The sequence below is a fragment of the Acomys russatus genome, chromosome 10, assembly GCF_903995435.1.
Source record: "Acomys russatus chromosome 10, mAcoRus1.1, whole genome shotgun sequence".
Classification (NCBI taxonomy): domain Eukaryota; kingdom Metazoa; phylum Chordata; class Mammalia; order Rodentia; family Muridae; genus Acomys; species Acomys russatus.
Genome location: NC_067146.1, coordinates 67,527,206 through 67,671,384, shown reverse-complemented (window position 1 = coordinate 67,671,384; position 144,179 = coordinate 67,527,206). Strand labels below are relative to the sequence as shown.

Here is a 144,179-nt window from a genome sequence, read left to right as displayed (position 1 = left end):
TGGAAGGAGTGGCAGAGGCAGATCCCAGGGCTTGATGACCAGCCTGTCCAGCCAAATTGGCAAACTCTGGGTTCACTGAGAGACACTGTCTTGAATAAGGTAGAAAAGGATAGAAGAAAGACATCTGATGTCCACCTCTCTCTCTCTCTCTCTCTCTCTCTCTCTCTCTCTCTCTCTCTCTCTCTCTCTCTCTCTCTGTGTGTGTGTGTGTGTGTGTGTGTGTGTGTGTGTGTGTGTGTGTGTGAGAGAGAGAGAGAGAGAGAGGAGAGAGAGAGAATGAATGAATTACACCTATAACTCTCTAATGATCAAGGGGTCCAGGCAGGCAGCCCAGGATTGTAAATGAATCTTCCTTGAGTTTCTTCTGAATTTCTACTCTGCCATAAGTGGTTTCTGTTGCCCAAGTCACTTATGACCCCAAATAGCCCCTGGAGCTCTGATGATATCACCTTTCCCATCATCAGGGAGGAAGAAGAGGTGAAGAAAGGCACACTCCACCTCCAGGAGCTGCACACACTGCCTCTACTTATTCCGTTGGCAGCTTGCTGTGAAAGTCGGGCCAGTGTAAGTTTTGCTCTTGGTTACCTTGTTCCAGCTAATGAATAGGGGTTCTGTTTGTGTAGAAGGAAGACGGGAGAGCTGGAGGGAGATCCAGAAGCTTCCACAGAGATCAAACTGGTGGCCTGCAAGGAACTAAGGTCATACTCGCAGCCACCAGGAAGGCACTGATGCTAATAGGCCTGCCCAACAAAAAGAGACACTTCAATTATCCTGGGTAATTGTTTCCATTTCCAGCACAGTCCCCACTGCTGCTGCTGGAATTGGCCACAACACTGTCTGGCAGAAGCGGGCCACAAACCACAGATCAGCAACTTTCTTGTGACAGTGACTTCATGTCCTCCAGCCCCTGCTGACTGCAGCATGCAAATCACTGGAACTGAATGAGGGCTCCTCATGGTCTCCCAGGCAATCAGAAAAGGAAAAGGAACAACATAGGTGACAATTTAAACTGTTCCAGTCATCTGGGAGGCCACTGGTTGCGGCTTATTTTCATAACATCACCATGGGATGGGTATGCCGAGACATCTGAGAGTAGATCTGAGACTGGCAACATTAGAACAAAGCATCAGGAGAGGTCCTCTCTTAACAAAGTGACAAAAATCATGGAGCGGCCAGGCATGGTAGTGCATGCCTTAATCCCAGCACTCGGGAGGCAGAGGCAGGCGGATCTCTGTGAGTTCAAGGCTAGCCTGGGCTACAAAGTGAGTCTAGAACAGCCAGGGCTACACAGAGAAACCCTGTCTCAGAGAAGGAGGAGGAGGAGAAGGAGGTGGTGGAGGAGGAGGGGGAAGAAGAAGAAGAGGAAGAAGAAGAGGAACAGAGCAATGGGTTCTATCAACAGCTGTCACTTAGCTCAGTTGTAGTCGCAAGCCATCCTGTGATTGCCAGAAATTGAGAGGGCTGATCATGGGCCTGAATTCCTCAGACCCAGACCCCACAGCCTGAGCTAGCCTTCCAACCACTTCCCTGGTTGAACTCTGTGAGCTTTTTAGCAGCTTCATCCAGACCCAGCCCCAAGTCTCCCCTAAATTCCTGATACCCTGACCTATGAGATACTTCATGTCCATTGTTTTTAAGCCACTCTATTTTGGGAGTAATCTGTTTTATGCTGATAGAATGATCCCATTTTATTGACAATAAAACAGAGGCTTAGAAGTTATTTAACTTTCCCAGTATCAGGTAGCTGGTAGAAGCTAAGCTGACACAGTTTTGTTTTGTTTTGTTTTCCAAGACAGAGTTTCTCTGTGTAGCCCTGGCTGTCCTGGGACTTGCTCTGTAGACCAGGCTGGCCTCAAACTCAGAGATCCACCCACCTCTGCCTCCCAAGTGCTGAGATTAAAAAGCATGTGACACCACCCAGGCTTGGGATGCTGTCTTAGTCAGGGTTTTGGTTGCTGAAACAAAGCACCATGACCAGAAAACAACTTGGGGAGGAAAGGGTTCATTCGCCATACACTTCTACATCAATATTCAATATTGAAGGAAGTCAGGACAGGAACCCAAAATAAGGCAGGAACCTGGAGGCAAGAGCTGATGCAGAGGCTATGGTGGACTGCTGCTTACTGGTTGGCTTGCTAACATGGCTTGCTCAGACTACTTTCTTATAGAACTCAGGACCAAACAGCCCAGGGATGGCACCACCCACAATGGGCTGGGCCCTGTCATGTCAATCACTAATTAAGAAAATTCTCTATAAGTTGGCCTATAGCCCGAAGAAGTCCCTCTTCTCAGATGACATTAGTTTGTGTCAAGTTTACACAAAATCTAGGCAGCACAGACTCCAATGTCTTTCTGCTCACATAAAGTGTTGGTATTGAACAGCTGCTCAGCTATGTTACATGCTATGTGGACCTACTTAAGGTCTCCAGAAGACTTGGGGAGAGAAAAAATCCAGATGTTTTTAGACCATGTGACTCTAGGGAGGGTTGTAGTTTGGGCTATATGATAGCATTCAAAATTATTCCAAAAAAAAATCTGATTATGACAATCCATGCCTCTAATCTGAGTACTTGGTAGTGGAGGCAGGAACATGGTGGATTCAATGCCTGTGTGGTGGTTTAAGTAAGAATTGTCCCCATAGGCTCATGAGCCTGCATGAGTTACATGTCAAGACTCCGACTCAGTAAAAAACAAACAAAAAACAAAAAAAACCCAAAATACACACACACACACACACAACCTGTAGGCAGTTGCTGATCTAGGCTCTAAATTCCACAATGTGTTTGAAACATAAATAAATGGTTGTGTTATAAAAATCGAAGTTTCATTACCCCAAAGATTGACTGCCAGAGGAGCCCCCCCCTCTCCCCCCCACATAGGGGCTTGGACTACCTGGCTCTAAAACTCCCTTCTTCCAGAGCACGCAGCCTCAGAACACTTGCTTCTACCAGAGCCTTGCAATGTGGTGCCGCTTGTGGATTCTGTATTTCAAGTTGTTGGGGTGAAGATAGGATTGAGATGTAGTTCAGTGATAGACTGCTTGCTTAGAAAACTGAGACCCTGGACTTGATCCCAAAAATGCATAAATAAATAAACCCATCTGCATGATGAGCACAGGGGTGTGGTCCCTGTGTTCTCAGAGGCTGAAAGCAGCTCTTTAGCAGGGAATAGGCCTCACCTCCACAGGCCGTACTTTCTGCTTCCTGATCTGTCATGTGAAGACAGTGAAATACACTGTGAGTCAATGAAATATTGTGTGTGTGTGTGTGTGTGTGTGTGTGTGTGTGTGTGTGTGTGTGTGTGTGAACTTCTCCATGATTAATGAATTAGGTAGGTGTAGTCTTCAGGAATAGGACCTTGCTGTCAGCTTGTGGAGAGCATCCTATTGTCTTTGCAGCAGCCTGGGTTGTTTGGGGGTTCCCATGGGACCTCTTTGGCCAACAATTCAATTAGACATAACCCAATCCCAGCACTGGAAGCTTCATTTTATGACATGAGATGTCCAGTTGGAGCTCTGCCTCCTCTGTTAGTTGGTAATTTCACTTAGATCCTCTTCACATATGAACATATTTTCCAAAGCTTCTGTTTTGGTTCCAGTCAACTCTGTCTCCTGGGCAGGCCAGTCAACATCTATGTACCTAGCACCCTTGCTTGATGTGGGTTTCAGGGCTGCTAAGTGCCCTGGGAATGGGGTCAAGTGCTGAGTGTCTTAGTAAACTTGACTTTTGCCAGACTCTGTCACGTGGTACAAAGCATGGGAACCTACAGTAAGAAATGACTCACGCTTATTCTGATGAACAGCTTCTCAGAGTGTCATGTCTTATGACATTAAGCTATCTTAAAGTTATAAGATATTCAGGGTACTTTCATTAGGAAGGCAGGAAAATATCAATTAAATAGATACAGTAAATAAAAGTTTAACTCTCGGACATATGGAAAGTAATGCTACTAGAAACGGGTCTTAGTCTTCTATAAATGAGAGCTGATTGGGACAGCAAGTAACAGAATGATAATTAGGAAAAGCTTAAATCAAATGGATTTTTCATAAGAAGAACAGGGAAAACAGATATTGCGCATGTCTGTGATCCCAGCACTCAGGAAGCGGAAGCAGGAGGGAGGATCATGGCACTTGAGGCTAGCCTGGGCACAGATAGGTGAGTCTCCACATTGGTTAATACTCTGATGTTAGGGCAACCACCTTTTAAATTCCTTTTGCCTGTGGCCTTGTGGTTAGAAGGTTACTACTGGGGATCTGCCATTGACAACCACATTCAAGGAAGGAAGACTTGAGTAGGGACAGAAGGTCAGAGATTTTCCAAGAATCCATTCACATCTTCCAACAGATTTCCTATTAATATTTTATTAGTCTAGGCGGTGCCATCTTAGTGGCCAGGGAGGCTGGGAGATTCAATATATAGCGTTCCAACTGGATCAACAGCATCTTTTTTTCTGCCTAGAGGTGTTTTCCTATTCTATGGGGCTTGATGTACTATGTAGGGGAGGAAATGCAAGATAACACAATTAGCAAAGGAAAAGCTTAGGTTTGAATGTGAGCTCCACCACTTACCAACTCTAAAGCAACTGACAGTATTGTCACGTGGAGGGAAATGGGGTACTCAGTGCCTGCATGGGAGGGGGGAGGATATTGTGAGGGCTAAATACAATGCTGTATTTATAAGCCTTGATGGCACATCCCCAAAGAGTCCCTATTTTCTGTGGTGTGCTGGGCTCTGCAGGATGTGCTAATGGTGGATACACACAGAGTTGAAGACAGTAGAGCCTGAAGGCCAAGAGCGCAGGCTCTAATCAGACGACTGGGTTCAGATGCCTTCTCTCCTACTTAGAAACTTTGGGATCTCTCCGTCTCCAGCTCTCTATCTGTTGACTGGAAGTAATAACAAAGAATACCTCATGGGGACTATTATGATGATGCTCACAAGCCATGTGCATCTGGCACAGAGCACACCCGTTGCAGGGGCTAGCCGTTATTGATATCGATTGCGCTTTTTTTTTTTGCCGGCAGCCAGAACTGAAAGAGTCAGTGTGTTGCTGCTGAAACTCTTCAAAACAAAGCCATCTTCAGTCCTATAGGCTGCACAGACTGTATATGCTGGATGCAGAAGCACCTGCTGAGTGCCTGCCCTGGATTCAGAAGGGAGTGCTCACCATCTGCACATTTGTTTTAAGAGAATGCTTAAAACAAACCCTTGTTTGAAGAGAGAACGTTGATCTGCTTTCTAAACTATGCCTGTGACAAACTAGGCCCTCTCCAAAAATATTTGCTGTTTAAAATTCTAAGTAATAGCTGTTTTTATGCTAACAATATACCTGGGAGCTTCCAGTTGTATTAGTGACTTTTCTCATTGCTGCAACAAAATGTGACTGAAGTGTTACTGTCAAGGTGAGAAGGTTACAGACAACTACAGTAAGTACAAAGCCAAATTAGATGTTTAAAATGCCCACCAATTTCAGAAAACAGCTGTCCTAGTTTCCTTTCTATTGTTGTGATAAGGACCATGACCAAAACTAACTTGGAGAGAAAAACGTTTATTTCACTTGTACTTTCACATCATAACCCATCACTAAAGGAAGCTAAGGAACTCGAGGAAGAAGCCTGGAGGCAGGAGCAAAATCAGAAGTCACTGATTGGTCAGCCTGCTTTCTTGTACCACACAGCACCATCTGCCCAGGAGTAGCATCCTTCACAGTATCCTGGGCCCTTCCACATCAATCATTAATCAAGAAAATGCCCCCCCCCCCCAGACTTGACTACAGGCCAATCTGTTGGAGGTGATTTCTCCATTGAGGGTCTCTCTTACCAGGATGTGTCTAGAATTGTGTTAAGTTGACAAAAACTAACTAGCACTCTAGTATTTCACATTGGCTTGAGCCTGCCGAACATTTTTGGAATGATGCTTATGGGTTTGACAAAGTATAAAATTCAAGTATGTGTCTCTCTTCTAATGGCTGCATCTGAGAATGGCAATTCCAAGATTGAGAGGTGAATGCTAGCTATTTGGTAAACACTGAGGAAAGGCCAGTGGTGGCTGAGGGCCTTACCTTATGACATGTTCTGGGGGCTTTTTAAGTCACTTGTTTCTATTTAAATGGACAAATATTAAGAACTATATATATTGTAGGCCCATAGACGTACCAGGGATATTTGCTCATTCATGTTCATTGTTGCTTTATTCATAATAGCCAGAAATTGGGAACAGCCTAGATGTCCATCAACTGAAGATTGGATAATGAAAATGCGCTACATTTATACAATTGAAAACCATTCAACTGTTAAGAAAAGCAAATAAAATTTGCAGGTAAATAAATAGAGCTTAAAAACAATCATCCTGAATGAGGTAATATAGACCCCAAAATGCCCCGACCTGCAGGGTTCAACTAAAACTCAGGAGGGAGGTCACCTATTGAGAAATGCAAGACAGAAGGAAGGAGAGCAAGTCTGATTGATCAAGCTCTCAACTTTATTAGTCAGGCAGCAGCTTTTATAATTCAGAAGGCAGGGAAGCATATTGCTATAGCAATGCAGTTGTGAGTTTTTCTCAAAACATAGGAAATTCCAGGCGGGGTCATAATGTCCTGCCACACAGGGTATCTTGCTTTGTCTTCATCTGGCTTTAGTCTAACTGTTGACTCACAACAGGGTCGCTCCATCCCTATCTGTCTTTGGTCTAACTGCTGACTCACAACAGGGTCAGCTAGTTTCTGGTGAAAGGCAAGCTCTGGGAAAGACAGAAACTTAAAGGTGCAGACTTGGACAAGATGGCTGAACATTGGTCATATGGCCTATCGTCCCCAACACCAAAAGACAAATGTATGTTTATCTCTTACTGATGGAGTTAGTTTGTAATGCTGCCATATGAGTGTTACAGTCTCTATAATGGCAGAAGTAAGGGACTGGCTCGGAAGAGATGATCTCTTAAGGAAGGGGAAGTAGAATATATCATTATAGAGAGATGCTGGGTTGGATTGGAATGGGAGGACCAAATGGGAAGAGGGAAGGAAGAGAGGGAGAAGGGAGAGACTGTGAGGAATGACAGCTAACACTAAAGGCCATTTGAGGGGCCATAAGGAAACCTGCTATTGTAGAAACTTCCTAAAATACATACATATATAAGAGTAATCTAAATAAAGTCACCAAATAGTGAGATAGACAATGTTCCAACTAGATAACTTATACCACCAAGTGAAACATCCAGTGCCAGGGATGGTCTTCTTGCTGAGTCATTGCCCGCCGCCCCCCACCCCAGCCCCAAACATCCCAGGCTATTGCCAAAGTATTGGTTACTCTCCACAAAAATGATGGTAAGGCTCTTTGCTGAAGGCAACACTTACATATCTCATCAGACACATAGAAATTGAGCTGGTGCCTACTTAGAGGCTTCATCCCCACTGACAAACATTCATGTTACTAGAAGGTGCCCTGCATGCTACCAGAGGAGAAAGGAAATTATCAACCCAGCTACAAACCCTACAATCCACAAGGGTGACCTGCCTGCGAGATAAGCTGGTGCAAAAGTGGCACAAACCTTGTAGTAGTAACCAACCACCCTCTGACTGGATTTAAGGCTTACTCAATGAGATGGAATCCATACCCGACAATCCTCAGGTTGCTAAGAACCTGAGACTCAATAGGCCATGAGCCTGGGGTAGGGGAAACAAATACTATTGTTCTGTAAAGGGATATAGCAATAAAATGACCCCCAATGACCTTCTAGTATACCCACAGCAGTAGATGGGAAATAACACCGAGACTCACAACTGGACAATATGCATAGAACAAGAGACTTTGGAACACTCAGCCCTAGACAGGATGTCTTCATTGAACCGCTCCTCAGGGTCCAGGGAACTATGTGAAAAAGGAGGCAAACAGTATAAGAGCCGGAGGTGATGGGTCACTTTATGGAAACAGAGTTTTTCAGACACAACAGGCCTGGTGCACACATGAATTCCCAGTGACTGTGGCAGCATGCACAGGGCCTGCAGGAGTTCAAGCCAGAAACAATCCTAGCATCAAGAGCAGGAAGTAGACACGGGCTCCCTCCCTCAACAGATAAATTATCTGCAATTGACACCAGCTTGCAGAAGAAAACTTTGTTTTCCTCATGGAGTGTCACTGGGTGTGTGAATCTACTTCAGAACAGGTCCCGTGCTCAAGAGTAGTTGGCTAACACAAGTTAACTGATTTTTTTTGTATACTTTGTGTCTCATATTGCTTAATTTGAGCATTGTTTTATTCATCTTTTGCTTGTACATTTCAGTTTCCATTTTTGTGTTTTTGTATTTTTGGGGTGTGTGTGTGTGTTTCTTGTTTTTTTTTTTTTTTTCCTTGAGGGAAATATTGGGAACGGATCCCTTGCAACCATAGTGAAGTGAGCAGTTCTGCTTTATCATATTCTCCCAGTCAGGACAGAAAGCGAAGGAACTAAATGACCATAGACCAAAACTGAAAACATGAACCAGAGAAAAGCCTTCCTCCCTGTGAGTAGAGTGCCTCAGGGTTTTTTTTTTTTTTTTCCACAGCAGTGAGAAGCTGTAATGCTGACACATTACACAGCACATCAGAGAGACTTTGAGTTGCTTTGTTAAACTACTTGTTTGCTTTTTGCGATAGTCTCACCTCACAGCCTAGGCCGGTCATGAACTCACCACAATCCTCCTGCCTCCAAGTGCACCAGCCATCACACCTGGCTGTCTTGGTTAGCTTCTGAACATATTCTGTGAGGTTAAGAGCACAGGTGAGACTCAGAGTTGGTGCCAGGTGTGTGCCTCCTGCAAGTGCCTAAGGTTTGTTAGTTCACACTTCCAGGTCCATGAAATGAGCAAACACAAAGGCAGCAGCTCAGAGCAGAGGTCAGTGAAGTGGCCGCAGCAGGGAAGCTGGCACAGAGCTTAGCTATTATCAAGGTCTCCTTCCCCTTCTGCTTCGGTTGTGGTTTGTGAGTTCAGTGACAGTGTGCGGGGTGTTGGCTGAGGGGAATCAGGCCATCTTGGAACAGCCACCAGAAAGCAGCTCAGGATATGTGGCGGTTTGAATAAGAATGCCCCCCCCCATTGGCTCACATAGTTGAGTGCTTAGTCATAGGGAGTGGCACTATTAGGGGACACAGTTTGTTGGAGGAAGTGGGTTTTGAAGTTTCAAATGCTGAAGCTAGGCCCAGGCTTAGTCTCTCTGTCTCTGTCTCTGTCCTTCTGTCTTTCTGTGTGTCTCTATCTCTCTGTGTCTGTCTCTCTTTGCCTCTCTCTCTTTTTCTCTCTCTCTCCTGCCTGTGTATCCAGGCATAGAACTCTCAGCTACCTCTCTAGTACCATGTCTGCCTGTGTGTGGCCATGCTTCCCACCATGCTGATAATGGACTAAACCTCTGAACGTAAGCAAATCCCAATTAAATGCTTTCTTTTATAAGATATATCTATATCTATCTGTCTATCTATCTATCTATCTATCTATCTATCTATGGTCATGGCTTCTCGTCACAGCAATAGAACATTGACTAAAACAGGACACATATATTACTGGGCCAGAAGCCAGAGCTGTGGGGCTCTAGTACTGACTTCCTGTAACGTGAGTTGGCTTAATTTGTTAGAGACATTCAACAAGCAGCGAGGGTGTGTTGCCCTGCTCCAGGTTGTGCTGGGCCTTGCTAGAAAACTATTCTCTGCCTTCCAAGTCCCTGGAGGGAAAACAGGCAGAGCCATATCACACAGTAGGGCCTACAAGTCCTGAGCCCTGCTACAGAGACTACAGCTAGCACCCATAGAGCGCACATCACTCCACCTTGAGGTTCTGAGTTGGAGCCCAGAAAGGAAGCAGGTTTATTTAGTCTTGTGGTAGGAACACTTTGCTCCCTGTTCCTCATGAGGAGAGATTCCCTTCATGACAATATGGACCCTGCTGGCCATTTTCCCTACTCCTGGAATGAGCTGTCCCACTAGCCAAAGAAGAGAAGCATTTATGTCTCTGTCCAGCCAAGGCCTCACCTCCTCAGGCAGGAAGCCGACCTTCAATGCTCCCACCACCCTTGGTCTTGGAGGGAGGCTGGCCAAGGCCATGCCACCCGCCTGGTGTGAGTGGTTCCTCTGAGCAGTGCCACTCCACCCTCCCACTAGGTGACATCGTCCTGTATCACCTTGATCTTAATCACTAATAAAACAAATTTTGGCACTATCTGTTGGATCTTCCATCTTATTTCTCATGAAGTTTGAAACTCGTTTAGGATAGAAGAGATTTATTTTTTTAGCCCACTAGGGAGCTGAAGACATAGACATCTTATGTCACTAGGTTCCTTTGGCAAGACCTGGTTGATGGCAACACCCATTCCCTCCTATGACATGCTCAGTGGCTTCCTCAGCAATGATTTAGTGAACAAATTAGTAATTCCTCTGCAGTGGGTAGGGGTGGGGTGAGCAATCAGAAATCATGAGAGACTACGGAAGAGGAAAACCATTTTATTCAGAGTTAGAAAACTGAGACAAACTCTGACCCTGCTTTCTTACCTGTAAAACAGGAAGTTACACTTGCCTCCCTCATAGAGTCCTTGGGGGTGGTACATCATACATGCAGTGCGGAGACACCTTAACAACAACCATCTGCTCTTCAAATTATTACCTGATACTGTTTCCAGCACAAATATCTATCATTAGCAGAGGAGGTGAAAGCATTTTATGTTGATGTATTTTTAAAATCTTTTCCAATATAAAATTCAATTCCCCCATTATTAAATGTCCACTGACTCCAATTCAGAAGTGGTTGTCATTAATGTCCACAGTCCCCAATTCAGCCACCATGTCACTTGTCTCCTCTTAAAAGGTGGGCAACGCAAAAACCCACTTGCATTTGTGGTCGCCTTAAAATTACATTTTCAGAGAGAGTAATAGGAAAACAGGCCCCATTAATTATGTGACATTTCTTGTTAGAATTTTTCAGGTTGCCAATATCTACATGCAAGCATCATATTTAGGAAGCAAATAGATTCTGGTGCCTTGTAAATGTCTTTCTTCTCCCCATTTGTATGGAGAGGGAACCAGTAGAAAATGTATTGGCAACCATATTTCTCTTGTGACAAAACGATAAAGCACTTTTGATGGGTGTGTATATTTAAATAACCAAGAAGGCAGCAGCTGGCTGCTTTCTTTCTTGGTCCAATTAAGTGCTGTTTTCTCTGCGAAGAATACTCAAATCATACCTCAATCCTCCCTGTGTCAAAAGGCTGTCTGGAGGACGGCTTCTCCTTCTCCAAGAAGAAAGAGCACACTTGGTTTTCTGCCTGTAGATGACACTGCTTCAGAGAAAGACTGCTGGCTTTGAGTAGCAATCTTATTTTGTCCCTAGCACGTGGATGAATGCTGTTGCTTCTAGGGACTGGAGAGAACCGTGCCAGGTGAGGCAAGGGTCAGTATGGGCAGACGCTGTCAGCAGAGAGTCTCCGGGAAAGGAGAGAAAGCATGCATTAAGGCTACAAGACTTAACTCCTGCCTATCAGCAGCTGGGAGAAGGCAGAGACTCTGGAAATAAGTCGTTGGTGGACAGTTTAACAATTTCAGAATGGCAATTGCCCCTGAGCAGAAGCCACCTCCACCCACAGCCCTTTGCGTGTGTTTCCTCTGTTTCAGGTGAAAAGGAGGAGGGCTTTGGAGTAGAGCCATAGATCACAGCCCGTTGTCCAGACTCTAGGATGTCATGGGGAAGGACCATGGCTTGGAGGGGACTAAGCTTCTCACCAGAATTAACATAATTCCCTTTCCCCTTCCCAGCGTAACATTAAGTCCTGTTATGGTGGTGGGTATTACAGGACTCACACTCCCAGCCCCTAACCCCTGGAGAATGGGGTGCACTGTACAAAGTGCTTCATTCGCCTATGGTACCATAAAATTTTGCTCCCACCCCCAAAAAAATCACAAGTTTTTTTTTTTAAGTGAAAATTAGTTGTTTGAGAAAAATAAAATGTCATAATAATAACAACTACTCAGGTGAGGTATGGTGGCTCACAGCTGTAACCCCAGAACCCTGGAGGCTCAGGCAAGAGGATCAGGAGTTCAAGGCCAGCTTGCTTTATGTAAGGAGTTCAAGGCCTGTGTGGACTATACAATAAGACATCATCGGTCCTGGCTAGTTTTTTGTGATCTTGACATAAGCTAGAGTCATTTGAAAGGGGGAAACTTCAACTGAGAAAATGCCTGCATAAGGTCTGGGTGTGGGTTCTTTTCTTTCTTTCTTTTTTGTTTTTGTTTTTTTGTTTTGGTTCTGGTTTTTCCAAGACAGGATTTCTCTGTGTAGCCATGGCTGTCCTGGGACTTGCCCTAAATACCAGGCTGGCCTCAAACTTACAGAGATCCCCTTGCCTCTACCTCCTGAGTGCTGGGATTAAAGGTGTGCACTGCCACTGCCTGGCTGTGGCTTATTTTCTTAATTAGTGATTGATGGGGGAGAGCTCAATCCTTTGCAGGTGGTGTCATCCCAGGACTGGTGGTCCTGGAGTATTTTAAGAAAGCAAGTCATGGGAAGCAAATCAACAAGCAGCATTCTTCTACGGCCTCTTCATCAGCTCCTGCCTCCAGGTCCCTACCCTGTTCCTGTCCTGACTTCCTTCAGTGATGAACAGTGATATGGAAGGTGTGAGCCAAACACACCCTTTCCTCCCTAAGTTGCTTTGACCATGATGTTTCATCACATCATAGTAACTCTAATTAGTATGACATCTCAAAAAGAAAATAAAGCAAACCTTCTCAAAAGAAACTAACAATAAGTCACTGCATTTACCAGACTTACTACTCACACACCGATGTTTATTTTCAGAATCACCTATCTGACAGGTACTCAGAGTCTCCCTCTTGCAGGTGAGAAACAGGCTCAGAGAGGCTGAGTCTGTGGCCTAGCTCATACCAGGAAAGCTTGATAGAACCGAAGCTCCAAAGCAGCTGATACCATAGAAGCAGCCTGTAGCTGTCCTCTCTGCTTAGGCTCTCCTCCTCCTCCTATTGACACCCCAGAGAGACATTGGCAAGCATTAAGTGCCTATGCCAGGGAGAGCTCTAGACCCAGCGAATGCATTGGTCGACCCAGTGAGCATGCCAGTAATTTCTGGGTGCCCCATTTGCAGAGTACTGTTCCGTGCCTTGGGGTAAACCTATAGGCACTAAAATTCCCTGCCTTCTGGAGCCTGTGGCCACTGAAGCAGGCAAGTGTGCTTAGGGGTTAGAATATAGATAGCATGATCTGATATAAAGTGACAAATTCAAGGAAGAAAAGAAACCTCAGAGAATGGCAAAGAGCATGTTGTGTGACAAAACTCTTCCTGGGGAGACACAGCAAACACTCATCCTAGATAGGGAACCCAAGACAGACCCTAAGTGCACATACCACTGAAGTCCAACTTGGTGAGCCAGTCTATGGGTTTTATGGTGAGGAGTGACTTACAGGAGCAGAAATGATTCTGACAGCTGCATCACCAAGGCCATCCTAGTTGGGATGACAACTCACAGATCTGGAAACCACACGGCACAGCCTGCAAGCAGCTTGGCAGGTTGGAGAGTGACCTTGTCAGGTGCCTCAGTTAGTCCAAACCTCTTCTAGGCAGCACAGCTGGGTTCTGCGTCTTCTAGGCAGTTGGTCTGGTCTGAGAGTCTTCTTCACAGCTTGGCCTCTGCTCTGAGAGAGACTTCCCAGCTTTTATTGCTTAGTCTTGCGGGGTGGGGTCTAGAGAATCTGGTCTGTTTCAGGGACTTCTTTAAGCTATTTTGAGTTGCTTACCTTCCTCCTTAAGGAGCTAGCTTCCTGCTGGTTAGAGTGTTTCCGTCTCTGAGGAAACAGTTACACCACAGGGGATCAGCACAGCCAGAGGATGCCATGTAGCTAGGTCACCTTGCAGTGCCAGGACTCGAACCCAGGACTTCCTGTATGCTAGCAAGTGCTCTAGTACTAGGATACAGAGCCAGTCTCCAGTATGCACTTTTAGGTTAGGGTGGTCAGAGGGGTCTCACTGAGGACATGGCACCAAATACTAAAGAGGAAGGAAGGGAAGGGAGTAGTGGTGGCAACGTACAAGGAGGGGCGTTGCATGCAGAAGAAACAAGTATGTCCAAAGACCTGGCAGGAAGCTGGGCATGATGGCACACATCAGAGCTAAAACAGGCTCTTGAGTTCAAGTTTAGCCTGGGCTATGTAGGTAGGGCCTGTCTTGGAAAACAAAGAGGAAAAAATGTAAACAAGCAAAGAAGGAAGGGAAGGAAGGAGGGAGGACAGACTGAAAGGAGGAAGGCAAGAAGGTGTCAAGGTCATGCACGTGAGAGGAGACAGAAGAAGCAGATGATGGCAGGTCCTGGTGGCTTCCTAGACTACTCTGGAGGTTCAAAGCCTTAGTGTCTGTGTAGACAGAAGGAGAGAACAAACTGCACAAAGCTGTCCTCTTACACACGCACCCCCCCACACACATGTGCACATGTACACACACATATATACTTATATGTTTATATGGCAGATATGTAATAAATATATAGTATATATTATTTTTAAAAGGATGCTAAAGGGGGAAGGATGGCGGGGAGGCAAGAAGGGATCCTGCAGAAGCCAGTGCTGCTTGGCTGGGTGTGGCAGTGTGAGGAGAACCGGACAGGCTCTGCGTGTAGTTTGGTTACTGAGTCACAGTGCACATTGACATGGCTGTTAAACCAACCAGAGCCTGGTGGAAGCAGCTATTTTCTTCACACAGGAATGGATCCTAGGAATCCATGACCAGTGATGTAAGATACTGACAAGCACTGAAAGCTTGCGAAGATCCACCTTTTGACCCAAAACAATGCATTTCTTAGTTTGGAGCTTTTGTTTTGTTTTATTTAACATTGTGTCTACACACCATTTTTTTCCCAGAATTTTATTAGAAAATTTAAATTAACATAATGGGAACTAAGGAAAGATGAAAAACACTAAAATAAAAATAAAAGAGAAACTCAATGTAAATAGTTAAGTGTGTAGAAATGTACAGAAACAGATTATCACATAATTTCAGGAGCATTCCTAAAAAGAAGAAAAATGTGACTGGAAGTAAATTTGACTAGGGATTCTAACAAAACATAGTCAAGAAATTAAAATCTCTTATAAGTTATCAGATGCCAAATCAATCATGACTTTTAAAGGTTTTGTTTTGTTTTGTTTGTTTTTGTTTTTGTTTTTGTGGGCTTTTTTTTTGACTTAAGTTTTAAGTAAAGTATAGATACCAGTTACTAGGATTTAATCATAGGATGATATTATGTAGGAAGCAATTGTCCCCTCTCATGGGCCCCTTTTCTGGTATTCTGGCCTCTTCCCTCTTTCACTTTCACATAGACTAACGCGTATAAAAATGCAGAAGCCAAGAGTCCGTGCAGGAGAGACTGTCAGTGTTTGCTGGCTTGGCCTCTGTTGCCTCCCTTAGGATAATGTTTCCCCGTTCCCTCCACTTTCCTGTAAATTGTATGATTTTATTCCTCTTTACAGCTGGATAGAACCACTGTATATATGTACCATTATCCGTTCATCTGTTGATGGACAACTAGGCTGCTTCCTTTTCCTGGCTATTGTGAGCATGGCGATGATGAGCAAGGACTCTAGAGTAGGATATAGAAACCGCTGGGTAGATGCCCAGGAGTGCTATAACTGTATCATATGATAGATCTATTTCCAGCTGATATCCATAGTGGCTGCACCAGTTTAAACTCCCACCAGCAGTGACTGGCTGCTCTTCTTTCCTCAACACCCTCTTCAGCATTTGTTATATATATATTTTTTAATTTAAATTCTTTATCTCATTAACTCCAATGGATTCATTAACATAAAGCGAGTCTACCAGCAAAGCCACAGGAGTGGCACGGTCCTTAAGACTGCATGACAAAAAGAGCTCACAGTCAGAGTGACAGTACTGGAGGACCAGCTGACCTCCATCTTTACCCAAAGAGAAAAAGAAGTAAGACAATGCTTGAGGCTTCGTCTGCTGCTGGTCCCTAAGCCTCAAACACCAAGATTAGGAGAATCTACCATGCCAGGCTCTTCTCATAGCCAGTGTCGTGACTACTTTTTCTTGTCAGCTTGTCTGTATCTAGAAACACTAAAAGGCAAGCCCTGGGCAATCCTGTAAGGACTTTTCTTGATTAGACTATCTGAAAGGCGAAGACCCACCCTATAGTGGGTTGCACCTTTCAGTGGCAGCTGATGAAGAAAGCGGAAGGAGAAAGGGTTTTTAGTCTATCTTCCATCTTCTAGCCTTCCCTCTCGCTGACAGCCTCATCAACTGCGTTGCTGCTATTGGTACATTCCATTGTCCGATGTTACAACCTAGTTTTGAGCCTCTAATGGAAGACCAGCGGCTTTTGAAGAAACTTTCAGGCCGTCAGCTCCAGACTGGGACTGCTGAGACACGAAGCCCTGTGGGCTGGACAGTCATGGGATTCTGGGCCTCTCCGTTGTGAGAGAGTCATTGGTGGACTCCTTAGACCATATCGTGTAAGCTGATCTGATAAATCCTCTTAGTAGCTATATTCTCTCAGTTCCTTCCTCTAGAGAAGCCTGACGAATACAGATTGCATCTCTAGATGCTAATTCAAGAAACAAAGTGGCCAAGGGACTCAGCTTCTCATTCTTCTCTCGTGAAGGAAAGATGAGGGGTCCAGTATGAAGAGAGCTTGGTGGCTCTGGCCCTCTGTGTGTAGCCCAGAGGTGTTTTGCTCAAATTGATTGCCTCCTCGTTTGATGTCTCGGGCATGCAGGCCAGAGATAAGCATCAGCCATGTTCACCGGCTGCCTTCTCTGCGCCAGCTCTCTGCTGTTTGCTTCTTTCACTTTTGTCTGTATTAATTAGCCTTTTAATTAAGCCCGATGCTGTTCTTTACAAAGGTGACACCATTGTTCGTGCTCAGGATTGAAAGATGACCTTGCTCTGCTCAGTGGCAGCCTAGAGGTCTCACAGTAAGTGCATGCCCAGCTCATCCAGGCTGACTATTCAAAGTGGATGCTGTTACTGGATTGTGTTCTATAAAAAGCTGATTGTTTTTGTTTGTTTGTTTTTAACATTGGTCACACTATGTAGCCCAGGCTGACACTGACCTTTCAATCACTGTGGAATGTTGGAATTGTAGTGTGTACCACCATGCTTGGGCCTGATACTGAATTATGCCACAAGCAGTGTGGGCTTACTTAGATTTATATCCTCTTGATTGTCTGGTTTTAAATTGTACAGCCAGTTGGACTTCCAGTTAAGGAAGCAGACAACAGAAACTCCTGCGAGAAGACTGCCATAGACAACTGTAGTCCTTCAAAATTTGCAGACAGCAGAGGCATGCTAATTAAATAGGATCCCTATTTCTGGACATTCTAGCCATTAAAAAGAAAAAAAAAACCCACAGGAAAAAAGATGCAGAATTATAATTATTTGCAAGAATTAAAGTCAGGTGTAGAATTCCTGGGATCCCATGGTCAGCCTGAAATACACAATGGGGCTCACAATAATAATTATTATATTAGCTTTATAATATTATTAGACACAATCAAATTTGATAAGGAGCCACAGCTAGAAATTATTTTCTGTCATCCTTAGTGAGCAGAGCCTTGGGAGCCAACTTGCTCACTAACAGCCAAAGAAAAGGCATTTATTGTAATATGGCACTGCGTTCATGCCCCTGCCCCCACAGTGAGACCAGAAGAAAGGAGGAGGTTTGGGAGACCTGTGTCCTTGGGTATCAGGTCAAATTTCTCTCACTTAAAAACACAGGATCACATAAGGCCATTTTCACACACGTGTGTGGTATACTTTGATCATATCTCCAACATCCCATTCTATCTGTGTGGTGTGGTGTGGTGTGGTGTGTGTGTGTGTGTGTGTGTGTGTGTGTGTGTGTGTGTGTGTATGCACTAATGTGTGTTTAGGTCAGAGGTCAATATCAAGCACCTTCCTCACCTTATTTTTTGAGACAGAGTCTCCCTGAGTGCAAACCTCGTCGATTTTGCTAGACTAGCTAGTCAGATCTTCCGGGAATCTTCCCGTCTCCATTTTTATAGTGCCAGGATTACAGACACTCATAGCTCACATGGCATTTTCACTCCGGTGCTGGGATTCAAACAGCAGCCACTTTACCCCCTGAGCCTCCTTCCCAGACTCCCTGTGGCTTCCTTATCTCCTCTGCAGTCCTGCTGCTATTACAGCTACACACAGTCGTGATAACATTTCAGTAAGATGTCCTTTGGGGGAGCTATGATAATGATGGCCCTCAAAGCTTTGAGAAGCCGCTGGGGACATAGATGATTGGAGTAGTAGGAGGCTGGGTTTGAAGCAATTGATGCTATGTGGAGAAAAATGTGCCCAAAGCATCTGAGGTGGCTGAAAGTCCAACGTGGGAGCATGGCTGGAAGAGGTGGGTGACTGCTTGGCTTCATCCCCAAGAAGATTACAATAGTTTTTCCTTTGAATTCAAAATATCTCCCTCACAGCTTTCAGTAAGTACATGGATCTTTAGAAGTGTGTCTGGATGTAAGAAGATTGTTTAAATTGCCTTGGAAACAGCACTGTGCTCATGTGTCAGGTGTGAGCACGCACACTTAGCATGCAAATATAGCACCAAGCATGTGTTTTTTATGCTTTCTCCTTCTGGTGGCTCTTTATACTTCTAAAAATCAGGTATTCAAAATAAAGCAATTTGCTGGTTCCTATCATACAACTGTAACCTATAATCTCTCTTTTGTTTTAACTTTAGAAGTTACTGGCTGGGGACTTCTCTTCTGCGTGGTCATCCTAGATGTGAAATCATCTGAATGACTTATGAATGTGAGCAACTGGGACCAGATGGTCCTCCTTCACTTCCAAGATGACTGTAGTCCTGTCTTGTCACCAGGTTCAGTGGAAGTGGGCTGTGGTACTGGGTAGCCTTAGCTAAGTACCACCAGCCAGGAAGTGACTCAGCCACATCACTGGGTATGGTTTGGCACCCCTGGCAGAGCCCTCACCCCTGTGTCACCAGGTTCTACCAAATGCCTTGGCACTCCAGGTCCACACCATGCCCATGTCTGCCTTCTTTACATTTGTCCTTTGTCACTCTTAGGCCGAGACCAGTCAACTTGACATGTTCATTGATGCTGAATTTCCTTGGGGTTGCATCTGCCAGACTCAAGACAATTTGCTACTTAGCCCAGGCTGGCCTTGAACTTCTGACTTTCTTGCCTCAGCTTCCCCACTAGTAGGTATGTACCACCACACTCAGCTTTCAAAGTAACATGCTTAAATTGTCAAGCTACATTACAACCAGTCTAGCTGTTTCCTACCATTGCCCTCCCTGTGTTTTGTTTCTGTCTCAAGGGCAGTTCCTCACCAGCCCAGGACAGGCTGACAGCTTGTGTTCCTACTGCTGTGCCAGGCAGATCTTTTCCTTCCCCCAGCCCTTCCCCCAGCCCTCTGATATTTGCTGTCATTCAGAACTTACCAGAAAGCATAAACATCTTGAGATTGTCTGCCGTCTGTCTCCCCCAACAGAAAGAACACAAGTCCCACAAAGACAACATACCCCAATGCCCAGCATGTGGCAGGAGTTCAGGCAATTACTACTAAACTAACGAATGAAAACACTGTCCATGACTTTCACATGAACTCTGGTGCCCCATATTTGGCCATGTCCCCTTGACGGGGAAGCCCAATGGCACTCAGAGGAAGGGTAGCAGACTACCAAGAAGAGACCTGATACCCTAGCATCATATTCAGGGGAAGAAGGTCCCCCTCAGTCATAGTCATAGGGAAGGGGAGTAAGGGGAAAATGGGAGGGAGGGAGGAATGGGAGGATGCATGGGATGGGATAGCAAATGAGATGTAATATGAATTATTTTATTTTTCAATTAAAAAATGGAAAAAAAAAAAGAAAGAAAACACTGTCCAAAGCCAAACCCAGGAGTGAGAGCTGCATCCCCCGCTCTCTGATGCTAGGCTTTAGTTTATTGTATTATGTTTTGCTTTTTGAGACTGCCACTCCTTTACAGCTCAGGCTGGCCTTATATTCAAGGCTGTCCTCCCGCCTCAGCTTCTCAAGTGCTTGGGATTACAGGTATGCATCACTTTGTCCATCTAGGAAGGTAGTTTCTTTTAACAAGCAAAACCTCTTTCCAGGATATTTACAATGCTCATGTGACTTTAAATTTTGTTTTTAAAGTGGGCATTAAAATAGGTGGGTTTGTTTTTGGGGTTTTCATACATACATATCATTATACTTTGCTCTCGCTCATTTCCTCCCTCATTTCCTTTTCTCACTCACTCCCCTACCCACCCCCCACCCATCCTGACTCTCACTCTCCATTTTTCTCCCTCCTGCTCTTATGCTATATATATTCCATTTCCCTCTCTTCCCTCCTCCAGGCCCCTATGATCATTCTTCCCCTGTTCTTAAGGTTATTTTTCTAAAACTGTCCATTTTTGTTTCTCTCTTAACCCAGCTATTACACAAATCACTGAGACACTATCATATTTGTTTAATAATAAGCTTTACAACACAATAACTAAGCAGTTGTTATTCTATTCTCAGCCCTCTAAGCTAATCTGGCTTCCTCCCAGCATACAGCCTAGCGATAGCTACACTTTGTAGCTTTGTTGCTCCAGCTTTTGCTCCTGATGTCTCCTGGGCTTCTGCCCATGGCTGAATCCCCTGCTTCTTCTTCTAACTCCTCCTCCCCAGATGGCAGGAAGCTCAGCCCTATTCTCCCTCTGGCTCAGTGATTGGCTATAAGCTACTTTATTGACATATCAGGGGACAATTGGAAAGCAATGTTTATATAACATTGAGACAGGAATTCTCAGAACAAGGATTGCAACCAGATATGGGGGGTACAGAAATCAGCATTTGAATTACCCAATAATTTTACACCTACACCTGTCATGGTCTTCTCTTTTCAACACATACACATATTGACACATAGACACAACACACACACACACACACACACACACACACACACACACACACGGATGCATACACAGACACACACAGAGTGTACATTATGAAGAAAATGGGATATTTGTCTTTCTGAATCTTATTTCACTTAGCATTATAATTTCAGATTCATCAATTTCCCCCCAGAATGTATAATTCCATCTCCTTATGGGAGAAGACTTCCATTGTGTATATATGCCACACTTTCACTTTCTTTATCCATGATTCTGTAGATGGACATGTAAATTTGTCTCTATTTCCTGGCTTTTGTGAACAATGCAGCAATACACATGGATATGCAAGTATCTCTACGGTGTGTTGACTTAGGGTGCTTTGGGTGCATACCAAGGAAGGGGATAGCTGAGTCACATAGCAGTTCAGTTTTAGTTTCATGTGACTTTTGAAGGACAGAACCACCAGCAGCAAACACTGGCATTCCCGAATGACTAACTTGACCTACAATTGTTTACTAGCAGTAGGGCTTTGGCTCACTATGAATCTTTACATGAATTTAAGTCATTTTACTTTGCACACTGGTGACAGTAGCCCTTAGACTATGAAGCCCAATGGTATAAACTTTAGGTTGAGATAGTATAATTTAATCTCACTCCCAGCTTATAATGGGAGAATTTTTTGTTTCATCTTTGGCAGAACAAAAGCCTGAGTCTTTTTTTTGGGCCAGGGTTATGGTGCATTTCCGATACCATAATAAAAACACTAAAGGCTTGCTTATTTGGTTATGAATAACAGTCTGTTTATCTCACTGCCCTGAAGTTGGGAAGTCCAAGAACATGGTCCAGCCTCTGGTTGGTATGTGATGAGGGCCTTGTGCTGCACTGTAACAAGATGGATGGTGTCACTGGTGAGTCAGATCCAGCCACTAGCGAGCTCCCCCTTATAACAAAAGTACCCTTGAGACTTTTCATTAAGAGTCCTTGAATGAATTCATCCACTCATGAAGGCAGAGACCTCATAATGCCATCCTTTCCTAAAGACTGTACCTTCCAACATTGTTACCAATTGTCAAACCATGTCCAAACCACAGCTGCTAGACATGACACTGTGACACCCTGGGCCTCAGTTTCTCTTTCTGTAGATAGATGTGTTATCTTTGTCTACTTTACTTCTTATTAGACACCATCATTTAACATTTTTGACATCAGTAACACCCAAGTCCTTCACTTACAAAAACAAGCAAACAAACAAACAAAAAAACAAAAAGAAAAAAAATTTAAAAAAGAAAAAAGAAAAGTATAAAACTATGTGTCAGGCAATTAGTTAATGCAGCTATAATATCTTGGGTCTTGTAGTATTTATTATTTTATTGGACAAAGCACTACCATGTCTTAGCTCTATCTATTGTGATATGGAAACTGTACCAGGCTCTATGTGTCTTGAGGAATTTGGCAAAGGATGTTGAAACTTGTGACTGTCATCACTCAATTTCACACCCTACCTGACCTCTGCTCTCCAGGGGCCCCAGGAAGGTGTGTAGAGCAAGGCACTAGCTCACGTTCTGTGGCCAGTTGCTTCTGGAGCAGAGGCTTCCAAAGGACCAAGTCTATAATACTGCCCTATTCTGAAGCCAATGAGAGGAATCAAGATACGTATGTCAAGCACATCTCTGTGTGATTGTCAGTTGTCCTTTCTCATATTATTTTTGGGTTTAATATTTTAACATCTGTACAATGTGCTTGTGTATAAAATTCTGCTTGGAAACAGTGAGCTGAAGGACAGCCCTGTAGTTTCCAGGTCTTCTGTGACCTGCTTTTGTCAGTCAATGATTAACTGACTTTGGTTAGCAGAGATAACGCAAAGCTTTGGAAATTTACCTGGCTTTTGGCAGGAGGACTCCAGCCTTGACTGAGGGCTTACATGCTGTGTGTGTAGGCAAATGCACGAGGCTTCCATATCCATGGCTGCATTAAGTCCTGAGAGCTGTATGGTAGTGGAGACACCAGGGTTATTTAAAGTAGCAGAAGTCAGACACTCAGAGAACACACATCTCTGGATCAGGATCCCTAGTGGTCAGCCAGCCAAGTCTGGATTTGAACTAAGCTCAAAGCTCATGGTCTTTTAACTATATTAGACTGGGTCTCAAAACAAACTGCAAGGCATGAATTTCAATGTAAGGTACACTTCCTGCTGTCGGCAGAAAGCCATTTGGAGATGGCATTTTACTATCTGTCTTTTTTAAGATAGGGCCTTGCAGTGGAGTTTAGATTTGCTTTGAGTTTGTGGTCCTCTTGTCTCAGCCTCCTGAGGGCTAGGGTTACAGGTGTGTGTCACCATGCCCGTGGCAGCCCGCTACTCCTGAGACTAGACAAGAAGCCTTGGGAGACTTCAGAGCATAGCATTTGCTTTTGCAGAGTCCTAGGCTGAGTGGGGCTTAGACCCTAGGGCCATCTGGTGAGTGTGTAGAGTCGAAGGGATGCTAGGGACCAAGCTGCAAGTCACACCACATCCCCAGTTTTCTTGGTGTCATTTATCACACACAACCCCTAGCTAGGCAGAGGCTTCCCACATACTATTTTTCTTTCCAGATAGAGAGGTAAGAGAGCTTTTTGACCCTGTATGCTAAGAGATAACTGCATGGCTTCCAAATAGCTATTCTTCCTCATGGATGCTTTACTATAATATGGCCAGAAAGAAAAAATCCTCAGCTGTGGAAAGTTCTAGACAGAGCCAAGGACCCCTCAAGGCCTCCTGCCCTGATACCCTTGTAAATGCTCTCTAAGAGCAAGGAATAAGCTGCACTTTGTCAGCGTGCAAGTCATGCATCTGGATGCAGTAGATTCCAGATGGTTCTATTTTTATCGACTCCACAAGTCAGCAGATCTTTCAAATGGCTACCTGAAAATGGCTCTATTCTGGCTGGCAGCCATGCTACTCTAAAGGGAAGCCACACCCTGCACGGGTAGAGCTGGCTATGGCTGCCTATGGGTAGGGAGAGATTCTGCCTGACCACCCTTTGCTAAATACACTGACCATCATTTCTGACATGACCAGCACTGCCTGGGTGAGCTTGCCATGGGAAAACCGTAAAGAGCAGAAGGTGTAAGGATGCTTTGGGAATGGAAAGCTGAAGCTGAGGGAAAGTGGGCTATGAGTAAAAACAGTTACTGTGGTGTCTCCAGTAGATTAGGGGAAATCCAACTGAGGATGGTCAAATAAGTGTCTGTAGGGGAATCACTTCTGAAGGGTGGTTTGTGGCCCCGGAGCCTTGAGCTGGACCGGTGGCATGATCTCGGCAGTGATCATCTAGTGGTCGATTACTGATGTCTGCCAACTGTTTGGGGATGGGTGTGTGTGGTGTATGTGTCAGGCCTGCTCTTGTTGACACGAAGCTATCTTCCCTTGGGAAAATACAACCAGCCTTTGCCCTCTTCCTGAGAACACACACAGCTATGTGCATGCTGTTCAGGTAAGAGACTTACAGTCCAGGCAACATCTTTTCAGGGTATCTGGGCTAATGGGCGCTGAGTCCACTTAACATATGTCTCTAAAACCTATAAATGGAAATCCCCACAAATTGGCTTTCTCTTTCCCCGTGCAACAGATGTTCAACACTTCAGGCTCTCCCACACCTCAGAACCAACTGCTATTCTCAGATTCCCCAGAGTGGATCATGGCTGGGGTAGAATCCATGACATCTGCCACTTGGCTTCTCACAGAAGGCACAGTAGGTGGGGATGCTTGTGACTGTAGCTACCAGCACCTTTTGTTACAACGGAGTGTCTAGAAACACTTGCACCCCGATGATGCTGGTGTTCCCAGCTACTCCCTACTGTGTGAACACGGTACAGATAGGCCACACCCACTCCTTTATTTTTCCACTACCTGGCTCCTGGTCATTTTAATAAAATAAGCATTTTCCTTAAATATGAAAAAGGCTTGTGTTCAGAGACTTTCCTTTTTAGTGACCTTGGGCTGCTTTGAGGGCGTTACTCCAACAGCAGGTATTTTCTTCCCACAGTTCTGGAAGGTAAAGCCAAGCTCAAAGTACCTGCTGGGATGTTCTGGCAAAGGCCAGCTTCCTGGTTTGAAGATGATCACCTTGCTGTGGCCTCTGGGTAAAGGAGTTACTGCTCCTTCCTCTCCTTAACAAAGACACTAGTCCTGTCAAGAACCCTGTCCTCTTGACCTCATCTAAATTGACCTCTTTCCCAGAGGCCCACCTCCAAATAGCCTCCCAATGGGAGTTACAGCACCAGTATACACAATCCATAGCATCCTCCTCTCTGTAAGGTGTGCTTTTTAAGACATAGTCTTGCCATGTACCTCAAGCTAGCCCCTAACTCAAGATCCTCCTGTCTCAAGGATCCAAGATCTGGGATTGTAGGCCTGAACCATCATGATTGCAGCCTAACTTCCTACCACTAAAGAGCTTAATGTGCCTTTTCATTTAAGATTGTTCTTGGAGGAGGCTCCTTGTAGTACTGGGAGAACAGAGGCTTTAAAACTTTGAGATTTAGAACACACATGTAGACACATACTGGTAATCCAGCAGTTGGGAGGCAGAGGCAGGGGGACCTTAGACTTAAGGCCAGCCTGGGCTACATAATGAGACCTTCTCAAAAGATTCTTAAGATTTAGAAAGACAATGCTCCTCTTTTCCATTTTTGAAGAGAGCAGTGGGTGGCTGAGCTATTATTACTAATGGCAGAGAAATGCCTCTGTGAACTGTGTGGGTGAGCACAGGACCCAGCAATGGGATGGGGGTGGGGTAGGACCATTTAGGCTGTTTCCTGATAAGCAAAAATGGACAATTCTGCTTGTTGAGTTGTTAATACCATATGGACGCTCGGGACACATGTACATTTCAGTTCATGATTCTCCCATGTAGGAGCACTGGGACCTTGGGCTAGTCATTTGATCTCTCTACGCCTCAGATCTGTTACTTCTAAAGATGAGTGATAATTATGCCTTCTTTATGATACTCACTGAGCAAGAGGTCCCATAAGAATGCACGTAAAGTAATTCGGGAATACATCTATGTCATGGTATGTGCTAAAATAGCCCATGACAAGGGCTAAGAAACAGAATCCTTCCCTCATTTGCTGACTTTGGTTAACAATTACAGCAGCCGCTGCACAGTAGCCAACACTTTACGATACCAACAAGCCCTCGGCATGCATTCATTATCTACCACCACCTGTGGGGTAGGTGCTATCAACCTACTGTAGCATCAACGCTAAGTTAGAGTTGAGGAAACAGAGTCACACAAAGGTTAAGTAACTTACCCAGAAATACAAAGCAAATCACCAGCAGGGCCAGGAGTTGACCATGTACAGGGCAGTGCATACCTGCAGAGCTGATATGTTGGGCTACACTGTTAAAACCTTGGATGGAAGCAAATGGTGGTTCCAGTACTTGACTAGGATCCCCCCATGTCTGAGCTCCTTTGAATGTCATTGATTTGAAGTATACAGCTGCGCTGCATTGAAAGCACAGTGCTACAGGACACGTGGTATATACAGGGGCCCTAGAACTCAGTGTAGGCACATTTGAGGCCAGCCTGGAGCTACACAGAGAGATTGCCCCCATAAAAGAACCAAAGGCCTATAATTACTTTCATACATTTACACAGTGCTCTCAAATGGTACAAAATTCAAAAATAAAAGGTAACATTATCTCAAGTCTCTTCTTGCTCCATCATCCAGCCACCTAATTCACTCCAAACCCTGTACAGGCAGACACTGAAGACTTTTAACTGCATGGCCGAGTGTTAGAAAGGGCCTCTTTGTAAAGACTAGAAGACACTGGATCCAGGAATATCTAATAGTTACCTGGATACTAAGCCCAGAGACTTTAGTGGCCAAACATGAACAAGAATAAATGTTTTACAAAATATTTTTAAAGAGGAGTAATTAATAAGCAACAAATAGAAATAAAAACAACCCTAGGGAAGGGTGATCATTTAATTTCCATAGTTACCACATTGTTGTCAGCTTGCTGTATCCATGGATTTTGCATACATGGGTCAACCAGATGTAGAAAGAAATTTAAAATTTTTACAAGTTACGTTAAAATTTTTAATTATATATTTTTTTATTGAAAAAAGGGAGGGAGAGGGCTGAAGAGATGGCTCAGTGGTTCAGAGTGCTGTCTGCTCTTCCAGAGGTCCTGAGTTCAATTCCCAGTAACCACATGGTGGCTCACAACCATCTATAATGTGATCTGATGCCCTCTTCTGTCCTGCAGGTGTACATGCAGATAGAAAAAAGGGAGGGAGAAAGAGCAGTAAATCAGTGGAGATCAGAGACCAGTTTGCTGGACTTGGTTCTCTCACTGTGTGGATCTCAGGAATGAAACTTGGATGCTCAGGCTTGGTGATGAGCATCTGGTGTGTTTTGTGTTTGTTTTTGTTTTCGGTGGTTATTTGTTGTTGTTGTTTGTTTGTTTTTTAATGTGATCTATGTTGCACATGCACAGATTTTTTTGGTCACTGTTCCCTAAATAATCCAGATTAGCAATGATTTGCACAGCATTTGCATTATATAAGGAATCATGAATAATCTAGGGATGATGTAAACAATGGATGAGGTTCGAGTTGTACCTCAGTGGTGGAGCACCTTCTTTGCATGGATAAGGACTTGGGTTCAATGTCTAGCAGTACACACATAGAAACGAAATAAATATGAACAGGCAGTGTGGGCCTTATCTGCATACTACGCAGTTTGTTACTGCAGTGTCCTTAAAGTAACCACAAATTGGTTTTATTCAAAAGTGGCCCTGAAGAATATAGAAGGGCTATTTAGGGGAGTCTGGGCACAAAAGGATCTTATAGGAGAAAAATGAGATATTATGATTAAAAAAAGGCTAGAGAAGGGCAAGCCTTCATTGTGGGATGTATCTTTTCTTGTTCAGTGGGATCACCACTGGAATGGACGTTGACCTCCTGCAGCTGGTTCACTAAAACCTAGTAGAGGGTTTCTCTACACCACAGTGGGTTAGGGAGGACTGATGGCTGATGGCAAAGGACAGTTCAAACAATAATTTTATATAAAGGCAACTACACATAGACCTTGAAATCTAAAGGCAGTCCCAAAGTCAACTCCCCAAGGGACAACTTGATATAATTTTAGATGTCCATGCTTTAGCCCAAAACCATAAAGCATTAGAAGAAAACAATAGGGTTGGGGAAACGGCTCAGCCTATAAAGTGCTTACCTTACAAGCAAGAGGAGCTTAGTTTGCTTGCATCCTGAGACCCACAGAACAATAACACAAACACAAAAACTATAACAGTGTGTATGTAGTTCTGGAGCTGGGAAGGTACAGAGCAGCAATCACTAGCCAGCCTAGCCAGTCAGCAAGCTGCAGGCTCAGGGAGTGTCTCTGTCTCAAAACATAAGATGAGGAACAATTGAAGAAGACACTTGATGGATACTTCTGGCCTCCACAAATGGATACACATAGAGAATAGAGAGGGAGGAAGGGAGTGAGGGAAGAAGAAGAAGAAGAAGAAGAAGAAGAAGAAGAAGAAGAAGAAGAAGAAGAAGAAGAAGAAGAAGAAAGAGAGAGAGAGAGAGAGAGAGAGAGAGAGAGAGAGAGAGAGAGAGAGAGAGAGAACTATGACAGAGGAGATGGCAGTTAATGAAAAAGAACTGCAAAGTCAAGAACTTAGGGTGTTCTTCATATGCACCAATAGTAAATAAATAACATGTAATTAAAAAGATAACCATTCTATTGCTCAGTCAGGCTGATATACACTTAAAAAAATATTAGTCAGGCCTGGCAGTGCAGGACCATACTCCCAGCCCCTCAAATTTCCTTCTTTATTTCTGCCTTAACTCATTTTTCATTCCATAGTGAGTTGTTCAGTTTCCATAAGTTTGTAAGCTTTCTGTTGGTTCTGTGGTTGCTGACGTCCAGTTTTAATCTATGGTAGTCAATTAAGATGCAGTGAGTCATTTCAGTTCCATGAGCTGCTGAGAAGAAAATACATTCTTTCATGTCTAGATGAAACTTTCAGATAACTCGTAGGTCCACTTGATTCATGATGTCATTTAACGTTAGCATTTCTCTATCCCATAGCATTTATTTTTGTTTGTAGGACCTGTCTATTGATCTATTGGTGAGACTGGTGTACTGAAGCCACCCACTATATTACTCAGGGTTCTCTAGAGAAATTCCCACATATATATGAGATTTATAAAGATGGCTTACAGGTTATGGCCTGACTATGGCTGTCTCCTGATGATGAGGAGTTCTAGAACCCAGTAGGCTAGATTTTCCTCTGGTCTTCAGTATATGCCAGAATGTTGAAGTAGTCTCTAGTACCAGAGAGGAAATGAACTTCTCAGTGAAAATGAGGTCAGGAAGGCAAAAAGGAAGCACTTCCTTCTTCCTTGTCCTTTATATAGTCTGCCACTATAAGGTGTGACCCAGATTTTAAAAATCAAGTAGCATATAAAAGTAGACTCATTACATTAACACCTGACTTCTTGATGGAGACCCTGAAAGCCTGAATGGCCTGGATGGATGTTCTACAAACTCTAAGCGATAACAGATGCCAGCCCAAACTACCATACTCAGCAAAACTATTCATCACAATTGCCATAGAAAGAAAAACATCCCATGAGAGAACTAAACTTAAGGTGGATCTTCTTGCTTCACAAGATCTGCAATTAGCACTCTAAAAATTCCCATTTCAAATGATTATTCAAGAAAAAATATTCTTCACATGTATACTTAGCCACTTAGGTTTTAATTAATTCCAGATGAAATTAAGTTGACAACCAAAAGTGACAATCAGACCCACTATCATGGTGTAAGGGTGAATATGTGATTTTAGCTATAATATTTCTTTTATGAACTTTGTTGACCTTGTGTTTGGTGCATACATAATTAGAATTGTAACTTCCTTTTGGGGAAGTTTTCCTTTGGAGAATATGTACTTTCATTCTATACCCCTTCTTGTTGTCTTTTAGTTTGAAGTCTATTTCCTCAGATATTAAAATTGCTACACTTGCTTGCTACTTAGGTCCATTTGCTTGAATATCTTTTTCTATCCCTTTATACCCTTCCTAGCTTAAGGATGAAATGTATGTTGTGGATATAGCAGAAAGACGGATCCTGTTTTCTAATCCAATCTGTTATTTTGTGTGTTTTTATTAAGAGTTATCAACAAGCAGGGGTGGTGTTCATTGATTCTTGTTATTTTGTTGTTATGGTATGCATTTTGCCCCACTTTTGATTTATTATTCTGGGATTATTTGTTTCTTATGTCTTTTTGGGTGTAGTTGGCCTCTTCTGACTGAAGTTTTCCTTATAGTACCCTCATGGTATGTTTTTCTTTCTCTGGAAACCATGATTGATAGTTGTTCTGGGTATGGTAGTATGAGCTGGTATCTGTCATCTTTTAGACTCTGTAGAACACTGGCCCATCCAGGCCATTCTGGCTCTCAGGGTCTCCCCTGACAATCCAGGTGTTATTCTAATGAGGCTACTTGCAATACTATTTGGTTGCTGGGGTGTGGTGGTGCATGCCTTTAATCCCAGCACTCAGGAGGCAGAGGCAAGTGGATCGCTGTGAGATCAAGGCCAGCCTGGCCTACAAAGTGAGTCCAGGACTGCTGAGGCTACATAGAGAAACCCTGTCTTGAAGAAAAAAAGAAAAGAAAAAAAGATTTCCTGGGCTTTTTGTTGTTGTTTTGTTTTGTTTTTTTAAGATTTAACGTTCTTGGCTTAGGTGTCTGTTTCTTCTACTTTGTCTTCAACACCTGAGGTTCTCTCTTTCATGTGTTATAATCAGTGAGCCTTACCTCTGAGGTTTTTGACACCTTAATTTTTCACTTCCAGTTTATTTCAATTTGGGTTTTCGTTAGTGGTTTAATTAATTAATTAATTTACTTATTTATTTATTTTGTTAAATTTTACTTTCCTCCTTAAATTGATTTATTACTTTATTCAACTGTTTCCTTATATTTCTGTCTTCATTAGAGAGATTTACTCATGTTTTCTTTCAGATCCTTGAATATATTCACAGCCGCTATTTTGAAGTCCTTGTCTTGTGCTTCAGCTGTATTGCATTTTTCAGGCCCTACTGTAGTTGGGTTACTGGGCTCTGCTGGGGGCGGACTGTCTAGGCTGTTCACTCGTGTGGATTTGCACTGAGGTCTAGGCATGACATTATGATGACTGATGTATTTGTAAGTGCTGACAGCTGGTCCTGCCTTTGCTGGGTTGGTGTTCTTTTTTCTTTTTCTTTTTTCTTTTTTCTTTTTCTTTTGCTCTCTCAGGATCTTAGGCATGTGTGATAATTGTGGAATTCCTGGTAGAGAGTGCTTCTGCAGGTGGGTGGGTGGCAGAGAGGAATAAAGATGGGCTAGGGAGAAAGGAAGGTTAAGGGCTATAGGAAAGGGCTAGGAGAATATGGGCCACATCAAGAGGCAGGGCCCCTAGGTAGTCAACATGTGGTTGCAGGAGGGGCTCCTGAAAGTAGTCTGCAGTAGGATAAAGAGTATTTCTGGAGAGACGGGGATGACAGGGCTGCGGTAACCCTGTGTCTGTACTAAGGTGGAGTCACAAGCAAATGGAGCCGGGGTGGGAGGAAAGGTCCTGTGAGCAGGGGAGAGGGAGATGTTGTAGCAGAGGACAGGAAGAGATAGTGAAGACTGCCTGTCTGAGTCCCAGCCTAGGGTGACCACTGGGATTCCCTGGTAAAAAGCGCTTCTGGTTATTGCCACCAGCGGATACAAAGGAGTGGAGATGGGCGGGGGCCCGTGAGAGATCCACCTGCCTCTGCCTCCTGTGTGCTGAGATTAAAGGCATGTGGCACTATGCCTGGCTGTGCAAAATTCTTTTTGTTGACTTTTTAGAAGTTATAATGGCTATCTTCATAAGAGACACAGATGACAACATTAATGTGCAAAAAGCATTACGTATTTGTGGTAGTTTGAATGAGACTGGTCCCCATAAGCTCATATGTTTGGATACTTGGTCCCTAGCTGGTAGGACTGTTTAGAAAGAACTAGGCGATACGACCCTGTTGCGAGAGGTATGTTACTGTTGGCTAGCTTGCTTTGAGGCTTTTAAGAGACTCATTTCCTGTTTGTGGATCAAGCTGCTCTCAGTGGCTGCTCAGCACCATGCCTGTGTGCCTGCGTGCCTGTATGCCTGTGTGTCTGCCTGCCAGCACCATGCCTATGGGCCTGTGTGCCTGCATGCCAATACCATGCCTGTGTGCCTGTGTGCCTGCATGCCAGCACCATGCCTGTGTGCCTGTATGCCTGTGTGCCTGTGTGCCTGTGTGCCTGTGTGCCTGTGTGCCTGCCTGTGTGCCTGCCTGTGTACCTGCATGCCTGTGTGGATGCCGCCACACTCCCCCACCATGATGATGATGATGAACTCCTGTCCCTCTCGAACTGAGAGCCTCAAATAAACCCTTCCTTCTATAAGATGCCTTTATGGTGTTTTATCACAGCAACAGAAAAGTAACTAATACAATATTCAAGTGTCCTAACGGGACCACTGTCAGGGAAAGCCAGTCAAGACATCCAGATTTAGGGCTTGAAAACACTCAGTATAATCGCTTTGCATTGGCTGGGTAGTCACGACTGTGAAAAGTACTTCAAGTTCGGCTCTCAAAACTGTGATGGTGAGACCCAGGGGACCTGGGACAGACACTGCTGCCTTTTCTTTAATTTCTCTGATTACGTGTGTTCACACAAGACAGAGGTAAACAGCACAGGCAAAATGAGGTGGGGAATCCTGGTGTCCCCATTAAGCTTTGGAGACTCCCTCCCCTACCTGCCCCTGGAACCCACTGAAGAGATGGCCTTGGTTGCCATCACTCACTCATTGCCATGCTGCAGGCTGTCTCACCTCTCCCACTAGGGCCAAGAGTGACAGATGGTCTCCTCTGCCTCTTTGGGCTGTGTGCCAGGGTTCACTGCTCTGCACCCTTTGGCTACTGTTGACAGTGTTGAATGAATGAACTGATCTTCATTCCTAAGATCGCCTCCTAGGACGTACTCACTCTTCATCCTCCTCCTGTGATCTGACTGCATCTACTCCTTCCCCCCACTCCTCCCACCAGCTGCTTGGCCACTTTTGGACATCCTCCTTGGCTCCTGGATGCTCCCTTAGCCCACTCTTTCCCAGGCGTGATTTCTGCCCCATCTAGGGCAGCATTCTGCCCTAAGCTGTGCCTCTGACCTCCACTTGTGAGCTGCACGCCTGTAGCTCTGACCTCCCGAGTGTCACTCTTTTAGTTATAACAGCCTGCTCTCCCCAGCATGGCTGTTTAGCAGTTTCTCTAACCAAACATGCCCCAGAAGAGCCATTTCTCCTCTGTTCTTTCCAAGCCTTCATATGACCCTCAGCCTGGAGATACTGACTTATTATTAGCTATCTGTGGTGGTTTGAATGAGAACGGCCCCACAGGCTTGTATATTTGATCCCAGTTAGCATTCTCTCTCTCTCTCTCTCTCTCTCTCTCTCTCTCTCTCTCTCTGTGTGTGTGTGTGTGTGTGTGTGTGTGTCCGTCTCTGTCTCTCTCTCTTCTCTCTCTCTCTCTCTCTCTCTCTCTCTCTCTCTCTCTCTCTCTCTCTCTCTCTCTCTCTCTCTCTCATGCTTATGGATCACATGTAGGCTCTCAGATACTGCTCCAAAGCTATGCCTGCCTACCTGCTGCCAGGCTACCCACAATGATGGTCATGGACTCATCTTCTAAAATTGTAGGACCATCCCGACCCCTTCCAATATACTCTTTCTTTTGCAGGTCACTTAGGTTATGGTGTTTCTTCACAGCAATAGAAAATCACTAAGAAACTATCCCCCTTCGGTCTGCTTCCATGTTCAATCTATCCCTCCTCTGACAGAAGCATTTCTGAACTCCCTTCTTCTCCATCACCCACCATCTTAGCTACCTCCGGATCTGTGAGTACCCCTACCCCCTTTCTAACCAAAATGCTGCCACATGGACCTATTCAGGGTCTGCTCTTAGAAGTTTCCAAAACCCAAGGTCCCTTCTGGCCTTAGAGTGTTGTATTTTTCTGCTAGGTGATTTATTCTGGCAGGCATACCCATTCATTGTCCAAAGTGCCCTGTGTAAATGATGAATTATGTGGTTGTGCTAGTTTGCTTTTGTCAACCTTACACAAACCCAGACATATCTGGGAAAGAGGAACTTCAAAAAAGAAATTCCCCCCATGAGATTGATTATAGGCAAGTCTATGGGGGTATTTTCTAAATTAGAAGCTGATGTGGGAGGGTCCAGCTCACTGTGGGTAGTGCCATCCCTGGCCTAATGGTCCTGCATAATATAAGAAATGAGGCTCAGGAAGGCATGAGGAACATGCCAGTAAGCATCCTCCTCCATGGCCTCTGCATCAGTGCCTGCCCTCAGTTCCTGTCTTGAGTTCCCACCCTCAGTGATGGAGTGTGACCTGAAAGTTGTAAGCTGAAATAAATTCTTTTCCTCCCCGAGTTGCTGTTGGTAATGGTCTTTGTCACAACAATAGGAACATCGGGCAGTGATCATCCTCTCATGGCTGTCAGGGTAAAATCCAAAAAGTTTCTTGTCTTACAGTCTGGCCTCAAGCTGACTATAGTTCCATATTCCTCCACTATGCCACCTGCTGTCCCCATCCCCTCACTGTCCATGCCTTCCTCTCACCCTAAAGGCTTTCTGCCATTTCCCACACGTCAAATCCATACTCTTCAGTGTTAAGCCAAAAAGCCTCTCTTCTGTGGAATAACATATCCTATGTGCCTCTGCCTCCCTCCCCATCTGCAAGGAGGACCCCTCCCCCACCAACACACACACACTGGTCCTGTAGCAATTTGTCCAGACCTCTGTCACATCTCTCAGTGTGACTGTGGTGGAACAGCTGGCACACTGCTTGTCCTCAAAGTGTCTCTTAAAGAGGGGCTTTAAAGAAGCAGGGAGTTGAGAGTATTTTCAGCTGGCTCTGATTGGAATTAAAAGCTTTTATTGCTCATGTGGGATTTGCTCGAGAAAAACCTAGCCTGTCAGAGCCAAATTCATTTCTTCTTCATCTGTGGACCAAGAAGGAGAATCATTGGTGCTGCCCAAACCTGCCCATGTGAACTCAATGGAGTAATAAAAACAAGTCCCGCTGTTGAAATAGAGTGTGCTGAAATAAGAGTGAAATGCATATTCTACCCCCTGTCATCCATTTTCACAGCTCACCGCCTGTGTGGAGTGAAGGAAACGGAAGATCTGGAATCTGACAGATGGCTAAATACATCTGCCATTTGCTTGCTTGCTTCCCTTGTTTCTTTCCAGTGTGTCAGCTGCGTGTCATAGAAGCACTATTACCTGGGTGGCGGCAGACAATGGCCATATCATAAGTACCGTATGCAGCAGCACTGTCCACGCTGGGGCTCCCAGAGGCAGCCTGACTGCCAACTCTGCTCGAGGAGTCAAGGAACATTGTTTGGAGGACACTGTGCTGGGAGGCAGGTTAGCGGAGGAAAAGGCACTCCTGGACTTTTCCAGGATGATGCTGAAGGAAGAGCTCTACATTCATTACATAAGTCCAGTGACGTTCTGATGGTCACAGCACGCAGGAGGATCACAAACTGGAAACTAGCTCGGGCTCCAAAGTAAGACCCTTGGTGAAAACTCAGAGTTTTGAGCTGTAAGGTGTTATACAGATCATGTCATGAGGCTATGGAGAGGCGGGGTAAAATGTTTGCCTAGCGTGGTTAAAACCCTGTGCTCAAGCCCAGCAAACCCTCCCACCCACAGCTGTGGTCAACCTGATGATCTTCAAATGTCTGGGGACTCTAACCCACATTTGGAGAAATGAGCTATGTCTCAGAATAGACTGTTATTCACCCTCGCCAAATGGAAACTCTTTTACACTGTCTTGAGTTTGAAAACTATTCTTTTTCATAAATATATATATATATATATACACATATATATATATATACACACCTATAAGAGAGCCATATGTAATGTGTATAGTCATGCACGACTTGGTTTTCCTGACTCACTAATGGTGTATAACCTTCAGTTTGAAAGAACCTGACCTCCTTTGATTTTTTTCCCCCTAAGGAAGCAGTGGCCCAGAATAATGAGATAACTTAGCCAAGAAGAGCGAAGAGACAGTTGCATTCTAGTTTGAGGAAAGGGGTGTTAGACACAAAGAATCCTTATGCCAGTTCTGGTGATTTATACATATAGTCCTAGCCCTTGGGAAGCTGAGGCAGGAGGATTGCCATGAGAATGAGGCCATCTTAGGCTACATAGCAAGACTCTGTCTCAAAACACAGACTGCATTGATCATCGGATGTTTTAGGACTTACCTTCACTAGAAGTGCCTCTGTTTAGGAAGGTACAGACAGCCATGGAAGGAGGGGCAAGATGGAGAATTAATAAGTAAGGGATCCTGGTCTTTTCTAGCTCCACCAAGACACACTGGATGTTTCTGAGTAGGAATTCTCATTTTAGCTTGGCTTGGGTGTGGGTGATGCCACTGTGGGGGAGGAAAGCACTTGTTAGAACCGTGTAGGGGCTTAGTCTGATACAGTAACGCCAGGTTGTTCTGTCAAGCAACTCTCCTTTTGGGAGCTACAGTTGCATCGTACAAGTTGAGCGGGGCTCTGGCTGATGTGCTAACACTGCAGTGTGGTACAACAGAAGAAACCAAAGGCAAGGACTATCAGCCTCTTGAGTAACAGCTTTCTATTGTCTGGATTTCAAAAAAAAAAAAAAAGTACAAATTAAAAAATGGTTTAAAAACCAGTATTGTATTGTCAATTCTTCTTTGTCCTAAGTAAGGAAATACTTGAAAAAGGAGGAGGAAAAAAAGATGGTGATGGTGGTGGTGGTGGTGGTGGCTGTGGCACCCCTACCCAATCTATTGCCAATCAGGAAAACAGGAAGCTGTCATCTTGGATGAAAGATAATTTCAAACACTGACTACGTCTAGCTTTTTATATATCATAACTACCAGATTGTCCTCATTTCCCTGTGAACACACTTCATTACAGATGTGTTGGTGTGTAAGCCAGTCCCTGGAATTACTGCTCAGACAGATATAAACTCCTTCCTGAGGTTATTCACACTCAATTGAGGAAATCTGGATGTTTTATGCATCACTTAACATGAAGGATAATTGTTTTAAGTCATAAAAAAATCATTAAGTGGTTTAGAAAACCATACAGAAGCCATTAGCCAGATTATACTAAATATGAAAAACAAGACACTTCCAATTATATAGTTTATCAAGCCACTGCCACTTGTCTGCTAATTACGATCATTCTAGAATTGGTCACTGAAGACAGTGGACACTTGCCTCTTTTTTCTCTTCTGCAGGAGGACACTAGAGGCAGTGGCCTGGCTTCCCCAAACCCTTTACTCCCCTGAAGGCCTTATGTGTTAAACTATGTGCAGTGTATGCGTGGTAGGGCTTTTGGCTTAAGTTAATTAATTTTGAGATTGGGAGTGTGTCTCTCTATTGGTAGCACTGATCTTTTTTTATTTTTATTTTTATTTTATTTATTTATTTATTTTTTAGTAGCACTGATCTTGAACTCTTGCAACCAAGCAACCCTTTTTGTCTTAACCCTGTTGGTAGCTGGGGATCACAGGTGCAAATTCCACCACTTCCAGCTTATGTTTTATTTTGCAAGGCCCCTATCCTAAGTTTCTTTGTGAGTTCCAAAAGACACTCTTGCCACTGAAATGCACAAGTTAGTATCAGAAACAAAACAAAACACTGGCATTTAACATAGCATAAAATGGAATCCTAATTATAGCTGTCACTTGCACAGCCACTGCTGGTCTTATCAGTCATTGTTATTTGAGGGGTGGAAGGCTTAGAGAAACAGAAAGCTGTATCTGTTACAATATATTTAAGAAACCAGGTAGAAGCACATCCAAACATTTTGTTGAAACTTTTCACCAAGAAGACCCCAGATGTCACCTAAAGCCCCCCGGAATTTCAGTGCCTCACCATTACAGTGTATTGCCAACTATAAGAAACTCAAACCATCATTTTGAAAAGTTCTCATCTCTTGTGTGCGCAGGTCAAGTCTGATGCTGCTTTCTAAAACACACTCAGGTTCGTCCTTTTCGCTAGCTTTACAGAAGCAACCATGTTCTGAAAATGTTTGTAACTCTCCCCTCCTGCATTTCTGATTCAGACTGGCCTTACTGTTTAAGCCTTTGCCTCAGCGAGTGTGAGGATCAGCATTTCCTATAAATGCTGGGCGAACCCACTAGCTGTCTCTAAATCCAGCCTTGAAGGCTGAGACAGGGTTTCCTACGAGCACCACAGGAAGGTGTCAAGTGAGAGCAGCTGTATTAGTGACTTAGAGACCCTCCCATCTCATCGAATAAGGTGGGGAAAAATGTAAGAGTGATTCTTGACATCAGCTTTGGGTCTCCACATGTATATGGACTTACACGTACCCACGTAAGTGTTCTCATGCACACACACACACACACACACACACACACACACACACACACACAGAGAGAGAGAGAGAGAGAGAGAGAGAGAGAGAGAGAGAGAGAGAGAGAGAGAGAGAATGAAAAAACAGCTGAGCATGGTGGTGCTAACCCCAGCACCTGGGAAGCAGAGGCAGGGACATCTCTGAGTTCAAGGCCAGCCTGGTCTACAGAGTGAGTTCCAGGCAGCCAGGGCTACACAGAGAAACCCTGTCTCCAAAAACAAAACAAAACAAAGCAAAAACAAAAAACAAAAGAAAAGAAAAAGAAAAAATAACAATGAAACTGCTTCATAGCATCCTTTTGGTTTTGGTTTGTTCTGGTAAATCTGTATGTTTTAGTGTCACATTTTATTTTTCTCTTCTGTTTGATTTGCTCAAAGCTTCTTATATTTATGTGCTATAAAATGCTTTAAATATATGGAGAAAATGACACTTCCTTGTAAAATCTGATGAAATTATTTCATAGTATTGAGGTCTCCTTGTTTTGAGGGGGAAGCCATAGGAGTGTTTAGCATGAGCATTCTAAAGAATTTAAGATCTGTTCATTTGCACTCGGTCTGCACATTTTCCTTCGAGGATGACATGAAAATGTGTCAGCGTCTGGCCAATCCTGGGTAGTCTCCCAATTCTACTGCTGTTCAGCCCTTCATCCTGTTTTAAATTTTTTAAATGAAATATACATGATCTTTATAACTCTAACCATTTTAAGCATGCAGTTCAGAGGGATTAGATATATTTACCTCACCATGAAACCCCTCAGCATTTGTTTTTTAATACCTAGGTCACTATAGCAGTCTTTAAAACACAGCTTGAGAGCTAGGGGGACAGTTTGGTGGTACATCTTAGCACTCACAAAGTGTCTGGCTTGACCCCCAACATCCAAACCAAAATAAAACAGGACAGGAATCTCCTTTGGCTTCCAGTCTGTCCCAGTAAGGAAGGAAACAGATCTTTGCTGCTTTCTTCTGACTGTTGCCAGAAGGAAGAGCAAAGGTGTGTGCTTCGTCAGCTCCTCGGTGCTCTGGCCTTCAGGCTTTCTTAATAGCAAAGCCAGGCAAAGGTGTCTGGGGGAAAGAAGCACAAGTAAAACTCTACTGGACCCTTCTTTGCATGTATTGCTTCTGCTCAGAACACCATAGCCCAAACAATTGCTCTAGAATATACAGACAATGTAAAAGCTCTTAAAAGTCGTACTGCCATTAGAGGCCTAGCCACCCGAAGGACAACACACAAACATTTTAGAAGAAAAATCTTTAGCTTTAAGATATGTAAAAGAAATGATTCCTACATAGGTTCCAGTGGATGGTCCTACCCCCATGCAATACTGTAGGTGTGCTTTTTTTTTTTAAATAGCTATTTTATTGGGTTCTACCACACTCCTTCACCCTATCCCTTCCATCCCCCCAACACTAGGCAAGCAAGAACGAAGGTTAGAGGGGAAAGGGGGTGTAAATCTCTTTGAACTACTTCCTGCTAATCAGGGGCATCAGGTTCCTAAAGGTAAGTCAAATCTTCATTGTCAGAATACCTCCACCAATCCAGCAAATCAGCAAACCAGCAATAGCAAATGCAGCAACAGAAACCTGCAGCAGCAGGAACCAGCAAAAATCACACCCCTCCTAGAGCATGAGGCAACCATAGCTAAAGAAAACAAAATTCTCACTACAGAATACTGACAGCACTAAGTGTGTTCAGTAGGCTAAACACACACACACACACATACACACACACACACACTCTTGAGCACACATACACAAAGTTTGGGAGGGAAGTGACAGGCATGGAAGAGTTGGCAAGAGATTGAAACTTTCGTATGGCCAATCTTTGCACAGAAGCACACCAAGACAGGAAAGCGAGAGGTGCCTCAGCCAAAGCAGAAGGAGTCCACATCCACAGTGCTATCCCTGGTCCCACAGGAGGTACCAGGAAGAAAGAGTGCACGGATGCCAACAGCTTCTCCTGTGGGCAGTGCTGCTCTGTATCACTAGATGTCAGTGTGGACTTTTCCAGCCATCACGTTTTCACCTTTGTATGTAGAAGACAGCAATGTAGGGCCTTTCTTCAACACAGCGCTGTCTTCAGAACCAACATTTCACCAAGTATTTTGTCTATTTTTAGCATTTCCATTTTTCAGCATCCTTTAAAATACAAACAGACAGCCTGAGTTAAAGGTTGCTTTTTAAAAAAACCATGACTTCCTAATCTTAAAGCTTACAGCATTAGGAACGCAGCCTGCAGGGATGTCCCAAGGAGGCTGGCAATGGAAAGTTCCACTGGGGTCTTAAAAGTAGCAGTGTAAGACAGAAACCTGTAGGTTCAGCCTCAGGAAGCCACACCATCCTACAATGCCACCACTGTTCTCAAAAGAGGGGGCAGGAAGCTGTGGCCAAATGCTTATGATTACATGAGACATGAGGTATAGTGCCCTTGTTAACTAGTTTTGGATTTTAGCTATCCGGAGAGGGGGTTTGTTTTGTTTTTGTTTTTATTTTGCTTGCTTTGTTTGTTTTTAGAGATAGCAATCAGGAGATTTCTGCTGCCTGAGGAAATGTCACTGAACTATCACTGACACAGGAGCTCTCTAGAACCGAATAGCTTAGCTCAGCACCAACTCACAGCTTCTGAAGGTCACTGAGCTCAGGCGCAGGCAGAGAAGCTGTTTCTTTCTGGAGGCTCTGGAAGACTCATCTCTAACATTTTTGGCTTGCCCCTCACCCTAATCCCTCTGTCTCCAAAGCCAACAATGCTCAATCCAGTCTCCCATGGCCCCTGGGGAGGCAGTAGAACCTAAGTAAGCAAGCATTCTTACTTCTAAGCTACATTCCCAGCTCCCACCCCAAACATCATCACCACCTCCTCCACCACCACCTCCACCACCACCGCCGCCGCCGCCGCCACCACCACCACCACCACCACCACCACCACCACCAACAACAACAACCCTTTTTTATTTTGAAGCACCAGCTCACTGACTGGCCCAGGCAGGCCCTGACCTTGTGATCCTCCTGTTTCAGCCTCTGTAGCAGCTAGGGTTACAGATCTGGGCTACCAAAGTTGGCCGTATCTAGTCTTTCTTGGCGTCACTCCGCCCTGTGTCTCCTGTCTGCTGCCTTTGCTTATGAAGAATCTGGGCCACCCCAGGTCACTCACGACAATCTTCCTAGCTCAAGACCCTTCTACTTGTAAAGGCCGTCTTGCTATATAAGGTAATATAGCGACAGATTTCAGGAATGAATATAGGGATATCATGGGCTGGGGGAAGGGTACATATCTCTACCACAGCACTTAATTTAAAAACAACATGTAGCTGGGTGGTGGTGGTGCACACCTTTAAGCCCAGAACTCAGGAAGCAGATGCAGGTGAATGTCTGTGAGTTCAAGGCCATCCTGGTGTACAGAGTAAGTTCCAGGGCAACCGGAAATACACAGAGAATCCCTGTCTCAAAAAACCAAAACAACAACAACAATAACCCAAAAGCATATGATGCCATTCTTAGTGCTATTGACAGGTGCTTTTTATATAGTAGCAGGCTGTGTCAGACAATTTGTAAGGCCTGAGCAGGCTTAGCTGGAGGAATGTCAACAGTGAAAAGAAGGTTTGTTATACCCTCTATTAATATTCAGTCACTCCCCCAGCCCGACTGCACTAACTCCAGTGCCCCCAGGGACCCCTACTTAAAGGAAGACTTTTAGGAATACATGCATGTGTAGCACTGAGAAAAATGAAAGCCAGTGCTGGGGAGGCAGGCTAAGTAAGCATTGCACCCAAAGCCAGCCAAAGGGCTGGATGTAACTCAGTGGGAGTGTGCTTGTTTAGAATGCTCTGGTTTCAGCCTCTCAGCACAGTAGACAAAAACCAAACCATAAACACCCAATTTGATGATCCCAGGCCTTGCTGCAAACAAACGGTGGGTTTCCTTTTGCCCGTGTGTGTAGCATAGAGTTCGGTTCCTCTTCCCAAGCTGTCTTTCCGGCCAGTCACACCCAGCACTGAAAGCACTGTCCAGAAAGTCTATTCACTATCTTTGCCTTTTCCTTCTCTCAGACAGCCTGTCACCAGCCTCTAGGACCCTCCGCTCCACTTTCTCCTCTTGCCTGCATTGCCTACCTCAGCCCCTAAGGGTAGTCTTTCCTCTCTCCCATCACTCCATTCTCCAAAAACTCTACCCTAGGTAAGCTATCCTTTCAAACTTGAAATGTGGCCATGCTAAGGCTGCCTAGGAGAGCAGCGCTCTCTCTCTCTCTCTCTCTCTCTCTCTCTCTCTCTCTCTCTCTCTCTCTCTCTCTCTCCTTTTGGATCCTTGCCCAGCGGGCCAAGCCAGCTGGACTCCGTCCCAGCCCACTTTTGCAGCTGGTTCTCAGACTTCCTTGTTTCCTCCTTTCCATTCCAGCTAGTGAAATGCTTGTAGTTCTTTGGATGCTTACGGCTCTCCCTTGCATTCAGGGTCCTGCAGCCTAGGATATCTACAGATGTGTAAGGCTGTTTCAAGACTTGGGTATCACTTGTGGAGTTGCATTTTCGTTCTTCACCCAACTTCCATCCCTTGGTTTCTGTGTGCAGTTACTCAATACTGGAAGCATCTTTTTCTGTCTAGGCATGGTGAGTACAGGCTATAGAGTTTTGAGGTCTGGATCCTTGGTTAACTTTGTTTATCTGGGGAGGAGACTTTACATATGTGGAGCCAACATTTGCTTATGAATGGAGATAGCTTCCAGTGGGGTCCGGATATATCCTAATATTTCTGTGTACCAGGGATGACCCTGCTCTGGGCTTTCTTCCAAAACCTATTGGTTCAGACTTGGATCTCTAGAGTTCAGCCAAAGACCATCTAACTTCTGGGAAAGAGAGGGTGTGGTAACGTTGACCAGGAGCTCTTACCACCCAGTTTGCTTTCTCATTCCTGGCAAGAGGTAATCCTGCATTTCTGACCTTATGCTTTCCCACCTGCCCTAACTTGGGGTAAAGATCATTCAGATACCAGTCCGAGGGAGTATAGACTGTTTTGGCATGAAAATACAGAGGGCAACAGACCAGGCATGGTAAGCGCAGTTAGCTAAGTCAGTGGTGATCCAGGGCGTGCATTAATTACTGCCACCTGCCATTATGATCCACAGCAGGCCCTGGAAGCCTCCTGCCTGAAGACTGTCTCAGAGCTCTGGAGAAGCAGTCGCTGTGGAGTTAACACTATTGGAGGCTAGAGCCCCTGTGCTTGGGAGGTTTCTGCAGTCTAGCCCTAAAAATACAGAGCTTGCCTCTACTGAGGCTTTTGACTACCCTCGAAGGAAGATGTGGTATAGAAAAATGTCTTCTGCTACTCTTGAATCATTCATGTATTACCGCAGGGATTTGTGAAAGTGGCAGGAGACTGGGAGGATGGTGCGTGTGCACTGGAGGAGAGAACACATGCATTATGTAGCAGAGAGCTATTTTTCGCTCTAAGCTCGCTTTCACTTCTATAGGCTGGGAACTCCCCTTGGTTCTGGGCTCCTGGCAGTCTTTTCACTATGTTTTACATCTTTACAACAGTATGGCCCCAGTAAAGTCCTTTACAACACTATGGAACGTAAGAGGTTTCTTTAGAATGTAGGAAAAACATCATGGGTTATGTTTGCTTTGTGTTAAGGATTTCGAAATAAAGGCTTTTATGTCGGGGTGTGGGTATATATGCATGTATGTTTGTGTGTGTGTGTGCACATGCCTGGGCAGGCTTATGGAGACAGATCAATCTTGGCTGTCTTTCATTAGGAGTGCTCCACACTCTTGTTGTTGTTGTTCTTGTTGTTACTATTACTACTATTTTTGAGACAGGGCCTCTCTGTGTAGCCCTGGCTGTCCTGGACCTTGCTCTGTAAACCAGGCTGGCCTGGTACTCAGAGATCTGTCTGCCTCTGCCTCTGCCTCCGAAGTGCTGAGATTAAAGGTGTGAGCCACCACCACCTGGCTCACTTTAGTCATTTATTTATTTACTTACTTATTTATTTTGAGCTGGGGTTTGTCCCCTGAGTCCTGGGGCTCACTAATTAGGGTAGATGGATGAGCCCCGGGAAACCCAACCCCCATGTCCATCTCCTTGGATCTAGCATTACAAGCCATACTGCCATGCCTATCTTTTTACGTGGTGCTGGAGACTGTACTCTGGTTGGCACGTTTGTGTGACAAACACTTTATAGACTAAGCTATCTACTCAGGTCCAAGATAATGTTGGGTTTTTAAAAATTAAAATACTATTTGTAAGCCATAGTTAATTGAGTGAAATATAATACACACATTTTATCTCTTGTTAATAACTTTATACTAGTTTGATAAGCAAGAGTCTATTTTTATTAGCAGGTGCTGACATTCTGTCTCTCAGCTGTTTTTAGAAAAGACAATGTTTCAAAATCATGTTAAATATAACACAGGGCTCTGCCGACCAGCTGATTAACATGAAGCATTTTGTGACACACCGAAGCTTATTTAGGACACCAACGACTGTTAAAGTGTTAGCTACCCTAAGAAATAAAGAAAAGTTCATTAAAAGAAAAAAAAACTTTAACTACAAAGATTTCAAATAACTTCTGGTTTTTCAGATATGTTTATCCGGTCAAGCCATTCTGGTGATGTACATACTGGTAATGCCTACTAAACAGTTATTAGTAATACTCTAAGTGGTAACAATGAGCTTCAAAATAGTGAAATCAAGTCCACCGAGTTTTTGCATATTCTAACTGGACAGCATCATAGTCTGCTATGGACAATATGCATATTGTTATTCCATGACGGGTAGGACATCAAATTTCAAAGGACTTTCAAATAGACATTGGGTCTTTTGAGGCTCTCAGCTACTCTGAGACTGGTACCATGATCTTGTGCACTTCACACATTTCACAAGAAACAGGTTTAGCAAAGGTAAGTGGCTTGGCTTGCCCCCAACCCCAAAGCCAAACCCCATCTTGAATTTACTACGCTGTGGTGTGTGCTTCCCCCCCCCCCCCCAAGACAGGGTTTCTCTGTGTAGCCTTGGCTGTCCTGGACTCACTTTGTAGACTAGGCTGGCCTCGAACTCACAGTGCTGCGATGAAAGGCGTGTGCCATCACTGCCCTGCTGGTGTGTTCTTATAATCCTGTCCTGATCGGCTCCTGTCCACTGCTTCTCATTGAAGAACCGATGGAGGTACACAGAAGGAAGAACACGTTCCTTTAGGGCATGTGAGGGACTGGTAGGGTGTGATGAAGCTGCAGATTTTAAGTTACGTCACAGCTGCTTGGCAATAAAACAGTCTTCACGAGGGGAGACCTGACCAAGGAAAGGGCGGAAGAGTCCCTCTACACTATTGCTGTCAAAACATAATAATGTAAATGTATGAGTGACTTTCAAGAGTCACTTTAGGGCCAGCATGGTGGCTCAAGCAAGTAAAGACATTAACCCCCCAGAACCCACATGACAGAAAGAAAGAAAAAATTCCTGTCAGTTTTTCTGTGACATCGCATAAATGTCAGAGAATCAGTGTGCCCACATACATACATATACACAAATAAATGTAGAAAAAAATTTAAAAGATAATTTTAGCATGACTGAAAAACATGAATGCACTCATTTACCGGAAAGTTACTGTACTGCCATTGACTGAGTCTCTAATGAATACCAGGATGAGAGCTATGAAGGCATTATTACACAGCGCTTGTCTTCAGTCCTGGGAATGGGGTGACTGGCAATGTGCAGGGAAAAGACATTTAGCCAAATAATGCAACACAGGGTATCTTATATAAAAGCACAGAGTAGATATATGTTATATGCAATGCATGTATATGTATATATATCAATCCATTTCTTCTTCTTCTTCTTCTTCTTCTTCTTCTTCTTCTTCTTTTCTTCTTCTTCTTTCTTCTCCTCCTCCTCATTCTCTTTCTCCTCCTTCTTCCCTCTTCTCCCTTCTCCTCCTTATTGAGACTGGCTTTTGCTATTTCTCAGGCTGCCCTTGAATTCTAAGGTTTGAGAGGCCTAGTTAAATAAGTCTAGCAACGGTCTTCAGTTTCTGTTAGTTCAGAGCGACCTGAGCCTCCACTCTTCAGAGGTGGGTTCAGCACTCACTGCAAATGATACAAAGAGTGGGCAGCCAACCAGAGACAGCCATGACCTGGCCAGAAAAAGATAAATTTAAAGATGGTTTTTACTGATGGTATAGTTGGTTAAGAAAGATATACTGCTGGTCTGGAAATCTTCTGCCTCATGATGAACTCATGACCTGGCCAGAGTAGCTCATGCGTTTACTCAGTTTGTCCAGGCTTTTTAGTTTAAATGGTTACTTAACCCCTTTTAAAATTTAAATGTTTGTAAAAAGAGCCTACAAGCTGATGGGGGTAGGGGGTGGGAGGGGGATGACCATCATGTCTAAATGGTCACTCCAACATGTTGGATCCTGCAGAATAAACAAACGCTCTTTTTTTGTTTGCATACTATTTGAGTCTGGGGTTTTTTTCTTCAGCATGTTCCAGACCCTAACAGGTTCCAGTGATCCTCTGGATAGTCTCTCCAGAAGCTGGGAACTACAGGTAAGCCCACTCATAGGCCTTCTTTCTCTTTTTATGAAATCCTAATTTGTGGCTGAAGCGATGGCTTCGCGGTTAAGAATGACACTGGCTGTTCTTGCGGAGGAACTGGGTTTGATTCCCAGCAACCCACGTGGCTGCTAACTAACAGTAACTCTAATTCTAAGGGATTTCGTGGCCTCTTCTGACCTCCATGATGGCTACCAGGTACACATTGGCAAGCTTGCGTGTAGGCAAAACATTTACACACACACACACACACACACACACACACACACACACACACACTAAAAAAAAAACCTCAATTCCCATATCTTTGGAAAGAATGACTAAAATCACTAAATGACCCACTACAAATACAAAAGGGGAAAAAAACCTGTGGCAACGGATTAATTTCTGCAGTTTATACAAACACATTTGCAATTTTCCCCCCATGTAGACAATGTGGCAGGCATCCTCCAAATGGGAGACTGAGAACCTGAGGGCCCAGGCATTGTACACAGGAAGGTATTTAGGATTCCATTTAGAGAAACTACAAGATTCTAAAGCTTTTGCCCTGGAGATTTAATTCAAACATTCTGGGCAAGGAAACTAAAGTCCAAAAAGGTAACATAATTTACAATCTGCATAATTTGGCTCGGTGCTGGGCTTGAAGGCTGGGTCTCCAGGAGGAGATGGTCTCAGCGCCTCCGTTTTTGCTCTGCCCTTGAAGGTCAGGCTGGATTACTATTTGTTCTTCCAGTTTTGTGCTTCTCCTATCCACCAGGATAATTCAGATCAAGTTGGCTTCATCCTTCCCGTTGTTTGGCTCTGTGCTCCGCCCCCGTACTGTGCTTTTGTCTGCTTTAAATTGTCTTCATTGCTGAGACTTTTTGTTTGTTTAATCCGTGTATACAACACCAACGAAGGTCACATCTACCCATCCAAAAGCTCCGGACACAGGGTACCGCCAGGACTGCTCCGCCGTCCACAGGCCACGTGCGGGAGGAGGGGCAGCTTTCTGATTGGTGCCCGGGGCCTTGCCTGGAGGGCGGAGCCACAGGCCCGTCCATCACCGCATGCTGGGCGGGGCCAGGGCGGGCAGGCCTGGTTGTAGGGCAGAGCTAGGCCAGCGGGACCCAATCTCTGCGCTTCGCCTCAGCCCGGCCGCGGCTCCTCCAGTGCGGGCCGCCCGGCGACGGTTGCCGGGGCGCGTGCCGCCCGTTCCTCTTTCCCGTTGCGAGCGACTAGCGCGCTGGGAGGCGGCCCCTAGTCCGGCCGGGCGCCTCCCACTCTCCGAGCCGCCGGGGAGCCGGAGGATGGCGGCGGTGGCGGCTGCCGCCCGGGAGGAGGCGGTGCGGAGGCCGTGGAGCGCGGCAGCGAGCGGTAGCGGCCCGTCGCGGCGGCCCGGCAGCGACCGCGTCCGCACGGCCACCTGAGCACTAGTAGCCGCGAGCTGCGTCCCGCCCGCCTCGCTCGCTCGCTCGCTCGCGGCCCGGGGCGGCGCGGACATGGGCGCCAAGCAGAGCGGCCCCGCCGCCAACGGCCGCACCCGCGCCTACTCGGGCTCGGACCTGCCCTCCGGGAGCGGCGGCGGCGGCGGGACAGATGGCGCTCGGGCGGCCCGGTTCGCGGCCCCGGTGCCCGGCGCGCAGCAGCCTAGCGCCTCGGCCGGTGCGGCGGCGGCTGCGGCGGCCTCGGCCCCGGCAGCGCCTCGCAGCCGCTCGCTCGGCGGGGCGGTGGGCAGCACGGCGAGCGGCCGCGCGGCGCAGTCGGCCTTCAGCATCCCCGGCGGCGGCGGCAGCGGCAGCGGCAGCGGCGGTGGTGGCCCGTACGGCTCGCAGGACTCGGTGCACAGCAGCCCGGAGGACGGCGGAGGCGCTAGGGACCGGGACCGGCCGGCGGGCGGGGGGCCTGGCGGCCCGCGCCTAGTGATCGGCTCGCTCCCGGCCCACCTCTCCCCGCACTTGTTTGGAGGTACGGCCCCCTGCCCTAGCAGCGGCTCCCCAGCTGGGGAGGCGTCCCCCTTCCCCCTGCAACGAGGTGAATGGAACAAGTATTGTTTTAAAACAAACTGACGAAACAGCCTCGTGGTTGTAGCTTTTAATACCAGGAAGTCAGGGGAGATCGGTGGCGGAGTGTAGTTCTGCCCCAGAGCAGAAGGGCGAGTGATTTTAAAGGCCCAAAGCCAGAAGGGACTCACGTGGACTTTTGAGTGTTTGAAAAAAGGAAGTTATCTCTCCTTTGGATCAACTCCTAACAAAGCTACAAAAACAAAAGTCTCTGTAAATAGCCCTTCCTACTTACTGGGTACATGTTACCTGGGTGTACGTGTTAATTCGAAGTGCTGTTTTACCCCCAGGAAACTGCCACTTTTACGTGAGGCTAATGTCACTACTGCTTAGTTTGAAGCTGATTGTAGAAATGTTCAACAACAGTTATTTAAAGATACGATCTTGACAGTGATCACAACTCTGCCCACAGAGGCAGTAATTGGACATAGCCTTTCAAAGAGCTGTGTTAACTAGAGTTAAGGGGGAAAAAAAAAAGAGAGAGAGGTCAGTGATGTCCTTCTGCGTTGTTTGAAACAGGAGAAAGGGTGCACTTGATTGTGAAAATGTGAACTTGACCGCACATACCCACCTCCTTGCGTTATGTGCCTGGTAGTATACATTCATATTTGAGCACAGAATGATGTAAGCTCCATTCCTTCTGTTTTTAAGACCTTTTTATTCGTGTGCTTATAAATGTTAAAACATTTGGTAAACAGATTTGTGTTCTAAAGCAATCAGAGTCTAGTGTTAGTTTGTGAGAATGTCATGTTTAGGTTTCTACCATTTTAATGGTATTTTGCAGGGTTGGTATGAAAGCACTAGCTTTTAGCCACCTTTATTATTTTTAAAAATTTTTTTTGTTTGTAAGGTTCTGGGACTCTGACCTAAGTTACTGAGTGCGTTAGGCACGCTCTTTACCACTGAACTAAACTCCTAGCCTGCCACCTAAATAATTTGCTTATTGTTAAATTTTACACTGTCAATAATTATAGCAGTGTTTTCTAAAATTGAGGTGTTTTTTTTTGTTTTTTTTTTTTAATCTTGTTTTTGAGGAAAAGAACTAATTATATCCTTACTGTGATTTTAGGCACTGTAGTTTCCGGAGAATTGGAGAGTGCTACATTTTAAAACTATGTATCTTCTTTCTTTTCTTTTTTCTCTTTTTAAAAGGTATTTCAAGACAGAGTTTTTCTAGGACAGCCCTGGCTGTCCTAGACTCCCTTTGTAGACCTGGCTGTCCTTGAACTCACAGAGAATCACCTGCCTCTATCTCCGCCTCTGCCTCCAGAGTGCTGGAATTAAAGGCACCCCCAACCCCCCCCCCCCCCCCCCCCCCCCCCCCCCCCCCGCTAAAAATATGTATCTTTTTAAAATGAAGTTTTCATTGAGCAGTTATGATCATCACAAGTAGGAACAAGAAAAGGGAATAGCAAAAAGTCTTAATATTTCGTATACTGATTACTGCTTTGATTCAGTTTTTCTCAAGGCTGATGATTCTCTGTGACAAAGTCAGTTTGTGTGTCTTTATTTTGTTAAAGTAACTATTTGGCTCAGACAGATAGCTGGCCTTCCTGCTTTTAATTCCTAAAATATTGGCAAGACCTGTTTGCTAAACTTTGGAACACAAGCTTTTTTTTTTTTCCTCCCCTAACTTGGTTCCTAGATTTGTGCATCTAGTGTGTAGTTCTTTAGTAGTCTTGTTGAGTTAGGAGGACAGGTTTGGGAGCAAGACGTGACACTAGGAAACCCGGGCAGCTTTGCTCGTCTAGTTCTCTGGTTGAGGGTGAATGTAAGTCCTGGGTCATCCGTTCTGTGGGGTGGTTTCAGCTTTTTCCTCCAGTTCATTAAGAACTATTATGGATAGGTATCATTCTTGGGACAGTTGAGAAAAAGTCACTCTTTTTTTGTGTGTTTCCTGATTTCATATGAGAAACTTCAGTTGACAAAGGCCTAAAGGGGATCAGAAACGACCTGCTCTTACTTGAGAAGGGGTGAAAAGTGCAGTGACCTTAAAATCCTTGTTGAGACGGAAACTGTGAAGGCCAGTGTTGGTGGCTTTACCTGATGAGACTTGTACCTGTACACCAGCAAGTGGGGGCGTGATAAAAAAACAAATAGAAGCAGGTTTCTAATCATTCTGACATGAAGAGACCTAAACGTGGAGTGTTAAGTAATTAGACTTCATTCTTTACATTGACTTCGTTTTTATTATGTTTTATACCAGTGTGTTTGTTTAGTTACAGTTGTTGAAGTTGGGCATATGCAGTGCTTAATGAGTTATGAATTGTTAGGGGCATACACAGTAGACTCCTTCTGAACATTGAGAAAAAGAGTATTTCTATTTTTTTTTTTTTTTTTTTTTTTTTTTTTTTTGGTTTTTCAAGACAGGGTTTCTCTGTGTAGCCTTGGCTGTCCTGGACTCGCTTTGTAGACCAGGCTGGTCTCGAACTCACAGCGATCCGCCTGCCTCTGCCTCCGGAAATCCTTCTTTGTTCACTTTCAGTACTGAAAGAGAAACCTAAACTGTCACTCTTTAAATTTCTGTCTTTAAGAATGTAGCCAGTAGATTTGTAAGCTGCTCTATTGCAGTATATTGCCAAATTGAGTGAGGTTTTCTGTAGCGACTTTTGAGTTTTGCTCTCTTTGGGACGTACATTTTGGCTGCACATCTTTTTTCTCTCTAGAGAGTTAAATAACTAAAAGAGCGATAACTAACCAGATATTTCAGCTTGTGGGCATTAAGTTCTCATGGAGGTCAGGATATAGTTAGAATCTAGAGGGAGTTTTTAGAGGGAGTAGGGGCTTGCTTTTCTTTAAACTGGTGAGGCAAGGAATGTCTATATATAGTGAATAGAAGTAGTCTCTTTACTGATAACATGCTGGTCTCATTTGTTTTAAAACTGGTCTTTAAGGGCATCGTGAACATTTGAAAGCCTTGATATCTTCAGGAGGATTTGTTTGGCTTTATTTTATGCCTACATTTCTCCACTATGTTGCTGATGTTCATAAAAGCTGTTAATAGGAGTGGTAACATAGCCTTTGCTTATGTAGCTGTGAAAACAGGTGAATTAGATTGTTAAAATGCCCCAGTGAGTGAAGATTATTTTTAGAAAAATCATGGACTTCGGTAATGTATCTGTTTGTCTGGTAGTGAGATTGTAAAGTGAATTACTTTTGAGACACTGAACCAGCAGTTCTTTGCTGCTTGATTGTCTTGAGCTTATTTGGGTGTGGCTTGCCTGGGAGTAGCTCAGCAGCCTGTAATTCAGGTGTCTCCTGTTACTTATATTGAAAAAGGCTGAGCCATCATTTAAAATTGAATGTGTTAATTAAGCTTTGTATTCCTAGGAAGATTTATTTCAATTAATTTTTAGCACAGATAAGAAGTTTTATGGAGATGTTCTCAGTCATTACTTATAATGGGTGCCAAAATATTTGAATTTGGGAAATTGTAGGTAATGTGCTCTCATCCTTGGGTTTTCTTTTATACTGCTGATAGTTTTCTTGGGGGAAGGGCAGAAGTGATGCCTGCTGCCCTGTAGGAAAGCCCTGCTGCTGCCACTCGACTGTCCTTGCCAAGGGTCTTGGATAGACAATACTTGTCATAACCTCATCTATCAGTTAAGAACACAGGCCATCCCTTATGTTGCTTGCTGGAGTGTGGCTTCTGTCCTGGATGGTCCTGCTTTGGGAACAGTTTGGAAGTAACCTTGAGTGGAGGAGGAGTGGGATGAGTTGCACAGTCTGGCCCTTTGAAAGCTGCTGCACACCTTGGCTGGCGGAAGCGCTCTGTCTGTCGTGTGCTTAGCAAGCCTGCCTGACTTTCCTGCTTGCTTGCTTTGCCTGGTGACCAGTAAGTAGGTTCTTACTGCTGGCAGACCACCTATGTCTTACTCTTTTTGTCCATCATTTTATGGAGAATTACCTTAATGTTCTACTTATCAGGTTCACTGGCTGTTCATAAAAACCAGGTTATTGGCAAATGGGGTAAGAGAAAAGCGCAGGGACTACTTCATGGAGCAAAAAGTGCTTTGGAGGTTTTACTTTCTTATGTAAACTTTCCTAAGCATTTTAAAATGCTAGTTTGTTTAAATGTTGTAGGTTCTGAACTTTTTGACACTAACATGTCTAGAAATGAGAGAAACCAGGGTACTTTGTGAACAAAAGGTTCAGAAAAGAACGTCTTGGTTGTAAGAGTATTTGCTTTCTGGGCTGCTCGTTAGTAGGGGATTACAAATCCAGCTATTTGAAGCAGTATACACTCTTTAGTATCTGCGGGGCAAGAGCCTGGGCACAGCGTAGTGGGCCAGGGTGTGGATGGACACTGTGGCTGCTGCCTGCCCTCATCTGAGGAGGATCGCTCTAAACACTCTCAGGTGGATTGGCGTAATTCATTTCCTTGTGGTTGTTAGCTTCACAGTACCTTACTCCTCTCTGGGGTCTCCTAATTCTTAGTGCAGAGTCATAGTGTCATTATACTGGAGAATTGGTTTTGTTGTCCTCTCTTCCCCCTCTCTTCCTCCTTTCCTTTCTCCTCCCCCCCCCCTTTTTTTTTAAAATATATTTTGAGACGGTGTTTTTCTGTATAACAGCCCTGGCTGTCACGAAACTGTAGTCGAGGCTGACTTCAAATTCACAGAGGTCTGTCTGTCTGCCTCCAGAGTGCTGGGATTAAAGGTTTGTGCAGCCACCACCTGGCTTGTGACGTTTTCATACATTTATATTGTTACTTTGATCATACTCACTTTTCCACTAACCTCTTTTGTTCCCATCTCCTTCCCCTTCCGAGATAGTTCCCCTTTTAGTTTCATCCTCTTTTGAAACCTAGATTCAAAAAAACATGAAGTATTTGTGTTTGAGTCTGGCTTATTTCACTTAATAATACTCTCTATTTCTGTCCATTTTCCTGCAAATGACATATGTCACTTTAAAATATTTTACTTATGTGTGCTTTGATTTGCATATATGTGAATGTACCATGTGTGTGCCTGCTGCATAAGGAACTCAAAAGAGGATGGCAGATCCCCTGAAACTCTAAAGTTGGGAGCCACATGTTTTGAGCTGTCATGTGGATGGTTGGGAACAGAACCTCCTCTGCAAGAAGAGCAAGTGCTCTTAACCACTGAACCATGCATCTAGCCCCTTAATTCCATTCTTCATGGCTGAGTAGAACCCCACTGTCAGTGCATATACCATATTTTATTCATTTATTGAAGGAGCCCTCGGCTAGTTCTATTACCAGCAGTTTCGAACAGCATCACGGTGAACATAGATGTGCAGATATAATACACTGCCTTAGATTTGTTTAGGTATGTTCTCAAGAGTAATGTTGCTGGTTCATATGGTAGTTCTTCTATTTTTAGTTTTCTGAGGAGCTTTTCTACTGATTTTCGTATCGTCCATCTTAGGCAGGCCCCATCACTTTTGCCACTTTTCACTGGTTAGGTGCAGATAGGCCTGATCCACACTCAAAGGGAGAGAAAAGTGGGAATCAAACACTAGATAGTAGAAATCAAAAGTGGTCATCCCTAAAACCGGTTTACCACGTTGAGTATAGACTTAGGTTGATCAGGTTAACATATAACTTAATTTAAATAAACCTCACTTTCTATTTACTTTCTAAAAATTGTAGTCGTTTATGTGGCAAGGGGAATATTAGTGACCTCGACTCTTAGTCCCTTTAAGAGGCTGTGCTTCTGTGTGTCAAGAGTACAAACAGGAGGCTGTTTTTTCTTAGTTCTCCCTAGAAGCTGAGAAGACTCACTAGTCATTATTGAGGTACTATGTAACAAGTTCCGTAACAGGACTTTCAGGAAAGTGCTTGAGTGTATATTGCTGGTGCATGCGGAGTGGGGAAAATGCTTCACAAAGGAAGTAGTATTTGAGCTGATTTTGAAGGATTTAGAATTTTTGGTAGGGAGTACTTTATAGACTATGTAAAAAGCTACAGGAGCTTGGCATTTGGTGGAGTGTGTCTGGGTTGTCCGTTTGGAGGAGTGAATGATGAGCATAGTAAGCTAGAAGAGGTTGTTGAAGTGCGGAAGAGTAGAGATTGTGGAATAGAGACTTGCCTATGGCTTCTCTTTTAAACAGGGTTTTCAGAGATCGAGAAGAACAAATCCCGAGGAGGCTGGGACTCAACACACCCAAGTCCAGGATTGGAAATTAGAAAGGCTCTGAGGTGTGCCTGTTCCACGTTTTTTTGTAACCTATGTAGTTGGAGTCTAGAAGGCTATAGAAGATGAGAGAAAAGATGTGGCCTGTGTGAGCATGAAGGTGGAAATACCTTGTGACATGGTCAGAGATTCTTGGCTTTGCTCTACAGAGTGATGCAGAGGCTCAGAAGCTTTTTGAGCAGAGAATTGATGTAACCTTGATGGGTTTTAAAGGATGACATGGTGCCTATGTGATAGTTATCAAAGATAACCATAACCTAGGTGTAGAATCAGAGGTAGTAAGAGGTGGCAAGATTCTGATGTGTACGTTTTTAAAGGTAGAGCCAAGATGATGGAGAGATTGAGAGTCTACGGTTTTGATTTTGAGGTTTTGTTTTGTTTTTCACAGTTGAGTACTTGTTTGTACCTTGTGCTATTCTACAGCACACATTATTATTATTATTATTATTATTATTATTATTATTATTATTATTATTATTATTATTAACATCCTGCTAAATCAGATTCCATATTTCTCCTGTTCTTAGAAATTTAATAGAGACATGGAATTATTAGAACCCAAGGCCTGCATTTATCAAGGTGTGTGATCTTTGTTCCAAGGGTGTAGCTTCAAGCAGGGTATAATTTGGTGGGTTTTTTGTTGTTGTTGTTTTTGTTTGTTTGTTTGTTTTTTCCCTGAGATAGGGTTTCTCTGTGAAGCCTTGGCTGTCCTGGACTCAAGGGTATTTTTTTTTTAAAGGAATATGTGAATTTTTTTTCTCTTCATGAAATATCATTGGAATGAGGATGTTTATTTAAGTGCAGAATAGTAAACATAACTTGAATTCATGTTTTTCAAAACAATAAAGCTATGAAATATATGTGAAGCCAAGTATAATAATTCAAGTTCCAACTGTAATTGATCCTAATTGCAACTTGAATAATTATGATTAGTCTGAGCAGTTCATTAATTTATCCTATTTTCATACATGTAAACTGAGTGGGGTATAATAACAATTATATATGTATATAACATGCATGCACATACTGGGCTATTGAATGTGATTTATTCCTAAATATCAGTTCTTGGTTTAAACAATACATTCTGTTTTTATTGATTTTTGTTTCACTAGCTTTATTCTTATCTTTATTACTTGCTTTCTTGTTTTTGAGTTAAGTTTGTTTTTGTAGCTGCTTTCTTTTTCTTTTCTTTTCTTTTTTTTTTTTTAATGTTGAAAAGACAATTAGGCTTTAATTACCTCTCAGTACATCTAATCCTTTTCCATAGCTTTTGGATGCTTCATCATTTCATTGTCACACACTCACTGTTTTAAAACAACTTTTGAGAAATAATTTGTTAGCTACATAGCTTGACACTTTGCTACTTCTTTTGCAGTGTGGCTTTAACATTTGTAGCCAATTTATTGTTGTTTTGATACCTTTTTGTTAATAGAAGTAATTGTATAAACTAGAAGTGGGTTGCATTGTGGTCAGGAAATCTTAAGCATCTGTTAAAGGGGCTGGAGAAATAGCACTTGGTGTTTTTGCAGAGGTCCTGGGGTTAGATCCCAGCACGCACATGGCGGCTCAAAACTTCCTGTAATCTAGTCCAGTTCCAGAGGATCTGATGCCCTCCTTTGGTCACCATGGGCACCAGGCATGTTTTTGTAGTAGTGCACATACATATAAAAGAAATGTATAAATCTTAAAAAAAAAAATCTTGCTGGGTGGTGGTGGTGGTGGTCCCAGTACTTAGGAAGCAGCGGCAGATGGATCTCTATGTGTTCAAGGTTAGCCTGGTATACAAAGCAAGTTTCAGAATAGCCAGCATGGTTACACAGAGAAACCCTGTTTCGAAAAATAAAAACAACCCTATATAAACATACAAATATCTGTGGATGATAGACTACATAGCTCAAAATAACTATAGAAAGTAAATCTGTTGTTTAGGGTGTGTCCCAGTCTACCATCTTATCTAACTACCTCGGCAATTTTTTTTTTTTTTTTTTCATTTTGTATGTGTGTGGGGGAAAGGGCATGGGCATGTGGAGGTCAGAGTTCGATGTTGGATGACTTTCCTCCATTGCTTTTCCACCATATTGTGTGTGGAGTATGCCTGCATGGCAGCGCGCGTGGGTAATGTGCATGTATGTGAGTATGCATACATGTGGAAGCCAGAGGTTGACACTGGGTATCTTTTACTGCCACTGTCTGTTTATTTGAACATGGAGCTTTCTGTTTCTGCTAGCTTAACTGAACAGCACTGCAGAATCTGCCTGACTCCTCCTTCCTGTCAGCACTTGGGGAGCAGGTTGTATGTGACTGTTCTGTGTGCTAGAGTTTGGAATTCAGCAGCAAGCGCTACCTACTGAGCCATCTTCCCAGCTCTCCACCTTACTTTTTGAGATAGTTTCTCACTGGACCTGGAGCTCACCAGTCAGCTAGACTAGCTGCTAGCAGGCTCCAAGAATGCTGAGGATCCAGACTCAGGTTTTCACTACTGTGTTGACTGACCTATCTCTCTAGTCCCTACTTTTTATGTTTTCTTAATTTCTCCAAAATTCTCTTCAGACTATTGAATTATGCTTCATAGCACATTTACTGTGCTATGGCTTGTGGTAAAAACTTTGTAAATATTGATTGCTTCCTAAAATGTACTTGAAGACTATACATTATTATATTTAAAACAAGATTACTGGTCACCAAACCTATTGTCATATTTAAATCACACAAAAAAGTGTTGCTTTAAGAAAAGCAGTATACTGTTTGTGTAGAATGTTACCTTGACTTACTGAACAAAGAAAGTAGATTTTATTTGAGTTCTATACATAGAGTTGCTTTAGAAGGAAAGTAAAATATACTGTGCTTATAGCTTTTTATTTGTTTATTATTTTTTATTTTAGATTTTTATTGTGAGATATAGTATCTTTTGACTCCTGATAATGTACTTACATTGTGTTTTGTTTATACATAATGAAGGTGTGTGTGCCTTCTCCCTTATTCAGTTACTAGTTGCCTTTTCTCTGTTTAGCTTTATTTATTTATTTTTTTTTTTCTTTGTCTTTGTCTTTTTGGGGAGTGTTTTTCTTAAATGTTGGATGGTTTTGACCAGTCATGTGAACACTAAATTGGAGCACTTGACTGGAAGTTTTCTGCATATGCATTCACCTGTCTGATCCCTTATGAATGTTAAATTGGTTTTCTCTTGGGCTTGGTCATGTTTTCTGGAAATGGCTTTTCTTACATGTAAGAAGCCATAGGCAACATTCCCCCTTACCCCACTTGTAAAGACAGCGTCCAAGGTGGCCTCAGACTTGTAATTAAAACTCTGTCTGGGGCTCCTGAGTGCTGGAATTACAAGTGTGGTACTGCCATGCCTGTCTTTGAAGATACTCTTTTCAAAGGATTTATGCATATGTTTATCTGTGCCTGGGTGACTATATATGCAAGTGGGTGGTGGGTGTGGAGATGTGTGCAGGAGGGTACTCCACCCCTGGGAACTGTGATGCCTGCTTCTTACATGGGTCTTGGGATCCAAGTGGTAGTCCTCAGGGTCTGAGTAGGTGCTCCTAACCACAGACCTATCTCTCCAGGTCTGGTAGGTGTGGCTCTTTTGTTTCTTAGACTCACTTTGAATTCTATGTGTATGAATGGTTTGCCTGCATATATGAAAGTGCACTGCATGGATGCCTGGTACCTGCTGAGGCCAGAAGAGGGTGTCAGATTCTTTGGAACGAGTTGTGGGGGGCTTTATATTGCCTTTTGGGTGCCAGGAACTGAACCCCAGATTCTGTGCAAGAGCAGTAAGTACTCTTGACTATTAAGCTAAGCTGTCTCCAGCCTCAAGACATAACTTTTTATCCCCCTTTACAGAAGCAGAATGAGAAAGATTGGGAGTTTTAAAAAAAGTGTTACTTTTGCTCAGATTCAGGATCAACTAAGGCTTCTCTGCCCCTGACTGTTCTATTGTCTCATGGTTCTGAAAGGTACCTCCAAACACAAGCCTCTGATGGTTTCCTGTCATTGAAAGTTGGGGAGCACAGCTGGGTAGCTAACAGCTTCTTGCCTTGCCTGGCGGGAATACTGCCCTTCACACCCCGAGGCCGAGTCTACTGTAAACCTGCTTTCCTAATTTTACATGAAAATTATCACTATCACTCGTTCATATGCTTTCCAAAGACTGAGTACTATTTTTTTCATTGTGTCATTTGATTAGCTTATAATTATATTTATATATTTTATTTTGGGGGCTGGTGAGATGGAGCCACTGGTAAGAACAGTTGCTGTCAAGCCTGACCGCCTGAGTTTGGTCCCCAGAACCCACAAAGTGGAAGGAGAGAACTGTCAGAGCTCGCTCTGTGCCCCACCCCCAACTGTAATGAAGTCTTAATTGCTTTCTTCTGTAAGAATCACTTGCTCATGATGTCCCTTCACAAGAAGACAGTGCTTAATTGGCAAGAGTATCATCATACAGCTTTGAAACCTGCTTTTCTGTTTAATGTGTTCAGGGGATTTTTCTGTGAGAGAATATACAAGTCCGACTCTTTATTTTTAGCAACTTTTTGTTTACGTGTCTATGACACATATGCACTGCAGTTCCTTAAACCTATCACTGGGCGTTTAGGAAGGTTCTAGTTTTGCATATGCTAGTCAAGTGCTCTACTGCTGAGCTCCCAGCTCTTTCTAGTGTCGTAATAAGTATCACTGAATATGTCTTTATACATGCACACACTTTTCTAGTGTGGACACTGTTTTGACAGCAGGAGGTATAATATAGGTATAATCACCGAAGATTGTTGTTAGACTCGTGTGTAAGGGTTCCATCTCAAGAATGCTGCATGCATATGCAAGCCATGCTTGAGGGCTTCCCAGGCCATCTACATGACCACCTGACTCCAGATGTGCAGGAGAGGGCCATGACAGCAAGTGCTGGCATGAAGTCCAAGGCTTCCTGCATGCTAGGCAAGTGCTCAGCCACTTCACTGTTTGTGATAGGATCTCAGTAAGTTGCTAGGCAGGTCTCAAACCTGTGATCTTCTAGTTGTACCTTCCAAAGTGGCTAGGATAACAGGCCTGTGCTACTGCAGGCTCGCTAATTCACAACTGTGACTTACAGAGCTCAGGAGGACACTGCAGTTATTACTGCAGCTTTATTATGAAGGTCAGGGCAGGGCCAGCAAAATGGAGTCCACCATGGGGCAGGATCTATAGAAGCTAGAAAACAGTCAGCATCACCCCCCTGCCCCCACCCTGCCATCGTGGGATCGAGCTGGGGCTCCCATGGCACATGCTCTGTGTTCGTGCACCAGCGAGCTCCTCCAAGTCTGGCCAGCCACACCACGTATTTGGATCTCATGATGTTGACACGATTAGTTGGAAATTTGCCAATTTACTGACTCTAAGGTCTATCCAGCCTCCCTGTAGCTTGGGGATGACTCAGAGCCCCATTATCCAATCACAAAGATTCTAGCTCCCATTTTCAATGTCTCTTCAGCATAAAGTGAGGTGTGATCCAGTCATTTGGGGAGGAAAAAGCTGGGCAAAGTGCGTGTGTCTATAATCTCAGCACTCTACGAGTTAGAGGCCAGCCTGGTCTACAAAGTGAGTCCAGGACAGCTAAGGCTACACAGAGAAACCCTGTCTTGAAAAACAAAACAAAAATCTAGAAGCTCTGCCAGAATCTTGGGAGAAAAAATAACAAGTTTCTATTTTTACAACAATTACTAAGAAATAAAAATTTCTAGTTGAATGCACGTTTTAGTTTTCAGTAGACATTGACCCTCCCTAAAGACATACTAATTTATTCGTGCCACAAGTACAGTTTCTGCTAACTTTTCTGTTAGATATCTTCTTTTTTAGAAACTACTTTTCCTCTGTTTTGCTGATAAGACCTTTTCACTTGGATTTCTTGAGTTCTAGTGAAAATAATCATTTCCATTTGTTCATTATAAGCTGTGTGTGTGTGTGTGTGTGTGTGTGTGTGTGTGTGCGCGCGCGCGTTTGAATTACTTGTTCATTAACTTTGCCTATTTTTAAGCTGATAACGTTTATTTTATATTGTGTTCTGGTCCATTTTATACTATAGACACTTAGTGGGTTTTTTTGTGTATACACATTTCAAATATCATGACTCTAGCTTATAAAATAAGGTTTTATGAACGAGGTTCACTGCATTGATTTTTAATGATACAGGGTTATGAATTTACATAAAAATGGTATTTGTAAATCTGTTCCTATAACTGAAGAAGAAAAGATTTTTCCTTTTTTTCCTTTTGTTCAATATATGAGAAGTCAAAGCTACTACCATAATCTGTGGACACTATTTTTATCTTTGTATAGAAATATACTTTGGAAGAGGGTTTTTTTTTTTTTTTTTTTTTTTTTTTTTTGTTGTTGTTGTTGTTGTTGTTGTTGTTGTCTTTCTGCAGAGGACCTATGTACAGATCCGAGCACCTCCATCAGGTGGGTTAATCTGCCTATAGCTCCAGCTCCAAGGGCTTCGATACCTCTGGCCTGCACAGGCACCTGTGCTCACCTGCACATACCCCCACACATAGTTAATAAAAGTATTAAATTATAAAATATCAATTTCTAATGGATTTCCTAAAATTAAAAGACTGAAATATTTTTGGCATTAAACTAAGAAATATATATTAGAAAGAGCTTCAAAAATACTAGCATAATTTTGTTTTTAAAGCTCTCAGCTTCATATAGCATTTTTAAAAGAAGATTTGCTCATTATGTATTTAATCTGCGTGAATGCTCTGTCTTCATGGTCACCAGAAGAGGGCCTCAGGTCCCATTACAGATGGTTGTGAGCCACAATGTGGGTGCTGAGAATCAAACTCAGGACCTTTGGAAGAGCAGCCAGTATTCTTAACCACTGAACCATCACCCCTGCCCCCCATGTAACATTTTTAATATGTCCATATGAGTATTGTTTTACATCTCTAGACACTCCAGTTATCAAAGCAATGGATGTACTTATACTTAAGTCTGCAAGTAAACACTTTGCAAAAGGAAGATGATGTAATCCTCCATTTTATAAATCAGAAACTAAGGCTCTGCAATAATCAGGTTTTGAATGACTGAATCAATCCAATGATGTTGTTTTTTCCATTTCACTGAGTGCTAGTTTCCTATTGATGCAGTAACAAATCTCCACAAATATGATAGCTTTAAACCACACAAATTTATGATCTTCCAGTGCTAGTGGGCAGAAGTCTGCAGTAAAGTCTCTCAGTGGGCTCCAGTCATAGCTTGGTAGATGGCTTCTGGGCCTCCAGGGTGATCTAGCTTCTGCAGGCTGCTTGCATTTCTTTGCTTATGGCCCTGCTCCCATAATTCACAGCTACCAACATCAGGCCAGTTGTTTTTCACACTGCCATTTCTCTGCTTTAGACTCTTCTGCATTTTAAGGTCCTTTGTAATTACATTGGATATGCACAGATAATCTAGGGTAATCTTTTTAAGATCAGCTAAGCCAGCTAACTACACTTGCAGCCTTAATTCTTCTGCCACACAACCGATTTCCAAGACAGGAGGCTGTTCTGCCCACTTCAGTTTGATAACTCTTGCATGTCTTTAGTTTGTAAGTATGCTTTTGACCTACCAAAGAGAAAGAGACATGGTTTGAGATTAAAGGTTTTTTAAAAAGCAATTTAAGTAAAATTTAATGTCTGTTAGGTATTATAACTAAAAAGCCCTTTATATAAAATCTAAGATAGCTAAATAAGTATCTTTTAGATTTTTTCCTGAAACATGGCATAGATGGATGGATTTTGAAACATTGAGGAAATGTTTATTCTGATTTTCAGCTTGAGCAATCCAAAACAGAACTGCCTTATTTTTATTCATATTAAATAAAATGCTTAATTTGTATCTGGTTATTTTTAAGTTTTCGTAGGATACAGGGACCACTTAGAACTTCTTGGTAAAATAGCAGATAGTCCATGAAAATGTGATATACAATACTTTGTGTTTTACATTGATTTTTTTTTTTAATAGAATAGGTACTTTAAATCAGATTTTAAAAGGGAAACTATAACCCCAGCTTGATTCACAACAATGATCTAAGATTCTTTTTGTATCTATTTTTTTTAACTTTGTACATTGAGTGTGCAAGAGTGTAGAAGCACCTGTGCCCCTGTGTATGGGGCTCAGGGGACAGTGTTGGATGTTGGTCCTTGCTGCCACTTTGTTTGCCTTCCCATCTCTTGTTTGCTACCACATACAGCAGGCTGGCTAGCCTGAGCAATTGAGAAGAGCCTCATGCCTCCTCTCAGTGTGCTCTAGGAACACTGGGACATGGGCTCTGGAGAGCTAAGCTCAGGTTGTCCCTCTGCCTACTGAGCCACCTCTCTAGCCCTAGTCTTTATTTTTGGCGTAGGGGAGGGATATTCTGATGGTTTTGTGTGATTCTTTTGTATTTGAAGATTTATTTTCTAAGTGCTAGATGGTATAACAAAAAATCTGTATTTATAGAACTTGATGATTGTCAATTTTTTCTTATACACATTATTTTAAATTTTTTGATGCTTTTTTCCTGAGCATTTTATAATTTTATTGAGTGCTGAGCTCTGTGCCTACACAGATTTAAGTGTAGGATTGGAAGACTAACTGGTACATGCACTCTATCATGAACATATGCTTTTCCTGCCCTTCTGAGAGGCTGTAAATGCTTCCTGTTTCTGTCACCATAACTAGCATTGTTGTTGAACTGAATGAAGCCATAGCACGTGTACTCACTGACTTTGGGCAAATATGAAATAGGAACAATTAGAATTGAAGTCCTTCCCCCTGCACTGGACTTGTCCTGTGATTTGTGAGCACATGTGAGAATACCCAGCATGTTTAACTGATGATAGACACGTAGACTTGAAGTGTATGGAATCTCCAATAAGAGCACAATCAAAAATTCATATTTAAAAATTCATATCTATTTTGTTCTCATCTTCAGTTATTAGTTAAATTTTAGGATTCATTACATTTTTAGATAATTCACTGCAACAGTGGGATAAAATGATTGGTTCATTTCAGATTGTAAATCATTGCAAGTTCAAGGAACTCCATGTTTAGGATCACTCACTGTTTTGAAGTGTATGAGAAATTCTACTTGTTTAAGGGATATAGAAACAACATAGAGGACAGAGACTTGCATATTAGGCATTTATGGTTTTAGTTTGATCTGAATCTTTTTAAAAAATCAGGTAGGCCATGATAGATTTGTAGTCTTTACTTTGTGCGTGTGTGTTTGTATAGAAGATGGGGAAGTCTAAATGAGTCAAATATAATGCTTTGTGTACAGTTTAGCTGATTTGAAACAACAGTTGGAACTAAGCAGGGGCCTGGGAGTGGAGAAGATGCTTTGGGAAGGCCAGCAAAGGACTTGTCTAAAGAGAATTTACTAGAATGTGGCCATTTGCTTGTACTTTGCTTTGTCAGTGTCTTGCTCTGTTGTAGGTCTGCCTGGCCCAGAACTCACTTTGTAGAGCAGGCCAGCCTCAGACTTGGAGCAGTCCTGCTTCTGTTTCCTACATGTGCTGCCTCATGTTACAGCTGCTTGTGTTCAATTCTTTCTTTCTTTCTTTCTTTCTTTCTTTCTTCTTTCCTTCTTCTTCTTTTTTTTTTCTCCTCTGTTTTTGAGACAGGGTTTCTCTGTAGCTTTGGCTGTCCTAGAATTTTGTTCACATTTGATATATTACCTTCTAAATATAAAAAGGCACCATTCTCTTTTGAATCAGTTAGAACTTCACTTCTTATTTTTGGAGGTTTCCATATCCTATCAAAAGTCCATGGCCATGCTTTGGGTGTTTTTTTTAAGGACCCAGAGCAGGAAAAATCCCACTGGAGCTGTTCTACAAAGGTGGTGGGATTCGCACGGTGTGCCTGCTCGAAAAGTGTTCCTGTAGGCAGTGCACCATGGGGCCCTTGTGGAGAGGGCCCTGCTACTTGTCAGGAGGGGATTGGAGTTGCATCTGCTTTCCCTTGAGAGCAAAGGTAGTTCTGTCACCTTCATCCCTGGGTATGAGGAAAGCAGTTTTCCTTGCTGAGAGATGGAAACCCTAGAGTTCCTCAACTTGTGGCTCTCAACCCTTTGAGGTCAGATATCCTGCAGATCAGACATTTACACTGTGATTCATAATAGTAGCAAAATAAAAGTTATGAAGTAGCAATGAAAATAATTTTATGGCTAGGGGTCACCACCACATAAGAAACCTATATTAAAGGGTCACAGCATTAGGAAGATTGAGAACCACTTCCTCGGAGGAATTGAGAAAACTGACAGGTGTTCTCCACAGGCTGAGCTCTGTTAGATCCACTGTCCCCTCTGTTCTCTTGCTGTAGCTCTGTGTCCACATGCCGAGTACATTAGACTTCCTTTTTTTAAATTGTGGATAGCAAGGGGAGAAGAATGTGGTACAGTCGGCTGTTATAGTCAAACAGCACGGGGCTTAGCTAAGCTTTGTGTTTTAGCTCACTTAAAATTGACCATGGAGAAAACATTGACATGTTCTAATTACCATGCTTATTCCATATATCATATTTTTATTGCTGTGTGTAAAGCAATTAAAAAAATACTCAGGGCTTACTTTAGTAACTTCGGTAGGCTTTTGACTTTGGAATATAAAGATGAAAAAAGGTTGTTGTCCTTAGGAAATAACATGCCTACTAGGTAAATAGCCTTGGAAAGAAGTTGCAATGTGGTTTGTTTTTCAACAACTTTATTAGTGTGTGTGGAAAGACAAGAAGGTAATACTCATTTATTACTAATGCTTCTGGAACTCTGGTCTGACTGTATTAGATTGTAGCTGTGTGCCCTGAGCAAGATCCAATTGGGATGGAACCATTAGTTTGTAGAGAAGACTGGCTCCTAAAATTCTCAGTAAAGAGAAATCTATTTTCAGCCATTATTTCCCAAATTAATTTTATAGTTATATTTTTATTTTTTTGTTCTATAACTCGAATTTTCATGATGGTGGAGTATCAAGGTTGGGCCCAAATCCCGGTTTCTGTTTGAGTAGATGGGGTGGACTGGGAATTTGTATTTCTGACGAGTTTGCTGTTACCTCATGTTCCCTTGAGGTACAGGTTTCCAGAACCATCATCTTATTATTTCCCTGCCAGAAAAAGGTGCTTGTGGTGACGTGAATAAGAATGGTTCCCCCATAGGCTCATGTGTTTGAACACTTGATCCTCAGTTGGTGCAACTGTTTGAGAAGGATTAGGAGACGTGGTCTTATTCAAGGAGATGTGTCACTGGTGTTGGGCTTTGAAGATTCAAAAGACTCTCATTATCACGTGTAAAAAAATGTAGTTTTTTTTCTATACCTATTCTAGTTCCCAAATAATGACACAGAGACCTATTAGATTTATTGATAAGCTTTAAAGCACTACAGCGTGGCAAATATTGACCTATTGTAACCTGTCTACACTAGCCTAGCTACTTTCCAGCCACATGCTTTGTGTTGCTTGCCATCTTAGTCTTGGCTTAGTCTGCTCCATCTGTCTCATTGCTCCTGGCGACCTCCTCCCTCAACCTTCTCATCTCCTCTCCTTCCAGACTGCAACCATCCCTCAGGGCACAGAAATCAGGATTCTAAATACTCACTGTACAGGTCCATCCCCCAGCATTCCCAGGGTACGCTCACTTGTGCTCACTCCCCCCGCCCTTCTCTGTGCTTCCTGGTTGTTTCAATATGTTAAGCTGTTAGTTACTGTTCCAGTAGAATGCCTGCCTGCTGCCATGTTCCCCATCTTGATGGTCATGGACTCTCACCCTATGGAACTCTGAGCTTCTTTTTCTAACTTGCCTTGGTCATGGTGTTTTGACATAGCAATAGAAAAGTAAGTAAAACAGTACCTCACACCTAGCTTGAGAAGATGAGGCAGGATGATAAGTTCAAAGCCAACCTGGACTGCCTACATTCTAAGACCATGCTTCATAAATAGAAATATATATATATATTTAGTGTAGCGGGCCTAGGGCAAGTAGTCTTAATTAACACAATTACCCTGGGTAGCATTATTTCCCTTTTGACTAAGTCTTGCTAGTTCTGTAGCCTTCAGTTTAGTTCCTCTGTCCTTAAAAGTGATGAAAACTATTTGGAAAAGGTTGTAGTTAAGGATTAAGTGATGTATTTACCACAGTACAGGCTGCATCACATTCCAGTTACAACTTTAATAATCTGATGGTGAGTCAGGGGTCATATGGCATTCTTTTAGTTGGAAACTTACTAGAAATGTGGAATCTCAGTCTCCACTCCAGACTCACTGCTGCAAATCTGCATTTTGAGAACATACAATAGATTTATATGCACTTTGTCTTGTGAAAAGCACCAATGTAGGTTACATGCTAGGAAAAAGAAACTTGTGGTTAGTGCATATATGACTTGCTTTGATCCATTTTATGAACTGGCTAGTTTCCATGTCTATATTGATATTATCTACTAGAATATGTACTGTTTACTTGAGAGCCCATAATATTTTGACATTGTCTTTCTTGGTGTTCCCTAACTGCAAAGCAGTATGCGCTATTGTTAAGTCTTGTTATAATACATAAAAAGTGCCCGAAAAGTGTATTCTCTGAAATAAATAACCGCTAAGACTGTGACAACTCTTTTGTTTATCCCTTTCCTCCCCATCCCCCTCTCTCATGTTTTTCTTTGCTTCCTTTTTTATCCCTCATTCTCACTGACCAGATGCTTGTTTGATTCATTCTGCAGTATGCACATGGATTTAATAATGTGCAAACATGTAGAGATTTTGTGGTTACTGTTTTACAGAGCTGGGGATATGTTCTGTATCCTCATCAGCATTTTATCTGTCTGCCTTTATCCACCTGCAAGTTCATTTAAAGCTTTTTGCTTACTTTATATATGTGCATATGTGCGTGTTGCTTTGTTTATATGTATGCCACATGCAATGCCCTCAGAGGTGAAAAAGGGCATCCGATCTTCAGCCCTTCAAGTTCATTTTTAAAAACTGTGTGATATCCATGGTAAGAATGTTGGACACATTTCTAGAGGACTTCTGGATGGAGTGATTTTCAAAATTACTTGTATTACAAAATGGATTTTATATATAGGAAAGAGTATAGCATTATCTATCTGTCTATCTGTTGTCTATTTAATGAAATGACTCCTCTCGTACCACTAACTGCTAAGAAACTGAGCATTTGTGGTTTTGCTAATATTGCTCCTGTGGTAAGCGTAGTTTTCCCGAAGTTTATTGTTTTACAGCTTACTGGCACATCCCAGCACAGACATCTTCCAGGAGGTTTTGGTTTTAAATTCAATGTCACTGTTACCTTTAAGTAGCTTGATTGTTTTCATATTGATACGTTGCACTGAGTGAATGTGCCATGGTTGCTGGTTGACTCTTCAGGTCTAGCAGTATAAAACGTTCTGTGGGAACATTTGGAGACATGGTTTTGGGTATGTGTGTGCTTTCTGGCAGTGGTCTCTCACACCTTTTAAAATTCTGAAAGTAATTTTTAATGCTGCCTTTTTAAGTCAGACTTGTAGGTCAGTGATAGAGTGTGGCTTAGTCTGCCTGATGCCCTGCACTCAGTCCCCAGACCTGAATCAAACAAGACCTGACTGCTTTGCAGTGTTCACATTTCATTTTTTGTCATAATTGAGCATTTCAATAGATATAATTTCAGGTCTATTACAAATACTAATCTTTAAAACAAAACAAAACAAAACACCCCTATAAGAGGCAGGAGAGAGTACTGACTGCTCTCCCAGAGGACCTGGGTTCAATTCCCAGCACCCACATGGTAGTTCACAACTGTCTGTAACTCCAGTCAGAGGATTGGACACTCTCACACAGACATATATGCAGGCAAAACACCAATGGATATAAAATAAGAATGAATAAATCATTAAAAATATTATTAAAAATCCCCCATTTAAGTGTGTCTAAATATATATATTTCATGTATTTTAGATCTTTACTAAAGGTTTTAATTGCCGCTAGGCTCCTAAGTATTAATTAATATCTTAGAAATAATGCACAGGTAATTAAACGTAAAATTAAAATTGTTCAAAATTTAATATATACTTAATTAGCATAAATAGAATTTTATTATAACTGCATTTCTTTTGTTTTCTCAGTTCTGGGAATAGAATCGAAGGCCTTATGCATGTGTTTCTTAACACAGGGTAGGGGATGGAGTGATGGGGGGTGATTTGATTAAAGGAAATGTCAGATTGGCCAGTGCTTCTTTGGTGCCAGGCGTTTTTGGTGTTTTATTTTGTTTACACACTGCCTGGTGTATTAAAACAGAATTTGTAATGAATGAAAGATCTGGCTTTTTTATGAAGTGGGAGAAGAGCGAATGAAATGAGAACTGGGTGAGACCTGGATCACTTCCACGCTCTTCCACACTCATGCAAGGAGAAGACAAATATGAGATTGTATGTTTCTAAATTGAGAACCTGAAAAGATTTTAGGTCCCTTCAGCAATAATACCCTCCTTCTCCTTATCGGAACATTTTATCAATTTACAATGCTACTAGCAGTGAGTAGAGTAAGTTACCAGTCATTCCATGCCCTATTATATTTTTGTTTTTATCAAATTTCCTAATCTTTAGTGATATTCTAATTTGCTTTCTGTTACTGTGATAAAATACTAAATGAAAGCAACTTGGGAAGAACGGGGTTTATTGGGTAATAGTTCCAGGTTACAGGCCATCCTTGAAGGGAAGTCAGGGCAGGAACTCAAGGTAGGAGCTTGGAGAAGAACCATGAAGGAACACAGCTTCCTGGCTAGCTTTCCTTGGCTCATGAGTAGCCTGCCACCTTAGACAATCCAGTACCACCTGCCCAGGAGTGGCACCACCTACCCTCCTACATGAGTTCACAATCAGGAGTGACCCACACACATGCTAACAAGCCATTCTGATAGAGGCAGTTCCCCTGTTGAGACTCCCTCAGGTAATGCTGGGCTGGGGCAGATTGACATTTAAAGCTAAAAGAGGTGAGAATATGCTATTTCATGCTCATATTTGTTCTTTTATTTTTTCCCCCTCTTTGTTTCGCTTTCAACATGGCATCACTATATAGCCCAGACTGTCTTTGAACCTATGATCTTCTTGCTCAGCTTCTTGAGTCCTGTGTTTGCAGATGCATGTCATCATGGCTGGGTGACTGATTATAACTTCTTTTTTCATGATTCCATGTTGCTTCTCTTCAAAGGCCCATGTGGTACTTGCTTTTCTGCTAGATTGTTAGTATTTCACTTAGTGAGTCACAGTGTTTTTAAATGTATTCTGTGTTCTTTTTGTTATGTACGTTCTAAAACCTGAGTTTAATGTTTGCTTTTTCCTTTTATAAGGAAAAATACACATAAAGGTTGAGAAAAAGATTATCACAACAAAAGCCTTTATCATACAACACTCAACATTAGTGAATATATTGTCTGTTCCACCCGCCACCGCCCCTGAGCATTCCTAGACATGTCATTTTCAAGGTGGATATAGTCATTTATTTAATGTAAGTTGTCTTTCCCCTCTCTTCAGATGTCTCCTTTCTCCTCAGTCTGAAAGGGGCTCTTAGTGACTAAAATGAAAGCATAGCAGTTTCACCTTTCATGTTCAGACTTTACTGCTTCTGGGATTGATTTTTGTATAAGATGCAAGGTAGGGTTCATTTTTTTTTTTTTTAATATATATACCCATTTTTCCTAGCACCATTTATCAATCACCTGTAGTGCATCCTTTTCATAAAATAAATGTCTTTTTTTTCCCCTGAAGCTTGGGGTACTTGAAGCACTTGGTGTCAGTGTTCCTGGCAGTAGAGTGTTTCCCACAGATTAGTTAGCAGTGTCCGCATCATCTTGCCACAATGCAGATTGTTGTCCCCTACACTGAAAACAATAGTAGGGCAGGACAGTTGCAGTCTGTTTTAATAGACCCTTATGTGGTTCTGATGCGCGCTCAGGTATAGGATTGTCAGTCCAATGGCTGATGTTAGACCACCAAAGAATTAAGAATCCAGTCTGCAAGAACTACAGGTACTGGTTTGTAGTTCCATGCTCCCATGTGTTTCTACCCCCTTTCTACCTTGTATCATGAGTTTAATGGATGATGCTGGAGGTTATGGAAAGGAGTCTTGCCTAGGTTATAGTAACAGTGAAGGCAAAACCCTTTGAGGGCATCATTCTAGTGCAAAGGAGAAAGACTGCTGCTGTTCTCTGTATCTGCGTGAGTTTTCATCTTGTTTCCTGACCTAGGGATGTAGTTTTCATCTTGTTTCCTGGCCTAGGGATGTGTAACACAGCAACTCATTTGATGTTCTCAATTATTTTTCTTTTTTTAAGTTTTGACTATTGAATTAGTTTCTGTCAGAAGGGTAGGCCCAAGTACCTATTCCACTATATTTCTGGGATAGCCTTTTCTTTAAATTGAGTCAAGTTTACTAGCTTTCTGTTTAGGAAAATGCAAACTAAGGTGCTAATATGACAGTATCATCAACCTTTGTGTTGTGCTGTTAGGAACATTCATATAAAATTAGATGAAATCTTTTTTAAGAGATTGGGTATAATTATGACTCTTCCCCCTTTCCCCAGGGCTTCTCTGTAACAGCCCTGAGCACCTGGCTGGCCCTGAACTCAGAGATCCTCCTCCTTCTGACACCCTCCCCCCACCTCACCCCTGCCCCAGTGCTGACTGCATGGCTGTGACTTCATTTCTTGCAAACTCAAAAGTAATAGGAAGATGAGGGAAGTAAGCGAAAGGCGGGCATTCACTACCAACATCTCCAGGTCTCTGCATTACACGTGCGCCACCACACTTGCGCAGCTTTTTATGTGGGTGCTGGGCATTCAGACTCCTGGTTTCATGTTTGTGTGGCCTTGTGCTTCAAATGCCTTATCCACTGAGCAGCCAGCCCAGCCTTCAGCCTTTGCTCCTTCTGCATACACCTTCCCAAGTGCTGGGATTCCTGCTGTGCACACTACCCCATTTGTATTTCAAACAAATAAATACACAAATATACAACTTGAATGTTATTTTATAATTATATATAAACAACCTGGGTGTAAATTTGTACAGTCTTAGGCTTGTCATGTTTTGACTGGCCTGTCATATGAAGTCAGGTATGGATTTTTTTTTTTTTAATTTGTGTCATGCCAGATCTTTAAAACTTAAGGATTTGGGTATTATTTTATAATGCGTGGTTTTATAATCCAGTTGCTGTGTAGCAGAGGCTAGCCTTGAACTCCTGATCCCCCTGCTTCTGCTTCTTGAGGGCTAGGATTGTAGGCCTATATCACTGCACCTGACACAATTTGGATTTTGGAGGGGGTGCTCAGTCTGTATTTGTTCTTGGGGTAATTGTCACTGTGTACGTGTGTGGTGGGAACGCCGTATAAGACTGCTACCTGTCTCTTTGAGACTGTACGGAGGGACAGTTTGGCAGCTCATAATCACAGACATTAGAATGAGGAGCTAAGTATCTGTCTACCAGAATGCTGTTTGGTATAGCATCTTGCTTTTAGATACCATTTATCTACCATCCTAGCAAATGAGCTTAGACAGTTCCACAATAATATGAAAATTTATAAAACTTTCCTCAAATGTTTGAAAAGATACTTTAAAGTTAGAGAGATGCTCCTTGTTCATTATATGTACTGTGAATGAAGCCTCGTGCTTTGAGCACCATTGGCAGATGAACTCTAAGTATCCCTGTATCCCTAGCCCTTGGTCTTTTGAGACAGTGGCTCATCTGTGCCTAGGCTGACTTTGAAACTGAAATATTTCTATCTGCCACTCTCTTTCAAAAGCTGCAATTAGGGGTGTGTACTACTACAGTACCCAACTTCATATTCACTCTCTCTCCTCTCCCCCCCCCCCCCCCCCGTCTGTCTGTCTGTTTGTCTCTCTCTCTCTCTCTCTGGTGCGTGCGTGCGTGCGTGCGTGTGTGTGTGTGTGTGTGTGTGTGTGTTGCTGAGGATTGAACTTACTGCTTATTAATAACAACATGCTAGCTAAGCGTTCTACCCTGGCTTCTTGGTCTTGAAAACATTTGTTAATTAAAGGGATCTTTGAGGAATCTTTCTTTACAACCATCCACGATTTACCTTTTTTAAATAAATTAGAATTCATTGTAATAAGAAGGAATATACTCTTTAAAAGTAATGGACAAATTGTATGTGTGCTTTAAATCATTTGATCTTGTCTCTCTAATCTCAGCAATAATAATGATAATAATAGTTAGATGAAATAGAGTAGCATTTAGCAAAATGTTTTTTGACTCAAAGTGAAATCTTTTTAAATGAAAGCCAGCATCCTTACTATCAAATTTATAAATTCTCTATCAACAGTTCGCTTTAAATACCGTATGTGAAAGGTGGCATGAGTAAGAGACATGGCTCGATGTAATACGAATTCCTGGAGCCATCTTCTGTGGCGTGAGAGGCAGGCAAATGAGTGGATTAAGTATTGTGACCTTTCGCCTTTGTTAGGATAGTGGCTAGTTATCAGCCACACCAGTAAATTATAAAGCCATTTATTTTGCTCAGTGCCGTTTCAGCCACGTAGATCTATTGTAGATAGCATTAACTTTGTGGAAATACTGGAGGTAGAGGTGAGGCAGCAAGATGCTCCTCACCTTTGATTACTGTGGTTGTACACACAGTGTCAGTACAACCAGTTGGCCCTCTTTTGTTGAGCTCCCACGTCTATTCTCAGGGATAACTAAGCTGTATTTCCAAGTAAGTAAAGTAGGACTGAGAAGCACATGGCGCACTGCTGCTTCTCAGTCTTACAGAAAGTGGGCACCTGCTTCCTACTCTGTTTATTTGCTGTGTTATTCTGGGTGCCTAAATTTGATGCTACTAAGCTGCCACTTTTTATCCTTAGTATTGATTGGGTTTTCCCTCTTTTTTTTCTACTCTGCTACCCCTAGTCCTTCTGGAACCAGTAGTGTCATGGTAAGTATTTAAATAAGACCTACAAAGTTTTTGACCTAGTGAGGACTTTCTTTTTTTACCCTCACCCATCTTGCTGAAAAGTTTGTATGCTCCAGCTGGTCTCTGTGGTTTTGCAGGTTTCATTGTTGCCTTGTTTGTGTATAGGCTGATAAAACTTCTGTTTTGAGGTACCCCTGTCCTGCATGCTGTCTCAAAAGACATCCATTGTTTGTGTTTCATAGTATGTTTTTCTTGAAGCTTGCATTACCTCTCCCCTTTTCTTTTTGTGTTTGTTTGGGGCCTCAGTCGGGGAGGAAAGAGAAAGGCTGTACTGGCATCCTCACTCACTACTTTATTTTTGCTGCAGTACTGAGAATCTAGGTCTCTGTTGAGTAGGGCACACACAAGGCGCAACAACTAGTGTTTTTGAGCTTTAGATTCAATCTAAGTCCACTAGCGATACTTCACTTGCTTGATTTTGTCTTTGGAGACAGGGTTTCTCTGTAGCCCTGGCTGTTCTGGAACTTGCTCTGTAGACCAGGCTGGCCTCGAACTCAAGATCTGCCTGCCTCTGCCTCCTGAGTGCTGGGGGTTAATGGTGTGCGCCATCTCTCTTGGAGACTAATGATACTTTTTAAGTCATTTATTCATAACTGGTAAAATCTCTATCAAATTCTATGTTGCATTATAACTCATTCAAATGTCAAGATATCAGAAAGGTACACATATGTTTTAGGGTTTATCATATACCGCAGTATGCAGTTTGTTATGCAGTTACCTCAGAGCTCTGTTATAATGAGATTTGCATTTACAACCTAGTCAGATCTTTTATTCTTTAAATTTAGATTATGATGTATAACTTGAAAGAAATTAGGAGCACCAGGCTGGAGTAGAGTGCTAAACTTTCAGTATTGAACTTTGGGAAATAACTTTGATAGAATTCTGTCATCAAATGAAATGTCTAATTTTTGTGAAATAATACTTAAGCAAAATTAGTAAAAGAATACAGCTATACACCAAATACCCAACTGTCACTGTGTACAGAAGGAGAACATTAGTACCTAAACATGGTCCCTGTGCTGTCTGACTATAAAGCTCCCTGTTTTCTTAGAGTAAGTGTAAGCCTTGCTTTGTGATAATTATTTATTTGCCTTTGTGTCTCATTATTTGTATATTTTAAATAACATTTTGCAAACCTGATGCAAATGCAGTTCTACTCCTGTTTTGGATTTTGCTCCTTTCCCTCCAATATTACATTTATAAGATTTGTTTATAAGATTTATTTGTATTGCGTATAACTGTTATAAAGTCTATAGTATTCCCTTTTATAAATACACCAGCACTTATTTTCTAGGGGGAAAAAAAAACCATTAATGAGTACAAAGAAAGCAAACATGGTCCAGTAAAATATGAGGGAAGAGTGCCTGTCATGAGATGCTTTTTTACATTTACAGTTTCTTCCCTGTGTTTTTCATTGTTTTTAAACAACTACTTCAGTCCATTGGAATTAATCTGACAGTTATGGAATGATGAAAATACCAGATATTGTCTTATCATTTAATAATTGGCTTTTGCTTCCATTTTTCTATTTAAAAAATCCATTACTGAGGTACTATTTTGTTAGCATGTATTGTGGTAGATTCATTCACATAACCTGTTTAGGGCAGTAGTTCTCAAAGTGTCTTGAACATTATAGATTCATTGCAGCCCTCTCCCCAACCCCCTTCAGTCAGAATCTCTGGGCACAGATCTAGGAATCTGAAGTAGGTTCTCAAGATGAACCTCCACACAGTAGAACTTGGGAAACTGCCACCCTGGCATGCCTGCCTAGGATTGCGCTCTCGGGGGCACAGCTGTGTGCACGTGCAGTTTGCTGTTGTTGCACATTGGAAACTGGACTTTTCCATAGAGGTTATATCAAAGTTTACTTAGCACTGGGGGTGATTGGGCATCTTTACCTCTACATCCTGTAATGGAAACTGATTTTAAACTTTGAATAGTTTCTGATTTTGTTTAAAATACAGTTGAAATTTGGTTTTTCAGATTTACTCAAAGAACTGACTTAAATTTATTAAGGATTTTCTAGAAATATGATTAGAAAAGTTTTCAAACATACTCTGGAAGTATAAGGTATATATACATTATATATACTGAACAAATAAGTTTCATGCTGTGCATATTCTGCAGTTCATTGTATTTTCTTATTTGTTTTATTTCTTTTCTTTGAATTATTTAACACCAACTTTCTGGTATGATGTCATTTTTAGCCCTTTACATTCAAACATGAATAGTAAATAATAAAATAATGAGCCATTTCCATGATATAATGATAGTGTGTTACATACTAAGGGGCATTTTTAACTTGAGCTAGCACAAGAATATGGTAATATGTATAAATTTTCAAAATGACACAGTTGCTATTGTTTGGTTACTTAGAGATGGAGGTTTTGAGTAAAATAAATTATTAAAATCTAACTCTAATAACTTGTTAGTCACATGATCAAACTGAATGTTGCCTGTTTCCCCAACAGAGTGAGAAATTTAAGTTTCTTGAAATAATTAAATAATTACATAAATAATGCAATTAACTTTGCCATCTTGATATAAAGGAATTATATTCTTATTTGGGGGCATGCCCCCACACCCATGATCCTTTTAAGAATAAGAAAGTGTTTCAGATCTTCTGTACTTTATCACTTATTTGCTAAAACTTAACATGTGATTCTTTTATTTTGTTTTGTTTTTGTTAACAAGTACAGTAGAAAGCTAAATGGTACTCAGAGAAGCAGCTCCTGGAAAGCCCAGACAGATGCCCCTTAAGCCTGCAGCTGGCTTGCTTTTGAATTGTTCATTGTGTCAGTGTTTAGAGAACCCAAGCAATGCATAGTTAGGCGTTGGTTTTTGTCCACCATCCTGGTCACTGTATTAACAATGATGATGATGACGACGACGACGACTTTTACAATATTTAGGAAGGTAAAAAATTAAGAATTTTTTATTGAGCAGTTCAAATTGATATTTGTAATTGTCTTGAAATTACAATAATTGAATTAAATACTAAGTCTTATCACTTAGGAAGTTGAGTATCATAGTATGTAATGTATGTTTAAAATGTATTGGGCTTTGGCTCAGCAGTTAAGAGCACTGATTGCTCTCTGGAGGACCTGGATTCAATTCCCAGCAACCACATGGCAACTCACAACTATCTGTACCTCCAGTTCCAAGGGGTCCTCACACCCTCACACAGACATACAGGCGTGCAAAACACCAATGTACATAAATTAAAAGTAAAATCATTTAAAAATATAAATGTGGATTAGGGTTGGAGGAGAAATGAGCAGAGTTGGAAAGGAGGAAATGGATAAAGGAAGTCTTTGTGCAATGAATAAAAAGTGTATGTGTGCCATCCAGGGGAGAGATGAGAGCAAATTCGTACGAACAGTTTGTGGGTATGGAGAGCAGGTGGGGGTAGCAAATATCTCTATTGGTATCAGAGCAGATAGCGGACACCTGTGTGGTAACCCAGCAGGTAGCGGACACCTGTGTGGTAGTACGCTGGATAATTGTGGCTAAATTAGAGTGATGGTGTCTATCAAGAGAAATGGTTAAATCTGCCATACTTAGGAGGTCAAACCTGCCATTGTGGAGAGGTGCGTGAGCATAGACAGTGGCCATGGGAAACACTGTGCCACAGGCCTCGCTGTACCCTCGTCCTCAGCTCTGCCTGAGAACGGGGACCGTTTTGGTCATATTCACGGGTAACTTCTCATAAACAAACTTTTTTTTGGGAAAAGACTTTTCCTAGTTCTCCTGTTGGAAACAGGAATTCTGAGCAGCTACTGATTTCTACAAGGAGGACACACACATAGCACATAGCAAATGTTTGAGACTGTCTCTGTGTGTAAGTGAGCCATAGAAAATAAGTAATCAAGGAGCGAAACTACAAATGTATACCAAAATATCAGTGTACTATAGTTTTAATGTGTCACATTAATCTTATGCATTTTACATTTTATTCAGCCATTTAAAAATATAAAAGTTATTCTGGATGCAATGGCTGTACAAAACAAGTTGTTACCCCAAGTGCATTTCCCTTAGAGGAAACTTGGAGGTAGATAGAGTAAGGACACTGAGATGCTTGTTCTCTTGATCCCTAAGGATCACATGTCCTTACAGTTATTATAATGGAATATTTTATTCTTCTATTTGAGCTCAGAGACCCAAGAGGCAAAACCTTATACAAACAAGAAAGCACCAGCCAGCATGTAGCAGGGTGAGTTCCCAGAAGAGCAGAAACTCTAGGAAGGCAATTAACACATACTAACTAGTAGCAGCTTCCAGAGGGCACTCCCTGTGGGAGAGAGGACTAACAGGACTTGTCAGACTTAGGTTAGGAAGTAGAGGTGGGGTCTATGATAGCAGTGTAAACCTTCTGAGAATACACAGCAAAGGTTTCCTGTGTTGTTCGCATTTTGATAAAAACAGCTATGTTTTTATGCTGAGTTGGGGGAGGAGTCATACTACAAACAATTACCAGAAGATTGTTTGCTTCATTATGTTGCTTTTTCAGGCCCTCACGTTCCTGTAGGTGAATGGAATGTGAAGCCGTCTAATACACGGCATACCTGTACATTTCAGGAGAAGCCACCAAATAACTAGTTAGCATTTACATTAACAAAGTCCAAGGCTTGGGATTTTCCTGTGCAGAACTGCAGTGTCTGCCTCCCTCCTCCAGTTGGAAAGTATCTAGAAATGTAAATTGTACATCTTTTATTGTTTTTGATTCAGGTTGCAATCCCCCCATGCCCCCCCCAACCATGCCCGAGTGCTGGGTTTAAAGGGGTGCACTACTATGCTCCCCTCAAGTTGCATCCTGATAGTGGGGGAGGAGATACATGACCAACACTGCGTTTAACATGTCAGCTCTTCAGAGCTGCTTTTGTTAAACGTGAGCACTACATTAAAAAAATTCTCTACATTGTCTTCCAGTCTGGACAAGATGGAAGGCTATTCTGGAGAAAGGGCCTTTTTGCTCATTCAGTAATACTGAGCCCCTTGCTTTGGCATAACTTTATGAAAGAAATGGGTATTTTGCAGCGAAATACAAGATATGCTTTAAAATAACTGTCTTCATTGTTAAAATTATTTATTATTTTATATTTGAAGTCTTAAAGACATTTGATTGGTTGGTTTAAATAAGACTGTAATTGCTCCTATGGTTCTTGATAAATTTCAACTCTACTGAATTTATTAGCTGGCCATACTATGCTAAAAGCAATAGTGTTTGTTTATATTTCAAGAGAATTAAGATTTGAGATAATTTCAGCAGATATTTTTTTGGAATAGCCAAAATGTGGCAAGATAGCAAATATTTGGTAGGGATATGCTACTTAGAGAAGCTTTTCAGACAGAAACTAAAATAACAGGTAAAAACAATTACAGCTAGTGGCCTGCCCTCGGGTTAGTACTTGAGTTTGGACTTCCTGTCAGGCTTTGGTCACATAATTTCTGAAACTGAAAGGAATTGTTTTTGTTTGTTTGGTTGGTTTTTTGAGACAGGGCTGTCCCAGACTTGCTTTGTGGGCCAGGCTGGCCTCAAATTCACAGCAAACCCTAACCCCACCCCACTCCCACACCCCGAGCGCTGGGATTAAAGATGTGCGCCACCACACCCAGCCCAGAAATATTTATATTTAGGACCAAATTATTCTGGGACATTGAGCTTAAAAATGAAGAGCTTTAGCCATGGCTGGTACAGATTTAGAGTGTTTTTTTAAGTCAAAAAGTATAAATAATAGTGACAGTGGCTAGCATTCTATGTTGTAATTACATTAATCCTGTATGTCTCAGCATGTGGCCTCTTTTGCACATATCCCTGTTGCCTTAGTCCTGTAACAACAATGACAACAACAAAACAAAACAAAAAACAAAAACAAACATCCACATGGTTGGGTACATTATAAAGAAAGGGAAAGTGTTGTTTAGTCCACAGTTTGGAGAGCTAAAAAATCAGGACTCTGCAGCTCCATCGGTTTGGCCCCTGGTGAAGGGCTCATGGTGGGGTTACCACAGTCGAGGAGCCTGTATAGATATCCAAGGCAAAGCAGGAGCCTAGAGGGAGTCAAAGACTAATTATTAATACATTTGCATCCTACAGGAACTGGTCCCGTCCTTTTGAAAATTATACACACACTTAGGCCACACTCCTTAAAACTTCCATTACCTCCCAACACAACCAACCCCAGGACCAAGTTTCCAGAAAGTAAAACTTGGCAGTGGGTGGAAACAATGAAGGCATTTCTTGACTTGTTTTTCTTGATGACCTTTCTTCCCCTGTTTCACTGCCCTTCATTATTAGTTATGCGGGACCATTCCCTGGTGGCAGAAACCAAACCCACTTGTATTAATAGTTAAAGCACTGATCTTTAGGTCTTTTTTCCCTTACTGTGTAGTTTCTCAAGAATGTTTGTATTGCCACCTGGGGTTTGATCTGGTTTCCATGGGAGCTGACCTGTCCCCAGCTATTCTTGACTTTTCAACCATTCCCCATCACCCTTTTCTTCTGTTCTTTGTTTCACCTGTTTGATGAGAGCAATTGTATTTTACTGCATGTTTTTCTGTAAGATCGATTAATTCACTCACAGACTTAAAAAAGAGACCCCACTTTTTATTCATTTTTCTAGGCAAGTGCCTGTGTTGGTTGGTCTAGACAGCTTTTGGTTTCTAAACAGCTGTGAGTTTCAACATCAGTTTTTTCTCTACATAAAGTACAGGATAGGGAAAAGCATCTGTGATTATGACCCCACTGCAAAGGTTTTACAATCACTCCAACTTCCAGATTTCTCTCTCTCTCTCTCTCTCTCTCTCTCTCTCTCTCTCTCTCTCTCTCTCTCTGTCTCTCTCTCCTACAGAGTGGAGTGCACAGATATGAACATCTGACAATAAAAAAGCCACAATCAAAGAAAAGAAAGAAAAAGCCACCATGTAGGCTGAGAAACAGTTCAGTGATTTTTTTTTGGAAGTGAGGTTGAGGAAAGTGAAAAGAGTTGATTGTAAATAAGCAAAGGGCAGATGTCTTTACAGTCTTATCCATGATTGTAACTGCACCAGCTGTATGAGTTGAAGCATCTATGTGCTTGTACTTGATGCTGCCTTAAACAATAGCTGTAATAGGGGGAGAAGGTCCCCCTCAATCACAGACATAGGGGAGGGGGGAAGGGGGAAGTGGGAGGGATGGAGGAATGGAGGATACAAGGGAAGGGCTAACAATTGAGATGTAATATGAATAAATTAATTTAAAAAATGAAAAACAAAACAAAAAAACAGTAGCTGTAAAATGTTCTCATTTTGTAGCAGGAATTACCGACTCTCAAATATGTAATCCTCCTTGGTTCCTGACTCAGTTCCTGAATAGTTTCTCAAATATATGAAGTATGTTTGTTAAGGTGTCCAGAATATGATCCCATTATGGATTATTTTAACTTGTGGCAGGTACGTTCATTTTGCTGCTTTTTGAGTTTTGCGACTCTGCAAAGACTATCGCCTCTTCTTGAAAACAGTTGTAAAATAGGTCCTGCAGGGAGGACAGGAACTCAAGCAGGGCAGGAAACTAACTGGAGGCAGGAGCTGATGAAGATTGGCTTGCTCAGCCTGCTTCCTCATAGAACCCAGAACCGCCAGCCCAGGGATGGCACCACCCACAGTGGCCTGGTCCTCCCCCATCAATCACTAATTAAGAAAATTCCCTAAAGGCTTGCATACAGCCAGATTTTATGGAGGCATTTTCTTAATTGAAGTTCCTTTTAGATGATTTCAGCGTTTATAAAGTGACATGAAACTATCACACTGTTTCTGGCTCTACTGTTCACTAGTTTTCTGACTTTTGGTTAGAATTGTTTTTGGTTTTGTTTGTTTGTTTGTTTGGTTGATTGTTTTGTTTTGTTTTGTTTTGTTTTGTTTTGTTTTGTTTTTGAGACAGGATTTCTCTGTGTAACAGCCCTGGCTGTCCTGGAACTCACTTTGTAGACCAAAGAGATCTGCCTACCTCTGCTTCCCAAAGCCCTGGGATTACAGGCCTGTGCCATACCCCCTCCTCCCAACCCTTGGGTAGAATTCTTACCTCACTGTTTTATAAAAGGAAAAGGATCCATTTCCATTCTCATAACCTTGAGCCATGAAGGTGGCAGTAAGTAACAGTAGCTTCTTTTGGACAACACTACTTTGTTCTCATGAAGAAATCTCTGGTTTTGATTTTTGCTTTTAAGCTGTACAGAAAACTGGATGGCTTATTTTAACACCATTGTAACCCTTAGGTGAACCCTTTCAGTATCCTCCAGTCTAAACAGCCAGGGGTTCTTTGGATGACCTTTAACTCAGAGAGTTAAATGCTTACTGTGTGTCAAAAAGTAGTAATGACTTTTAGACTATGAAACGTAGGTCACCTAAACTACTTCATTCATATTCTGTTTCTATTATCTTCAAAAATAATAGTTTTTAAAAGACTGCTTGAAAAAAGACCGAAGACTTGTAATGTACAGGCAGGCCATAGACAACACTGGCTTTCCTTAATGGGCTTACAGCTTGGATCCACATGAAATAATTTTTCTAAGAATCTCTGTTGTGCAGCTTGTCTGTGGACATGAGTTCTGTGTGCTCCTCCACCACTGTCTGTATGGCTCACTATAGAAGCTGATCTCTGGACGGCAAAGTACTGGCTGAACAAGATCAGTACGTAACAAGCAGCCTTGTTTTGGAATGTATTTTACTACATTGTGGAGTTGGCTCTTGACTGCTCTGTTGTTTTCATTTTGTTGGACATACTTTGCTCCCTGACAGAAGTAGCTGTCATTTTTCAGTGTTGGAAGATTTCATTTGCTGTTTTGTTTTCTCTTTTGCCCTTTTGAGTGGAAGTTATACCTGTTAGAAAACCGTGTAGTTTAGAAAGAAGATAGCTGACCTATGTCTTGTCCTGACTACTTCTGGGAGAATTTTTTCTTAGCAGCTAATCCTACATATGCCTACCAGGGAATAGGTCTCCCTGGCAGCTGAAATGGCTATTTTCTCAGGTTAGGCTTCAGAACTTTGGCTGTGCAGCATGTATTACTTACCATAAAACTTGTTTGGTTATAGGAATTGATTCTTTTTCTTCTTATTGGTATATTTGAAATAATTTTTCCTTTTAAATAAATTTGGAAAATTCTTAGTTGGTTAGGGTTTGACTGCCTGCAATTATGATTAATAATAATTACAGTTCTTTCTCTAATTAGGTTGCTCTTATCTTTGTAGAGTTCAAGCTAACTTGATCTAGGTGTTCAGTGTTGTCGATAGGTCTAGGTGGGAGAGGAAGTAGGGATAGAGTACATATACAGTATATAAAGATGTTTAGCTTTTGACTCACAGATAGTTTCTGACAGAGATAAGGTCTACATAGAAACAGTGATGGCACATAGAATGAATAGAAAGGTCAATGGAGGGTGTTTGGGGCTCAAGCTCTTAAGATTACATGATAAAACTTGAAGAGATGGAAATAGGTTTTTAAACAAAAACAAGAAATCAAGGCATATTTGCTTGAGCAAAACCACAGAGGTGTGTCATAGTTATTCTCTTAGAGGAAAAGAATTAAATGATTTCACTAGATTTGTATTAAGATGATAATGGGAAATGGTATGCAAAGCTGAGCACAGAGACAGATGGGCATGTGTGTGCTGTAATGATCTTGAGCACAGAGACAGATGGGCATGTGTGTGCTGTAATGATCTTGAGCACAGAGACAGATGGGCATGTGTGTGCTGTAATGATCTTGCACAACAGGAGTCAGTGTACAGTAAGCCAGAGCAGAGCTGGGTTCTGCCACTTTGGGTTTCTTTCCAGTTTGGACCTGTATTCTCTTTAAGTGAGCAATTGAACCAGGTGAGTTTCTAGGCTCCTTATACCTTTTCTAGTTCTATTATTGAAGATGTGAGAGGACAGATACCATAGTTGGAGGTCTGTATTGCCTGTATAGCAAATGAAGATTACTTTGTAAAATGTCTTGTAAACACATTATCATTAATTTGTTCCACTGTTTTTAAATTCAGTTCATATATACTTAGAAAGCTTAAGCCCACCTACCATTTCCATCTAGAAATTATTAGCCAATTAAAGTATTATAAAGGTTAAAATACAAGAACCTGGCTGGGTGTGGTGGCGCATGCCTTTAATCCCAGCACTCGGGAGGCAGAGGCAGGCAGATCACTGTGAGTTCGAGGCCAGCCTGGTCTACAAAGTGAGTCCAGGAGAAACCCTGTCTCGAAAAACCAAAAAAAAAAAAAAAAGAAAAAAGAAAAGAAAAGAAAGAAAGAAGTAAGAAATACAAGAACCTGCAAGCCATCCTCATAGCCAGCCTAACCTGGGATGCCTTTCTTTCCCTGCTGTCTGGACTTTGGTGTAGGGGGGATAGCTTCTCCTCCATTGTCATGGAAAGCAGGACTTCCTATGGTTAATAAAATTGCATCTAGATAACCTTCTGTCATTGTAGAATAATGTATTGCTCTGTAAATCTCACAGTAAGGACTAGAGAGAGATGGGACTTTACATCACTTATTAAGGTCTTGCCTCATTTTGCTGAGGCCCTGAGGTTCTAACAGCACAAATATTAAGAACGGCCTGGTTACTCACCTACCCTCTTAGGTTCTAACTGATGGTACAGGTGATTTTTGCCCTTGTTTTGGGGGAGGGAAAATCTCCCTGTTACTCACCCTGCTGATACAGTGTTACAAGGCTAAGGTTGAGATCAGTCCTCTTTTACTTGTGATTGGTTGGTTTCTAGAGGAATACAGTGTACACGTAGTGAGTAAAAGTGTCGTTAGGCTATTGAGAAAAAGGAATCTTTTTTGTCTCAGTCATCAACCGTAGACAAGCATTAGCTATTTACCTGTACTGATGTTCACAGTTTTATTCTATACAGTATAAGTGATACAACTGGTATGTCACATTTATTCTTCATAGGCCTGTGGATTGTTTTGTTTTTTGAGTTTTGAGTTCTTGTTTTGAGTTTCTCTGGCTTTGGCTGTCCTGGAATTCACTCTGTAGAGCAGCAGGCTGGCCTCAAACTCATAGAGATCCTCCTGTCTCTGCCTCCCATATGCTGGGATTAAAGGTCTGCACCACTAACGCCCAGCAGGCAGGCATGTGGATTTTATACTTGTGGAATGGCTTGAATATTGAAAAGAACAATCTCTGTTTGACGAATATTTGCACTTCATTTATATTCTCTTTAATTCTTATCAAGATGCCAATGTGTACCTAGCATTATCTACGTTAGTATGTATACCCAGATGTCAGGTTTCAAACCAGGAAAAACAGCTGAGGTGCCTATTTAACATTTCAAAGCAGACCTGGCCTCCAGGTTCTCCCAGCATCCCTCAGTCCCTACCTGTTACAGGGTATGGGTGGCATACTACCACACTATACCCTGAATTCTCCAGCTCTGGGACTGGGCTGCTTTTTCCTCAGAGGCTTTTATTTTCCTGTATAGCACAGACATTTTGCTTACCCACCTCGTTTTGTACCTTTGGCCTCCTGGCTGCTGCCCCTTATTCCTCTCTCTCCTCTCTCCCTTACCGTCTGTCTGTCTTCACACGGTCAGGCTCCTGACCACTCTGGACCCTTCTAGATGTGTCTGCTTCTACAGTAAGCTTTCACCATACCTAGAAGCAGTCATGTCTTTTATTTTCATGTCTTTAATCCCAGCACTTGGGAGGCAGAAGCAAGCAGATCTCTGAGTTCAAGGACAGCCAGGTTACACAGAGAAACCCTGCCTTGAAAAGCAAGCAACAACAAAAGTTGTTTATGGTAGAAGACAGATCCATCTGGAAGAGAGTTATAGAGAGACATTTGGAAGTGTGCTTACATATATGTATTTATCCTTCATTTGCTTGTTCATGCCTGGATTTTTGTGTCCTGAGTTTCTGAATATTTGCAGATACATATTTTTTGATACTCATTTTTTTTCTTCTAAGAGTTCTGAAAGTATTCCCACACTATATCTCAATAACTATATTAGTCTGAATCATTTCTAGACAGCCTTCCCTTCACTTAGCGTTTCCAGCCTCCTAGTCTAAGCAACATGGTTTTTCACCAAAGACTTCACCTTCACTTCTCATGGGCATGCTCTAGTCCCTTGGTTTAGAGGAGTGCTTGCTCTGGAAGCTTCTTGAAAATAGTCATAGGAAGTAAAGGGTTTTGGTGCCTTACCTATTTCTCAAGGCAGTGGAAGTTGCAATACTTTAGCTATGCCTTAAGTGAGTGCCTGCCGAGGATTTAGAAGTTACTGCTTGACTTGTCTTCCAGCTTCCAGCTTTGTTGAAAAGACAAATGCCATTCAGATTCTGAAAAGCACTTAAACCTAGCTACAAAAAAATAAAAAGGCCTGGTTTTAGCTATTTTACTTTGCTTTTTTTCTTCTTAAACTTTTTATTTTTATTTTTATTTTAAGTCTATTGGCTTTTTATTTCATAGTAATATACTTTGGCATGGCTATCTGTTTTATTTTTATAGTCTATCATTTTCTATACTGATTAACTACAGCCTAGAAAAGAATGTTGGATTTCCTCTTTCCTCACTTCTGTGCTTCTGTTTAATTGGATAGTAGAGTACCTGAACTGATTTTATTTTATCTGCCTTGCTTGACTTTTGGTTCTACTTCCTGGGAGACTGAAGAGGCTGTGTGGACTTGTGGTGAAGGGCTCTTTAAGTCCTCTTGCAGCCAGCTCTTTCGTGTGTGTGTGTGTGTGTGTGTGTGTGTGTGTGTGTGTGTGTGTGTGTGTGTGTCGTGCGCGCGCGCTTAGCCTGTCTGTTTTATCTTTAAGGTATTAAGACTGAATTCAGATCGTGCAGGGTTAAATTGGTATATTTAAAGCATCTAGATCATTTTCTCATACATAGTAAATGATAATTATTAGTAATTGACATCAAGAGCCCAGCTTTCTATGTGAATTTTAAGTTTCTATAAAATTTTTGAACTTTGATTTTGTGTATGTGTGTAAAATGTGTATTTGAGTCACATATGCCATGATATATGTAGAGGTCAGAGGACAACTGTTGCGTCTCTTCTCATCTTAGATCTTTGCCTGCGTTCAGACAGTTCAACAGGTCCTCAGGCTGCCTGTCAAGGGCCTGCTGAGTCATCTTGCCAGTCCTAATACCTTTCTTTCATTTCTCTATCACTATTTCCTAGCCTCTCATTTTTATTTCATGGATGCAGTGTCATCTTGAATTATCATAACTGGTCAATTGAGAACATTTGGGGGGAAAGCCTTCAATATATAAAAGGAAGTCAAAGAATGCAAATAGTAACAACCCACATAAATTAGAGCCCTAAGGTATTTAGGGCCAGGGTCAGGGTTTGAACTGTTCAAGTTTTCTTAGTGGACTGATGCTTGTATTGTTTTGAGGTTTCTTACATGTTAAAGGCTTTGTCTACATTCTTCATAATTGTCTTCAAATTGACAGGAGTATACATAGGTATATCTTGTCTTCAGTATGTTGTCACACCAAAGATACCATGGTGCTGTTTAGAAATTTTGCCCACTTAAATAATTACAGAACCCTTGGTGTTTTTCTTTTCTTTTCTTTGTTTGTTTGCTTTTTGAGACAGTAACTATCCTGGACTCACTTTGTAGACCAGTCTGGCCTCAAACTCACAGACATCTGCCTGCCTCTGCCTCCTGAGTGCTAGGATTAAAGGGGTGCACCACCATTGGCTGATGTTTGTTTTTCTTAATAGGTATAGGTAGAGACTATAAAGAAGGGTTTTTTTTTTTTTCAGCGTTTTTTTCTTTGTTTCTATTCTCTTTCCACGGTCCTAGTTTGGTCTTCTGTTGCTGTGACAAACACTTTGGCCAAAGCAACTGGAGGAGGAAAGGGCTTATTTCAGCTCAGGTGCAGTCTACCACTGAAGGAAGCCGAGGCAGGACTCTCAAAGAAATGTTCTTCCCAGCTTGCTCAGCTTTCTTTACCTACACTGCCCAGTGATAGATAGCACCACCCACAGTGGGCTGGACCTTCCCCCATTGATTAGCAACTAAGAAAGTGAAGCACAGATATAGCACAGGCCAGTCTGATCTGGGCATTTCTTCAGTTGAGGGCTCCTCTTTCTGGTGACTTTTGGTTGACAGGTGAAGCTAACTGACTCCAGTGCCAGGTAGAAATTCTGACTCCTACCTTTTACAATGGGGCTATAGTATGTGGGTGTTGGGTTACTGAGGGCGTGTGCTCCAGAACTTAAAGCAGTTCTTATGGGCCTCTAGAGCAGTTTTCCCAAGAGAAGTTGTCTTATTTTCCTGCTATAGTATCAACTTCTAAGCACTTTTCAAATGAGGAACAGATAGTATTTTGGGCTTGCTGGCTATTCTCCCTACCCAGATTGTGAAGCATTGTTTTTCCAAGGAGCTCTTGTGTAGGAGTGACTCATAGAAACCTCAGGTTTTCAAATGTTATTTGATGTTGTATACTTTGAATTGGAGCCTGAAGGGGCCTGTATTTAGTTCTTGCAGACACACATTTTAGCTTCATGCATCATTGTTAGGGAAGTCACAGGCATCCTTGTCACCCATTTTGGCTTTTAAGAATTATGAAACAAGACGTGGCTACCTTAATACCACTTAAGACACTGTTTATCTATCCTATTAGCTTCCTCTTTTGTTGCTGACTTTTCTCAGGTTCTCCATTTTTTCCTTTTTTGAAGTTTTATTTACTCTCAGTTTAGTGAGTTGAGAAATGGAAAGAAACAAGTGCAACCAGTGCTCTTAACTACTGAACCATCTTTCCAGCTCCAGTAAATAAAACCTTTTAAAGGTTTAAATATACCAATATTTCACTTAGGGAAACAGAATTCCTCAATAAGTAGCATGGGAACTCCTCCCAATAGGTTTATATAGTTTTTGGGGTGTTTATGTGTGTGTGTGTGTGTGTGTGTGTGTGTGTGTGTGTGTGTGTGTGTGTGTGTGTATACACACGCACGCACAATATGTTTCTAGTTTTAAGTCAGCAGGCTGTTCGTGACTTTGATCTCACAGTTGAGAGAAGACAATTCCTGTAAGAACCTGTATATGCTAGAAGTAGATGTAGAATGTCTCTTAATCACTGATCACTGATCAATCAGAGTACTTCTGCTTCTGCTACACAGCTGCTTCAAGGCTTCCTGGAGGCCCCCTTTCTGTACTTGCCTTGGTTTCTGTCTTCTCAGTTCAGCTTTTATTTGAGCCACAATGAACATCCCAGACTGTTCTGTGCTAGTGTTTTTTTACTTCTAGCCAGAGGACCTAGAACATCCAGGAGAAACTGATAACTCTGGTCCTTTATTTTGTTTTATTTTGGATTTTTTTCCTAGCCGGACTATAAATTGCATATCTGAGATCAAAGGTTTCCATATCCTTTTGCTCACCTTCAAAATGTGAGGTAGGAAAGAATAGTGGGACAGCAAGGTGTATGATTCCTGCCTACTCAACAAGGAGGGAACCAAGATGAGTGACTGTGCCTTTGTGAGGGGAAATGGGTAGCATTCTCCCATTTAGTATGTTAGTTTGATTTTAGTAGAGCACGTCAAGTATTAGTCCACACTGAATATTGCAGGAAAGAAGCTAGCGTTTAAGTATCAAAATCCACTGCAAGTGCCTCCCTTGGTTTGTTGTTATTTTTAATTTGCGTTAGAACTTAGTATGGTGTGGCAGAAAGGCCAATTATTATAATGTCAGTTCTACATTACTGTAATGAAGTACCCAAGCATGGTTGATTTCATAAGGCTGCTTTAGCTCACATGTCTGGAGGCTCATGGACTTGGCCCTGATAATGGCCTTCTAATGATTGGCACCACCAGAGTGGCAGGTGTGCACGTGGAGGGGAGGCATTGCTTTGCCAGACAAGAAGCTAGGGAGCAATTAAAGGCTCAGGCTGAGACTTGCGTAGCAACTTGCTCTTGGGAAAATTGCTCGAGAGTCCCATAAGCCCTGCTTTAAGTTTTGGAGCACATGTTCTCAGTGACCTAACACCCACATACTAGAGTCCCATTGTAAAAGGCTGTACGTCAAACAAGTTGGTATTGAAGCTTTGAACATAGGAACTGTTGAGGTGCAAACACAAAGCATCTCCAAGTTTAGCAACTGATAATGTAGACCTCAAGACTTTTAGATAATAGACCTGCTTTTGCTCTTCTCAAAGCTCTTGCATTCTTTCTCAGATATGTGTTTAAAATATTGGTTGGGTAGAATATTTGCTAAGGTACTGTCTTTTCTATTGATGTAAAGAGACACCATGACCAAGACAACATATAGAAGAGTTTACTGAGATTTACAGTTTCAGAGGGTGAGTCTATTGACCATGCAGTAGCTAAGAGCTTACCTGTGAGGCAGCAACCTCAAGGTAGAGATCTATCTAGGAATGACATGAGCTTTTGAAACCTCAAAGCGCTCTCCAATAATGCCACACCTCCTAATCCTTCCCAAAGAGCTCCATCAGCTGGGATGAACCATTCAAACAGGAGCTTGTGGGGAACATTTTCATTCAAACCAACATTGCTACTGTGTAGCTATAAAGAATGTGACTACTGGGTCAAATGGGAACGATATTTTTCATAAAGATGGTCAGCATAGAAAGCTATTCTAATATGAAATTGCGTACATGTGTGTGGGGCAGATTTAAAAATGAGAATAATCTAAATAATAGGAATAGATATGGGGATTTAGGTAGAGCTCACTTTTCTCATTTAACTTGTTTATTAAGATAGTGGGACAATCTCTATACATTGATTTAAGTCATTGATTCTAGTCACAAACCTTTTTTTCCCAAATTAAGTTGTATTTAAGTACTATAATGCATTATTGTAAGTCTAATGTTGACGTTTTAAATGCTTTTTGTTTTCTATGCCTTTTAAAAACTATAGTTTGATATTCAGAATAGTTAAATAACCAGTTTTCCTTTATGTTTTAGGATTTAAGTGCCCGGTATGCTCAAAATTTGTACCCTCAGATGAAATGGATTTGCATCTTGTGATGTGTTTAACAAAACCAAGAATAACCTATAATGGTAAGTTCAGTGCCTTAAAATAACATTTCAATTTAACATTGCCATAAATAATGTGAACTCCATGTTATGAAGCAAAATTTAAATGGCAAGAAGGGCTCAAATTCTCATCTTAAGATACCTTTATATGTGTAAAAATTATCTATTAATTAGGTTGTATCTATTAATACGTGAAAATAAGAACATTTTCTAAAACATTTAATGGCAAGAGTGGAATTGTTTTGTATTTCTTTTAAATCTTAATATCTGGCTTAATGACAAAGAATTATCACATTTTTCTACAATTAGGTTTTTTTGTAATAGAACACATCAGATGCCCTGGAAAATTCCACTAGTACATAGGAGAAACTGAGAATGAAAAAGGAAAATGATGTTAACATAAAAATAGTTTTAGCCCAGTAGTGGTGGCACACGCCTTTAGTCCCAGCATCGGGGAAACAGGCAAGCAGATCTCTATGAGTTTGAGGCCAGCCTGGTCTACAGAGCTAGTTCTGGAACAGCCAAGGGTACACAGGCCCTGTCACCACATTGAAGTGTGTGTGTGTGTGTGTGTGTGTGTGTGTGTGTGTGTGTGTGTGTGTGTGTTGTGGGTGTCTTGGTTTTGTTAAATGAAAAGGCTGGCCAAGACTTCTTCATGTCCCTACACTTTGAGAACTGCTGTGTTGACTAAAATCTTTTAGGTTAGGCTTAAAGAAAAAGTAATGTTTGTGACAACTATGTTCAGAAACAAACAAACAAAAGACTGTTTGTAAGAATGTATAATAAATGAGGGACTGGAGAGATTTCTCAGTTGTTAAGAGCACTTATTGTTCTTCCAAAGGACCTGGGTTCAGTTCCCAGCACCCACGTGGTGGCTCACAACTCTATGTAACTTCAGTTCCAGGGGACATGTCACCCTCTTTTGGCTTCTGTGGGCACTGTATATATGTGGTGCACAGACATACATACAGGCAAAGCACCTGTACACATGAAATAAATAACTCTCAAACAAATCTGTAATAAACAATACACTGTTAAGAGTAGGGATAAAGGTTTTTGTTTTGTTTTTTTTTTTTAATATATAAATGCAATAGAAAACTCATAGGAAAAAATAAATGCAGGAAATGGAGACTGAAACTTTATTATCACCATGTATTTGTCTATCATTCTGGCACTAACTGGCAATTGCTTTAAGTTTGGTATGTTTGACTAGGATATTGCATCTTGACCCTAGTAGTACCATCTTCAGTGTCAAATGGAGTAAATTTGGGAATTACAAATCAAATAGTACCTTCTTAACTAATAAGAAATTCAAACTTCAGTTGGATTTTGTGGTATTTGCCTATAACTTTAGCACAACTGAGACTGAGGCCAGCCTGGGATATTTATATAGTAATATGCTATCTTCTAATGTAAAGAAATAAGTAAATAGAGGAACTTAGTGCATATCTAAACGCCATTAAGAAAAAAGAAGAAATGACATTCGAGGATTAAAAGTAGTGCCCTCTAAAGAAACTGTGGTACATTTACACTATGGAATACTACTCAGCTACTAAAAACAAGGAATTTCCGAAATTTGTGGACAAATGGATTGAACTAGAAATGATCATAATGAGTGAGTTAACCCAGAAACAGAAAGAGTCAAATGGTATATACTCACTTACATCTGGACACTAGCCCAAGGGATATGTCCCATGAAAGTCTTCACTTACCAGGAAAGTGGGACAGAGGGGAGGACATCCTATTGGGACTGTAGGTGAGAGAAGCATGGGAGAATGGGGAAATAGAAGGACCTAGAGGGTCCTAGAAACCTACAAGAAGAACATTATGATGGGCAGATCTGGGCCCAGGGGTCCTGCTCAAACTTTGGCACCAGCCAAGGACAATATGTGCAGTAAACTTTGAACCTCTACCCAGATCTAGCCAACGTACAGGACATTCTCCACAATTGAGTGGAGAGTGGGGTCTGACTTTCACACGACTCTGGTGCCCCATATCTGACCACGTCTCCTGGATGGGGAGGCCTGGTGGCACTCAGAGGAAGGATAGCAGGCTACCAAGAAGAGACTTGATATCCTATGAGCATATAGCGGGGGAGGAAGTCCCCCTCAGTCACAGTCCTAGGGGAGGGGAGTAAGGGAAAAATGGGAGGGAGGGAGGAATGGGAGGATACAAGGGATGGGATAACAATTGAGATGTAATATGAATATATATCAGTGCCCTCTTGTAATGTGGGAGTCTCTGGGCTGACTATTATTATAAGGAACAAGGGTTACTGTAGGTGACTCTGTGACCTTAATGAGCCCTCTAAAAATCCCTGTAAAGTTTTAATGAACCAAAAAGAAACACAAAACAAAGCAATTTGAAAGGTGTGTTAGCAATCTTTTGAAAAAAACAACTTTCTTCTCAAGAGTCAAGAGTTTGCCCCTAATGCTATCTATACTACTTAACAGTTATTGACAACAAAGCACACAGACCATACACACGCACACGCGCACACATACACACCTGTGCTTAGAAGCAAGGGTATAGCCATTCTGAACAATATCTAGGCCTACATCTATCTATAAACATTTACAGTAAGAAGCAAAGTGTTCATAAAATTTTATGTAGCTGTTAATTTTCAAACTAGCCTGAGGGCTGTGATGGTGGAGAAGGAATCTCTGGCTCTATTGGTCTAGGGGTTACAGAAAGGTGTGGCACATTGGTAACATGCCTCCCTGTCTTGGGCATGGGGAGTTCTAATTGCTTTAAAGGCAAAGCCCCAGAATACCACTTCTGAGATTGGTGGTGTGTCTGTTTGGAGGTGACGTTTTTAGTGCCTAAGCAAAGCATCTGTTATGTTATGCTATCATAAAGTTTAGTACAGCTGAGTCTGCGAAGCTGAGTCTTTTGGTCACATGACTATCATTTCATGTTTGAATTCCTAAATGTTGACACCAACTCAGCTAGGTTGGTGTTAATCATATTAAATGCTTCAACAAGAATTCCCTTTCAGTATACTTAGTAACTTGTATCTTCTGCAGACTTCCAGAAGTTGCTAAATTTGAAAATTTGAAGTTTATTTGTAAAGTGTATATTAACTATCTATAAAAATTCACAGAATACTCAGGCTTATATTCCGATAGCTATATCTATTGAGGAAAACGGATGTAAGCTGAGGTCTCAGAGCGTGAGATCATCCCCAAGATACTGTGTACATACTTGTCTGCATTTGTTTAGATCCAGAAAACTGTGTCCCTGGTGTTGAGGGTTACTCCTACTCTTGGGGTTAAAAGTGACACTTCCCCATGCTAGCTGTTGCTGGCTTTGTTAGCTCGCTTTTCATCGGCTGTGACAAAAATGCCCAGGAAGCCAGCTAAAAAGGAGAAGACTGGTTTTTTACTCATGCTTTCAGGTAGTGATGCTTGACCAAGGAAATTTATCCTATTTCTTGGTGTTCAGGAAGCAGAGAGTACAAGAGAGCATGTGGCGGTGGCCCTGTTATGCTCTTCAAAAATGTGCCCAACAATGACCCACTTCTCACCTACATGGAACACAGTGTGGGGACCAAGCACTGGCACACAGCTGTAGGGCATTTCAGAATGGGCTCTAACACTGGCTTTAGTGGGTCTGGATTCTGTGGGCATGTACGTGTCATCTGAAAGTGAGTTGTTGCTGAGCGTTTCTGCGAGTTTCCTTGGCTTATTGAATCACTTGTAAGCTTACTAATAGTAAGCTAACCGTGCACTGTGGGTGGGGCACGCTGCTTTTCCTTACCCTGCTGAATGGGTGATGGCTTTGAACTTGAGTAGTGTGTGTGTCATTTTCTTCTCTTTTAAAACAAAAAGCAGCATAATTTATTTAAGTTTGTTTTTGAAACAAAATCTGTAGCCCAGGCTGGATTCAATCCTTACAAGGTCTCTTGCCTTGGTCTCTCCAAGTGCTGGGACTCTAGGTCTTTGCTTTCCTTCTCATTTTTTGCTGTTAGATTGTGTTGGTAGATTTTTCTAATGCTCTAATTAAATTGTATTGATTTCTGATGTTGCTGGACTTTTACATCTTGATAACGGAGTATTTAAAAACATTGCTACAGAGGTTAACACGGGCAAAGACTATGAATTGGAACCTCTTCCTTTGCTTTGAAGTTGTCTATGTATTTAGGAAGGTGCTGCTCTCTATCAGCTACAGCACAGCTGTGACCATCCACTCTTTAAAGACAGACCACTGACCACTCCATCAGTACAGTTCTTCTCATTTTCATTCTGGGAACTTTATTTGAAATTAATCCTTTTCTGTTCCTGAGTGTGATGGCACAGTTATGTAATGACAGCATCCAGGAGCTGGAGTGGGAGAAGCAGGAGTTCCGGCCAACCTTGCTCCATGAGACCCTCTTCCCAGCACCCAAGTCAGGAGGAATAATATTGTCCTCTAAATTTTAGATCTTATCAGTCTAACATTTCACATGATATCTTCTCACATTTTTTAATCTTTAAAATATCTTTGACCTTCTTTTCATTGTAGTATATGTTGTTGTGTTTGGGCTAAACTATTTAGTTGATATTTTAAAAGATAATAACTTATTTCTTTTCACTCCCTCATCCCAAAATAGGATTTCTCTGTGTGGCCTTGGTTGTTCTGGACTCACTTTGTTCACTCTTTATATAAATGGCACTATCTGTACTTCCAAAGGTCCTGAGTTCAGTACCCAGCAACTACGTGGTGGCTCATAACCATCTATAATGAGATCTGGTGCTCTCTTCTGGTGTGCAGACACACATGTAGGCAGAATTATGTATAAATAATAAATTCATAAATCTTTAAAAAACTTTAATAGCCTTTACCAACTTAATATGTTTTACTTCTTTTACTAATTTCAAAGATAACTTTGGTAGGAAGATACGGTAGAAAGTCATTTTGATTCTGATGTTAGAGTGCAGTCCGTACACTCTGTTTTTTAAATTCATTTCTTTTTTTTTTTTTTTTTTTGGTTTTTCGAGACAGGGTTTCTCTGTGTAGCCTTGGCCATCCTGGACTCACTTTGTAGACCAGGCTGGCCTCGAACTCACAGCAATCCGCCTGCCTCTGCCTCCCGAGTGCTGGGATTAAAGGCGTGCATTTAAATTCATTGATATATTTGTGGTTAAATACCTCATTCCTTTATGTAAATCATGATGACTATCATATTTTTAGCTGTCAGCATGACACAAACCAACTGAAGAAGTGCCTGATTAGACTGTTCTGGAGCCTTGTCTCTGGAAGCATTTTCTCAGTTGCTGTTTGATAAGAGTGAGCCCAGCCTGCTGTGGCAGTGCTATCCCTAGGCAGCCCAAGAAGGCTTGGGCTGAATTCAAAAGGCAGCTGAGGGACTGGAGAGAGTTTAGCAATTAAGAGCACTTAACTGCCCTTGCAGAGAACCCAGCTTTGTTTCCCAACCTCCACAAGACAGTTCACAACCCTCTGTAGCTCCAGTTCCAGGGGATCTGTGCCCACTTCTGACTCCCTGCGCACCAGGCACACACATGGTCCACAGACACACAAAATAGTCATCCATAAAACAGTGGGGGTTTTTTGTCTTAAAAAAGTAGCTGAGCATGAGCCTGTAAACAAGCCTGTAAGCATCCTCCATGGTGTGTACTTTAATTCTTTTGAGTTCCTTCCTTGACGTGCCTCAGTGATGTTTTGTGACCTGTAAGTACAATTTCAAATAAACACTTTGATCTCAAGTTTCTCTTAGTCAAAATCTTATCATAGCAAAAGAAACAAACTAGAACGTAAGTGAATGTAGAAAACATGTTTTCTATGGAGTGAAAAAAAAATCTTGTTTTGTTTTATTGTTGTTTGTTTGAGAAGATTCTCTGCATAGCCCTGGATATCCCTAACTGCCTTGCTGTTCCCTGTGTAGACCATGTGGGGCTCAGACTCAGATCTGCCTGTATCTGTCTCAGCAGGGGTTAAAGAGAAGTGCCATCACACCTGGCTACATCAGCTGCTTATTAATACATAAAGTGAGTTGGTTGAATTATGGAAATAGTCAGTATACTTGCTAAGAGGGAGTCTTAGCAAAACAAACATGGTCTACATAAGTCTGGCAGATTTAGACATTTTAACAAAACCCCCCACTGTAACTGGTTTTACCAATTTTTCTCGGATTTAAAGTCTCAAGTTGTGTTGGTGACATTAGCCTTACAGAACATTTTCTGGCATGTGTGTACATGTTTCTATATGTGCAGGTATTTGTATATATGTATGTGTGTGTATAGAGACCAAAGATTGGTGTTTTCTTCTTCTTTTACCGCTCTCCATCTTGTTTTTGAGACAGGGTGTGACTAAACCTGTCACTCATCAATTCCACTAGTCTAGCTGACCAGAAAGCTCTAGGGATCTATCTACCTGTCCCCACCTCACCAAGTCTGGAGTGACAGATGCATGTGGCCAGGCCCTGCTTTTAAATGGGTGCTGGGATCCAAACTCAGGTCCTTATGTTTGCACTCCCAAGTACTTTACTCACCAAGCTACCTTGTAGCTGTTGGCTTTATATATTTCCAGCTATGTTACCTGCACAAATATTTATGCAACTTATTTGAGCATTACTTTTTGGATTAGAACTTTTTAAGGACAGGTCTGGGGTAGCCAAAGCTGTACTTGGATTCACTGTGAGCCAGACCTGGACTTAAACTTTTCCACCCCCCCCCCCGCCCCCATACCCACTACCTGAACTGCTCAGATTGCTATTTATCCACAACTGTGCTTGCATCTTTTATGTTATATTTTTTGTTTCTTGTGTGTGAGTGTTTTACCTGCATATTTATGTGTTCCACATGCATGTCTGGTGCCCATGGAGGTCGGAAGATGGCGTTGTATATTCTGGAACTGGAATTGCTCACGGTTGTGAGCCACTGTGTAGGCACTGGGAACTGAATCCAAGTTGTCTGCGAGAACAAGCGCTCTCAGCTGCTGAGCTGCCTCTCTGGTCCCTGGTGCTGTGTTTTTTCTGTGTCTCATAAAAGGCCTTAGCCATTTTCTGTTTAGCGTCATCATTTGATGGTGATGCTGATTTTGGAGTACTGGGGATCACAACCCAGTTTATTGATGCGTACCAAGCAAGTACTCTACTCCAATGATTTGATAGTATTTTGATTTTCATTTGTTGACCTGTAAATGGTTTGTTTACCTTGCCATAACCAGTTAGCCTGCTGAAATTGTGTGAACTCTGGTATTACATGAAATCTTCTGATTTTGGGTCTGAATCAAAGGATTTTATTATTCATGACATGACAATAGCCAGAGAAGCCATTTGTTGGTCCTGACGCCTTGGTTCCACCTCAGTGAGTAGCTGCAGTGACGAGGCGCTCAGGGAGCCTGCGCCTTTGCTTGAGGCACACCTTCCTGAGCTCCGAAACTGACTGGGCACGGAAACACCATGACCTGGGGCGATGGCCTTCCCAATGTGTTTGAGTGCATTTGCCTGCCACTGTTCTTACTCCTTTTTAAAATTAACTCTTCTTTTTAACATGTTTGCATGGTTACATTGCAGAGACAGAAAATACCCAGTGAAAAGTCCCCACTCACCTTAGGTAGCTTGAATTTCCTGTGCTGTTAACAGTAGAGAAAGGGTGTGTGTGTGTGTGTGTGTGTGTGTGTGTGTGTGTGTGTGTGTGTGTGTGTGTGTGTGTGTGTGTGTGTGTGTGTTTGTTTTTGCAGTGTTGAGCGTAAAACTCAGGGTCTCATGAATATTCTCTACTGCTAATTTATGTCCCTGTTCATGTTTTTGCAAGCATACATTCATGTGTTCTTTCTACATAACTTTACATGACCATTCTGTACGTAATTTGAACCTTGAGCTTTTAAAAATATCTTTGTTTGCTGGCAGTTATGCTAGATGAGTCATTGTTCTTTTTTTATTATTGCTTTATATTTTGTATATTAACTAGTTTATTAGTTTATTAACTAGTTTTTTAATGGATTTTTAAGTTGTTCTTGGTGTTTTGAGCAGCTGAGTATGTCTTTGGGACATATATCTGAGGTCATGTTCAGCCAAGGTTATATATATTTTTTGCATTCCTGATAATCATACATTGTAGTCTTAGAGGGATTAGAGCTCCTTTCTGGATTTGGCTTCTCTTCCACTGTTGCTTTGGTTACTTAGCGCACTAATCATCTGGGCATGACCTGCCCAGTACTGCTGCCTACTAGATAGTCCTTCCACTGCTCTATGAGGTAGCTGCCACCCTGAAATGTTCTTAAATAAACTGCAGGCTTATAATCAAACCTGCAGCTCTCTGAGCTATACACACACAGGCAGTAGTTTGTTTGCTTGTTTTTTATGGGTTGGGGTTGGGATTTTTTTGTTGTTGTTGTTTCTGTAATTCAAATTGTTTCGCTATTTTATTGCCATTATGAGCCTACCTTCATTATAACTTCATGCATTATTCTAATTTTAAAAGTACTTAGTAGTAAATTAAGCTTGAAAATTATGTAGAAATAAGAACTTTTGGGGGTTTTTTAGTAACTGATTTTTACCTCTCTGTAGTGACCAAAACAAATGAGCCTGAATTTTAGTTAAAAGCATAGTTTGGTATATTTTTTAAAGTATTCAACAATTTAATGGGGTTTTTTAGGGGTGGGGTAGGGAGGTAGAGTGCCATTTAGGACAATAATAGATTAGGTATAACAAATAATTGTGATTTTTGTTAGTTTGTTTTCTTTTTGTGAGTATGAGAGAAAGGGGCCATCCACAGATTGGAAGATTAGGAAGGATTCTATGGTATACTAGTTCCTTAGGTGGCTTAAATGGTTATTTACTGCCTATCAGGAACTTAGCTTTCCTAGTACTGATTTCGAGTTTGATTTTAGGTCACCTTGGAAATGAAGATGTGGTTTGAAAGCCGCCTTTTCACCCCTCCGTTCCCGTCCCCATTGTGGAGCCCATTTCCCTTTGCTCGCATCTTCTTAGAGGAGATGATAACTGTGAATTTCCAAAATATTTCCAGGCATATAATTTTTAATTATTAAAATTTGACTGTTTTTAAATAATATTTTTGTTTGCTTCTGAAACATATGGGCTACATTACTGTGTAGTCCAAGCTGGCCTCCAACTTGCAATCCTCCTCCATGCTCAGGCTTTTAAACATGAGCCATCGCTCAGAGCTAGAGTTGGTGATCCATATCTTTGTATCATTTGTAACAGTACAGTTGAAGAGTAGATGCATGATTAATCAATTCTTAGTTACGTTTGCACAAAAGAAAGCAAACGCATCGAGGCAGAGAAGTAGTAACTCTAAGGTGAGTCAGAGCATGACTCGGAAAGGAGTAAGGACCAGCTTGAGGCTGACTAATACAGGTCGATATCATATTCATGTTGATATATTTAACTTAAAAGTCAGCTTCACTTTATTAAATATCATTTATAAGCTGTGTTATAGTATTTGAATAAAACAGCAACAGCTCGGGGATCTCTAATGTCAAGTAGTAGCATTAAGTCCTTTCAAACTGATTGGGATAATACCTGAAAATTCTAGTAAGAGAGCCCCCACTTTTCATTATTTGAGTAATTGCTTTTTACTAATATTGTGATTTTTTTTTTTTTTAATTCTTGATTTTTCTAGGGATTATTTCACATTTCAGCTGCTTTTGTTTTCTTCTGCTATCATTGAGGGTTCAAGAAAAAGTAAATCTTCAGGTAAAACGCCTGATCCGTGATAGTGCTCGGCATCGTATTGGCTGGAAAGATCACCCTACTGTTTGGATGCTTGTCTGAAAGTGACTGTGGTGATTTAGACTTGTGCATGGAGTCCTGGCTGCCTTTGACACTTGGCCTTTGTTTTGTTTTGGCTTTTGGAGACTTTTGGCTGTCTGCTTTTCTTCATGTTGTCTTGATCTACAATAACTATATGGATATGTGCTTGGACCTGCTAAATCTTTTAATTTGCATAGTTGGCTGCTTGAATTGTAAGTAATCTCTTTGGACAATGCAAACTTAAAGAGCTTGAGAAGCTTTTAGTGAAATACCAATTTACAGAAGTTTATATTAGCTTACAGTTGTATGTTTGTTAGCTACTGTGTATTCTGAGGTTTGATATTTTACCTCAGCTAATGTTGATAATTGAAGAGCTGATTCCACTTGATGTGTGACCACTGTAGATAGCACAGGTGATAATGTTTTCTTTTCTGACAGAACATGCTGTTGGCCAGGGTTACTTAAAGCTGGTCAAGCAGTCCATGTAGTGTGAGCTACTTCCTACTCCGAGCTTTATGACATATTATTAACTCCTAATGGTGAAGTGTGACCAAACTTAAGACTTTTCTCAGGGGCTGGAAAGAGCTGGTTCAGTGGTCAAGAGTGTGCTGCTCTTGCAAATGATCCCAGTTAATTCCTAGCACCCGTATCAGGCAGCTTACAACTGCCCATGAGTACAGGCAGGTCAGAGGGTCCAACACTAGCACACACAGGGTTTTTAAGAACTAAACTACGAGGACGAGTGCTTTCTCTAAGCATGTTGTCCTCTACAGACTGAGAGCTTCGCACCCTCGAGGTTGTCTAAGACTGCTCATTGCATCAATATTTATGCTACTTTAGTGAGAAAGTTTAAAATTTGAGTGAAATTATTTCTTATAGCAAAGATCATGAAGTGGGCAAAATGCTACTTAATTAGCCAAGCTAAATTCAGCTGTGGTCCCAAAACACAACTAGCTTAGTGCTTCTGATAAGTTACTTAACTTTCTCAAGCCTTTTTACTCATGTGTAAATGTAGATAAGTCGTTACTGTGTAAGATTAACCTAAAACAACAAGTATGTCCAAAAGAATGTAATAAAATGACTATTTGTATGGGCCTTTGTGAATGAAGCCACAGTGTATGCAGTATTGGGCACAATCATCTGCATGTTATTGTTCCAGTCTGGCCACAGTCAGGGGTGTGTATAGGTCAGAAGTGTCTCAAAAGTTCCCAGTCAACATGGATTTCTTTGAACAACTGGAATATCAGGGCGAGGTGAAAAGGAAAGAGGATGATAATTAGCTTTGGTTTTTTTAAGAAATCCATAAAGTACTTCCTACTAATAAAACAATTTTGTAACTTAGAAAATCTTACGTAATTCTTTAAAATCTTAACTATAATATTTTGAGTACATTCCCTATGTTAATATTAAAGACAAGTAATAGGGAGATCTTTCAGAGGTTGACTAACTTAGTCAAACTACTAGCAAAATGGAAATCTGTATTAGTAAAGTTTTCAGTTTTTCAACTTTTAACTTAGATTTTGGGGTTCTTGCTTGTTTGATTTTAGAGACAAGATAGGCTGTCCTTACTATGTAGTGCAGGGTGGCCTTGAACTCATGAAGAGATACTATTACCTCTACCTCCCAAGTACTGACAATAGAGGTGTGTGCCACCATGCCCAGCCCATACATGTTTATATTTTTGTGGGTGGTCTCATGCCCTTTTTCTCACAGTACCCTAGCTTCCTGTCCTCGCCTCCTGGGTGTGGTTATAGAACTGTGCTACTATACCCAGCTCAACTTGAAATCACATGCACTTCCTACTCGCATCTGTTCTTCCTGACACCACCCCCCTGCCAACACACACACGCATGCACGCACGCACGCACACACACACACCTCCTTTCTGAGGCAACTGTGTGTGGATCGATAGGATACTGACAAGCTTGGGTATGTTTCTCTGTTGAGATAGACTGCACCCCCAAAGTGATTCTGGCACCCACTTCTTGTTAAAAGTCATTGTTTTAACTTTACCTTTCTCATATCTGTATGTCAAAATTAATGCATAGATAATAAGGTGCCAGAAAGGTGGAATAGTGTATAGTGTACCAATTTCACTCTGCTCCAGATGTGTTAGGTAACCAATGAACACAGTTTCACACTGAATGGTGATGTTTGTTTTCTTTGTTTGTTTTTTTAACTGTAAAAATGTTTCCAGGTAGATTTTATTGGGAAGACTTAAAATTTGAAAAACTGAGCATTTTTTGAGTATTTGAAGTTTTGAGAATGAACTGCATTCTAACTTAGTTGCTTACCAGATAGCATTTGAGAATTAGGTACTTTAAATTGTCTGATCAGATATGGGGTTCTACAGAAAGCTGTTTCCAGCAGAATTTGAGCTTTGGTTTAAGCTGATGTTTTGGGGTGTTTGTGTGTGGGTGTGCTTCTCTTGATACTGAAAGTAGTTATCATAGTAGTAGAACTAAAAGGAATTAAAGATAAAAATAATTACCTTTAATATACCATTCTGAATTAATGTTTAAAAATTAAATCCAAAGTATCTTAGGTTCATACATGCCTTGTCAAGTTTGAAACAGCATTACATAGAATTCTTAAAATATAATTCTTACCATATCCCTTGGAGGGGGAGACCTGGTGGCACTCAGAGTAAGGACAGCAGGTTACCGAGAAGAGACTTGATACCCTATGAGCATATACAGGGGGAGGAAATCCCCCTCAGGAACAGTCATAGGGGAGGGGAATAAGGGGAAAAGGGGAGGGAGGGAAGACTGGGAGGACACAAGGGATGGGATAACCATTGAGATGTAACAAGAATAAATTAATAATAAAAAATTAAAAAAATAATTCTTATCCTTAATTCTTATATTCTTACAATATAATTTTACAGATTGGATTTTGCCTTTGTTGCACAAATTTTATGGATAGGATACAATTCAGAAATACTACATTTAATTAAATATTTTAGTTTTAATAAATATTTAAATTGTCTGGCAAAGTCTTTTTTAAAAATAAGTATTGTAATAAAGAAATGAGACCTAGTTATAGGCTAATACAGTAGTGTTAGGAGTCAGGTATTTTCCTTTCAACAATATATGCAGAGTGTGTTAAAGTTCCTCATATTTCTAGTTCATATTGACTCTGTTATGTGGACTTTTGGGGAAATGGTAATGGCATTTGAATTCGAATGTTCATCTCATTCATCTTTCTTATTTTGCGGTGAGTGAGATTTGAGAGATAATGTCTTCTGACACCGGAAAGCCTTGTCAGTCAGCTAGAAGAGAACAATACGTTTTAAGATTATTGTTTTTCTTTCTTTTGAGACAAAGCTTCTCTGTATGACCCAGGCTAACCTTGAGCCTACAGTTCTCCCGCCTTACGCGTGCCCTGTGCTGGGATTATGCATCATAAATTTTATGGAAGTGTTTGGGTTTTTGTTCTTGTCTTCTTAGCACAGTCATGTGTGGGCTGTATAAAGAGTAGTGCTTCATTCTTGGAAGTTATTGAAGATTCATTCACAGCTTTATCAGGCTTTATAGTGATTTATTTTTGTGGGTAATTACTACATGATAGGAATATACTATATGTTTTAGAATTACATTTTTTTTCTTTGGTTGTTCGAGACAGGGTTTCTCTGTGTGGCTTTGGCTGTCCTGGAACTCTCTCTGTAGACCAGGCTGGCCTCAAACTCACAGAGATCCACCTGTGTCTGTCTCCCAGAGTGCTGAGATTACGGGGGTGCAGAATTACAAACATTTACAAAGCATGTTTTCTCTGTTTTACAGTGCTGGGATGAAACCCACCATCGTTTGCTCTCTCTGCTGTCTGTCTGTTTAGTGCTGTAACTGTAAGCTGGGTCCTTCAGATCATAGGCTAGACACTAAGACTTCAGTGGAAATAAGTAAAAGGGGGAGGCGGGAGACAGAAGAGAGCTCTAATGTAGGGAGAAAACAGAAGAAGAACAAGGCTTGGGCTGGTGACTGTGATGATAGTGGACCGCTAGGGTCAACAGAAAGACAGTGAAGTACGGAACTTGAAGGAAGTGCTGTAACGCTGTGCTCTCATCTCTGCCTGCCTTAGTTAGGTGCTGATCATGATACATTGGCCTATAAGTGCTGACATCTTCTTTTTAATTCATGGATAGTGTTCATTACCAGGTTTTTCTATGGACCAAAAATAGGCTATTATCCCTCAATCTGTTCTCTCTGAATGAATCTTTGAGAGGGAGCCACACTATTCTCTGAAAGTGTTTTATTCATACTCTGAGGGATGGCATGCTTTAGTTTTTCATCATTTTTAAAGGAGCACAACATGCTAGTTCAGGCAGGATCCCTTTAAACATTAATGTAGAATATAAGGCTGGGTGTAGTAGTGCATATCTTTATTCGCTGCACTCAGGAGGCAGAAGCAGAGGCAGATGAGGATCTCTGTAAATTAGAGGCCAGCCTGGTGTACATAGAAAATCTGGTCCCACCAGGGCTGCATAATGATACCCTATCTTAAAAATGAATACATAAAAATAACATTAAAACAATTTAATTACAATTTTAGAATATTTTAAAGAAATGTCTGCTTTGTAGTAGGAAGCTCCTACTTTTCAGACATCACAGAGTTTTCACAGTACTTCCAGCACTGTCTGGAAGCCTTAGGTCAGTCTCGGGTCAGCATCGTGCTGTCAATGGGAAAGGTCAGGAAGACGTTCTTACTGTATGTGGTCTCCAAAACTCAACTTCCTAAAGTCACTTTCAGATTTAAAAGCATTGATACTCTTCTGTGTCTTTTTTTGAGATAAGCAGCTTTTTAGCAGCTTCCTGCTCAGGGTGATTTCTTTTTGTTTCCTTTAATTAAGAAAAAACTTATAATGGTGTTTATTCTAGTCTTTTCAGTCATACTACTAAACTTTTTTGAGCTGTCTTGGACACTAAACTAGTGTTGATGCATAGGGGAAAGAATAGAAATTACAAATAACTGAGTTGTTGAATTTTTTGCATCAGAATCTTGTGCAAGTTGAAAATTATGGTAGTGTATCCTGCTTTCTCTTATGCCTCAGTGAGATGTCTAGAAGCCAATGTGATGAACAATTTGTTCATTGTGAATAGCACTTCAAGTCCATGTGCTGAGTTTTATGTAGTTGGACAGGCATACTAAGTCATTCATTGATGGGTTCTGGGTTGGGTTTTTCAGTGTGATTGGCTAGTTGTATTGGACTGGTTTCTTTTTTCTTCACAGAGGATGTGCTGAGTAAAGATGCTGGGGAATGTGCAATATGCCTTGAAGAGTTGCAGCAGGGAGATACCATAGCACGACTGCCTTGCCTGTGTATATATCATAAAGGGTAAGTTTAGTATTACTTTATGTTGATATTAAAGCAAAATGATTAATCTTTTGGTTCTAACATTGTAGTTAGGGCTTAAAGGGTTCTTCTTCATTCGAGCTCTTCTGCTCAGCTTAGGATCTTAATAGCACCCCACCTCCCTTTCTCGCCCTTGCTCAGGTAAAGTTAGATGTGCATCTGTTGTGCTGTGCAGGTGTTTTCAGCTTGGTCAGCAGGCGTCTGTGTAAGTCTAGCAACCACCTCACTTGTACACCTGGGCAATAAGACAGTAAGACTGCCCTCAGCCCTGTATTTCTAGCAAATGGCAAGCCGAGATTCCAGCAGGTTGGGAATTCTAGCCGATTGACCCCAAATCCCACTTGGTTGTTTTTGTTTTTTATACATTATTTGTGCTTTCAAAGTAATAAAGAACCATTTTTAATTTAAAAAACAAATCCAGGTGTGGTAGGGTACTGTTAGTCTCTGAATTCTAGGCTAGCCTGGTCTACATAGTGAGTTCCAGGCCTAGTAAAGGCCTGCAAAAACAACCACTTTTTAAGGTAACCACAAAAAGAATAGAAAATTAGGGACTGGACAGTTGGCTCAGAGGTTAAGAGCATATAGTGGTCAGTTTAATTCCCAGCACCCACAGCAAGTAGCTAACAGCCACCTGCTACTCCAGTCTTGGGGTAGGCTATAGGCAGACAGACCCAACGCCTGGCCTCAGAGGACACTGGTACTCAGATGTACATACCTACATATATACACATAATTAAAAGAAATAATAAAGTATATTTAAGTTTTAAAAAGGAATAGGAGGCCGGGCGTGGTGGTGCATGCCTGTAATCCCAGGACTTGGGAGGCAGAGGCAGACGGATTGCTGTGAGTTCGAGGCCACCCTGGTCTACAAAGCGAGTCCAGGCCAGGCCAGGCTAGGCTACACAGAGAAACCCTGTCTCGGGGAAAAAAGAAAAAAAGAATAGGAAGTCATAGCATTTGAACAAAGGAAAAGAATAAAATGGATTTTTTAATGGCAGTTGCAGTAACAGCTTTGGAGAAAGCAGAGTAAAACAATATGTGAAGACACAAAAATCTTATGTCTATAAGATTACATTGGAAGTAGGTGAAATGTTAGAATATGATATGGATAAGCAAGATGCTTTACAGGTACAAACAAATATGGAATTAAAAGCATAGAGAACTGTATCCAGGCAACTATTAACTAAGCTAACAGTGTGCACCAGTTTCACACACAGTAAACATCATAGGAAGCATTCCTTAGAGTTACTGTGTGATAGTAAGTACAGGAAATTCTTTTTGAGTCTATTTATCTTGAGATAAACGACCTTCATTATTTAAAAATTTCCTGACCAAAATAATAAATGAGTCAAGATACAGAAAAATTGAGCAATTCCAGCTTGCCAAGTTTTGACTTTATTTTCACAGATAGAATCTAACTACCCAGGATAGCATCAAAGTGTCCTTGTAGGTTAGGCTTCCCTCACACCTGTGTCCTCCCTCAGCCTCCTGAACACAGTGAGTCTGGGTGTGTGCCACCTGCCTGGTTTCCAGTTGTCCACATTTGTTTTCATTTCTCGGTACTGGAGCTAGAACTCAGGGTCTTGCATGCGCTGCGACATTCTTTACTGCTGAGCTGTACCCTCAGCCCTTTGGTTCAGTCTGATGAGTCCATACATGTCTATATTTACCCAGTGGCTATTGAAACACAGCATATTATGTATAGAAAAACTCAGTATTATAAAAATAATATTTATATGCAAATTAAGCTATAGAGTTATGTTATCCCAGTGAAATCTTACTTTCTTGTAACTGGACATAATGTTTCCAATAATATAATAATATATGGACTAACAAGTGAAGGGCTAAAGAGTAGTGACCATACTCTTGAAGAAGAATCCTGTTGGCATGTGTCCTAAGAGATGCAAAATTGAAACAAGGATAAAACTAAGTCCATAAACATGTGAGCCTGCGTGAGGAGACCACAGCATGGAACCCAAGAACATGGAGGCTACAATTAGGTCTTAGTCCTTCCACTAATGTGTGATCTCAGACAGGTGTTGATTTCCTTGTCTTTGAATGTTTAAGGGCAATAGTACAAACTTAATTAGTTTAGTTGTGAGGATTTAAAAGTGTTAAAATTTGAGAAATGGTAACATAAGAAACGTTAAATAAATGAAAAAATGTTTGACCAGAGGTGGTGGTACAGTGTTATAAAGAGTAAGCTGTTGGCACATGGCGCTGTGATCCATTAATTAGTATACAGAAAGACAGTTGAATCCCTTTTTTTAAGTTTGAAATGAAAATTCTAGGTTGTCTGTGCAGTACCTGTGAATTCAACATCTAAGGAAGTAGGAAAAAACTAGGGAATTATTTTTGACCTTTTGGTAAGAAGTCCCACTTCCCTCCATGCTCCCAAAGTAAGCATAGGGATGCTCAGAGACAGCTCAGCAGCTAAAGTGCTTTTCTGCTCTTACAGAGAGGACCTGGAGTCTGTTTCCAGCACTCACTCAGTGCCTCAGCCTCCTGTAACTCCAGTTGCAGAGGCTCTAATACCCTCTTCTGACATCCACGAGGTCACATACACACATGGCCACATACATACGCTCAGACAGATTTAAAAGATAAACTCAGGAGATTGATAAAATTAATTGTAGCTTATTTACATTTGAGGTAGAAATTAGTCTTTGTAGTGGAAATGGCCCTTAACATGACAACAAAAGGTTTATGTTTGAAATAACACATGGACCTTTGGTTAGTTGCTGAGAAGAGAGTGTGTGCCGTTGGTAGATAGGAGCATGGTAGTGTAAAGGCTTTCCTAGCACTGTAAATGCTACTGTGTACCAGCTGCAGATGAGCGCACACTTGAGTATAACAAACCATGCAGTAACACAGTATTGAAGGACACTCATCCCCCATGGCCCTGCTCAGAATCCCGGCAAGCTGTGTGCTCGCACAGCTCTCAGCTCTGTGTGCATTGGCTTTTGTCTTCATGGCCTCTCAGTCAGATTCTTCCTTAGTTATATATGACACTGAGCTCATTAACATATCTTTGTTCTGGTAAAAAATTATGTTGTATGGTCTGCCTTTAATCTGATATTTACCATCAAATGTTACTTTGAGATTATGATTTTGTGGAAAGGTTTATTAAAAAGCATGAATGGTGCCAGGTATGGCGGTATCTACCTGTAATCCCCGTATTTAGGAGGCTAAAGCAGAAAGATCTCCCAATTTGTGATCAGCATAGAGTATATAGCAAAACTTTGTTTCAGAATCCCTGGCCCCCCCCCCACCCTCAGTGTGTGTGTGTGTGTGTAGGGGGGGCGGGGAGGAGGTGGAGGGAGAGAGAGAGAGAGAGAGAGTAACTGAGATACCTAAATAATAGTAGCTTCTTGAAAATCGGTGAGAAAAAGACTATAGAACATTAAAAGACAAAATGAAAAAAATGGGGCCAGTGAGATGGTTCAGTGGAAAAAGCATTTGCCCCCAAGCCTGACAACCTGAGTTTGAGCCTCAAGACCCTCAGGTGGAAGGAGAGAACTTGCTCCTGTAGGTTCCGTCTGCCACATGGTCACCAAAGCACATATAAGCTGCCCCCTCTAATAAATGAGTAAGTTATAATAAAATATTTTTCAAAATGAAAAAATTGTTAGCAAATAATTTGAGTAAAGAGGACTGAGGTAATCGATATGCAGCTTATAGTTGCAAGTCAGTTATTGTACTATTAAGTCTGTGCTACATTAAAAGTCTAGAAAGAGCAGTGCTCCTGCCCAGAATTAGGGGGTGGAAGTGGGGGAAAAGACATCTAAACCAGGATGTGAACCAGCACTGAGAAAGCCTTACTGTGACTTTCTAAGAAACCAGCTCAAGCTGTCATTAGTGAAGAGATTAATTTGTATTTTGATGTAACCATTTAGAGACTGTTTATAGATAATTGAGAATGTCTATAGTAAAGGAATAGAGAAATAAATTGTGATATACTCTTGGTCATTTTTATATTGAAAACAATATCTCACCCAAGTCTTCTAGGTTGGCCTTAGGCCTACAGTCCTGCCTCCAGGCAGCTGGGATTGTGTGCCATCAAGTCCATGTGCTATATTTAGAGAATGGAATGTGAATTAAAAGGCGCTTATGAAGAAGGCAAGTGAGGCATAATATTTACAGTAGCATTAATTTAGAGTTACCAATCAAGAAAATGCCTGAGAATAAAAGGTACTAAATTGAGAATACTGATTTCATGCTGGAGCTGCTAGAAGAAAGGAGTATCTAAACAGTGAGGCAGCTTACAGTAGACACTGGGTGATAACTGTTTTATATACAATGGGATCTGAAGTTATTTATTGCCTTCTCATGATGAGCCCAGATGGCATGGCTGTAAAGTAAGAACCCATTTTAGACCACAGCAGTGCTATTCAGATGCACTGTAAGTGTAACCACAGCTGGAGAATTTTGTTTTAAGATGTAGATGGGAGGTTTTTTAGGGCTCAGTGGTACAGACCAGACTGAAAACATGGCATAGCCACATTGGGGTGTGGTAGAATAAATATTACAGTGGCATCAGGAGTTGCCTTAGTCATTTGGAAGACATGAGTATTGGTTGGGGTACTCTACCCCCCGCTATATTTTCACCTGTACAACCACCCTGAAGAGGTATAAGAAAGGTATGTCTTCATTTACCTCTTCAGTATAGTAGCTAACCTGGCTTTATGAGCATCCAGAAATTACTGTGTGCCACCGATGAGAATACCAAGCAGTTTGAAAGCTGCTTTAGTGACTTACAGGCTGCTGACTGTTGCTTGTCCTTTGAAGACACTGATTTTTATCATTTGCCACAGCTCTGTGCATTTGAACATTGTACAGTGAAGAGAGTGTGTTACATCTGTGCACAGTGCAGCAGCCATTGCACATAACACTACTGAGAGCACCCGAAATGGGTCTGAGAAACTGTTGTTAAGTTTTGTTGTTAATTAATCTAATGAATTTACATAACTACTGCTTTGGGCAGTGCAGATCTCTATTTGGAAAAATTATGGGCTGCAAAGATAGCTCAGTAAAGTACTTATCTTCCAAGAATGAGGTCTTGGGTTCAATCCTTAGAACCCACAAAAAAGAGCTGTTGTGATGACCAGCACTTAAAACCTCAGTGCTAGGAAGGTTTGTTACAATAAATTTATGTTAGGCCTAGGAAGCCGATAACTGACACAGAGATTGAAACATACTTTAAAGCTGCAAGCACAGCACTGGGCAGAATCTAAACTGATACTAATCTACTCGTAACCTAAAATAAACTACTCTAAACCTCATAACATATATATATATATATCCCAAGCACTTGCCGATCTGATCCTCGGAGGCTTCTTTCCTCCTTCTGCTGTCAACTGTCGACTGTTCTCTCTCTCTCTCTCTCTCTCTCTCTCTCTCTCTCTCTCTCTCTCTCTCTCTCTCTCTCTCCCCCCCCCTCCCTCCCTCTGTCCCTCCATCCTTCACACACACACACACACACACACACACACACACACACACACTCCTCTCCCTCTCCAAGAAGTCTCGCCTTCCACTTCCTGTTCTTCTGCACAGCTGATTGGCTAAACAGCTTTATTGACAGTTGTTACATCCACTTAATACATTCCTTCACAGAGGTAGAGGTTGGTGATCCCTGGGACTCACTGACCAGCTAGCCTCATTAACCCACTTAGTGAATTCCAGGATAGTGAGGGACCCTACGGGGAGTTGGGGGAGGTGAGCAGCACTTAAGGAAAGACATACATAAGCATGCATGCACACACATATGCAAACCCTATGTATGTACCCTAAACATAATTTGTAGTAAGATCATGAATACTCTGTAAATGATATCTTTGTGTATATATGGATTACAGAACAAGGTAGAATTAAAGGTTCCATAATTACATATAGATGTGGACTTTTTAAAATGTTATGCAATGTTGTCAAAATTTTTAAATTAAAGCTATTTTTATTGATAGACAACCTGAGCGGGCCTATATACTACTATTTTGAAAAGGAAATATTTTTATAACTCTTACTTGATTTTGAATATTGATAAAATGTTGGTTCTTTAAGGGAATAGTTGCCCCTTTTTAAATTGAAAGTACTTCATAGCATAAATGTGATGATCCCCCCTTAGTATAAATGTAGGATAATTAAAGTATAATTAACATCTTTCTTTTACTGTATTTGTCAGGTGTGATTATTAAAAATACAGATTTTTTTTCCTCCAAAGACATTAAAGTCAAGTAGTAGGTATTTTTATTATGACTGTTGGGATATAATTATGCATAAGATTTACACTTTTCTAATTTTGTTCTTTTCTAGATGCATAGATGAATGGTTTGAAGTAAATAGATCTTGTCCAGAGCACCCGTCAGATTAAGTGCATCAGATTCCTGTGTTATGGGTAATTATCCTCCCACCCTTTTAAAAATTGATTTGTAAAAAGTTATTTTGGATTGCTATTTTCAACTTGGTTTTTTTTTTCAACTTTTTAAAATTACATTTCTGTGTATGTATGTGCATGTGTGTTTATGTGTGTGTCTTTTCTAGGTATTTTGTAAGACTACTATATAAAATCTCACATTTAAAGATAGACTAAGGAGGCTAAGAGTGTTACTCGGTGATTAAAAGCAACTGCTCTTGATTCTGGAAGAGAGTTAGGTATTGAGTAACTAGAATGCTCTTGGTAATTTGTAACACATTTGTTTACTTAATTAAAGTTTAATACTGGGAGAAACAAACAAACAATGAGGTACACATTATGACCACACTTTCCAGGAAGAATTCTTTAAGGATCAGAGTAGTTAAGTCTCATGATTAAAAAGCAAGTTGTACCACACTCATCAAATTATGTGCTATCTGCACAACTTTCTGTTTTACATCTGAGTCAAGTGGTTTAAGGAAAGAGCTGAAGGGTTCCATGGAAGCATAAAGACTTGAATTCAGAACCCGTGTAAAAAGCCCTGGGCAGGTGGTCCACACTGAAACCCTAATGCTGGGGAGGCAGGTGGGCGGACACCACAGTCTAGCCTAGTTGGCAGCCTCCAGATTTAGTGAGAGATCTTGTATCAAAACTAAACTGGAAGCCAGGTGTGGTGGCACACGCCTTTAATCCCAACACTCAGGAGCCAGAGGCAGGTGGATCACTGTGAGTTTGAGGCCAGCCTGGTCTACAAAGTGAGTCCAGGACAGCCAAGACTACAAAGAGAAACCCTGTCTTGAAAAAAACTGGGGAAAAAAAAGATGGAGATTATCGAAGAAGACCCGAGTTGTCAGCTTCTAGCTCCCACACATGAGCACATGCACATACTCTCACACATAAAGGTAAAATGAAGCAAGGCACTCTTCAAATCCCAGTTTGCAAAGAGAATTGAATCTACACCCTTGAGCTTTGTACCTGGTGTGGGGTTTTTTGTTTTGTTTTGTTTTTTTAAGTAACGTAATTGTCAATCAGGAGTATTATGTGCTGGTGTTGTAAGCATAACCGTCTGTCTGTCACTCACCTGATGTTAAAGTAACACTGTGAGTACCCTTACTTCTGTTACACAGCTAAGGAAGTGCTTGGGAAAGTTGGCTTGTTGAGAACACACGGTCTGTTGCTGCTGATTTGGACCCAGGCATTCTGACATTGATGACTAGTTTAACGACTTTGAGATGCATTTCCTTCAAAAAGGCACCCATGTGATTTAGCATTCTCCTTCCCGTCTTTAACATGTGGTGAAATATTTGCATCTCTAATAGGCCAGTACATCATATTATAATACCAAATGGACAGAAGTTTTGTTTTGCTGGCCTAGTTTATTTGAAAATGCCTAGTGAATTAAAGATGAACCCATGAGTATCCTTTTTTCCCATACTTATAAGGTAATTAAAGAAGATATCCTGTAGCTTTGAAAAAAAAAAAAAACAAGGTTAACGTAACTGCTATTTTAAGTATAGAGCATTTAGCTGACCCTTGGAAGGCTTCAGAAGCCTCGGTGTGAGAGCACTGTAGCCAACAGTAGAGTTGCTGAGCAGCTGTGACTAGAGGTTGGGAATGTGGTTCTGAGGTCTTGTCCTCTGCCATCCTTACACTTGCTATTATTTTGGTAATTTCTTGCTCTTCAGGCTAGCAGGGTGTGCTGAGTGTGCTGGCTAGTTTTTTGTTAAGTTGATACAAGGTACAATCAACAGAGAGAAGGGAACCCAGCTGAGAAGATGCCTTCAGAAGATCAGGCCTAGGCCGTACACAGACCTGTAAGGCATTTTCTTCATAGTGATTGATGTGAAGAGGGTCTAGCTCACCATGGTGGTGCCATCTGTGCTGGTAGTCCTGGATTCTATAGGAAGGCAGGCTGAGCAAGCTAGTAAGCTGCATCCCTCTGTGGCCTCTGCGTCAGCTCCTGCCTCCAGGTTCCTGTCATGTTTGAGTTCTTGTCCTAACTTCCTTTGATGATGAATAGTGCTGTAGACGTGTAAGCCAAATAAACTATTTTTCTCCAAATTGCTTTTGGTCACGGTGTTTCATCACAGCAATGATAATCCAACTATGACAATGGGTAAAGGTGCTTGTCACCAAGCCTGATAACCTGATTCCCACATGTTCTCCAACCTTCACACATGTGCCCCACCACTACAGACAGTAAATAAATAAATGATGTAGTTTATCTCTTGCTTTTCGGCTTAGAAGTCTAGGCTTTGTGAGGTGATGTATCCAAGAAACTTTGTTGCAACATTGATGCAGATAATTTAAGGTTAACAGATTCAGAAGTAAGAACTGCAGCTGGGTACATGTGAAAGCAGAGGTACTAAAAGACGTGGGAACTTAATAGAACCCTAAGTGCAAATGGGGTAGTAAGATTTCTGGTGCAGAGCAGTAGGGTGTAATAAGGTTGTATGGGGCAGGTGCACAGCTGTGTTTTTACTTCACTATTAGAAAGGTAGAGATTTTATTGTTCCATGGTGTTGGAAGTCAAACTATGATTTTGTAGATCTTGTACATGTCAACAGTTACACTGGGATGTATCTGCAGCCCTGATAAGCCCTGCCATTGTTTCAAAGCTTGAATCTAAAGTTTAATGTGGGCTGGCCAGGTGATTCAAGTCACTGAGCTGAATCCCCTGCCTGAAAAATGTTTTCTGGGTGGGAAGATGCTTTGGAATGTGGTTAAGTGTTGCCCTGTGTCTGAATCAACACAGTTATGAAAAATTATGGAAGCATTTTAAGAGAAATACTAAAAACCAGTGCTAATGAAGGATTTGCTGGGCATGGTGACAGAAGTTCCAGGTCAGCCTGAGCTACATTAAAATGGAGGTATTTTAACTTAATTGTTTAATGTACCAAAGTATATTCCTAAGTCTTTAATCTGTAAATATATAATGCCCCTTTTAGTATGAACTAGTATCAGTCAGGGTGACCTAACAAAATAAATGGCTGATGGTGAGCAAAATCACAGTTCTGCACACTGGAAAATCCTAGGTCAAGGTGCCAGAAGACAGTACCTCTGATGATTGCTCCTCACACATCCAAAGATGGCAGAAGAGTTGCCAATAGCCCTGAAAGTCTCTGATGCTGCTATGTTAGAGATTAGCAAGCACTAAGACCCCACCAAACCTAGGGCTTTCTTTCATGGTCTCATCACTAAACTTTTTTCATTGATGCCACAGTGAGCTATGAGATTTTGGAATACATCCCATCTCAAGAGTCACCAGCGTATCTCTGTTAACCTCAGACAACAGTTCTATTTTCTTAACATCTTAGTCCTTTCTTTTTAGAGATCTTTCTGCACATAGTACCTAAGCTTTGAAGTGAACTTAACTTACATGGGATAGGCTTATCTTTCTACTTAGCTGCCTGCAGAAATCCAAACAAATGGAGTCTGGTTCCAAAAACTTGAAGAATTTTTTTTTTAAATACCAGAGCCCCACATTATGTATCTACATCACAAGAATTTAATTAGCACCTCTATAAAATAGAAATGAATATGCATGTTCTTGATTAATTATGAAGTTACTGTTAATTTGGGAAGATGAGTTTAAGTTTGCGTACATGTGTGTACTTAGTTCTCAGCAGTTATTATGGAAAAGGAATAACTTTACTTTTTTTTAAAAAGGCTGTTGAGCTTTTAACTGATCATTCTTTCTCTTGATTTGTTCTACAAAGTAATAAATTTCTCAAGTGGTAAAAAGGGAGGTGTGAAAGGCTACAGTTACAGCAGCATTGCTCATGAGAAAGTGGGTATTATACTTTTATTTGCATTACTGTTATTGACCATGACTTAGAATAATTTGTTTTTATGCATGTTTTCTTGTCTTTTCAAGATGCTTGAGAAATCTAGAAGATTTGAAGATCGGACTCTGGAAAAAATGAGAACTGCAGGCTTATTCAGCCAGGATCTGAGTTCTGTGACACCTGGTAGTCCGGAGAGGGACAAGAAGCACAGAACTCAGTGTACCAAACTTGCATATAAGGGACACACAGGGATTTTGAAAATGCTGCACATCCTGGACTAGTCACTGCATAGATGACACTGATAAACATTTTGTATTCAGACGCCAAAGTTAACTAATTGCAAAGTTGATTTACTTTTTATTAAGTTCTGTAGAGCTGCTGTTTTAGTGTGTTTGGGTTTTTGTTTTTGTTTTAAGTTTGGGGACTTTTCATTTTCCCCAACATAATGTTTCTACATTCACCTATTCTTAACTTGAAAACCACACAATTTAGTTCTTACAAACTCTTCAATGTGAAACCAAGAAATGTAATCAAAGCAGTGTAATATTCTGTGAATGGAAAATATAACCTCAAGTTCTTCCATCCCCCGCCCCACCCCCATGTATGAAAAATAGGTTTCTGGGTAGGAGAGTTAAAATATGTTAGTAGTTTGAATTACAGGTTTAATATTATAAAAATGCCATCCAAAGAGTAAATCAAGTTACATAATTACTTTAGCTAATTAAATGTAGAACTGTCTACTGAACTGCAGTTTCTGAAATACATTGTTTCTTCTGAAATAAAACTGTGCAATAGCTTGTTGGCAGTGACCATCTTGCAGCTATGCAACTTTGAAAAGTCCAGATTTGCAGGTCTCAGTGCTGGGGCCACAGTGACTCTGTCCTAACAGGTATTTTGTTCCTTTCATGTAATTACTTCATTGTGCTTTGCATTTCCAGGCAGTTTTTCCATGTTTGGGTAAAATGTTTAGCAAGTTGTAAACTTAATACCTTATGAAAAGGGTGAAATAAACACTTCTGCAGTGGGACTTGGAGTAATTTGAGGGACATTTTATATACTTTTAAAAGTCAGAATTTAATTGGGATGCCAGATTTCTAGCAACTTGCATCTTTAGTTTTCCAGATAATCTGGAAGTTAGCATTTGATAAATGATTTTTAAGCAAATATAAAGATTTTGTTAATTTATAATTTATTAATGTGTTGTTACTGTAATTGAAAATGTTGTGGATACTTTTAAATTCAGTCTTTGTAGAAAGAACTGTATTAAGCAAAATTATGTGAATAAATACTCCCCTAAAATATATCCGATGGTTAAGAATACTGGAAGAGAGCTATCAGGGCTCCAACAGTGAATGTCTTCTTAAATACTTTTCAAAATATCAATATGTAGATTTCACATTTAGTTTCCTCGGGCGGACATTGCTTCCCTGGTCTAGTCAGCCTGCACAGTTCTGCTTTCCTGCCCAGCTGCCCCGAGGTGTTGAAGTGTATGCCTCTGATGCTGCTGCTCTTACACTCATTTTTGCCCCAGCCCTGTTGCTTCTGCTTCCTCCTTTTCAAAAGGGCAAGTGCAGGAGCACCTGCTGCTATGGTGGGGGTATGGGTGGGGGGCTGTCCTGATCATGGAAAGAGCTTGCATTGCTTTCCTGTGGTTATAGGCTAGCTAGTACTTCCCTGCAGTAGTCAGACCTTCCTGTGTGACAGCTGCCAGTACGGCTCTGTAGGGACTTTTTCTGCCAGTTGTAGCAAGTTGCTCTTCCTTCAAGGGAAATAGTCTTTCCTTAATTTTTTTTCTGTTAATATGAAATCTGAGTCCATTTTTGTAAGCTTTCCTCTCCCCCTGGTTTTCCCCCAAAGAACTCTTAGAATGTGAATAATCACTTTGCTGTCTACTACTGGTATAATGCCGTGAAAAGACTGACTTCTGCTGTCTTCTCTTGGGGAACAGCTGTGGTAATTAATGTTTAGACTCCCCTGCAAGGTGACGTGTTTTGTGCCAAGCTCAACTTGTTGGAGTCTCAGCCTAAGTTCTTTCCCTCACACTGTTCTCCAGCGGTCTTCATGGCTTCTGTGGTGTTAGAGAGCTCAGTGCTGCCGCGCAAGGACACGGACCCTGACTGTGCTTGTCTGGACAGTATTTACTGAAATCCATTCAAACAGCTCTTATTTGTCAAATTTTATAAAGTTGATATTTTTACTTTTAAGCTCTGTCTGCAATGATTTCCTAAAAAGAATAATTAAAATTGGAAGAAAAGAGAGGTGCTGAAACGTTCCAGTTTCTGTTCAGTTACTGGCCTAGGAGTGTTCTATCAGTGATACTTTGTATAACCCTGCTTGTAATATCAGCCTGTATGCAGACACTGAGTAGCATCAGTCATTAAATTATGGAACATTCAGCTGAAACTACTGGCAGTAAATACTATGGAGGTGGAATAAAAATGGAAAGCCTCTGTTCTCCAGCTAGTCATAGCCTTCTCGCATCTTTGTAAGTACTCTTGCAGGTCACACGTGTATAGAGAATGGGGTACATGCGTGGCTTTCTCTAGTGCCGTTCTGTCCATAGGGAACTTATTGCCAATTTATATTGTACTTTAATCTGGTTTCTTATTCCCTCTTTGCTAGGATATTTAAGAGACGCACTCTTTTCTTTATAAAATCATTCTCTTTCTTAGGCTCTGCTCTAAAGAAATAAACATAATGCTTTTCAAGCCTAGTTATAAATCAGACTGTAAGATTGTTTTAAGAAGAATGTTTATGTTAAGGTATGAGAAGTGGTTTCTACCTAATTTTTGTGTATGTGACAGTGACAAAGTCCTGTTGACTGTTGGAGTATATAGGTTTGGGCTCTCTAGTGCAAGTCTTCTGCAGTCTCAAATGTTACATGAGTGTTCTGGTTTTCACTTAGATACTAACTAGAATACAGCCCAGAATAACCAAGGACCATCCTTAGCATATCTTCAGGATGCACAGCAAAGATTTCCACCTGAGTTACCAGAAATGGCAGAATCTTTCCCAGAGCATATTTCACACTGTTTTTGTAAGTCTGGGTATGGTGAGGCTTCAGAGTACTCACTTGCCACTGGACATGGTGGGTGGCTCATGCTAACACTCAGGAAACTGAGGCAGGAGGATTGCCACAGGGTTCAGGCTGGCCTGGACTACAAAGTGAGTTCTAGGCTGGCCTGTCAAATAAATAAATAAATAAATAAACAAGCAAATAAATAAATAAATAAATGCAATCATTTTAATATGTTACTGCAAGACAAAACATCTTCCTTTCAGTGAAAAGGATTGTGGATTCATTGTAAATAGGACCTGCTGTTCTGTATTGACTTGAGTAGGGTAAAAGGGTTTTCCCAACAGGAAGCTAAAGGTGAGCAAAGCGTGAAGCTCTTAAAATTCAAGAACAGTTGCATTTGCCATCTGACTGATAGCCTCACTGTGTATTGACCATGTGATCCAGATAGCCTTGCTCTTCACAGATCATCAGGAGCATACAACGTGACTTAGAAGCAAATGTGCTATTGTCACAAGCACCATTCACTGGTTGTGGGGGCTCTGCTGCATTCAGCCATTCTTATGTGGGTTTGGGTTACCTTGAGGTAAACTCTGCATTCACTGACAGTGAAAAATAAAGTGTGAAAGGCCCCCTTGTTACTCTCTATACAGATAACTTTACTTTACTTTAAAAAATTTAGCATGTCAGTCCTTTGGAGTCCATTCTCCTGTTTTTCCTAAAGTATATAACATGTAATATTTTCTTAGTTGTGTAATATAACTGTAGCTACCCTACCTGTTTTACTCTTGACTCTTGCTCCGTTTCACATCTCCTGCTGCATATGTATGAGTGGCTGCTGCTTGGTATACTCTGGTAGTGATTCACATCCTGAAATCATCCATAAGACATTTTTGGTGATAATGTACCCAACTAATAACTTTCTACTATATTCTGTAAATGTTCTACTTAAGCTAGGAAAAAGACTGTTGTGTTTTTATTTTATTTTTTATTTTGTTTTGTTTTTTAACCAGTGTTCTCCCTTAAATGGGAAATTCCTGATCTCCTAAGTCTGTTGACTTTCTGTGGGAAATAACCAACCTTGAACACCAGAAATGTTACTATTTAGTTTCTGTTGAACATGCACTATCACTGTCCGCACAGGTTTGTTATCAGGTGTTCAGACCCTTCTTAATTCTTGACCAGTGGCTGATAATAAGGTAGATTTTTTTTTTCCTTTGGTCTTTTGGTTTATAAGAGAAGCAAAGAACAGTTTGGCATGAACAAAGATCCCCACCACAATAAATAACAAATGTGATGCTGTAGCATTTATTAACGTCTGTGTTTCTTAGCTCTGCCTTGAGCCATGAGGATCTCAAGAATGGACATCAGAAGTCACAGTTCTCTTAACCACCGACTGCCCATGCCTGCAATTTCTGATTATTATGCTGGAGTTGGCATGTAGCAATCATTTATTCAGGAAACTAAACAACTGCCTATGTTTTGTTAGTAGTAACTCTGGGGCCATCTGGTATCCCAGCACCCAAAATGTGGAGGCAAAGGATCCTGGGCTTGAAACCAGCTTGGGCTACACTGTGAGCTTGAGACGAGCCTGAACTACAAAGTGAGAGCTTGTTTCCCTGTTTGACTGTGGTGCCATGTTAGGGTGTTGAGATGTGTATAGTAAGAAGCTAACAGACTCTGGCACTGGTTAACAGTTGTTGCATTTCTTTGCATATGACTTGTTATATGGATTTCTTTGCTTGAAAATCACAATATTTACCTCTTGATTTATTCATGGTTTCTACAACTCTTCTACAATACCTCTTAATTTCCTCTATTAGAAAGTATTTTGTTGTTCTTAAACAAGGCCCTGAAAGCATTGATCATAAGAAATAGAGAAAATGTATTAGGAACAGCCTGTATTAGTGTGTTCTAAACAGAAACAGAACAGTTCATTGATATTTTAATAAATAAAATTTCCAAATGATCTCATTAAACTCTCCTGTTCCTTAGAAGTAGAAAATAAGAATGGTCTCAAGGGATGTTGTCATATATCCTACCTTATGTCTTTAAGTTGACAGTGTATTACAATAAAACAAATATTTGAGTGATGAAAAGTTGCCGTGCTAAAATTGACGTTATGGCCTCTTTATTTTTTTATACCCATAATAACAAAGCTGGATCTAAAATTGTGAAAATTTCTTATTAGCATATGGTATTGGACAAAAGGGTTTTTGTATTTTTTTGACTGTAAGTAAAGATGTATTTTGAAATACCTGAAGAAACCTGTTAGTGTTATCATTGAAATGTAGCTGGAGCAGTAAGTGTTAGAAAGGATGCTTTAAGCCTGCTGTGGTGGCGCACGCCTTTAATCTCGCACTGAGTTAGAGACAGATGGATCTACACACACACATCAGAAAGGATGCTCTACAGTTAGGCAGTCACACTTTGTAGACTTTGTTTCATAACCTTCCTTATTTTTTGGAAGCAATTTTCAGCATATAAACACAATTGGGTTCTGTAGTGATGTGATTAATAAACTAGGCTTTGAAGCCAGGCATGGTGGCACATGCCTTTAATCCCAGCACCTAGGAGGCAGAGGCAGACAGATCTCTCTGTGAGTTCGAGGCTAGCCTGGTCTACAAAGAGAGTCCAGGACAGCCAAGGCTACTTAAAAACCCTGTCTCAAGGAAAAAAGAAAGAAAGAAAGAAAGAAACTAGGCTTTAGGGCTGGATTTTAGGCATCTTTGGCCATGAGTTTTATTCTCTGTGCTATGTCTTCATCTTTTATTAAGTAATAGGGTAGGCATATGCAAAGCCAGGGGGTTACACATAAATGTTGATGTTAAACAATTTGTACCCATTTATATGATTTTTATTAATACACTTACATTGACTAATGTGTTCAAAGAAGCCATGGAATGACAGCATCATAGGTTCTGACTTCCATCCTCACCATTTAGTAAAAAGTGCTGTTTGAGCAACTTCACATTAAGCAGTATTTTAGTCTATGCTGTATTGGAACCAGGAACACAGTAATGAAAGACAATTGGCCCCTGGGAGCCTGATTTTTAGTGAACAAATCAAGTAGCTATTGCACACCGAGAGCAGTATGCTGTAGCAAACATTCTATGTGGTATAGACTCAGGAGAGATGAGAGAGCAAGTAGGTCTTTAAGAAGAGATGATGCATAGCTCTAGAGAAAGTAAAGGGATGTGTACAGTAGACAGGAAGTCAGCCTTCACTGTCTAGGGAGGCAAGCAAACAACATCATGCAGTGTGTATATGTCTGTGGTTAGAGGACTTTAAACAGGAAAGACAATCGTGTTTACATTTCAGATTGGGGAGGGTGAGAAGAGGCGGAAAGGCCTGTTAAGAGGGAGGGAGGATGAGAATGGGAAGATAGAGTGAGGGGATAACAATTGGGATGTGATTAATTAAAAAAAAAAAAATCTATGGTACCTCAAGAGAAGGTGAGGGCAGGAGGACCTGGAAATGTAGGAAGGAAAGCCAATTCATCTCAGCAGCCATCTTTGTAGAAGGGGATAGGGAGGGACCAGGACAACTCACACTTTTTATGTATCTTGAAAGGTTGACTCTACCTGGGATAGGCTGCTTATGCTAGGAGCATCCTGAAGAACCAGAAGTAAAGAGCCTTGTTTGAAAGTGAATTGACTACGGGTGGGAGTGGGGCAGACAGGACAGGATAGTGTTGAGAACAAAACCAGAAATGAATAAGGGGCAGTTACTTCAGGGTTACAGTGCCTTAGGGCTGCAAGCATTGTCAGCACTAACTGCTAGTTGGAGAGTGAGGGGCTCCGAGTTACTTTAACTCTCTAGCTTGACTGAGTTGGCCCTCTCTTGAAGCCCCATTGCCTTAGCTCTTGTTTTTACCCTAGCTTAGTAAGTGCCAACATGCACCCTCAAACACTCTATGGGGGTTTGCCTTGGGTTCGTTTCCCATACCCTTTCCATTGTGCCTGACTTCAAAGCAAAGAGTAAAGGTACTACTTGATTTGGGTTCTTGTACACATACATGGGAGCCTGCTGTCCTGATGATGATGGCTATTAAAGATAGGTTGTGTTGTGTTCTGTAGGACCAGAAGGCTATATGGGTTGCTTCCTGGTCTTTGCTCTTGAGCAAAGGACAGAAAGGTAAAAGCATTCTTAGAGGAGCAGCAACCTCAGGGTAGCTGTATAGGTCAAGGAGAAGGCCCGTTCATGATCTAGACTAACGGTGTATCCATGGCAACATTTCTGCAAATGACTTGGGTTCTCTTCAGATGAAGGAAGCATCACATCAGAGACCTGTGAAAACAATAGAAACAACCCTGAGATATATATCTCAAGAGGACAAAGTCCCTAAGTTGATATAATTGGCATTAAATGCTTTAAAACATTTCTTCAGTACTTAATGCTAATATAAAACTTAAAACTCTGTCAGATAGTGCTTTTTCTAGTAATATTGTCTGTGAGCTCTTGAAATCACTGGAATTCAAATAGAAGACAGCCAAAAGATCTTCCCGACAAGGTAAATTTGAGTTTTTAGTATTTCTGATTTACTTGGTCCTTTAGGGCCTGAGTGACTAGGACATTAACTGAACAATGGCTGCATGGTGTTGGCCATAGTGTAAAACTGCTTTAGGAAAATACAAAAGAACTGCAAGTCAAGAGCCTCTGACCGTTCATTAATGCAGTGTGGTACACACCTTAAATCTCAGCACTTGGGTCAGGCAGATCTCTTGAGTTTGAGACAAGCCTAGTCTACATAGCCTGTTTCAGTCCAGCCAGGGAGACGTAGTGAAACTCACCCCACCCCCACCCCCAAATCTTAATGCTAAGGCTATTCAACCACCCAGACCCTATACATCAAGGATGATAAAACGCATTTAATTCATCTGTTGTCAGAACACCAAGTAAAGGCCACAGACTACCCTATACCTGTTCAGATATGCAGCTCCATCTAGTTAATTCAACAAAAAGTCTCCAACTGATCTATTACTAGCTCTCCCCCGCCAATATTTGAAACCAGCCCTGTTTCACTGCTCAGCAGTTAAGTGCCCAGTAGCTAATGCCCTGGAAAGCACAGGTTCAGGGTAACTCTTAAGTTGGGGAATCTTTTCTATATGATCTTTTTATGCCTGGAAATTCCTGAAGGCTTATGAAGACTCTGAACTCATTTGGAGTTGGTTTGGTTCAACATCTGCACAGGAACAGCTCTTGCCCTGTAGTGGGACTAGATGGAAACAGTATCTGCTTTTTCAGTCAAAGGAACTGGGAAAACCTTTGCAAAATTAGGGTCTTTGTGTGCCTCCATGTACAACTCCAGTCTTCATTGTGGCTGTGTAGCTTTTGGTGGTGATGTGTAGGCTTTGATTAGCTGGTCGGCCGCACAGGAGCTGGAAGGTTTGTGAGGTCTGGTCAACCATAGTTGTTTGTGAGCCCCCTTTTAGATGCATCACCTGTCTAAAGTTCTACCTGGGCATTTTCCTGACCATCTAAATGTAGTTGACTTTCTACTGTGTTTATCTTTGGTGCTGTTAAAGCTTTTCCACAAAACACTCATTTAAATGCAAAATAGACTCACAGTCTAGCGTGAGGAGCAGTCTAGAGGTGGTGAAATCTAACCATCCGTGATGCTGCTGCCCCATTGTCGAGGGGACTTGGCTCCACTGTCATGATGAATGGAGTTGTGTCAAGTTGAACTGTGCCCTGGGAAGAGGCATGTTAAACTTTTGTGCCTTTTGATTCCTGTGAGTCAGTGATTTCTCAAAACTTGTCCAAGCATTAGATTAACTCAAGAGGCACAAGGAATGCAGAGGCAGCTCTTTAAACCTGTTAAGGCCTCCACTACCCCCTGGACTGAGCGCTAATCATTGCAGTATGGTTCTGTTAGGTGTCCATCCATACTCGGGAATGGGTCCAAGGGGCCTCAGACCTGTGCAGCCAGCCTCTTGATACATCTGCTGTGTTTCCTGTCTGCTCAGACTTGTTGAATGATGAGAAAACTGCTCTTGGTAATGTTCTTACCCTCTTTGGTTAAGGAATAAACTGACTCGCCGAGGCTCTGACCTTGATTTTGCACAGACAAGTTTAGCAGATTCCTCAGAGCCCCCTCCCCTTTTTTTTAATCTTCTTCACATTTAATAAACTCGGTTTGGACCCTCAAGACTCCAGTGATTCAGTTCCCCAAAGTAATCAGAGCAGAGAGCAGCTGCCAAGAATGAGTACCAGAGTAGTCAAAGCCAGTATCCATAGCTGGCCTAGTAGCACACGGCTATACAGTACTTGGGAGCAGAGGCAGGAAGAGCAGTAGTTTAAGGTCATCCTTCTACATAGCCAGAGGCCAGCTTGGGCTACCCAAGACCCTTTTCCCCCTGAAAAATGTTTCATTCCAGGGACATGGCAATGCTGTCCTGGTCTGCCTCATTCATAGATAACCTTCAGCTCTCATCTTGTGGAGGAGTGTGTGAAACTGTGTTGATAGGGGTCAGATAGGGAGTTGACACTATAACAAAAACATTGGAGGAACAGTGTAACAAGCATAAGAATAAACTAGGCATGGTAGCACTTGCCTGTAATTCCAACACTCGGCAATGTAAGACAGGATGGTTATGTGAGGTTGAGGCTAGCCTGGGCTCCATAGTAAATGCTAGGCCAGCTAAAGACATGGCAAGACTGTCTCAGCAGGCAATAGAGATTTTAAACTGTTCTAGAGCAGGCATGTGGCCTTGGGTCTTGGACGGTGTGAGGGAGGACTGCTGCACAGGACAGTGGTGCAACTGATGGACTAGTGGGAACGATGCGGGTGCAGGCTTGCTGGCCCTGTTTCCTCAGCAAGAGCAATGGTGTGTCCTGCTCATGCTATTTCTTTTTCAGAGCAGCTTTACTGAGTTAAATTTTCCATATTAAAGAAATAGCCATGGGAAATAGCACCTAAGGAATTGCACAGAAGGGGCACCCAAGTGTCTTCTCTCCAAGTCATCTCAGGTCCCTTGAGTAGGTTCCCAACCAGCCACCCTTAGCCCTGAGGCTCTGCTGTCCTCTTCATGTTGCTGTACATTAGATTAAATCAGATAGTATGGCTTTATTTGAGCGTGAGTCACTCAGCATGGTTCTGTGAGAAGCATCCAGTGTTAACTTGAGTCAGTTTTCTTCAGAGAGTAGTGTTCTGTTATATGAAGGTGCGGTTATCCTATTGGTGTGGCCCTCAGCTGTTTTTAGTTTGGGATAGTGCAAATAATTTGGCTATGAACATTTATATACAATGTGTGTGAATATATATTTCATTTCTCTTCAATAAATATTGGTGGTTAGAATTACTGAATTGTGTGGTACTTATTGCCATAAGGTGCTGCCAAGTTGTGGCAACATGACGTGTTTCACTTCCCACCAGCACCATACCTCATTAGTTCACTCTGCAATCCAACATTTAAGAGGTGGATGCAGGAAGATTGGGAGTTCAGGGCCAGCCTCAACTACATACCAGGGTTGAGACCTGTACTATATGAGGTCTTTTCTCAAGCAAACAAAACAACCAAAGACACACACACACACACATATATATATATATATATCCCTGTCTACTCCTCCCCATGCAGAGGGCCCTCTTGCCGCCATGTTTCCTGTAGATCTGTCCTTCTGATTAGCCTGTCTCAGTGGACTCCAGTATACTCTTGCATTTGACATCTTGCACCTTAACCTTCACACATGTTCAGTACATATTTACTGCATGCTATTTTTCTTTTAATATGCATGGTTATGCCACATTTTAACTGTCTGCTCATTGGTAGGAAGTTTTATTGTTTCTGCCTTTGAGGGTGGCTGTTTTGAAGAATACTGCTTTGACCATCTACTCTCACGTCTTTGCATGGACAGTGGTTCCCAGTAGTGGGAACTGAAGAGTGGAGTTGCTGGGTCCTATGCACGCCGTTCCCTTCCTCTGAGTTGCTCTCCTTCCCCAGACCCCTAGATTACTGGCTCTACTGCTTCCTCTTCATCCAGTCAGTACCACAGACATGGAAACAAGCAGCTCCTGGGAGCTCATGGCCATCCCTGACAACCTGAAAGAACCGATGAGTGCCAAGTTCAGTGAGCAACCTCTCTGGAAGTTAGGTGGAGAGTGGCTAAATCAACTTCCGGCCTCCATCCACCTGCGCATAAGTCCTTGTACACGTACGAGCACGTACACATCCCACCACTCCGGCCACTTCAGTAGAAGAAAGTTTAGTGTAAAACTTAGCAGTCATCTGATATCTGGCACATAGGTTGAGCACAGAATGACAAAAATAAGTAGTAATGATGCCGTGCAGTCAGCCTTTTGGCTTTCTTGTGTAAGCAAGCGTTTGGTGGTGATGAGATGGTGCTTCTCACTGGGGTAGCTCACTGTGTGCGGACAGCCATGCTAAGCAGTTAGTTAATGTTCTCAGTAGCACAGTCCCAAGACTAGAATGAGGAAACTGAAAGGTTAAGTGCAGGCTTCTGGAAGGCACAACTGAAGGCACATCCAGGACTCCTGGCTCCAGAAAGGGGGTTACAGTGGGGAGATGAAGAAGGTGAAAGACAAAAGTTGGCAGAACGTAAATCTAGGGAATGCCAAGCACCAAAAGTGTTGCCTCCTTTTGCTCTTGATGGCAGTTGTAAGAGTTACTTTTATGTCACCATGATAAAACACATGACCAAACCACTTACAGAGGAAGGGTTTACTTGGGTTCTATCACACAGGGGAAGGGTGGCAGCAGGTAGGCATGGTGGCTGAAGCTGGAAGCTGGGAGCTTACAGTCAGAACCACAGGCTGGAAGCTGAGTGAACTGGGAATGGTGTGTGGCCATCTCCTAAACTTACCCAAGCAGCACCAAGTGCTCAAATGTCTAAGACGTGGGGGGGGGGGGGGACATTTTACTCAAACCACACAGCAGTGAACAGTGAGACTTACAATGCCCCATGGGACATGAGACACCAAGTGGTCATGATAGGGAAGGGCAGATGTCCAGGACCTTAGAAACTGTCTACTTGCAGAGGTCAAGTGGAAACCTCTAGGCTCAGTGAAGAGATGGAGTGACTTTCCTCACCGCCCTGACAAAATACCAGACGGAAGCAGCTTAGATTTCTTCCGGCTTATGGCTTCAGAAGGTGGTAAAGCAGAACCACTTGGAAGGTGCTAGTAGGATCACAACATGGTTTTTCAGAGCAGGAAGGAAGCTACTGGGCACAAGCTGCTGGTCTGTTCTCACCAGTCAGGCTCCAAATCCCAAAGATTCCTTCATCTTACAAACCAGCATCACCAGCTAGAACAATGTCCACACACATAAACCTGCGGGCAAGGGGGGCATCACATCTAAACAGTACTGAAAGGGAATAGCCCTTAGGCTGTAGTCTCTGTATGACTCCTCCCTTACTCCTCACTGACTCCTCCCCTTACCCTCCCCCATCATACTACAGCCAACCACATGGGAAGACCTGAGGGAGGGAGTGTTGCTGGGTCCAGGCCGCCTCAGAACTGACTGTCATTCTTGTATCGCACTAGGGATGGGATGGTTGGACACACTAAAAGAAACTAGAGCAGACCTGTGCTAGGAATAAAAGCCAGGCCAATGAAAGACCGTGACTCTTAAAAACAAGGTGGATTGCTATTGAGGACTGTCCCCCAAGGTTAACCTCTGACCTCCACACACTCATGTGTACCCAAATAGATCTCGATCCCTCCCTCCCTCCCTTTCCCCTTCTCTCTCTCTCTCTCTCTCTCTCTCTCTCTCTCTCTCTCTCTCTCTCTCTCTCTCTCCTCTCTCTCTCTCTCTCTCTCTCTCTCCTCTCATACACACACACACACACACACACACACACACAGGGTAGGCTAGAGATGGAGGGAGGAAAGGCGATGAGAGACAGAGACAGAGAATGAGAGGCAGAGAGAGAGAATGTTAGTTGAACCAGAAGTTCAGAACAGTTAAACCTGCTCATTTTAACACTGTAGGACATTACTGGGGGCTCAGTGGCTCCTTCTAGGAACAGGGTCACTTACATGTCAGTTAGTATTGGCTTGGTAATTACCATAGAAAATAAATGTAAGGTAGACAAGGTAAGTCTTGTTAAGGTAAAGCTTAAGGTAAGGGTTCTTTTGATATATAGCTGTTTTATTTTGGGTTCCTATTGCTGTGATAAAATACCGTGAACAACTTGTGGAAGAAAGGGTTTGTTTCATTTTATATTTCCACATCCCAGACCATCGTTGAGGGCATTCAAGGGAAAAATGGATGCCGAGGAATGGAGGGATGCTGCTTACTGGATTGCTCCTTGTAACTTGATCAGCCTACTTCTTATATAACTCAGGGCTGCATAGTAGGCTAGCCCCTCCCACATTAATCCTTAATCAAGAAAATTCCCCACATACTTGCCTACAGGACAATCTGATGGAGTCATTTTCTCAGTTGAGGTACCTCTTCCCAGATGACTCTAGCTTGTGTAAAGTTGATGAAAAATCAACCAGGACAACGGCTTTAATAACTCATCCTTTGTTTCCAAATAAATTTTTCTACCTGAAAAATAATGGCTATTATAGAGACTTGTGAAAAATGCAAGGAAGGCACAAGGAAAAAAAAATCCATTATGTTTCTTACTTTCTCATCTAGCCAGAGATTTGTTTTCTATTAATTTCTTAGTAAATATTTTTGCAGATTCTTTTCTGTGCGCATATATATATATATATATATATATATTTGGAATTATATATATTGTTTTATAATCATTGCATCCCATTTATCATTTTGCCAAATATGTCATTTCATATTTGTGCCATAATAGTAGATATTATTAGTATTTTATAATTGCACTTAGTAATAAATATTTAACAGTGCCATGGTTGAGTAACTCTTCCATGTTTTGTAAATGTCTCATATAAGAAAAAAGTGAACATTCTTATCTAAAGTTGATGGACCAAGCTAACAAACAATGTTCAATCGTGTTATTCCTCCACTGCACCCGACCCTGTGTCTCCTTCTTATGCAGTGCCAAAGCTGAGGTCCTTACCATGACCTGAAGACCCCGTAACACACAGACATGCCCCTCTCACTTCCTTCCCTACGCCTTTCTGCCTCCTTCCCTCATTTGCCTCCCCTCCCCCTGTTCTGGGCTCTTCTGCTTATGACTCTTCCTCCCCTTGTTTGCTTTGGCATGGTTGTCACCTAATGGAGACTCTCTTTAACCATGCAGTAGGAACACCAAACACTGCCTGGCACATAGCTGTCACTTAGTAAGCTAAGAATGGCAACACTATCATTGGCGTTGTGAAAGAGGTGACTATGGCATAAGAGAAACCACTGTTCGGGATGCTGAGGCAACCTTTCATATAGTTTTATTCAACTAACATTTGGTCCAGGATTTTTTTACACCATTCATATAGGATGTCACCTGATCTATGGTTTTCTATTGTTGCAGTGTCTTTCGCTTTTGTTCTAGGAAATGGAGGGTTCATTAAGAGCCTTGAGAACTGTTTCTCAGCTTATTTTTAAAAAGTCTGTACAGAAATATCATTCTGTGTACTGCTTAGTCTACATTCTCACAGATTGTGTCTTGGTTGAAAAGAGGCCATGTTGCAGAGTGAAGCAGACTGTTCCTGGAGGGTAGGAAAGATTTACCCCAGCAGGTATGGGTCAAGTTCCTGTCCTGGGAGACAGAGAGAATGCCTGGGAAAAGGTAGCTGGTGACTGCAAACGGGTGGAGAGTCTCAGAGAGCCTGCGATCCTCAAAGCAAGGACAGTGGTAGCGTGTGTCACTGTGTACAGCAAATTGTGCTGAAGGGATTTCAGAAGAAGGATTTTGTGAATTTGAGGTTGGGCTCCATTCTAGTTTCCTTTCTGTTGCTGTGATAAGATACTCACCAAAAGCATCATAGGAAAGAAGGGTTGTATTTCAACTTACAGTGTCAGTTACAGCCAGTCACTGTGCGGAAGCCACGGCAAGAGCTTCAAACAGCTGGCTACAGCGCATCTATGGTCAAGAGCCACCGCCCCCCCCACATGCAGGGTTACAGGAATGTGTGCCTATGCTCTCATTTTTTGCAGGGGTGTTAGAGATCTGATCACCCTTTTGATTGATTTATATTGTTGATTAGATTTGATAAATATTTGAAAAATATGCTGGATCTCTGGTGCTTAAGGAAAACACTGCCACACAGCAATCAGTATACAGGGACCAGACCCTCAAGCTGCCAAGGTCCTGATTTCTGTGGATTATGTCACCACCCTGGGCTGCATGTATAAACCCAAGAGAATCTTCTGCTCTATGGAAGTGTTCATCCTCAGGAATCTGTTTCTTTCATACATCCTGAATGTGTGTGGACTACTTCAGTTACCCTTTCCCGGGGTAGCAGAGTACTCTGAAATTTTAGTGCCTTCAAACCACACTCAGACTTAATTAACTCCTGATTACATAGGTCAGAAACCTGGGCTCTCACAAATGCTTGTTTGTACGGCTACAAGCATCAGGCAGAGGCCATAGAGTCTAGCTGGGCTGTCGTTCCTTGGCCGGTGCTGGCTGCTGGCTGGACCACGTGCTGCCAGCACGATTGCCTGAGCTTGTTCTTGTGACAGTGGACGCGCTCCCAGGAGCAAGAGGACAAGCCCCAGTCTGCAAAGACTTTCTGAGCTTCTTCGGCTTAGTGCTCACCACTGCTCCAGAGCCCTGACACATCACAAAGGCAAGAAGGACGCAGGGTTTATGGGGCCCTTTCCTGCTACAGTCTGGTGTATATGTGACAAGTGTGCAGAGTAGTCACGCGGTTCATATCTGTGTAACAGCTTAATTGCATATTTGATCATAAAGTCCAGCTGTGAAGCTGTTTTCAAAGCGTGAATCAATTCAAACTGTTTGGAGGGTGTGGGTCGGGAAGGAGTCTCACCTTACAGCCCCAGTCCGGTCTTGAGTTTTTGATCCTGCTACAGCCTCCCGAGTAGCTAGGGTTGTAGACGTACACCTCAGTGTCCCACTTGAATCAATTGAAACTTTTCAGATCTGGATATGAGACTGAGATATTTACCAGTCATCATGGTTGGGACATGACTTTTCTCCCAGGGGCTCGTGTGTGGAAGGTAGCGCTGTTGTCAGGTCATGTGGGACCGTTAAGAGGTGAGGTCCACAGGTCAGATATAGGTCATCAGGACACACCCTCTCAAGGAATTAGAATAGGCCTCATTAGACCCTAGAGTTATTTCTCAAAAGAAGGTTATAAAGTTGGGTGTGAAGGTGCGTGCCTGAGATTCAAAAGTGGAGGAAGGGAAGTCTGGGGTTCAAGGTCATTCTGAACGACAAAGTGAGCTTGAGGCCAGCATGGGACACTTGAGAGCGTCTCACAGACCCTCTGGCCCCACCTCCTCTTCTCATCCCTGCTCCCACCACCGAGACACCATCTTCTACGAGGTCCTCTCAGCAACCATGCTAGCGTTAGTGCCACCACTAAACCTCAGAAGGATTAACTGCACACATCTCTTTATAAAGTTATCCAGGATTAGGGTTTGGGGGTGTTTTGTTTTGTTTTGCTTTACTTCACTTTTCTATGTTTGTTTGTTTTTTATAACAGTGAAAACTGTGTATTCGTTTTTCATTGTATAGCAATGAACACTCACACTGTGTTATTAGTCACAGTGAGAGGTGACACATACATTTAATCCCAGCACCCTGGGAGGCAGAGCACAGGTGGATTTCTGAGTTGGGCGTCATCCTGGTCTACAGAGTAAATTCCAGGACAACCAGGGCTACACAGAGAAACCCCATCTCAAAACAAAACAAAACAAACAAACAAACAATGAAAACTGTGCTAAAGCAAGGTTTCACTTTGGGCCATTTATTCCTGCACGCGTATTGGCAAATACCACCTGAGTCATGTTTTAGAAAGCTTTTGTCCCCTCAAGCTGGAGGGTGCCAGATGAAGGGGCTGGTCCTAACTACCACCTTTACCAAATGTTGTGCTTAAGTCAGCTTGAATTTTCTGTCAGAAAAATGTAGTGGACATCTACTACACTGTGGTGGCTCAGAGCCTGGTGCCCTTTTCATTCCGGAGGGGAGGTGTCATCCCTTTCCCTCCTGGCAACTGGCACTACCTCAACTTACACTTGCCCTGGTGAGGGGCGGCTAGCACTGATGTGTGGAAGGTTCTACTAGACATCACTAGGCTGAGCCTTTCAGAGCTGTCTTTTCCTGCCATTTTAAATGCTAGTCACCTCTAGGCTCTGAGCACTCATGCAACACATCTTCCCTTTGTTTAAGATGACCAGAGAAGGGTTCTACTGATTGCCAACAGAGAAATGAAAACCACTAGAGGTGTTGATGTTCCAGATGGGTTCAGAACCCACAAAACAGGACAGGAACTCAATCAGGCCAGGAACCCAGAGGCAGGAGTTGATGCAGAGGCCATGGGGTGGAGGGGGTAGGGGGTGGGTGCTGCTTGCTGGCTTATTTACAGCCTAATCTTATGGAGGCATTTTCTTTTCTTTTCTTTTCTTCCAGATCTGAGGACCGAACCCAGGGCCTTGTGCTTGCTAGGCAAGCGTGCTACCATTGAGCTAAATCCCTAAGCCCATGGAGGCATTTTCTTAATTAAAGGTTCCTTCGTTAAGATAACTCTAGTTTGTGTGTCAAGTTGATATAAAACTAGCCAGCACAGGTACCACCATGAAGCACTTGCATTTCCTCCTTCTTTATTGAAAATAGATATTTTTCACACAATATATTCTGGTTGCAATTTCCCTGCCCAGTCCCCCCAGTTGCTTCCTCCTCCCTTCCCATCCAGGTCCACACCCTTTCCATCTTTCATTAGAGAACAACAAAGAATCTAAGGAATAATAAAATAAAATAAAATGCAATAAGATCTTTAAAAATTGGAATAGGACCAAAACAACCAAATAAGAAAAAGAGCCAAATTAGTAGCACAAGAAACACATATAGACACAGAGACATACATGTTCCTTGAGAGGGTGTGTCCTGATGACCTATATCTGACCTGTGCTTTGGGGTAGATTGCGCTTTGGGGCAGGCATGTAGGCATCTGGGCTCGGGATGATTCTAGGTTCTGATACCTGATCTTGTCTTTGCTGGGTGGGTATATTGTTCCTTGCTTCTGTCATGCTCCCTTGTTCTTACAGTATGGCTGGTGGCTGTGGGTTGCCTGGTAGGGAATGCTTTTGGGATCCTTCTAGATGTGGGCACTGGGCATTCTGGGTAGTAAGGAGGTGTTTCTTGGTATTGGGAGCTGAATTGGCTAAGAAGAGGGTGTGTGAGAGGATCCATAGAGGGAGGAAAGCAGGATGTGCCACCAGGGTAGAGAAGGGGCCACAGCTGGTAGTCTCTGAAGGAGCCTAGGATGAGAGTGGGGAGTAGGATTTGGAGGCAGGACGGGGCAGAAGAGTGAAGAGTTGAAGATGGCCTACCCATTTCCCTAGCAGGCAAGTTCCCAGGGAATGCCTGCATAGGCGAGGCTGGCGGCTGAGACAAAAGGATGAGGTAGCAAGGAAGTCAGTAAGAGGAGAGGTGGGTGATCTTCTGTAGGCAGGAGGACAGAAGAAAGGGAGGCCATAGCGGTGGTTTGCTACCCAGCTGGGGACAAGACTAGGGAATTGGACTTGGAAAAATGGAGAGAAATTGAAGGTTTGAAGATCACTCACCTGCTTCTCTGGCCAGTGTGGGCTGGGGGTGAGAGTGGATTCCCAGGGAGCTGGTGGGAGTTGGCAGCTGAGACGAAGGTAGTGAGGAGGCTATAGACGTTCTGTGCAATCTGCTAGAGATGGAGCCAGAGTGTGTGACACTTGCATTTTGTTCTGAACCTCCATGCAAAGTCTTGATCCTTTGGCAGCTTAGTGGTGAGGTGACATGTTGTGTGTGGGGTTACTAATGTGGTAAGGAGGCCACCTTGGGTGCCTGCAGAGGAGGCCCCTGATCTCTTGGAGGACAGGACGGTAGGCTCCAAGAAACAAGAGGAAGTACAGCAGCAGTACGTGTGGGCAAGTCTGGCCTCTCACTCTGGCCGTGGGCTGACTTCAGGAGTCAGGGCCCGTGCTGGAAATGCTGCAGGACAGGACTTCTGCCTCGTGTACTTTGGAAGGAAGCAGTTCCTACTGCAACCTCTTCCCCTCTGATAGAGGTGTCAAAAAATAAAATAAAATAAAGGAAAAGTTGTTGCATGGGGTTAAAATCATCTTTGGGACAGGTGAGTGAAAACAAAGTGAACTGTTAGCCATGCAACCATGATTTGCACAAACAAACAAAAACCAAGTCACCCAGTGAACACCTAAACTCCCCAGTAGGCAGCTGGCCCATCCTGCGCACTCAGTAGCTTATGAACTTGCTAACTATATAAATCTTTCCTATACCTAGGCTGCTGGGCGGCCAAGGCCAGCCAAATACTATGGAGTGGAAGGAAGTCAAGGTTCCAGGAAGTAGCCCACCCACTTCCTCCTGTTTGTTCCTGTCTCATCTTCCTCCTCTGGGCTCTCCTTTCTTTGTGGTATAGGCAGGAGCCTGAGCGACAGTGTTAGTGAGTGAAAGGGAGGAGTGCTAGAAGCAGAGCCTGTTGGAAGGGCCCTGCTGTTCGAGGTTGCGGTCCTCCAGGTTGGATAAGCATTCTGAGCTCCATGTTAGGTGCAGGACTCCTTCTCCCCAGCACGGCCTCCAGCTCTTTCTGTGTCTTTAGGCATACATGGCCCTAACCACATTTGATATGTGGCCCTTGACACAGCTCCCTGCTAGCTCTCCCCTCCCCGCACCTTTAAGATAATTAGGTACTGTGTTCCCGCTCACATGATAGGAGTGTGCTGCCAAACGCAAAACAAGCATCTTTAAAGTACCTGGTTCCAACCAATTATGAACACCTGTCCTGGAAGCCCTTGACCCACTCCCCAAGGGCGATATAGCCTTTGTTCTCCATGATGAGAGTTGAACTATTTCCTGAAGTGGTTCCCAGAGTGTTAGTGTCTCTGTTGTGTTTATGGCCTTCCAAGCCCTGCACCTTGTCTTCTCCTCCTCTCGCCTCAGTGGGGTGGTGGCCATCAACGCCCCAGGGAAGAGGAGAACCACAGAACCACTCACTGATAAAACAGAAGCACACTTCAGTCATGGATTCTGAGGTGGAGAGCCTCTTTTCTGTCCAACCCATGCCCTACTCACCTGGATGCAAGGCTTCTTCACAGACTAATGAAGACGGTTGCAGACATAGATGCTGGTTGGCTCTCCTCCCTCAGCATTTAGCATTGCATGTGGCCTCTTGTGTCTAGGCCTAAAAACCATGTCTTGGCTGGCCATGTCAAAGAGTGGTGTCTTGGCTGCTTGCTTAAGGTTGGGGAGAGTAGCCCAATACATCTCTACTTCTGCCCACTCTAACTGCTGAGTCCACTGAGGTGGGGACCAGAGGGAAACGGACAGATGAGGTGATGGGAGTTGCTATTCTGGGGCCCTAGCTATCCTGGGTAAGAGCTTTGGATAAGTTTATTTAAACCCACTTGCTCACACAGATAGCCCTGTAGGAGGAGCGCTGTTTGAACAGCCTGCTTACAGATGGGGAAATTCAACAACAGAAAAGCTATGTCACTTGTCCAAAGACACACAACTACAAGTAGCACTGGGATTTGAACCCAGACCCTCAGCACTACAGTGACTTGCCAATTACTTTTGTTTTGTTTTGTTTTTGTTTTTTTGTTTTTCGAGACAGGGTTTTTCTGTGTAGCCTTGGCTGTCCTGGACTCACTTTGTAGATCAGGCTGGCCTTGAACTCACAGCAATCTGCCTGCCTCTGCCTCCTGAGTGCTTGGATTAAAGGCATGCACCACCATGCTCACACCAAGGACTCTTTCAATGTGTCCTCAGCCAGTTCTCTGAAGTCTTGGACCTGATGGATTAAGTGGAATTATGATAAAGCTTCTTTTTTGTTTGATTGTTTTTAGTTTTTCAGAGACAAGGTTTCTTTGTGTAGCCTTGGCTCTCCTAGACTAGCTTTATAGATCAGGCTGGCCTTGAACTCACAGAGATCTGCCTGTCTCAGCCTTCCTGAGTGCTGGGATTAAAGGTGTGAGCCACCACGCTAGGCTAAGATAAAGCTTCTTTCATTTAACACAATAAAGCTTCTTTCATTTAACATAGTATCCTTTGGTTTGTATTCCGTGGCTCAGGAGGTAAAAGTGCTTGCTGGCAAGTCTAATGACCTGAGACCCACATACAAAGCCAGACGTAGCTGTGCTCATGTGTAGTCCCAGCACCCTAAAATGAGATGGAAAGAGGAGGTAGGAGAAGCATCTAGAAGCCTGTCAACTGCCTGACCTCAAGAGGGCAGCACAACAGCAGAAACAAAAGAAATGCTGTCTCAAGGTGGATGGAGACAGCTGAGTCTGACCTCCATATGCAAGCCATGGCATGTGCGCATGCATGCACACGGGCACGCACACGAAGTGCAATGTGAGCATGCACACAACACCAGGTAAATAAATAATTAAAATTTTTATTTTAAAAATCGAGTGGGTAGAATAATGTCACCAGGGTCTCTTCCTGCCACTCTCTATGATACCCCCTGGACACAACCCCCATCCATGCCCATCAGCCTGACTGACTCCAGAGTCCTGGAATGCAAGCACCTTAATTGAAGGAGTAAACCATGAGGCTTCTTGAACTACCTGGGTACCAAACAGACACCCTGTGCCCTTGAGGAAGTCCCTTTCTGGTTGGCCTGCTCATGTTGAATAGGCATGGCAGGTGAGTCACAAAGTAAACTGAAGACTTTGAACTCCACCAGAACAGAGTGAATGTAGAAAAAATCCCTGTCCCTACCCGAGCTTCACAGTGATGAATTATGTGTCGTTGGCTTGTCACTCTTGTCACCTGATACCAGTTTACTCTCTGATGGAATGAGGGGTTGAATCACCTGAGCCTGAAGCCTCAGGACAAGTGTGGCCTTCCACATGTGCCCGTGTTCCATCTTGATGGTTCGCTTTGCTCTATTGTAGGTCTGTCTTGGCTAACAAGACAATGTGCACAAGCGCATCCCTAGTTCTCACTGCTCCTGTGCATGAAAGCGCACCCACTACACAAGGCTGTGCAGGGAAGCAGTTCCCACAGGCCTCGGTGTTGGCCTCAGACTGAGTTCATTCAGATGGGGTGAACCCACCCAGAGATATGGCATGCTTCAGTCAAGGAAGACTCCAACCCATGTACACTCTGCACTGTCTCATACAATCCCCCTGACAACATGAGCTGCTCCTGGGCTACCAACTCCTCTTGTGGCGGTTGTTGCCACCACCAATGGTCTCCAGACATACACGGGGCATGGGCAGTGTTTGGACAGTGTCTAGCCTGAGGGCGGGGCCACAGAGCTTTGCTTTTCTGTAGTAATACCATTGGCATTACATTATTTTATTCTTTGGTTTTTCTGTCCTTCTAAGCCATTTTTTCACACCACTAATATGGCTGACAAAGACATACAATCACATAGCAAGAATTCTGCCCTGACCATCCCTCTCCAAAGAAATATCTGCTAAGAATTTTCAATTCTACCAAAACATTGCCATACTCACCAACACTACAGTCAGTCTGGGAACATGAATGCCTAAACACTAGAATGTAATTAAGTGAATTATCCAATTTGCGGAACACAAGTTAAGAGTGTAACAATGTGGGAGAAAAAAAATGTTTTATTAAAAGAGCTGCAGGCAAAGCGTAACACAGCCTTTAATCCAGCACTGGGGAGGCAGAGACAGGCAGATCTTAGTGAGGTTAAGGTTAGACTGGTCAACATAACATGAGTTTCAGGCCAGGCAGATTTACATAAAAATATCTGCAGGCATGCTCCAAGATTGCAGTAGTGAAAAGGGTGTTTAGGGGTCAGTAAGATGGTTCAGAGGGTAAAGACACCCGTCAACAAGCCTGGTGACTTGAGTTCCATTCTTGGTGCCCATATGATGGAAGGGGAGAACTAATTCCTGAAGTGGTTTTCTGACATGCGTTGGCATGTATGTATCCCCACTTCTTACCCCTACCACATACAGATAAATAAATTCTTAAAAATTAAAGATATTCATGCAAAGTGAAGAAGATCATTGCAAAATTAAAATAGCTGCATTATTACTGTCTTGGGTATGAAGTATACACCCAAAGGTTTGCATTGAAGACTTACTCCCCAGTTGGTAAATCTAATTCCCAAGAGGTGACTGGATGATGAAGGTTGTGGTGACTTGTGTGGTGACTGTTGGGAAATAGTGGAAGCTGTGGGACATGAGCCTGTTAGAGGAAGTGGGTCACTGAAACACCTGTCAAAGACTATGTTCATGCCTCCTTGCTCCCTAACTTCTGGGTCCTTCTGTTCCGTGGCTATGAGGTACATGGCCTTCTCCCATACATGCCTGCCACAAAGGAGCTTAAAGGCACCAGTACAGCCTACCTTGGTCTAAAATTTCCAAAACCGTGAGCCCAAGTCTTTCCTTTAAGCTATACTTCTTGGGTGTTTGGTCAAAACAACAGAAAAGGAACACAATTATATGCAGTATTTTTACATGTTCACATTATAAAGTCAGTTTTACAACAAAAAACAAATGTGCTCCAAGGAAGAGAGCAAACTAAGGAAAAATTGTGAGGTATTTTGACACTTATTGACTCAAAGTAGCCAAGTAATTAAAGGGGAAAAATAAAAAACCAACCACAAGCTTGTTTAACATCTCATTTACAACCTCTTTCTGTGCTGTCTACGTTATCATAGGGAACCTTTAGCACACAATGCCTCTAGAAGTGTTAAGCTGGTTATGGGTAAGGCTCCTTCCATCTCAGTTGATGAGATCAGTGTTGGGATGGCCCCACACCCACACAGCTTTGTTATAGGAAATGTTTTTACCCATCTATGTGAGTGTGTCTTGAATCCCTGTAGAGTTAATCATGTGCTATTGAAATTCTCTGTAAAGCTGAGTAATGGCTGAGGCTTTTTACCCCTTGGCACCACAGTGAGGTTTTTGTTTGTTTTGTGAACTAAGTAATCAGTTACCGGAAACAGATACGTGCTTTATCTGGAAATGAACTAAAAATATGGATGAGTCCACTGTTCCTTCCTCATTCAGCTGTGTCAGCTTCCCATCACTGTGACAAAATCCTAGAAAGCAAGTAACATAAAGAAGAAAAGTTTAACTTGGTTCAGTTTCAACTCATGGTCCCTTGGCTCTGTCCCTGGGCCTGGGTGAGCTAGGACATCATGGCAGAAGAGTGAGGTGGAGGAAGGCTGCTCTCTTCAGGGTGGCCAGGAAGCAGCAAGAATAAGGAAGCGAGGAAGTGACTGGTTAGAACCAAGGAATAAGATATATCCTCTCAAGGGCATGCTTCCATTGCCCTGACTTACTGACCCCAACTGAGCATTACATCTTCTTCCAATACGTCATCAATAGATTAGCCCTTTGAGGAAGCCAGACTATGCATTATGCAATCACTTTCCCAAGGCGCCAGTTTGGAACTTTGCCATATTGAGGGCCACATCTTCAGTGCATGAATGCTGGGGGGAATATTTCAAGATAAGAGCCATAGCCGAACCTGAAAAGAAACTGGACAGTTCCCGGGCACAGGTCTGCACTGTCCCTGCCTTGCTCTTTCTTGTGCAGTGGGGACATGGCCCCCAGCTTGCTCAGCAAATCCACACTTCTACGGCAGTGCCCTTCAGTAACCCTGGTGAGGACTAACCACTGTTTTCCATTGACAGAGCGAGGAAGTGTGATGCCCGGTGTTTGAGGGAGAGGATGAGTACACTCACAGTCCTGTTTGACTTCGCTGGGAGGCCCTCTTAGCCTGAGGGAAAAGAGACAGTTGAAGAAGCCACTGGACCGAGAATGAGGAAGCCAGGTTTGTGGTAACTGGAGCCTATGGAGGGGTGCCCTGTGCCAGCACTGCTCAGGACCCCTACGACACCTCACTTCTTCCTCTCAACCTCCTGAATTAAAACTCTTCTTTATTTTTCAAGGAGGAAATCAAGAGTCCAACGTCTTACACCTGGTCCATAGGCATCAGGCAGGCTGTGGAAGAGTTGGGAGTGCCATGAAGCGAGTACTGCTCGGATACATAGTGATTTTTACGTGGCTTTTGAAAGTAAGTTCCAAGGCAGGGAGACAGCTCAGTCCATGACGTACTTATCTTTATGCTGGAGGACCTGAGTTTGAGCCCTAGAACTTACAGGTATGGTGGCAGGCAGTTGTCATCCCAGTGGTGATCCTTGGCCTCCAACCTAGCCTATGCAATGAGTTCCAGGCCAATGAGAGACTCTGTCTCAAAAAACAAGGTAGAGAGCACTTAAGGATCAAGTCCTCAGAATTCTACATGCACAAGGGCATACACATATGTACACACGCATGCACACACACACACACACACACACACACACACACACACACACACACACACGGCTCCAAGTCATGAGCCATCAACATGGCTCAGCACTTGCTGCTAATTCTCATGATCTGAGTTCAATTCCTGCAACTGGTAGAAGAGAACTGACCCACAAAGCTTGTTTTCTAACCTCTATGTACATGCTACGCCACACACACAGACACACATGTAAATAAGTAAGTAAATAAATAGTTTTACCAACAATAGATAAGTAAGTAAACAGTTTTAAAGAGACAGAGTTTCAACTTGGTTATGTCATAAATGCAGCTATGAAAGACAGGAACTGTGGGTTGTTTTTCCTTTTCCCCTCCCAAATCACCCAGAACATCCTATGGAAATAAATTATATTCAAAGTTCATGTCAAAATTTTCCATTGTCATTTAGGTTTGGGAGGGGAATGTTAGAGATGGGACCCAGGGCTCTGCACCTCTGAGGCATGTTGTTGTCCATGTAGCTCAGGCTGGCCTTGACCTCACGGGGCCCCTGCTTTAGCCTCTTCAGTGCTAGGCTTATAGATCTGGACTACTGGAGTACCCATTTTCCTTTTTCCTTGATCTCGTGGAGCAGCCTGTATCACCCGTCTGCCCAAAGCCTGCACTATAAAGCAGGATGTCTACCTTTCACCACCAGGAGCACTGAAGGACAATAGACTTAAAATCGAAACCCGTGGTAAAACCCAGCCCCTTGAGGTCACAGTTCCGATAGCTGTGAGGGCAATGATGAGTATATTTTAGCCACTGAAGGGTTTCGCTTTCACTGTTAATAAATCTCTGCTTTGTTGCAAAGAAGTTCTTGTAAGACGCGGTGAGTGCACACAGCCTGTTGCAAGCATCACTGGCCTTCAGCATGCTGCTATTTCCTGAGCTTCTGGTAGATTCCTCCAATGTGGGGAGAGGAAATGTTGCCACCCTCGAGGGCGGTTATTAGGTGAATACTGGGGCCTGTAGTGGGGAAGGTGGGGATCCCCACAGCAGTGCTTTTAAGGGAACTGCCCTTGTGGGGTTACCACCTCCTATGCTTCCTCAATTGCACCCTCCCTTTCAAACTGCCACACAAAACCACACTTGAACTCTGGGACCAAAAAGCTACAGTTAAAGGGTCCCCTAAACTGTCTCTTGCTACCCCTATTGGCTCAGTGCCTCTTGTCATGGGTTTGCCTGGTCTTCCACTCAGCAGTGAACAACCAAGGACAGTAGTGAACTTGGCCTGCAGAGCCTACTGTGCATTGGCGATGGTGTGAAATGTGACCTGCTCCACCCTGACACGACCATGTATCCTGATTCAGGAGCAGACCCTGTTTGGAGTCAGAGACCAGGTGGAGTGGTTTCGGATACAGCCTCTACCTTTCTGATCCCTTGGTGACACCTCTAGCTTCGGATTATCTGCCCTCTGTATAGCATAACACCCAAGAACCCCCACTGCAGGGAGCGAGGCTGAGGCTCAAGGCTCACAGCATGCTTTCCAGGCAGAGTCCCCTCAGAAAACCCCAGACTTTGCCATTAGAAATAATGAGCATTTTCAATATTTTATTAACAAATGAGGTGGCAAAAGAACAGGATGTCTGGCGACATCCTCAACCATCCCACCCGCTCGGCATCCCGGCATGCCCATCATGGTGGTGGGTATCTGTCATGCTTTGCTGGCTCCCTGCGTCTTAGCTGTGTTCAGTCGCCTTTCAACTGCTGGGGACATAAAGATTCTTCCTGCTCGCAGGCAAGGGAGAGAGGTTTGCTTGGGATTTCAGAACCATTGAAGCAAGCCATGCTGAAAACCCGATGTGGGTCCTTGGACGAGCCCTCCCCACAGGGGCTCTATTTCAGCAGCCATGGCTGTGAGAAACAGACAGATCTGTAGAGTGGGAGGTACTGAGCAGAGAAAGGCGGGTTTCAGAATAATTGAGTGGTCACTGGGCTCCTCCTCTCTGAGAAGTTGCCTGTGGCTCTAAGTCCCCAGATCTTTCCTGCAGGTTGGCCCCCTCTGTGGATTCATTCCTTCCTCTGCAGACTCATGGATACTCAGGGAAATCTTTGCATGGAAGACGCCTTGCTGGTTTTGAGGGATGACAACGGCTCACAGGACACTGCTTCTGCTGAGTCCCAGCCGGTCTGAGCAGCTGCAGGGGAGGTCGGTTTGCACTGTGGAGGTGTGGCTGCCTGACAAGCCCCTGTACAGCATTCCGTGTCCCTGCTGTCTGTGACTGAGGAGCAACCTAGGACAAAGATCCAGCGCGGGAATGTTCCTCAGAAACAGATGATCCGCTTCTCGTTTTCAAAGAGTTTGGCCTCCTCAGGCTTAATTAAGTTTCCATTGAGACTAGTGAAAAGGAGAAAAAAGCAAATTTTATACAATCATTTCCCAATACGTGACCTCACACACTGCGTACGTCATATAACCCTGAAGTGAGCACACTATCCAAATTATGCTTGGATGTTAAAACCAGTCTTTTCCAGCTGCCCTTGCTCTGTTTACTGGG

General features: G+C 42.3%; 2 protein-coding genes across 2 annotated transcripts in view; one reads left to right on the top strand and one right to left on the bottom strand.

The window, feature by feature from the left end:
• The first annotated feature begins 48,388 nt into the window (after positions 1–48,388).
• On the top strand, positions 48,389–116,924 carry Znrf2 (zinc and ring finger 2). Its single transcript, XM_051152333.1, has 5 exons — positions 48,389–48,869; positions 90,986–91,081; positions 106,002–106,107; positions 112,438–112,519; positions 116,415–116,924. The coding sequence occupies exons 1-4, from the start codon at positions 48,404–48,406 to the stop codon at positions 112,493–112,495; spliced, it is 726 nt and encodes a 241-aa protein (XP_051008290.1). The 5' UTR covers positions 48,389–48,403; the 3' UTR covers positions 112,496–112,519; positions 116,415–116,924.
• Positions 116,925–143,872: 26,948 nt separating this feature from the next.
• Positions 143,873–144,179, bottom strand: part of Nod1 (nucleotide binding oligomerization domain containing 1) — a 26,201-nt gene continuing 25,894 nt past the window's right edge. The window contains exon 11 of the mRNA XM_051152332.1: positions 143,873–144,019. Coding sequence (XP_051008289.1) covers positions 143,947–144,019 — 73 coding nt within the window. The 3' untranslated portion in view covers positions 143,873–143,946. The remainder of the gene's footprint in view (positions 144,020–144,179) is intronic.

Coding starts and splice junctions, on each gene's coding strand:
- Znrf2 (XM_051152333.1), top strand. CDS start 48,404: ATGGGCGCCAAGCAGAGCGGCCCCGCCGCCAACGGCCGCACCCGCGCC. Junction 48,870..90,985: donor CTCCCCGCACTTGTTTGGAG/GTACGGCCCCCT, acceptor TTTATGTTTTAG/GATTTAAGTGCCCGGTATGC. Junction 91,082..106,001: donor ACCAAGAATAACCTATAATG/GTAAGTTCAGTG, acceptor TTTTCTTCACAG/AGGATGTGCTGAGTAAAGAT.